The 144,179-nt window shown below is 40.0% G+C and overlaps 1 protein-coding gene across 2 annotated transcripts; it reads left to right on the top strand.

Annotated features, from left to right (window-relative positions):
• The first annotated feature begins 23,982 nt into the window (after nt 1-23,982).
• On the top strand, nt 23,983-118,328 carry Ercc6l2 (ERCC excision repair 6 like 2). Of its 2 annotated transcripts, XM_032885275.1 has the most exons (19): nt 23,989-24,220; nt 28,717-29,141; nt 34,021-34,140; nt 41,540-41,733; nt 48,129-48,290; nt 48,687-48,894; nt 51,487-51,627; nt 53,278-53,391; nt 54,729-54,848; nt 58,931-59,002; nt 59,679-59,824; nt 63,980-64,075; nt 75,195-75,294; nt 78,176-78,328; nt 79,801-79,881; nt 80,862-81,987; nt 86,073-86,227; nt 112,699-112,880; nt 116,523-118,328. In XM_032885275.1, exons 1-19 carry the CDS (start codon nt 24,178-24,180, stop codon nt 117,490-117,492), a joined length of 4,608 nt encoding a protein of 1,535 aa, XP_032741166.1. In that variant the 5' UTR covers nt 23,989-24,177; the 3' UTR covers nt 117,493-118,328. The 2 variants fall into 2 exon arrangements, with proteins under 2 accessions (XP_032741167.1, XP_032741166.1); XM_032885276.1 differs by lacking the exons at nt 28,717-29,141; nt 63,980-64,075; nt 75,195-75,294; ... (4 more) ...; nt 112,699-112,880; nt 116,523-118,328 and having other exon boundaries at nt 23,983-24,220; nt 59,679-59,828.
• The last annotated feature ends 25,851 nt before the right edge of the window (nt 118,329-144,179 follow it).

Raw genomic sequence — 144,179 nt, 5'->3', positions numbered from 1 at the left:
CACCATGTGACTTGGGCATAATAGATGTATCAAGGACCTAGCAAGGTGCCTTAAGGCCTATCTCCATTTAAGGTCAAGAAGTTCAGGGTGAGCAAAGGTTGGTATTTGGTTGTTTTTTTTTTTTTAAACTGTGCTCCAAGGCAGCTGAAGCAAATGGACAGGCTTGAGTTGCCCAGAGCTGGGGCTCACTGGGCAAATTAGGCCAACAGTAGCAGGCAGGAGTTAAAGAAGAATGTAAGACAAATACTATAGAAATAACTTCAGAGAGTCTCAGACCATTCTACATGAAGGAACTTAGCTGTGCTTAAGGGATGAAAATGTGCTCAGCACAGTGGTCCCCGGCCTGGTGCATGGTCACTACCCATATCACAGGAAGGCTAAAAGGAAAATAGTAGTTCTCAAAACTACTGAGGCAATGAAAATCGGTATATCTGAATGGTCTCAAATACATGTTCAAGGGGAAATTGAGAAGGACTGTTGGGAGTAAGGGGTTTATCAGTGAAGTCATTAATGCCATGGAAAGATGATGGGCATATGGTGTTGGGGCTCTGGAGAAAGGAAATCAGGCCTCCTGTGGCAGAGATGGGATCTCTTTTTAAGGATGAGGTGGTTTCACAGTACAAGTCTGCAGACTTTCTAATTCCCAGGCAGAAAGTAGAAAGGCAATAGGAAGAATGTACCAGTACCCATTTTGATGTAAATTCACTCTCCCAGGTGAGAAACCCCAGTACTGAAAGTCTGTTAGAGTAATAGACAGTGTCTCATGTCTCAGTGGGGGCCTACCATATCTGCAAGGGAGGAAGGGTGGCTGCATGCATTGTGGCCTGAGCAACTGCTATATTCTAACCATACACCCTCACAATATGGGAGGGCCTAGCACAGAGTGAGTGGTTCCATCCCTAGAGAGGTGTCCCTGTGTTGCATAAGAAAGCAGACTGAGTAGAACAGTAAGTAGTACTCCATAGCCTCTGCTTTAGTTCCTGCTGCTAAGTTCCTGTTCTGTTTGAGTTCTTGCCTTGGTTTCCCTCAATGATAGACTGTGACTGGGATATATAAACATATATTTCGATTTACAGCTCCCAAGATTGCTTTTGGTAATGGAACACCATTACCGTAATGGCATCCCCATTATCACAGCAACAGAAAGCAAACTAAGACACCTTAAACAAGAATACTTAGGTATAGAAAACATAACCGACTACATATTACCAAACGGCAACTCCCAGTGCTGAAGTAGGTAACCAGTAGATGACAAATCCATCAGATGTAGATGAGTCTGGGAACTATGTGCTCCAAGGGGTCAAGCACACTTGTGTGAGTTTTATGTCCTTGAGTCTTTACCAGAGAATCTTGGTTCTCACTGTGAGGCTGAGGGAAGGAAGTTCCTGTGTGCTTCAACAGAAAGCTGAGAATAAGTCAGAGCACTCAAAATGTCTGTCTCAAGAGAGCTAGTGTAGAGCCCAGATGCAGGCTTGGCAGAGCCTAACTGCCTAGGAGAAGGAACACACCCATCATTATACCTCTGTAGAAATTCTAACCATCTAAGCTTGGGGCATTACTGAAAAGCATTCTATGATCATAGACTGGGGGCTCATTGGTTCACCAGAAGGCAGTACAGCACAGTGGACCACAGATAGCTTTTCCAACACCTTCATTACACTAAAGGACTTTTTTTTTTAAAGGACTATATCATGACAGGCTTTCAACAACAACAAAGTAACAAGCTACATAAAAGAGGAAGTATGTAAATATGCACACGCATGCATTCATAAAGTCAAACCAAAACAACAAAAACGTAAACTTGCATACAGAACAGGCACTATCACCACATTCAGATATGGTTGGGATATTGGAATCAGCAGCTTGGAAAATTAAAGCAATCATGTAAATATGTTTAAGGCTCTAACAAAAAACATCAATTATCATGTAAGCGCAAATAGCTAATGTAAGCAGAAAAGGAGGTCCTAAGAATGAATGAGTGATGAAAAACATTGAAGCAAAAATGAATGCATTTCACTAGACAGAACTGAGCTTAAGGCCATGACAACAGAAAAGCTCAAGAATTCAAAAGAATACAAAAAAGATAGAAAGAAAATCAAACTATCCAGGAACTGTGGGTGATTCACAAAAGATGTGATGTATGCATGGTGGGAACATAAGAAAGGAAGGAAAAGAGGCGATGTTGGAAGCCAAAGGGACTTTGCTTTCTGTACACTGATGATCCGCACACATAATGGTGACATTCTTGCAAACAAGAGGGAAACATAACCATTCACTCTCAGATGCATGCTCTGCTTCCCCTGCCTGACTTATCTGCCTATCAGCCTCTGGGCAGTATACTGAAGGTGGAGGGAAAGTTCCCTCCATACTCCACTGATCAAGCTTTGCGATTTCTGGAAAGTACACCTTAGGTGCTCCCTGTATGACTCAGTGCCATGCTCGCTGCTGATAAATAATCTCATTATGACTCCCCAGTGTCCACTTTGGACAACTTTTAGTAGAAGAAATGAGTTGCTGTGTACATGTTTCTTTCAGGCGATCTCTCCTCAATTATAATTAAGCCAAGTCTCTTCTGAAAAGTTTCCTTCTGAAAAAATCAGAATGTTCATATATTAAAGCCAAGTGTTCATTTTTGCCAGTCTCTGTCCCTCAAAAGAGTAGAAGACACCAATGACTCTCATTTTCTATTGTAACAGGAATTTTTAAAAAGATGGCCTTACTTAGTGATCCAGAGTTTATGTGTGTTTCAGATTTTACAAGGAGGAGGAAACCGAAAAGCTGCCATGTGCCTGGTGTGTCTGAGTGCAGTTGAATAAAAGACAGGCTTTGATGTGTGAGGTGGAAAAGTAGCTTTTGTTAAAGGTAACTTGAAGGCCAGTAGTTATATTGGGTTGCCATATATTGTTTATCCCATGTAAAACTTTTGTTGACATTAAATCCCACTGTGAAGTAGTAAGAGAGCAGAAACAGTCTGATTTGTGTTGTTGGAGGTGGAGCCTTGGTGAGGCGATTAGGGTTAGAGAAACCATTAGCGTGGAGACTCTGAACTAATGCTGGCAGCTTTATAGAAAGAGAGGAGAAGTGTTCTCTCTCTCTCTCTCTCTCTCTCTCTCACACACACACACACACACACACACACACACACACACACACACACTCACACACGCTCACGTTTCTCAACATGTGCTACCCTGAACCATCTCGATGCTGCCAGTAAGAACGCCTTCACCAGATACAGCTCCTTGACCTTGGACAAGATCTGTGAGCCAGGGTAAGCATTTTGTATCCACTCCTCTCCTCTACTGCTCACTCCCCCTTTCCCACTTCTCCTTTCAGACCAGGTCTGACTGTACAGTCCAGGCTGGCCTTGTGATCCTTTTACCTCAGTCTCTCAAATAATCAGGGTGCATCTCTGCCTAGTTTTCAACTCTATCACTAACTTAACTGTGGTATTGTATTGTTAGCAATAGAAGAGAGATTTAAACACAGGTTTTCTTTTCACAGCAGCCTAGGGAGCCTTGAATTCCACTCTGGCGGGTTTGGAAACAGATACAGTCGTCTGAGCACTTGGGGAGGGCCAGAGAGCCCTGTACAAGATGGAGCTGTGAGAGACTAGGACTGAGTATTAGGATTACAGGTTCAGGGCCAGCCTTGCCACGTAGTGAGATCTTGTCTTAAAAACAAGGATTGAAAGTCATGGGGCAGAGTAAAAAGAAACATGCAAGGGGTGGCAGAAAAAAGGAAACACAAAGGAAGATGAACATGACTAAAAACAAAATAACTGAGTGCTGGTTGTGAAGTTAATAACACTTTTAACACCACTTAGTTTTTAATCTTTTGTGTTAATTTAGGCCATAGCAGATGACTCAGTTGATGCATAAACTTTATTATAAAGGCATGTGATTGGCATTGCCTTTTATCAAATCTTCCAAATAAGCAGCTTCTCCACCACTCTGTTAACTCTTAGGTGAAGCAATGCCAACTGCAGCTGTAGCAAGAGCAGCACTGTCACCACCACTCAACAGACAGATTCTTCAGCCCAGAGTTTCACTCTTACATTGAACAAGTAGAGCACGTTGCCTGGGAGTCCATCTCAGCCTGAGCTATATAAAAGCAGCAGTGGGAAGCATTCTGTACTAACCACAGTACTACAGAGATGCCCAGACACAAGTTCACTGGTACCCTCAACTACTTAGGTAAGTTCATCTACTTCTTTGCTATGTTCTCCAAACAATACAGTGATTTTAAGACATTCCATTCATGAAACCTGTTAGCTGTCACTAGCTCAGAACTTCAACTCAGTCCTATCTAAGGTTTAGATAAAGGTTAAAAACCTTTAACATTGAAGATAATTAAAAACATACTGGTATATGGTTCTCTAGAATATTAATGTTCTCTTCATCCTGAAAATGCAAGATAATTAGAAGTGCAGAAATGGTATTTTAAGGCTTGCTGCCTATGTTTTAAGGGTTTTCTTTCATGGACTTCTATTTGGAAGTGACTAACTTGCTTGTACAGGGTACTGGTTCATTATTTTTGTTATTCTATATTAATTGTACAGAATGGCATCCTAGCATCCAACTCTCTGAGGGCATCTACACTCCTCATTACCCTCTCATCTCCTGATAGTTGGCTATTCACCTAAGCTGGAGATCTGAGCTTAGTTCTGTATCTTTCATAAGAGAATTTCTTCAGAGCTTTTCTAGAAATTCTAGAACTATCTTATAAGAAATGATTTTATATTTTCCCCAGATTTTGACTGTAAACATTTTACTATGTTAAAACACTGAAAGACAACAAACAAACCACAACCAAAGGCTCACATCATGACATCTCCGTCATCTAAATTCAAACATTAAATATTAAAACATCAATTTGTTTCATGTATGCATGTGTGTGTACATGTATGCTCAGAGATGCTACATGAAAATGAACTGCAGACTTCCTGACACTCTATCCTAAATTTCAGGAGCAGCTTCTAAAAACTCAGGTGTTCTACTGTGTAATTACCAATAGTTTTGTAATGGTATCTACTCCCCAGCTACAGCCAACCTTCCTCAAGTGTCTATAGTACATTTTACAAAGTAAATAGTGCAATATTCCTTAAAAACAGTAAAATTTTAGATACTGGCTTTTATCTTTTTGTCTCAATCTCCAGTACTCAAGCACACGCATGCTCTCTCACACACATTTTCTTGATGACCTGAATTTGTAAATCATGGCTTTATATTGTATAGTGATTCACATTCCAATGATTTGATTATTTCATCATCATGTCATTAGATTGGTTTTCCTCTTGGGTATATTTTGTATGAATTCTAAGTTGAGCCTTCTATATCCATCTTAAATACTTGCTTTACTGATGGCCATTTTTATTGGCTTTTTAAATTATTGCATATAAGTAAGACCCTTATCCAGCAAATCTTTCTGTTTCTTAACATACAAGTGCAACATTACACATGGCTTCTTCCATGCCTAGTGATGTTTTAGCAAAATATGTAGCACATGAGTCAACAAGTGAGTCACACTGTTTATATGCAAACTCTGCATTATTATAAACCATCTTTTTTTCCTTTTCACTGAAAATTTGGTATTCTACACTAAAATGATTCTTTAAGTTTTTAAAAATTATTTATTTTGTGTGTGTGTGTGAGAGAGAGGGGGGTTGGGGGGAACACATGCAGATAGAGGGTAGAGGGCTGTTTATGGACATTGGTTTTCTCCTTCCACCATGTGGGTTGTAGAAATGATAGGCATACATGTATAAGCGTATCATTTATTAAAGGCAGAAATAAATGTGTTCACTAACAAGATGGATGTGCTCATTTATTTTTACATAAAGAAGTGAATCTTAGTCAACTATTTGATAGGATGTGGAACCTCTTCAGAATTGATCAATATTTTGATTTTTAAATTGTCAGTTCATATAATTACATTGTACAAAATTGCAGAAGAATATTTAGGGCCACTTCACAAATTCAGAAATTCTGTCCAAATCTTAAGTCAGACCCATTGGATATTTTTTTATGAAGCTCAAGTCAGAACCTCAGACAATTTTTATAATCAAGAATTCTATCACAATCCACTGAAAGACATACTATTTTGATACCTATTGAAGGACAGTAGAAAAATATTAACATTATTAACATTTCCATCATTAAGCTATTTGTTTCAATATGATTAGAAAACTATGTATAAAAAGTAAAAACAGTGAAATTCATAGGACACAACAGTATCAATTCTGAGCTATCTGTGGCACCATTTTTGACAGTGGGTAGTGAGCCTCATCATGCAAAGAGCACAACTGTGTGTTCAGAACCCAGGCTGCCATGAAGTCCTGTAGAGACGCACTGGGAAGTGCTGCCAGGAGCTCTCTGGACTCTCACACCTCTGATTTTGAATAAATTTTTGGTCATTCTGTGATCAGAAGCCTCCTGCTGATGGCTAAATTGCTCACAGCTGTAACATTCAGTTATATGACTTCATATGGGGTTGTGAAACAGTGTTAAGAAACTGGGCACTGGGACTGGAGAGATGACCCAGCAGATAAAGAGTGCTGTTCAGACAGAAGTTTGATCTCCAACATTCATTTCAAGAGGCTCACAACCACAAAGAATTCTAGCTCTCAATTATCTGATACTCTCTTCTGGCCTCAGTGGGCACCTATACTAACGCACCCACATACATTTGCATGTGCATGTGCACACACACAGATATAAAATAAGAAAAAAATACAAATAAGCCCTTTAAACACTGAAGCTGGACACTAGACCCCTTATGTCTTTACTTGCTACAAAGTAAATCTCTAAAATCTCCCCAAGAACATACATATTTACTATATTAAAGATGTTTTTTTCTTAAAATATACTTTGGCAAATATGGTAATTTAGCAAATGAGTTATTAGATTCATTCTTTGTCCTGGCTACTTGATTCAGAATTGTCCTTTATAGAGGAGACATTTAATAAGTTTTTATTGACAAAAGCACAGTTAAGAAAATGGCAATATGTGAAACAAAGTGTCAAGGACTACATTTAGTTTCTGAGTACTGTAACCTACTAGAACCTACTTTGGGTTATCATGAACCACCAGGTTCTGTTCCTATTCCCAGGCTTATTCTAATTGGGGTGACGCTAAGCCTACTATTGGCAGTAAGAGTTTCTGAGTTTTAACTGCAGAGAGCCAAACTACAGAAAATCTTTAAAACAAACAAAACAACAACAACAAAAGTCACCAGAGAAGGCATAATTAAATACTAGAGGTCAATTTCTATGTAATTAGACAGTTAAGATTAAGGATTTTAGAGCTTTTCATTATGGAAAAGCTTTGCACAGAAAAAAGAAAAAACACTATGACATTCACACCTGAGAACCCAGAGAAGGTGGGAGAACTGAGATGAACTTTTAGCATTCCATCACTTGTTAAATTTAAGGTCAAATGACAATGAGATTGACCAGCTTCTTCAGACCAGACCCCTGCCTTTTGAGTGGTGGCACTCATCTGCCTCCAGGTGGCTCTGACTTGGGGCTAACTGGTCCAGGAAAGCCAGGGCTCATGTTTTGCTCTTTAACACTTTTGTCTATGCACTGGCCAGATACAGCAGCTGGTCTGCTAGTCTTTGATCAGGTTCAAAGCTAGGTCTTCATACCTACTATACAAATGTCTGATGAACTTGCAAATCTAAAGCCTAGTAGGAAGGCTAGAACATCTTAGTATGAAAAGAAGAACAGAAACTTAATGAAGCTGTCAGAACAAAAACTGAGAATACCCAGAGCTTAATTTTAGGCTGTAGGGATTTCCCAAGATCTTTTATTTCACTGTTTCTTGGAGGCAGCTTCAATCTGCTAAATCCTTCACTAGTCAGTCAAATGAAAGTTCAAGGAAACGTCAAGGAGCTCTGTTTGATCCCTAAAGTCATTGCCAATAATCAAATGGCCTTGGCAGCTCAGCTTAGTAGGCACACTGGGAGCATCATATGGTTTCCATCCTTGGGATGCCATTGACTTGGTGGCAAATCCACAGTGGCACTCTACTGCTCTTGGGGTCACTGGACTGACTCAGCCTTGCCTTTAAGATCCCCTGATGTTAATTTCCTGCAGACTGTAGCTACTTCAAGGGAACTCAAGTTTTGTTTTGTTTTTCTCTCCTATAGTTTCTACAACCCTTTTCTACTTTCTGATTTTCTGTTTATTTTTTAATGGATAAATTTTGACCATACTGTATCAAATGTAACTACTCTTTATTGCCATTTAAAAACACCATCTCTTCCAGAATGCCAGTTTTCTTTCAAGTTTCCTGATGGCACTTGCCTGATTTTGTTTATTCATTCATTCATAGTTTCAAACGCTTAGCATATTTTTACTATGTGGTTAAGAGTATTTTGTGCCATCTTCCTCTATTACATTGTACATTTAGAGGTGAAAAGTTCACATCTTATCAATCTTCCAGTTGATCATGGGGCAGAAAATAGTGGCAATAGTATTCCTTGGTTCACGATGCACAGTCTTTAGGGTTCTAGAAACAAATACTTCAGGCATTTATTCCTTATGTCATTCCCCATCACCGCTACCCCCCCATGTATCTGTTCTGATAAGTTTGATACGTATCATAAATGCATAGCCATGTGCTGCATGACATTTTGGCAAGCAGACTGCACATATGATGTTGTTCTTACAAGACTGCATCACCATGCTTTTGTTGTTCATGTAAATGAAGTTTATGATGTTCACATTATAACAAAATTGCCTAGCAATACATTCCTCAGAACCTGTCCCCTGTTAAGCAATGCCTGGTGCATTTTTCAAAATGTCAGGTTATATTATATTTTAATAGACACAATACTTATTTATTTACAGCATGATTTAAAGATCTGTTAATATTGTTCTGTGGACATCTGTTAGTTCAAATTGCCAAAGGATACTCAGTAAGTATATGGATGAAATTTTCCTCACCTGTTCCTTCAACATACACCAAGATTTCCTTTAATGCTGGGGTATTAAAGTGTGCCACTGACTACCAAACTCATGATTTCTGTGTGTAACCTAGTAAGAATGAGCTGGTTATCTTAGATTGCTGCTGCTGTGATAAACACCATGACCAAAAACAACATGGAAAGGAAAGAATATGGTGGAGGAGGAGGAGGAGGAGGAGGAGGAGGTGGTGGTGGTGGTGGAGGAGGAGGAGGTGGAGGAAGAACTTGCTTGATGAGGGGTGAAAGCAATATTATCTGTTTGGGCTGATCCTACGCCTTGGAGTGTGGGGACAGCTGGAGGGTTTCTTGTTCTTAATCTTAAAAAAAGAAAAAGAAAAAGAAACACTTTCAGCCTTTTAATCATTGATATGAAGTGGAAGTTATGGGCTGTTCATGTTTAACTTTTCTTCTAGCTTTAGCTTGTTTTTTTTTGTTGTTGTTGTTTTTTATTGAAAGAGTATTAAAATGTACTAAATGCTTTCCTTGCATCAGCTGAGGTGACTATGTCTTCGTCTTTATTTGTTAATGTGGTATAATGTGTTGTGTTTTGGATGTTGAATCAGTCTTGAATTCCAGGAATAACACCCACTAGGACTTGGTGTATAATCCTTTTAATACGCTGCTAAGTTTGTTTGGCAAGTATCCTGTAGAGGGATATTGATAAGTTTTTTCTTATAGATTCTTTCTTGCTCTGAAAAAAGGGTGATGCAGAAAATGAGTTATGAAGGCTTTCCCTTTCTTTTTTTCTTTTTTGGTTTCTCAAAACAAGGTTTCTCTGTGTAGTCCTGGACATCCTGGAACTCGCTCTGTAGACCAGACTGGCCTTAAACTCAAGAGATCTACCTACCTCTGCCTCTCTAGTGCTGGGATTAAAGGCATGCGCCATTATGCCCGGCTATGCAACCTTTTTAAATTGAGTTTGGGAATGATATGTATTAATTAGTCTTTGAGTATTTGATAGATTTTATCAGTGACTCTAGGCTTTTCATTGTTGGAAGGTTTTTGATTACTTATTCAATATCCTTATCAATTTATGGGTCTATTCAGGATTTCTGTTTACATTGTGGATTTTCAGAGAATTTGTCCATTTCATCCACGTTATGCAATTTTCAGTGATTGTTTATTGTTTCGTCACATCTCTGTTCTAAATTTTGATTTTTCTTTTCTATATTACATATCTTCATGCTAATGGATCTGTATATGAAAATGATTCACAAATCATTGTTCAACTCTAACAGTTTGTACTATTTGTATTCTAGCTAATGTTTGAAATGTGGTACAGACTTTCAGTTTTATGAAGCCAGAATCATCAATTTTCTGTTCATGGCTTTATTTCCAGTACTTAGCAGAGTTTGCATCATATTGTAGATTTGCTAAATAAACATTTGATGAATAAATGAATGAATGATGAATGAATGTCTAACTACTCAGGGAACTGCCAACTTTTCAGGCAGTTCTTTGATATTATTAATTCTTTTTATAACCTTGTCATTTGCTTGAACATTTTTACAGCAGAAAAGTAAGAAATAATCATTTAGTAAACTATAATATCAAAAACAATTTCCATTAAATGGGCTGTAGAGTATATGACATTCAAGAAAATATACAGAAAAGGAGACATTATGACTGGCTTATACATTCATACCCGGAGTCTGAACAACACACTAGTCCTAGTTGAAAAATTCAACCATCCTTTGTGCATGCCACTGTGTATGCACTGCACTTGGCCACAGAACCCTCTGCCCCATTATAGTGTAACCAGCTATCACATATCTTTTCTAGGAATATTGTAGGTGTACTATGATCCATTTGATTTGGGCTATATACCATTAAAAAATTACTCAGATACCTAGAATTGAGGTGATTTCTTTACTTCCCTCAAAAATATCCACAGATATTAATGAATGCTAAGTGAATAGGTTGAAGTAGAAGGCTTTGCTTAAACAATCTGTGTGATAATTATGTTGTGTGTTATGATTCTAGGTACTTGCTTAGTACAGAGATTTTTGTCTAGTGACAGTCCAGTGTGATCTCTTTCACCACCACACTAAACCATTGTCTATTATTTTAGGACTGTCTCTGCTCAACAGACATGTAAATCTTCAGAGTGCTACAGACTTAGTGACTGAAGCAGCTATCTTGAGGGAAAGCAACAAAAAAGTTGTAAGAGGAAGAAGAAGAGCGGTTTTCCCTATGGTTGTAAATATGTAAGACAATGAGAAGAGAGTGGGGAAATGTACTTTGGGTGGCAGCCTTCCTGCAGGCCTTCAGATACTGAGAAACCATTTGTAAAACTGAGCTATATAAATAATTAGAAGAAAGAAAAACAAAGCCCGTATTTTTCTACAGAAATTGAATGAATTATCGAAATTTGAGAAGGTGTTAACAGTTCTGAAAATATGAATTCTTGGGTTTTGTGTTTCCACTGTGTATAAGTGGTGTGGGATATTTCAGCCATCCTGTCAAATAATCTATGCATAAGTTGGAGAAAGGGAACAGTTCCCCTGAAAGAGTTGCTTTATGTTGAAAAAATAGTATCCAGTTTAAAAATAAACTCACTTGCCTTTTACATATTTTTTCATATTTCTCACATCTTAATTAAATCCTTAACTTACTTCCAATCAAATACAGTTGAAGCCCACATCTTATTCAAAGATATAATTAGTTTAGGACAATGTGATCAAATTGATCTTTGTATATCCATTTATTACAAGCCTGTGATGTCTGCACATTTTATAGCCACCACAGCACTCCTTTTACCCTTATTTCATGACAGCCACAGTGCTGCTCCCTGGGGAACATTTCTGAAAAGTAAAACTTCAGCAATAATCTTGTACAAAGTATATAAGCACATTTGAAATTTTAAATTGAAAACTTAGAACCACAAACCACACAACCCCTCTTTTTTCAGTTTTCTTTTCTTAAAGAATTTAAGCGATACAAACTCCAAAGAGAATCTTCAAAGATCAAGTGATCTTTGAACCCTTTAACTCAGAGAAAAGCTGTCTTAAAAAGAAATTGCATGGACAAGAGGGCCAGGAGAATGAATGAAAATATGCAGCTGACAGAGGTGAGGGTGGGAGTTGCGGGGAGAACCTCTAGAAAGTCCCAGAGACCTGGAATGTCTCTCAGGACCCAATGAGGGTGATCCTCGCTGAAATGCTCAGCAGTGAGGAGACGTAACCTGAAGAGACTACTTCCAGTAGTTAGGCAGGGCTCCCAGTGGAGAGATGGGGACACCAATCTACCTTCAAAAATTTGACCCAGAATTGTTCCTGTCAGAAAGAAATGCAGGAACAAAAATGGAGCAGAGACTGAAGGAATGGCCAACCAGTAACTGGTACAACTTGGTATCCATCCAATGTGTGGGCACCAAACCCTGACACTATTACTGATGCTATGTTTTGCTTGCAGACAGGAGCCTAGCATGGCTGTTCTCTGAGGGGCTCTACCAGCAGCTGACTGAAACAAATACAGATAATCACAGTCAACCATTGGACTGAGGTTGGGAACCCCTATGAAAGAGTGAGGGAAAGGATTAAAGGAACTGAAGGGGATGGCAACCCCACAGGAAGACCAACAGTATCAACTAACCTGGACCCCTGGGAGCTACTAAGCCACTGAAAAAAGGGCATACATGGGCAGGTCCGAGGGCCTCAGCACGTATGTAGCAGAGAACTGCCTGTCTGGCATCAGTGGGAGAGGATGCACCTAATCCTGTAGAGACCTGATGCCCCCAGGAAGGGGGATGGAGGACCCTCACAGAGGTGAAGGGGAGGGGATAGGGGATTAAGAATTCTGGGAGAGGGAACTGGGAGGGGGACAACATTTGGGATGTAATAAATAAATAATTAAAAAATAAAATATTCTTCTCAAATTAAAAAAAAAAAGGAAATCACATGGAGCATTGGACATAAAGTAGGCCCACTGGTTATGTAACATGAAGAGTATTGGAAAAATCCACAGTAAGGCCAGAAAAGCATTTTCCACCCATAATTTTTAAATATGATCAGATACTTTTTTAAAATCATGTTTTACTGAAGTTGTTAAAATAGTGTAATTTACCCATTTTTCTCTTATCTTGATGCTACTCAAATGTAATTCAAACTACTTTAATTTCTTTTCCTGGTTTTTCAAGACAGGGTTTCACTGTGTATCCTTGCCTGTCCTGGAACTTGCTCTATAGATCAGGTTGGCCTCACACTCACAGAAATCTGCCTGCCTCTGCCTCCAAAGTGCTGGGATTAGAGAGTATACCACCACCACCCAGCACTGATTGAAAATTTTAAGCAAAAATTCTACTGTAAATTCTATGCAGTGGATTTTGGAAGTTTAATTCCTTAAAAATGCACATCTTTTCAGGCTGGATGGGTGGATCAGTGAGTAAAGACACTTGCCATGCAACCTTGGCAATCTGAGTTCAGTCTTCAGGAAGATATAAATGTGGAGAAAACCTAAACTCCTAAAAGTAGTCCTCTGACCTCCACATAGCCACACATATCATACACACAATATATCATATACATAATAATAAAAATTTTAAAATTAACAATAAGACAGTCTGTTCATGTTTAGTACAAATAAAAACCACATTTTAATTAGTTTTTTTCCTATTTGGGGAGGAGTTTCCATAGAACTTGTATTGGCTAACTTCCTGTGCTACAATGCTTTTGATATGCCTGAAGGAATACAAATAAAAACAAAGTTTTAGTATTAATTATCAATCTTTTACATTAAATTGTATTTAGTTTTTAAGTTAGCTTTCAAAAATTAGTTTTGGCATTTTAAAATGTCAGTGTAATTAAGCCTACACTTATTTACATATTTTGTGCATATGCGTGTGTTTGAGGGCCCATGCATGCACTTGCATGCAGAGGCCAGAGGATACTCTAGATGTCACTCTTAGAGGGTATCTACTTTTGAAAATTTGAGACAAGGTTTAAGAGTTACAGCTCAGATGGAAAGGTATCCTGGTAGTTGGGCACCAAGAAATACCACAGAGTCACAGTGTACAACAAACCCCACATAGATTTATTGGGAGGGAAAAACACAGGGGGATGGCTGCCTCTGCTCAGGTGAGAAGCAGAAGAGGACTGAGCAGAAACAGGGTTTACATAGGATTTCCTGGGTGGACATAGCTTTCCAGGGTGGGGATTTTCAGGATGCGGATTTCCAGGGTAGGGATTGGTAGGATTTCAAGACTTTGAGGTCTTTACTCTGTTAGGCCAGGGTTGGGTCTGGCTGTTGGGCAGTTAAGAGTGTTCTGTGTGGGGGACCTGGCTGTTGGAGGTCCTCAAGGGGGTTACCTGGGTACTCACATGCTTCAAGGGTCTTAGACAAAGTCTCTTACAAAGTCTCCTCAAGTAAACAGGCTGGCTGGCTGGGATCTACATGTTTCTGCCATCCCAGTACTGGATTATAACTGTACCTGATCATACCTGGACCCCTCCAAGCCCTCTCACATACTTCTCCTTGCTTTTTCAAATAACCACCCAGAAGGTGCCTGATCTCAACTGGCATTTTTTACAATGTTAGTTCTGCAGACCCGACTTATGCTTGCAACTTTACTGTCTAAACTACCCGATCAGTCTACATTTATTGTGCTTATTTAAATCTTTTTAATATATTAAAAAGATTTACATTTTCATTTTAAACAATGTACCGGCAAAGTTGGGCAGCATTTTCTTACATGGATATACTAGTGTTTTATTTTGATCATTCTCAAAAATTAATTATATTGAGCTTTTATAAATGCATCCCATTTATACATTTTTAATTTTGTTGTTAATTAAATTCTTACATTAAGTAAAATGAAAATATGCCAGAAGGAATGCTTTGAACATAACCACACAGGCTTCCACAACACGCAGTTGTTTTTTTGAAAGGGAAACAATAAAACATAGTTCTGCTCAAAGATCTAGAACAGGTGTGACCACACAAGGCTCCCACTCTGCATACAGTCTTTCCCACACTTCCTCTGTTGAGGCTTCCTTTCTTGTTCTAGCTCTTTGCCACTCATTGGTATCTGATGGTTTACTGCGCTGACAAGAAAATCGGTACACCTAAGTTTCTTTCTTGCTAAATTTGAACTATTTTTTTTCACTTTATAATTAGTTTTATGTGTCAGTTCCAGTGCTATTTATTCAACGCCCCTTTGAAATCCTGTCAATGGTGCCTGTCTTAGTTGGGGTTTCTATTCCTGCACAAACATCATGACCAAGAAGCAAGCTGGGGAGGAAAGGGTTTATTCAGCTTACTTCCATGCTGTTTATCACCAAAGGAAGTCAGGACTGGAACTCAAGCAGGGCAGGAAGCAAGAGCTGATGCAGAGACCATGGAGGGATGTTACTTACTGGCTTGCCTCCCCGGCTGACTCAGCTTGCTCTCTTTTAGAACCTAGGACCATCAGCCCAGGTATGCCATCACCCACATTGGGCTGGGTCCTCCTCCCTTGATCACTAGTTGAGAAAATGCATTACAACTGGGAGGCATTTCCTCAACTGAGGCTCCTTTCTCCATGATAACGTCAGCTGTGTCAAGTTGACACACAAAACCAGCCTACAGTGCCTTTGCCATTCTTCACTTACACTTTCACATGAAGCCTTACACTCTTATCCTTAAGGTCCGAGGGAAACCTAATTAGTAATTTGGCAAATAACTGTTCTATAGATTTACCTTTATCCTATTATGTTTTTCTCACAATAGGTTTCTCTTTATTGGAGATTTTCAAGTTTTAGCATTACCTTAAAATATCTTCCATATGTTTTAGAATATTTACTATAAATTTTGTTAATAAGTGTAAAAAATCTATTTAAAATTATATAATTGAATTTGTTTTGCTGCTGAGTAGGACTATAGTTGACTTGTGCTCTCCAATAATCCTCTTATTTTAAACATTTATCAACATTTTCTCATTTTATACATTGTTTATGAACAATGGCCTTTATAATTTGTTTCTGTTATCTTATAACTTACATCCAACATTGGTTTATTAGAAAGATTAGCACAATGTCAACTAGAAGCAGCAACAGACATCACAGTCCTGGTTTTAAATGGAGACCACATAACATTTCAACATTAGTTACAATAGGGAGTTTAGTTATAACACATTTTGCTAATATTGAATTGGGTAATAAAATTTTTCTGCTCATTGAGACATTCTCATAGTTCTGCTTTGTTAATGTAATAAATTTAATTCCTAAATTTTCCTATTTCAAAATATATTCAATTCTTGAGATAAGTTTTTTGATTATCTATCCATTAATATTATTCAGAATGAAGTTCAGTTGACTAGTATTTTACTTAGATATTTACATAGAATAAAATTTGTTTATAATTTCATTTGCCACTGAGTCTTTATTAGACTTTGTTGTCAAGGATCAGCCAATACAAAATGTTGAAGAATGTTACATATCTTACCTTTGTATTCACCTGGAGGTTATCTTATTTTCTTTCTTAAAAAAAAAAATTACTTTCATCAGGTCCTCTGGAACTAGAGTTACAGATGGGTTGTGAGCCACCATGTGGTTGCTGGGAACAGAACCCAGGTCCTATGTAAGGCAACAAGTGTTATTCAATTGCTAATCCATCTCTCAAGCTCCCATATAATCTTTCCTTAGACATTTTCAGCTACTGATTTTTTTGTGTGTACATGTATATGTCTACACATACACATTATTCTCTGTATATTTAGGCCATGAGTTAATGTTGGCCATTTCCTCTCTTACTCTCCCTCTTAGGTTTTGAGATAGGGTCTCTCTCTAAACCTGGGATGTAGTGCCATATAGCTAGTCCCTCAAGCTTCTTTATTGCTATGACTTAGGATCTCACTGTTGAGCCTACATGCCAAAACAGGGCATCTGGATCCCATTATAGATGGTCATGAGCCATCAAATGGTTGTTGGGAATTGAACTGAGGACCTCTGGAAGAGCAGCCAGTGCTCATAACTGCTGAGTCATCTTTCCAGCCCTATTTCTCTCTTTGAAATGCCTTTTAAGGATAAAGACATTCAATAAACTGGCATAAAAATCATTTCTGCAGGGACTAAACCACCTTTCAAAGAGTACACATAGACAGACCCATGGCTCCAGCTGCATATGTAGCAGAGGATGGCTTTGTTGGGCACCAATGGGTGGAGAAGCCCTTGGTCCTGCCAGGACTTGATCCTTCCTCCCAGTTTAGGGGAATGTCAGGGCGGGGAAGCGGGAAGGGGTGAGTGGAGGGGGAGGGGGAATACCCTTATAGAAGAAGGGGGGATGGGATGAGGGGGGTATGGACAGGAAATCAGGAAAGGGATAATACTGAAATGTAAATAAATAAAAAATATCCAATGAAAAAAATCATTTCTGGTAATCACATGTGTCTTTAGCATCTCTGAATATTCTTTGGTGTTTATCCTATTTGTTCATTTGTAATATGTGAGCCTTTTTTTCTTAAAGCATCTTCTCAGTAATTTGTCTACATTATTAATCCTTTATAAAAATTAATCTTAGGCTTTGTTGATCATATCAGTTAATTTAAAAAAGCATTCTTCCACTAATTTTGCTTTGATTCTATTTTCTTAGTTTTTTTCAATGTTAGCATTCCTTATCTTCTGTGAATTATTACATACAAATTTTGATATGTAGTATTTCTATTATTAATAAGCCTTCCTGGACATTAAAACAGCAGGACTCATGGGATGAACATGAATGAGTTCATTTATTCACACGATGCTCAATCAAACCCCACTTTGAAAGCCAATTTTTCTCCATACCCCTGAAAGTGGAAAATTTCTTGATTCTTTTGGCCTGTTTTCTTCATCACCATTACCATTACCACCACCACCACCACCACCACCACCACCACCACCACCACCACCACCACTACCACCTGTGGTCACTTCTAGCCACCAAGAGACAAATGGCCAAAAAGTTCAGTTTGGTAATTGCTAAGTATAAAAAAATAAAGACTTCAACATTCCTTTAGCCTTAAGGTCATAGCCTTTTAGAGTCTGACCTGATGTAAGTTGTTTGCAGTGGGTATGTGGGGTTATTGCTTCACTATATGACTTATGCTTTGCCTGTGCTGCTACTTCCCAGGCTGCTTCTAACTTCCTCAGCATTGGCTTGGGAGATAAAGTAAGGAGTAGCAATGATCTTCCATGAGGTTGTATAAGTCTTAGACATTCTTCCTCCTGGACGCTCTTCTGTATTCTTCAGATTCACTACTTCCTCCCCAAGAAGCCAGTTGTCCAAGTTCTTACTAAGGTCATCTTGAAATCTCCTCTGTCTTTCTCTTACCTTTGACTCTCATCTCTTCCAAAGGAAATGTGCATCTTGTCACTATAAACTGGGAGTAAGCCTGTCTCAAACGCATGAATCTACTAAACTTCACAAAAATACTTTTCTTATTTACATAGTTTATGCATCTCTAAGGATCTCTGCATTAAAGTTTACTTTGTCAGGTCTTCTATCATTCTGAAGGTACTCAGCATGTCTTTGTTCACCTTGATTTTACTCCCAATCTTGTTTTGTTTTGTTTTGTTTTTTTTAAATATTTACACCTGTCTTGTAACAAACAGCTGGATTTCATTTTCATTGAGTCTTCTTTAGGCAAACTTGATCCAGCAAGTCTACTCTTTTTGAAACATGTGGGTTGACTTCTACTATTGGTGTTTTCCATTAATCATGGTTTTACTTATCTTTTCCTGTCTCTGCTGTGCTAGTCAGTTTTCTGATCGACGTTAGAGAATGCCTGATCGAACAATGTGAAGCAGGATTTATTTTATTCCAAGTAGCAGTAAGTAGTCACTGGTTCTATTGTTTTCAGGGTCATGGTGAGGCCTTCTCTTTTCTGTGGGACTCGTTTCATTTTATGAAGGACAGAAGCAGAGAGTAAGGAAGGAACAGAAGACCAGATATAAACTGGGAGTAAGCCTGTCTCAAACGCATGAATCTTAGTGACCTACTTCCTGTAACAAGACTCCACCCCTTAAAGTTTTCAGAACCTTCTAAACCAGGGCTACTAGTTGTTAATCAAGAATTCAGCAGCTCACTGTGGGGAAGACATTTTATATTTATTCTGTAATAACTGCCTTATATTGGGGTGACTTGAGTTCTATCTTTGCCTATTGAGAACTTGTATACCCCTTTAATATTCCATTACATTAATTCTGACATATAATGTGCATACTTCATCAGAAGTTTACCAATCTCTGTTCCTCTTTCCAGTAAAAACCTCTTTTAACACTTCAAGTACTGTCACTGTCTGCACAGCTTTCTGTTACTGTAACAATTATCTAAGATAACTTAAGAGGAGGGAATGTTTGGCTCAGTTTTGGAGGTTTCAGCTGAGGGTGCCTTGGCACCATTGTTTCTGGGCCTGAAACATCATGATGGGGGCATGGTATAACAAGCTACTTACCCTACAGTGTTCACAAAGCAAAGAGAGAAAGAGGAAAAACTGGGACTGCAATACCTCCTTTAAGAGCATACTCCCAGTGACCTAGGTCCTCCTGCTAGCCTCTACTTGTTACAAGTTTTGATCACTTCCCAGTAGGGCAAGGCTAGGGAGTAAGTATTCCTACGTGGAACTTTGAAGGATTTGCAACACCCAAGCTATAGCACTGCAGTCATAGTCTACATTATTATCATATAATATTCTTATTTTCTTTTATTTTTAAATATTCAAATTGTTTCTATTGTTGATTGTTGTTTTTAAGGCCAGTGATTGTTTACCATTTTTTTTTTAGGCTAATCATTCCTTATTTGGTTTAATCCTTTAAGTTCAAAATCCTTTAAAAGATTCTCTAGTGAAAGCCCATTGGTCTTGTCTGATAATATTTGCTTTAATTAAAATCTAGATTGGCAGTTCTCTTCCCTTGGCACTTTGAAGTCGCTCTCCCATTGTCTCCAGGCTTCAGTGTTACTATGGAGATTCCTGCCTTTCTTGGTGTCATTCCATTGAGAGGTAATCCGACCTTTTTAAGGACTCTCAAGTCTCTGCTACTTTATTCTGTAAATTTTATTTCTGTGTCTAGTGACACATTTTATTTATATACACACTCTTCATATTTCCCTCTAGCTTTTTGAACTTTTGCACTTTATTTGGGGTCATTCCTTCAGATCTTTCATAATTTTCTGTTAAGATGTTTCATATTCTCTTTATCTCACCACTGCATTTTAGATGCCAGTAACTAAAAATTTCATTTCCAGAATCTCTTTTAAAAAAATCTGTCTTGAAGGTGGGTTTTTTGTTTTTTTGTTTTGTTTTGCTTTTTACTGTTGTTTTGAGACAGGATCTCGATATGTAGTTCTGGCTAGCCTGGAACTCCCTATGTAGACCAGACTGGCCTAAAACCCGGAGATCCACATGCCTCTGCCTCCTGAGTGCAGAAATTAAAAGTCTATGGCATCATGCTTGGCTATCTGGTACTTCTTGACATTCTATTTATTCTCATGCTTCCTGTCTAGTAATTTAAAAACACCAAAACATACTTTAGCTACAATTTAAAAATACCTATTACTCTACTAATGGAAACTACCAGGGCTCTACTTCTGTTGCACATTTCCTGTACTGGATTTTGTTCATGATGGCTGTTTTTATATATTTGTTTCAGTTTTGGGATTGTAAACTGCTTGATGGGGCTTTATCTCTGAGGTCTGAGAGGTGTTAAACATGGTTCTCTTGAAAGGATGTACCTGCTTCTTTCCAGCTACCTGGACACAAGTAATTGAGTAGTTATTGTTTTGGGATTTCTCAGATCCTGTGAATTGTGCAAATGCAAATCCTAAATCTGTCTGTAGGTGTAGAAAAGTATCATAGAAAATCAACAGTGACTTGAAAAAAAGATGCCCAAACAGGCACATCCTTCTCTTTTTCTATTGTCTTAGATTTTTCTTTTTGTTTTTCTATTCTGGAAGGATATTACATTTCAATTTTTCTTACTTTAAATGGAGGGGTTTTTTGTTTGTTTGTTTGTTTGTTTGTTTGTTTGTTTGTTTTACTTCCAATATTGGCTTTAATAAGTCCCTGTGTGGGTGAAGGCTGTATTCTGTAGCCAAAACTATTAAAATTCATGATTATATAACTAACATGGCTAATGTCTTTGGGATAGCAGTATTACCAGTAAGTATTACCTCAATAAGCTAGCTTTCAGATCCTTACTTAGATGTCCTGTTAGTATGTAATACATTTTTGAGAGGTAAGCTGTACATCCTGAGTAGCCTTACAAAAATACTTTACTTAATGGTGCTTTTGTGTGAAAAAGCTCACATGATCTAAGAATTCCCCATTTATTTGTGTAGACATGTAGATGCAAATATATGTGCATACACACATGGAGGGCAGAGGTTGATAATGTATACCTTCCTTGATCATTCTCTACATTATTGAGAGGTTCTGTCTAAAACAGAGATCACTGAATGACTGGCTAGTGAGCCTAAGGAATCTCCCTGTCCTCCTCCCTCTAAAAACAGTGGCAGGGTTATAGGTGCAAACACCCATACCCAGGCTTTGTACTCAGATGTTGGTGATCTGACTTCAGGTCACTTTACTGACCAAGCCATCTTCTGACACCAGTTCTTGTTTAGCTGCAGAATTTTCAGGCTTATTTATTATCTGACATGAGGTGAAATACTACATCAAAGTCACAGCTTTAGTTTTTCAAATATAAAAATCTCTTTTGAATACTATTCTATAGACATCATATGAGAATAAGTCAGGAGGGCTGGGAACACAGCTCAGTGGTAGAGCACATGTCTACCATACACAAAGGCCTTTTGTTTGAGACACAGCCTCATATATCTCAGGCTGCCCTCACACTTGCTATGTGGCTGAGGATGACATTAATCTTTTGATCCTTATGCTTCTATGCCCCATGTGTCTGTCACCACTCTGTTATGTGACTCTGGGGATTGAACACAGGGTTTCATGCAGGGTAGACAAGTACTCTACCAACCACACCAATCCTTGATTTTTAAATGTTAAGATTTAATTTACTTTTTTTTGGCAAAGAAGGGTAGATCTACTTCATCTCTCTATTACTTACATCTTCCTCCATCTGCCTTTCTTTCCATTAGCTAAAATAATATATCAAGGGAGAAAGGCTGCAACCCAAACTCACCTAACATTCTTATGTTTTCATTCCTATTGTTTTTCATGAGCTTTTTGATGAATCCATTAAAGATCTACTTGTCCAGTAATATGTTTGCCTTTTATATTGTGAACATAAGTAGAAACCAATTGTAGTAAAGTATTGCAGGGTTAATTATATTATATTATTATATTTTAATATAATTATATTAAAAGTCTCTTTGGTGTTCAAGTAAAATTCTCTTGAAATGCTTGTGTTATCATGATTATTACTGGGTGCTAGGTGTTGAGCCTAGGGTCTCATGCATACAAAACATATGCTTTAAGTGGGGTACACTACAGTCCTATTTTTGTAGTCTAAATTGGCTTAACTTTGCTATGTTATCAATTATCAGTGATTTTGCATGCAATATAGTCAATCCAACAATACTTAGATTAACTTCAGAAATTCTTAAATATATCGCAATTTCACCTTGAGGTAACTGGCATAGTGATGGAGGTTCACAACATCAGCATCCCTACAAGAGGATGACAGGCAACTAACAAGAACAAAAGCTTCTCCAAGGGCAGTAAGGATAATTAACTTCATTTTATGACTGTTCCCACTTTATTATATAAGACAAGCATGGCAATGCAGTTACCTAATAGGCACTCAAAGGTGAGGAGTCTTGTTAGCTAGAAGGGTATTCCTTTAACAAGAAAGATTTCTTTCATTTAAATCAAAGTTTATTTTGGATTTATCAAATCACTTGTAGTTTCAGCTCTGAAAGGATTTACATCTTAAACCAAGGCCAGCCTGGACTATAGACTGTGTTCCAGGACAGCCAGGGCTACACACTGAGAATCCCTGTCTCAAAACCCCAGCCTCCCAAATAATTTTATTTAACTCTAGTTTTGTAGTTACTCCCCTTTACTCAGGTTGTTGTTACTAGCTTCATCTATATTCCTAAATGTTTCTCTTTAAAGTTTTTTCCTACTGTTATGCAAACAAGTGACTCTTGATATAGCACTGTGAAAATAGTCTACTAATTTTTGGTATCTGCAAAGAATGGAGATCTCTTTGTTGACTAGGCATAGTATATCCAAAAAAGACCCTACAGTAGGCAGGATAATGATCCCCCAACAAAGAAATTTGTGTTTCTAAATCCAGGAACCCATAAATGTTATCTTACACGTCAAGGGGCCTTTTCTGATGTAGTTAAAAGAGTGTGCACTTGAAAATAAGATTATTTTGGTGAGCTCCTAAAACAAAAACCACTGTGGAAGGTTCAGGAAATGCACCATCCTTGGCTTTGAAGAGGTCAAGTCAAGTGGCGATTCTTCCACTTCCTAGGAAGGAAGGCAGTTTCTCTAACATTTGGATTTTAGCTTTAGGAGACTTGTATGGGAATTGTGGCCTACAAAACCACGTGATACATTAAGAACACATTTGGCTTCAGGTGCTTGTCTGGGAGAGGTCGGATAGGCAGAATCCATTCAGCTCCTGCTCAATACGCTGTCTTGCAGAAGGCAGCTGGCTGCGTGGTGTGCTCTCCCTCAGGGTGAGGCACAGTCGCTGCTCATCTCAGAGGGTGAGGAAAATCCGAACCCCAGGGGTCACCTTGTTTGTGCACGGGCTGCTAGTTTTTCACTCGCAAGAGTTACGATAAACTAGGCAAACCCACGAAAACGCCCTCTTAAAACTCGCCTCCTGACGCTCCTTGGCGACAAAGCCAGGACTCACACTGTCCTTTACGGTCCTAGGAGGATGTCACACGCCTGAGGTCGCGGATTCTCTTACAGAAGAGGTTCGATGTCAGCGACTTGCAATACCAAGTCTCGCGATATTTGGATTTTAGAGGCCTGCGCCTGGCCAACCTCGTCCGGAGAGGAAGTCTCTTCCGCCCGTTGAAAGGCTAGACCGTCTTCTCGCGATATCTGGAGGGAGGCGAGCGGTGGAGCGCTAAGGCGCTCGTTCTCGCGGGATTTATAGGCTCCGGCGAGCGTTGTTTGGTGGTTGAGGTGACGCCGCCGCGTCAGGCCCCACACAGCGCCCGACGCTCCGGGCGGGCAATGTCGGGCAGCAGGCCCACGTGCTGTGCCCTCCTCTCCGCTGAGAGCGGCGGGGTTGCTGGGCGCCATCACCTGACCCGATGGACGCCTCTGCCCCGCATCCCCGCGCAGACTCCCGCAAAGGTATGAGCTCCGAGCTCGCGCCTCTGCGCAGACACACGTCCTCAGGGCACTTCCGGAAGCGGTTTCCGCGTGGTTCCCGTGATTGACAGCGGAAGATTTCGAACCCTTTCACCGCGGGAAGTCCTCGGCTTTGTGATTCAGCCTTAGGAGCCGGGACTAAAGGATGTAGTGCTATCCCTCTGCTGAGCAGTGGGATCAGATTCCTCATCTGTAAAATGAATGAGAATTATTGGTTTTCGGTGACTATTCGATGCCAGTGATTCCACTTTTGGTCCATGGAGTTCAGTAAATGTCATTTTTGTCTTTGTGTATTGCCAGTTACTAGTCCATAGGAGGGATTTGCCAAGTAGATGTGCAAAGGCCTATTTAGTTCAGTTTACTACATGGTGTATTGAAGCAGAATTTTGACTCTACTAGGTAACCAAGAGCTTTTGAAGGTGTAGTTATACAAACCATCAGGGACGCAGATTAGTTCCCCCAGCTTCTATTAATAAAAGTGATTGCAGTAACAGATTACAAAGTTAACTCAACCAGGCATGTGAGAGTCAGAGACCATTTTGGGTAAATCAGTTCTTATGAGCTCAAGGGCTGGAATCCAGGTCACCAATGTTAGCAGCAAGTTGGCTTACCGGTGGAGCCAACCTGACAGCCCTTACAGAACAGATTTACAATTGAGTGTTCTATGCCCAGGAATCATGTGATAAATCTTACCTTTCCTTAGAGGAAGATATCTCATGAAAGTAAGGAGGGATTCAGTGCTAATTTCAGGGTAAGAAACCAACCTTGGACTCGTTGGACTGAAAATTGGTCATGTTGTAATTAAGGACCTACAAATAGAAATGTCTTTATGAATCTGACTGGTAAAGGCAAACAGTGAATCTTCAGAGTGGTGATGGTGGGACTGGTATGCTTGTTCCTCGGTTGAATCTATTAGAAGATTTAGTCACTTTGGTATTTTAGGGGGAAAATTGCTGATGGGTAAAACAGACCACTCAAAGGCTCTGAGGAGGAAGTATGTTTCCCATGTTGGAAACAAGCAAATAAGGCACTTTGGAATTGAGGGAGGCACCCCAATCATAAGGAACAATACACCAGTACCACCTTTCACAGAGAAGTCATTCCATGTCCAGCAATTCCAATCTCTGTAGTAACAGAATCTTTCCTGGCTCCAACTTCATCTATTTGATTCTAGAAGTTATCCAAACTCAGGTACAAAGGTGCTCATAAAAGATGTTGTAGTGGTGTTTTTCACATACAGGCATACCAGAGAAACTTGTCTGAAATGTGCTTTCCTATAGCACTCCTTTCTCTTCTTTTTGTAAAAAGCACCTTTTGCCATTATGTTTATGCCTATGAGTTTTTTAGGGTCTATATATCTCACTAGATCAATAATTTGTTTTCACTTAAAAATTCAGCTTATGTTTTTTTTTTAATTAGAGGGTTTATTATTCCAATATGTGTAGATAAAGAATTAGACATTTAGAATCATTAAAATACATTTAAACTACTGATACATAAAGCTTTTCAATAAGTCAAACTATAGGACTAAATTAATATTCATGAATTGATGGTACAAGTGAAGGTATGTAAGAGGAATAGAGAGAGAAGAAGGGTATAGAATAGTATGTTTTGGGGGTTGGGGATTTAGCTCAGTGGTAGAGCGCTTGCCTAGCGAGTGCAAGGCCCTGGGTTCTGTCCCCAGCTCTGGGAAAAAAGAAAAAAGAAAAAAGAAAAAAAGAATAGTATGTTTTGTTCATTGATGTTTTAGGCATTTTTCATATCTACATTAATGTATTGATTGATTTATTGATGATCCCCCTGGGGGCACATTCTTGAAAAGGAAATATCTCTAGTGGAAAAAAAAACAGACAAAAACAAATAAACATATTTAAACAGATTGTAAATGCTATTATGGTCATAAAATACTGAGAGAATAATAGGATATCTACTAAATTAGGTGGACTAGAGGTAGATTGGTTGTGAGTGATTCAAGATAAAGTGATGGTAGCGTATACTTAGGGAAGAGTAATCCAACTACTGACTAAATCAAATCTGATGCTGCCTTTTAAAATAGTTTTATTAGAATACAGCCATGCTCATTTAGTTATTGTCTGTGGCTGCTTTTTGCTTTAAAGAGTAAGAGACTGTACTCACTAAACTATAATTTAACAATCACTAGTAGTCGACTGTAGAAAAAGTTTGCTAGCTCTTGCTTTCCAGAGATGTTGGCATAGAGGAAAATGATAGTTTTTGTTTGTTTTCATTTGTTTATTTTTTTGAGATAGGGTTTCTCTGTGTAGCCCTGACTGTTCTGCTCTATAGTTCTTAGTCCAAACTAGCCTTTAACTCAGAGAACTCAGAGTTCTATCTGCCTCTGTCTCCTGAGTGCTTGGATTAAAGATTTGCACCACCACACCCAGCTGTGATTTGTTTTTGATATAAAACCAGAAAAAAGATTGCAGTGGAATGCATGTAGGAGTAATAGAAAAAGAGGTATAAAGGCTACCTTGAAAAGTTGTCTGTGAATGATCCTAGTTAATAAGATGCCAGCAAACTGCTCACTACCATTTTTGACAGTGTTCTTCATTTTATACCCATTATATGGTACAGTGTCTGATGAACAATTGATATTTAAAACATGTATGTTGAGTGTCAAATTAAGGAATTAGGTCTTTAAAATGAGAGGGTATATCTGAGGTAAGGAGATGCATTGTTTAAAACAGAAATAATGTGTTAAGAATGACTGTAGTGGCATCATTAGCTTAGGCTCAGCCTGTACTGTTTTAGAAAGAAGATACTTTGACTTGCACATCTTTTTTATCTGTATAGTAGAGTGTTAATTTCATAATAGTATAATAGTTCTCAGTTTGGGTCTAAAAGTATAGAGTAGGAGAACATGTTTTTTCATGATTTTGGATAACTATGGTAAGACCACCTCAGCAAAGTTAGTGCGAATAATGCTTTTGAGGAATAATTGAAGAGTCACAGTGAGCTGTTCTTGCTTAAGACAGCATACATCCATCACTGTAACAGTAAATGTTATAAAGCTCTAACTGGAGCTCTTCGGGAAGATCCCAGGAAGTCATTAACGGTCTTGTGGGGTTAGTGTGGAGTGTGTAAGAAAAATAATTTCCATTATCCTTACAGACATAGCAATATATTTCTTAGATCCTTACAATGAGGAATTCCATTTGAAAACATATTTTTAGTTAGTGTCCTTTATTATTGCCCTTTAGATGTGCTTTTAATAACATATTTTAGAAGACCTTTCTCCATTCATAGTGTTTGTCTTCAGGATAGAAAAAAAATAAAATAGAGGGGTTGGGGATTTAGCTCAGTGGTAGAGTGCTTGCCTAGGGAAGGCAAGGCCCTAGGTTCGGGTCCCCAGCTCAAAAAAAAAAAGAACCAAAAATAAATAAACGTAAAAATGTTTAAAAAAAAAAAAAAAAAAAAAAAAAAAAGGTTGGGGATTTAGCTCAGTGGTAGAGCGCTTGCCTGGCAAGCGCAAGGCCCTGGGTTCGGGCCCCCCCTCCGGAAAAAAAAAAAAAAAAAAAAAAAAAAGAAAATAAAATAGAAGTCTCGACAGTTAACAAAGAATAAGTTCATACATAGAGAGATCATTCAGTGAATGACAGGCTCTTTCAAAAGGATCTTAGAATTCATCTCTTTTTAAAGACTTATTTTAAGTGTATGAGTGTTTTGCCTACATATATATGTGTATCACATGTCTGCCTGGTACGCAGGGAAATCAGAAGAGGATGTTGGATAACCTAGAATTTGAGTTATGGATGGTTGTAAACCACCATGTGAATACTGGAAATTGAAATCTGGTCTTCTCCATGAGCTTTAAACACGCTTAGCTTCAGAGCCATCTCTCTGCCCCTAAATCTCATCTCTTATTACTTGAGGTATTCTAAACCCAAAAGGTACAAGCTGTGATGACTGTGACATCATTGTAGTTAAATAAGAGGTTCCCTTAGTTAGTTATCTACCCTGTGTCCAGGGAGGGATGGAGTAAACATAAAAAGCACATGCCACAAAAATGTACTGTTCTGAACATTTTAGCTTACTCCTTACTGAATCTATTTCTTTTACTGTATCATATAATGAGAATATGTATAATGTTCATGAGTCAGCAAGACTATTTAAATCAGTAGCTTTCAGCTCTGGTTGTAATAAACAAATAGTGAAAACAAACGTTCCTGGCTCACATCCATTAATCGGAACCTCCAGAGGTAGTCTCCTGGCAATATATTTTTAAGCCTGGCAATTATACTATTAATGATACACAGCCAGGATAAAAACTACAGAAAATAGATTATGCTGGTGATTATAGGAAAACATCTGATAATATATTTTAGAAAAATCTTCTACGAAAATAAATATGGTCTATTTTGTTTCAGTTATTTGGAAAATATGTTGGTGTTTTTCTCAGTAAGTAACTAAGGTGTGACTTCATAAGCTTCTTGAAAAATTAATTTTCTTCCTTTTTATAGACAGGTGGTGTCCAGGAGAAAGATGTCTTGCTCCTTCTTTGGATAATAAAAAGCTTTGTGAAGCAAGCATAAAATCTATTACTGTGGATGAAAATGGGGAGCCTTTTGCAGTTGTCCTGTATCCAGATTTTCAAGAAAAGAAAATACCTCTTCAGAGACTTCAAGAAGTAAAATCAACTAAAGACCACTCCAGAAGTCTTATATTTGATGATGAAGATTTAGAAAAACCTTATTTCCCAGATCAAAAAATTCCATCATTGGTTAGTGGTTTTCAATTATCAGAAGATGGAGACTCAATTCCTTATACTATTAATAGGTACTTGCGAGATTACCAAAGGGAGGGAGCTCAGTTTCTCTACAGACACTACATCAAGGGAAGAGGATGTATTCTTGGTGACGACATGGGACTTGGAAAAACAATACAGGTATTTAAATTAATTACCTTATAATTAAAGATAAGCTCACATGTATGTGTGAATATACTATGTGAATCTCTGTAATAGCACCTGTTACTGTAAGCTTTTATTTGTGTTTATCTCACTAGCTAGATGGAAAAGTTTCAAAATTGAGGACAGTGACTCAGTGTCTCATTGTTTTATCTTCAGTACTTCATTGGTATTTGGGAAATAACAACTTAGAGAAAATGCTTTATACAATGTAAAAATTTAATTAACTTCTAGAGCCCCAAATTCTTTAAAACAGAAACAAAATAGCCCTTGCATTTTAAAGACAAATTGTGGTTTATAATTCATATTGCAGGACTAGAGGTTTGTAAAGAGAAGTGAGCTAAATCTCCTTTCAAAATGACATTTAATTTCATTTTTTAAAAATGTATATTTATAAATTTAAATTTATTCTTTCCCTTCTCCCAACTCCTCTCAAATTTTCCCCCTTTCCCAAGTTTCTTTTTCTCCTAAAAAAGGAAAGAAACAAAGAAATAAAGAAAGAGACAAACCAAGGAATCAACCAACCACCGAGCACACACACTCAAAAGAAAAACAAAGCAAAGAAAACCCATTGAATCCATTTTACGTTGGTCAACGACTCTTGAGCATAAGGCCTGCCCTGGAGTGTGGTTGATATATCCAATGTCACACCACTGAAGTGACACCCATTTTCCCTCTTTGATCAGCTATTTGGAAATAGCTTATTGGTTAGGAGTGAGACTCTGCCTACTTCCATTGGCATGAACTTGTGTAGGGCTTCTATATGCTGTTGCAGTTTCAGAGTCCATGTGTATATCAGCCCTGTTACAGCTAGACAATGCTATTTCCTTGAAGTTGTCCATGACCTCTTACAATCTTTCCATTTCTCCTTCAGCTTCAATCTGTGAGCCTTGAGGGGCAGGGTGTAATGAAGACGTCCACCTACTGCAGTAGTCCAAAGTCTCCCACTCTACACTAGCACTGTTTTTAAAAGTATGATTCCAAAGTACTGTGTCTTATGTTCTATGAGAAGAAGAAAAAGGAAAAATAAAAGGAATGTGGTTGGTTTTTTTTTTTTAATGAAAAAAACTTTTGTGGGGGTTGGAGGGAAACTAGGTCTTTTGTTTGAATTTTGAGGTGTTGTTTCCCAGCTTCATATTTATTCTATATTATGAGGTGACTATATGTGAGGAAAGATGGTCTATAAAAGTGTTTGCTTGCAGAGTTTAGAAAGGAATGTCTGTGAAAACAAAGCTTTCCCTGACTGGGTTTTTCTCCACCCCTCTCTGAAATAAAAGGTCATGGCCTTTTATTATTCTAGATGTGACAGACTTAATTTTTTATTTCACTTTTTTCTGAAATCAGTTTTGTAAATGTTCCACAATAAAGCACCTTCTGATTATTTTCTTTGAAATTAGTTTTGTAAATCTTCATTCTAAATTTGTCATAGATCTCCTGATTCTGATTTTTATAGGCATGTACTGGGCCAATGGATTATGGTAGAGCAGGCCTTACTTTTTCCAAATATTCACCTTCTCCTTGCTGTGGAGTAGCAGCCTGACTAAACTGTTTCTCTAATTTTGTTTGTCATGCAGCTTTGGACAGACTTAGGCCAGCAAAAATATCGTAGAAGTGATGAGTGTCATTGTGTCCCTGCTCCATGAACCACCTGCATGATTCTTCACATCCTCCTTTTCCCTTTGGATAGTAGCACATTCTAGTAAGCATTACTTTAATTAACACACTAAGTCGAGTGATTTCCATGGTTTTAATTTCCCTCTCCACTTAAGGCGTATTCTCAAGAAAAGTCAAGCTACTCTAGGTTGGAGTTACTGGATGTCTCCTTTGCTCCTGCTAATCCCATTCATCTCTAGCTGGCTGGATACACACACACACACACACACACACACACACACACACACACACACACACACACACACACACACATTCATGCACGTGTGCCACAGAGGATGACTTGTGGCAGTTTTTCTACCGTGTGGGTACCAGGGAACTGAGCTCAGGTCATCAGGCATGTGCCTTTGTCCACTGAGCCATCTCCTTAGCCCTCCCTGGATTCTTCAATAACTTTCAGTTTGTCTGTCTTTTTCTTAACTGGACTTTCAGTCTGTCTCCTTGTCACTTCTGTCCTCTTCCCCCCCATCAGCTGGGTTTCATGTTACTAAGTAACCAAAACAGCCTGTTATTGGAGTCTCTAGACTGTCTCAGCCCCTAGCACAGTTCCTGCCTTGTCAAGGGTAGATATGTGCTGTCTATGTGGTTGCTTCAGTCTTTTGTTTTTGTTTTATTTTGTTTTGTTTTTTTCTTTTTTCTTTTTTTTTTCGGAGCTGGGTACCGAACCCAGGGCCTCTACCACTGAGCTAAATCCCCAACCCCTTGTTTTTTGTTTTTAAATTTAATATTAATGTAGTTGCATCAATTTTTATTTGGTTTCTGTTTTATTTTCAGTCTTTTTCAATTTTCAATTAATTACAACTTTCTCTGTCCTTGCTCTTTTATTTTTTGCATGGCATACATATGTTGTGTCTGACAGTCCTTGTCTTTGAAAAAGAATCTATGATATTCTTTTAAAAATATGTGTACGTGTGCTGTTTGTCTGTATGTCTGTGCACATACAAACACATGTGACGGTCAGACAACTTTTTGGAGTTCATTGTCCACCATATGTGCATCAGATCTAACTTAGGAAGTCTGTCTTGGTGGCAAGTCTTTTCACCTGGTGAGCCTTTTTGCTGGCCCAGTCTTTCTTTACTTTTTATGTAGAGCGTCCTGTCTGCTTATACACAGTGTCCTATTGAGCTATGATTTTATTATTTACTTTTATTTATATGTCATTCTTTTTTTTTTTTTTTTTTTTTTTTTTTTTTCTTTTGGTTAGATTGTGTTGCGTTTCCTTGAATCCTGCTTGTTGAGTAGGTAGTTACCTTTTCCTAGTGCTTACCCCAGATAGAGCTCATGATAAATGTTTTCTACTTATCAAATATAGCATGCATTTATTTTCTTTGTGGACAGAATAAGGACCTTAGGAACTATAACTACCCCTAGCCCTAACCTTGATTTAGATAAAGTAGTTGTAGCCTAAATTCTTGTCATTTGATGCCAACAAAAGGTCGTTTGGTTTTATTTTTAAGTCAGTATACCTTGTTTTCCTGCCTGTTTGCCATTTTTCTTGCTCTTACATTTTGCTTGTACTACTGCTCTTTTGCATAGAGTCATGTACTTGTGCTTAGATGGTTTTTCACAAATACTACTTTTATATTTTATATTAAAAATATTTTTATATTTCATATATTACAAGCATGTGGTTCTTTTTGTGATGCATTGGCTGGTTTTAGTTGAAAATAACTTCACTTTGCATTCTTGAATATTATTACTAAGTATAAAAACCTAGATTATTGTTATTGTCCTTACTACTTTACTTTGAAAGTATTCTATTGTATAGTGTCTTTATTGTTTTTTATTACTTTGTAATTAATTGTTGTTGTTTTGTAGGTAATCTGATCTTATTTACTCTAGCCTCTTTTAAATCAATTTTATGTCTCGGTTTTATTTTATAAAGTACATATTTGTGATTTTGTTAATTTTTAAACTTTTTCATGGCAAGTAATTAATATTCATCACTAATGAGCCTATGGCTTAAGATATTATCTTAAATGATCAACTTTTATTTCTTCAAATAAATCTCATTAGCATTCCTTTTATCATTTGTGACTAAGATCATAGATATCTACATATTAAAAAATACTTTTTTATAAGGTATGCACTGTCAAGAAAATATATGGAATTACAGTCACATCTGTAATTTGTAACTTGTAAACAACCTGGAAAAGTTGAAGGTTGCTCAAGTTTGAGGCCACCTTGATGGGACTACGAAGTGAGTTCTAAGCTACATGGGGGCTCAAATGAGACTTACTGCCAGCTCCTTTATTTAGCTCCAAATACAAACTTTCCTTTATAGTTTTTCTAATTCTGTAATTTATAATTTATTTTAAAGTAATGAGTTATTTCCTTCTATATGGATATCCACCTCATACATATTCACCCCACATCTTTAACCCTGCTGATATTGTTTTGGTCATTTTTACAGATAACTATTTAGGGAGTTTAATTCCCTTGTTGAAGTTCTCGTAGTTGCCAAATAACCAGAGCTAACATTTGAATCAACAAGTATCTAATTGATTGTGTGCTCTTTGCAGTTGATTGTTGGGATTTGCATCCTTTTCTTATTTTAATCTTTCTCACTTAATGTTTGGAGAATAGCTGCTATTCAGGTGCTATATTTTGATGAGTGTATTAGCCTATCTTAAATTAGCCTCTGTTGTTCATTAGATAAACAAAGGTACAAACTTGTGAGGCAAATACTTTTTCCTTGAAGGAATTTATTTTCTACAAGAAAAGAAAAAAATGTATAGTTTATTCTAGAGGCTTTGAGGAGATAGTTTCCATGGATAGAAACAAATACAGAAACAAATACTAAGGTGATGGAAATTCTCAGATGATGGAATCAAGAAAGAACTCATCAGTGGGCAGAATTGTCCTGAGAGGAGATGTCGATGTGGAGTTTGATGTGTTGCTTGATGTGTTACTTGTTAATTCAAAGAAAGTATCAGGGGTTGGGGATTTAACTCAGTGGTAGAGCACTTGCCTAGCAAGTTCAAGGCCCTGGGTTCGGTCCCCAGCTCTGAAAAAAAAAAAAGAAAGAAAGAAAGAAAGAAAGTACCAATGTTTTTATGTTTCCTCTAACATCTTTTGCCTCTAGTGTGCTACTGATTGGTGATTAGTGTGCTACTGTTTGCCTCTAGTGTGTTACTTGTCCAGTAAAGTTATACATAGTGATAAAAAAAAGTCCTTTTTCTTTCAGGTTATTTCATTTCTGGCTGCAGTTTTGCATAAAAAGGGAACTCGTGAAGATATTGAAAATAACATGCCAGAGTTTTTACTAAAAAGTATGAAAAAGGAGCCTTCTTCTACAGCCAGAAAGGTGAATATCTAGAAGTGTTCAGCTTATAAAGCACACATTGCAAACACAGAAGCATTTAAACACAATGTAATGTATCTTACATTTTAATACAAGGGTTTAGACATAAAAATATTATTTTTGAAAGATTGCCAATTTCATCTGCTAGTTAAGTCAGATTATTTCTCAAGAATGGCAAGATGAATTTCAACTTAAACTTGCTTGGGAGTTTCAATCTATTACTCGACTGTATTTCCACAACTCATTTTGTTGAATTTACATGCATATGTATGTAAGGTTAATTCAGTCCTTCATTAATTTGTTTCTAATTTGTGTAAGAACAAGAAGAGGCAGTACAGATATTGGTAGCAAAGGTGCATCATGGATATTTTGTATATTCACACCAGAAGATTATGCTTCTCTCTGCCTCTGCTCTTGTGACAGTGAATGAGACTCATAAATGTGTTCATAAATATATATAGTTTTTATAGAAATACAAGATTTTTCCCTCTGGGTAGCTAATCAGGACCAACTCTGCCGAGGTTAGACAAGATTGGACATGTTCAGGGTGGAGTGATTGTACACAAAATAAGAGATTTGTAATAAAACAATAAAATTATCATAGAGTGTTACATTTATGTTCTTTTTATGTGTACATGCTTGCATGTGCACGTGTATGCAGAAGAACATGCTAACGAGGGTCAGAGGCTGATTGTCAGGTGTCTTCTTTTTCACCTTAGTTTGTGAGTCAGGGTCTCTCACTTAATCTGGAGCTTGCTGATCCAACTCGACTGGCTGGCCAGCGAGCCCCCAGGGATCTCTTGGTTCTGCCTCCCCATTGCTGGCATTACAGGTGTTCACTCCCACCCAGTTTGCCGAGGATTGAACTCAGTTCCTCGTGTTTGCACAGCAAGTACTTTACCAACTGAGTCATCTCCCCAGTGATCCTTATGTGCTTTTATGCTGCCTCAGTATCTAGAAAATTGGATAAGAGTAAAGAGGGAGTTTTTTGATGAAAACAGTTATTATTTTATAAGTGTAATGAACTATATTCCTCAAGTTCTAAGATAGAGTTTCTTCCATATAAGTCTCAGTCATCAGATTACTGAGAAGTCCAGGTTTGCTCCACTGACCTCAGAAAGGTACTGATTTTGGGTATTTTTGTTATTATTTTAAATTATCTTACTATTTTAAAGCATCCATGCTTACTGAGTCTCAGATTCAGTTTTATCCTAGGGTGATGATCCTTAGTGTGTTTAAATATTTCAAAGACTTAAGCTTACTTTTAGCTCTGAGTTCATTCAGTTCTATAGTGCTAAATGGTTCTACAGAGTTTATATGCCATTATATGCCACTTATGACAACTAGACTGGCAAGAGAAAAACGAAGAGAAATAGTGTGATTTAAAACATAAATACAGTTAAATGTTTTCAGAATGCTCCAGTAATAGTGAGAGTAGGAAAAGAGAAACGTATCCTCTGTGTGGTTGACAAAGTTGACAATGGAGCCTTCACTAGTTCTTCCCTTCCTTGCGCTCGTGCGCTCTCTCTCTCTCTCTCTCTCTCTCTCTCTCTCTCTCTCTCTCTCTCTTTCTCTGTGTATACTGAATTATGTGTGTGTGCATATGTACTGAAATCCTTTGCCACAGTGTACATTGCTTTTATTAGATCTTCTGTAGCTATAATTTAATTAATTTGTGTTATCTATATTCTAATAAATTCTATTAATGTGTAAATGTTTCTTTGAGTACTACTTTAGCTCCGTTCCAAAATTTTGGAAAGTAGTACTGTTTTCATTATTCTTCTCTAAATATCTGCAACTCTGATTTTGTTCTTTTTACCCAAGTACTATTTAAAAGAGAAGTCTTAAAATTTCCAGATGATTATACTATTTGGTACAGAGTGATGGAACAACTTAACTCTGTGTTTTTTCTTACAGAATAATATAACTATGTTTTTTATGTAAAGTATTTTTAATGTTTTGATGCTTTATTGTGCTGAATGTCAAGAATTCCAGCACAATTAGCAGATTTACATTGAGGATTGGATGATAGGGACATTACAAATAAAAATACCAAGATAACAAATTTTGCATAAGAGCTAAGTTTACAGTTGTGAAAGACCTTTGAATTTGCCTTACTCTTTTTTGATATGCCAACTCTACTATAAACTCTGTGTATGGGGAAACCTTGTGACCCAGTATAGTAAGTATTCCTTCAACACTTGTCACCTGTAAACCTGTCTGGTGTGTCTCAGGAAGTACTCTATGATGTCATTTACTGAAAAACAGTTTGGGGGGGGGGTGTGTATTAGAATTTACTTAACAAAGAAACCTCATATCCACCAATTACTTATATGGCTACTGCTAAGGCACTTAAGCTCAGCTCTCTTGAGAAGTTCATGTCCATATGTGGATATGTACTGTCCTTTTCCTAAATACCTTTCTCTATGTTAAAGTCCATGCTTGAACCTAGGCTAAAATCTTCTCTTAATAAACTTCAACTCTGTTTCATGCTTTCTCATCCTAAAATCTTTCTGCAGTGTAGTGAAGAATCCTGACCTCCTGTGAGTGACAGTCTCCAAAAAGGAACTCATACCTGGACAGGTGGCAGCTGTGTCTCTTCTTCTGATGATTTTCTTGTTTATTTCATCAACTGAGTTCTGAGAAATCCATATTGAACTCTCGGTTATGCTGAGGGTGTTCATTTATATTGTATTTGTGTTGGTTCTCATTAATCTCTTTCGGTTTGGTTTCATTACTTAGTTGACAAATTATTTTTTGACTTCTGAGTTCAAAATTTTATCTTATAACTTGACCCAAATAATTATAAATTATAAAATTAAAAATTATTTTCTGTTGCATATTTTAGATGATGGTTCAATGCTGAATTGATATTTTTTCTCCATTGAAAGGAAATTTCTTTTTGTTGAAGTACCTAAGATTCCATCTTTAAAATCCCCTCACCCCCAAAGCCATAATATTTACTGTAGAATTCTAACAAATAAGTTCACTTTTGAAAAATGTGCCCAGGGGCTAGAGAGATGGCTCTACAGTTAGGAGAATGTACTGCTCTTGCAGAGGACCAGGGTTTGGTTCCTATCATCCACAGCTCACAGTCATTTATAACTCCAGCTCTAGGGGATTGGATGCTTCTGGTCTCTATAGGCACCTGCACGCATATATTGCACATATACATAGAAACATAAATTTGGTAGATTTTTTACTTAATTTAAAAATATGCAGAGTACTCTTTTTTTTAAATAGGGGACACTAAATATTGGTGGCAGAGTAAACTTTTTTGACAATAGACTGATTCCACTAATTTTTTCTTAAAATCCCTTTTATTGATCCAGTCCTTCCAACTGCTTCAGTCTGTTGGATTCTCTTATTGTTTCTATGGCTGTTTGTTTTGTGATTTCTTTCTCATAGGTACAGTGTGGTCTTCTCTGTTCTATGAGGGATGGGGATGTTGTACTCACTGCCGCCTTCCTGAACTGTTTACTCTGCCTGGAGTCCTTTCCAGGCAGCCCAACTCTGTTACAGATTGGTTTTCATATTTGCTCTTCGTTTGCTTGGCAGCAGTGCATGTATGTTTTCAGAGAGTTTGTTTGAAGTAGCATACATTTTTGAAAGAAGTTTTGTGGAAAAGAGAATAAATGAAATAAAGATAAAGATAATGCCAAAATTAAAACAGAACCTGGAAAATCTGATTTCAATCTCCTTGAAAAATAAACAATGAATGAATTAAATGTTACAAATTAAGCAGTAGTAGTTTGAACTAGGGCTGTATGTATGTGTGAGAAGATTGTTTTATATACATTCTGAAACTTTTCAGGTATGAATAAGTCTTTAAGGAATGCATGAAATATAAGTGCCAATGAATTCCTAAAGGAAAAAACACAAATCATGCATTTCACGTGCTGCTTTTTGGAATGATTCATTAAATTTAGGCTAAGTTTATACTGTAACTTGGTCTTTATGAAATAAATCATAGTAAGTTAATTAAAAATATCATCTTGTAAGATCAAACTTTGGAGATTCTAAGAAGAATGTTTAATAAAAGGGAGGTTGGTAGAGAGATAGACCAGTGGGTTAAGTACTTGCTGTGATGATAACATGAATTCATACCCCTAGTACCTGTGTAGAAAAGTAATGTCAGTTCTGGGAAACAGACAAGCAGATCCCAGCATGCCAGCCAGCCAGCCAGCTTAGCCAAAAGCATGCTTGTTTGTCTGCCTGCCTGCCTGCCTGCCTGCCTGCTTTCCTTCCCTCCCTCCCTCCTTCCTTCCTTCCTTCCTTCCTTCCTCCCTTCCTTCCTTCCTTCCTTCCTCCCTTCCTTCCTTCCTTCCTTCCATCCTCCTTCCTTCTTTTCTTTCTTTTTATTTATTATTCACTCTACATCCTGCTCACTGGACCCCTCCCAGTCACCTGTCCCACAATCCTTCCCCCAACCCCAGACCCTCTCCCCTTCTCCTCTGAGCGGTTGGGCCCCCCTGGATATCCCACACCCAGGCTTCATGTCTCTGTGAGGTTAGGTGCTTCCTCTCCCATTGAGGCAAGACAAAGAGCCCAGCTAGAAGAACACATCCCACATAGGGCAAAGTCTTTTGGGATAGCCCCTGCTCCAGATGTTCAGGATGCACATGAAGATGGAGCTGCACATCTGTTATATACGTGTATGGAGGCCTAGGAACAGCTTTTATATTTTCTTTGGTTGGTGGTTCAGTCTTGAGAGATCCAAGGATCTAGGTTAGTTGATTCTGTTGGTCTCCCTGTGGGGAATAGACAGGAAGACATCCAAAGTCAATCTTTGTCCTATCATTACGTGTATACTTGCACCACCCACAGAGAAAATTAAAATTGAAAAATTAAAGAATTTTGTTCTATCAGTTACAATACCAGTGTAAGAAAGATCTGGTACTGAACAAAAGTTCCTTTTGTTACTTTACTTACATTTGCCACCCTTTAAGCTCTTATATAGCTGAAACAGTTGGAAAGTTTGTTTCCTCTCTGTTGCTGGGTAAAAGACTAGTCAGATAAGAGACTGGTTAGATATAACTTGTATAGCTGAAACAGTTGGAAAGTTTGTTTCCTTTCTGTTGCTGGGTAAAAGACTAGTCAGATAAGAGACTTGTCAGATATAACGTGGAGAAGAAAAGGTTTATTTGCTCTACACTTCCAGCTCATAGTCTAGTACTGAAGGCCAGGAATTCACAGTGGGAAGCTGAAGACAGGAACCATGGAGTAACACTGCTTCCTGGCTCATTCTCTCACGCTTGCAGGTTCATGCTTAGCTAGCTTTCTTATACAACCCAGGATAGCTTACCTAGAGATGCTACAGCCCACAGTAGGCTAGGACTGTCCACATAAATTAATAAAGACAGCTCCCACAGACATTCCCATAGAACAGTTTGATCTAGAAAATTCCTCAATTAAGGCTTCTCTTCTTAGATGACTCTAGGCTATGTCAAATTGATAGTTAAGGCTAAACAAAACATAAACACTAGGAAGGAAAAATAAGGAGCCAAGCAGGTTTAAAAAAGATCAGTTATGGTGGGTTGCATTGCAAATGGTGATGCTACTGTGAAAATCCTTATGTATACATCTCATCAACTTCTGGAGTGACAAGTGTGGGTTAAATCCTTAGCACTGCAGTTGTAAGGGTAGGAACTACTGGTGACACAGATGGAGTTTGTACCCACGATTTTCATCTTATACAAAATTCAAAGAGAGGCATCACAATTGGACATAGCATTTTGAGCCTTGACTTTGTATTCGAAGGTAGGAGAAAAATGAAATTGTAAGGTAAACTATAATAGCAAAAGCTATTTGAAGTGAAGCAAGATGGGAAGAAGGTGCTCCTGTGCTTGATGGATGGGGATAAGGAGTTAGCTACAGCTAGACTTTGTTTTCTTCTTTCTCTTTATAAACATGGTCACATTATTGTTTCTTATAGGTCATAAGTGGCCTGATGAAACATTATACAAAACTTTTTATTTTATAGTATGCTTTATTGCTTCATCTCTTGGGAGTGGGCAAGTATAAACCTTTAGAAAAATGTACTAATAATTCTCGTATATGTAATGACCTAGGAGTATTGGTCACAAAGAAAAATAAAAACATAAAAAGTTTTAAGTAGTTGATGAGAGAGATATTCAGGGTTAAAAAATAAAAGTAGAGCATCCGAGCACCACTGTGAAAACTAGATTGCTCTAGTTGAAAGCTAAATTAATCAGCTTTCTGTTACTTTAATAAATTACTTGAGATAAGTTACTTTAAAAAAGTTTATTTTGGCTTTTAGTTTTAGAGGTTTTGGTTCATGATCTATTGTCTTCTTGACTTTACAGCCTGTGGCGAGGCAGTGCATGATAGGAATATATGGCAGAGGAAGCTGCTCACTTCATGGAGGACAAAGTGAAAAAGATAGGAGAGATGTTCTCCTAGGTCATTGAACTGTGTCCCAATAGTTCAATTTCCCTTCACAGGGCACTGTCTTTTAAAGTCCCACCATCTCCCCAGAAACCAAGTCTTTACCACACATGCCTTTGGGGACCATTTCATATTCAGACTGTAGCTTATTTCCAAATGGCTAGAAGTTCAGTAGAGAACAGGGGGTAGAGGTAATAAGTGTGGATAAGTCTTGAGAACAGAGCTCTGAAGGGAGAGCCTGGTAGCCAAAGATGTGCAGTGGAGAAAACATGCTCTATCTTGTTTCAGTTTGATTTTTGTTTTGTTTTGGAAATTATGCCAGTTGATAAAAGTAGTCCTTTATAAAAATAAAGCTGGCGTGTGGGGAAGGCTAGGGCCAGTTTACCATGTTGATTCTAGATTGATAGAAAGACAGATGGGAACCACTGAGTAAAATCAAACCTTGCTGTCTTTGAAGAACATAAACAGTTAATCTGTAGTCACAGGTGGGAAGGCAGGGTATGTGGAAATAAACAGGTAAAGTGACTAACAGAAACCTAGGTGGAGGCTCTCTACTTGCTCTAGTTTTCCACTTTTTCATGCCTTCGACTGAGAGAGTCTGAGAAAAGGGGAGTAGGGAAGATAAGAAAGCAGCCCCAGAAGACTGTTCAGCGAAGGGTGCTGCCCATTTTCTTTGTATAACTCTATTGTTGGGATCCTAATGCTACTGTTCTCCTCTCAGAGAGTTACTTTTCTCTTCAGTGCCTTTAAAAATAGAAATGAAACGTAACTGTTCCTGTTTGTGGGTTATCTTCTTTGTTCTAACAAAAAACTTATTACGCAAAGATAATTTTTGAGGATCTTTTTTTGTCCACATTCAGCAAACCAATCATTTGTATTTTGTATTTGTATTACTTACTTATAGCATCAAAATCAAGGAATGAACTATTGATATTGTACCACTTTAGGTTGGAGTTCTTATTAAAAACATGGATGCTTTTCTTCCTGTTTTTAGATGTTCTTAATAGTTGCTCCTCTCTCTGTCCTCTACAACTGGAAGGATGAATTGGATACCTGGGGATATTTCAGAGTTACTGTTTTACATGGTAGCAAAAAGGACAATGAGCTGACTCGTTTAAAGCAAAGGAAATGTGAAATTGCTCTGACGACCTATGAAACACTGCGCTTGTGTCTGGAGGAGCTTAACAGGTAAACTCATGAGAGTAGTGCTATCAGTGTGCTGCCAACATCAGTCATGTGCATCTTCATATCACAGCTCAAAATTCAAGCTCCTTTAAGCCTGATTTTCATGTCAGGATTATAAACCATAGTATGTGATAGCTGACTCCATCTGGATGGCTTCCTACCACTTTATATCATTTCTCTTAAACTCAGAACAGGACTTCTTTCTAAATAGTGAATTTTAGAGAGTAGAAACATGTGTCTCAAGTCCATGTATAACACTTTGCATAGATGATACCTACAACAGTATTGAAAGCCACCTAGAACATTTGGATCTGCACCTTAGATCACTAACACACCCCTGATGTATTTCCATCAGGTTATGGAGGGAAAAGCCACTATTGATATGTTAAGACACGTTGATGGAAGAAAACCAAATTAAGAGATTTGTTCTGACCTAGTTTGTACCCAAATGCCCAGTTCATGTGTATAGGTCCCAATGTTAGAATGTAATCATGTTCAAAGATGTGATTAAGAAAATATCGGGCTGTTGGGGTTGGGGATTTAGCTCAGTGGTAGAGCGCTTGCCTAGCAAGTGCAAGGCCCTGGGTTCAGCCCCAGCTCTGAAAAAAAAAAAAAAAAAAAAAAAAAAAAAAAAAAGTATCGGGCTGTTTACATAGGGATATAAGTCAAAACGAGGTGTCCTTACTAGATAACAGACAAGAATCAAGAGCATGTGAGCAGGGGAGACATGTGAGTTACCTAATAAATCTTTTAAGTGCTAAAATACTATGGTTTTAACCAGTGTCAATTATAGTCAGTGAAAGAGACCTTAAAAGTGATTCTTTTAAATCAGCTAAAATGCCCTGGCATGAGATCACACAGACGTAGTCAAGAGTGAAGTGTAGTGAGATGAGATGGGGTATACCTGAAACCTTACCTGCTCTGGAGCTGAGGTGAGACGATCATGAATTTAAGGCCAACATGAGCAGATATAATGGGGCCTGGGCTCAAAAGTAACAAAAAAGAATATACTAAAAGCACATGCTACAAAGCTATGTGGATTTGGGTAAGCCATCTCATCTGGAAAATGACTGGATGAATTGGATCTGCTCTTGCCAAAATGAGCTGTTCAAACACAGGTGGAAAGTTTCCATTAGAATTAATCTAACAAGGCTGAATCCGTGTACAGTAATCAATAGTGATTTTTACATGTAGTTAGCTTTCATTTCCATGGATTCCACATGGCTAGAACAAATTAATGATTTCCGTCAACAACTCAGTATCGTATTTTTATATAGCATTTATATTGTGGAGGGTATTACACATTACACAGATTATTTGAAGAATACAGGAAGATATATGTAGATTATATGAAGATACTGTGTCATGTTATGTAAGAGACTTGAACTTCCACATATTTTGGTCCCTGAACCAATCCTCAGATACTAAGGAACACACTATATAGTGCTGTGAATACCGACCTGGCATAGTAAGATTTTTCTGTAAAGGTCCAGTTAGCAAATATTTTAAGGCTATACATAGGTTCTGTGGATATTCTTTTTTATTTTTCAGCTGACTAAAAATATGAAACTATTAATTTGTTGATCATGCAAAACTATTCATAATCTGGGTTTAGCCCAATAGCCACAGTTTGCTGATACCTGTTTTAAAAAATGAATACTTGAGCTCAACCCCTATCCCAAGGAAGGGAGAAAACATTTGTATTACCCCAGCTGTCCTCCTTATAGTCAGATATTCCGCAGTTCACACCATGAACACAAATCCTGGTTTCTGTCGCCACAGACTGTTTCAAGCTGTTTCAGAGACTTTTCTGTTAATGCAGTTTGGCTGAAAGTTTCCTCATTCATCTTTGCTCAGCATGTTTTTTAAGATGCATCTGAACCATTCAGTAATCAGTAATTATTTTTTAAATGTTGAATTGTATTCCTCCTTGGTTGCCTACTCATTTGAAAGTAGTTATTTGAGTTGTTTCCTAGTTCATTGATATCATAAGTAACATATCAAGAAATATATTTATGGAAGCCCTTTCTGACATATGTTTTTATTTTTGTTGGGTGGATAAATGAGAGTAGAAATTTGAGATAGAGTAAGTGCAGGTTTAAATGGAAGAAACTACAAACCTGTTTTTCATAGTGATTATACCATTGTACTTTAACGGGATTCTATAAGGGTTCTGTAGCTTCACAGTCTCACTGATATCAGCATTGTGAGTCTTTTTGTTTTTACTCATTTTAATGAGATATAGGAATTCTACCTTTCTAATGCATGTGCACTGTGTATTCTACAGTTGCTATGTATAGAGTTCTCTAAGTGTCAAGAAGCCTAGGTTGATCTGTATAGTTTTGAGTATTCCCTGTCTTTGCTGATTTTCTTTGGGGTTGGGTTATAATTCTCTGAGATGAGATTTGAAATCATATAGTTATTTATATCTCCTCAGTTCTGTAACTTTAACACATTTTTTAGGTTCTGCTTTTAGGTTCACATGCATTTTCAAATTTTTATTTTTTTCTCTTGGATTATTTTTAAAAGTACCTCTTGTTTTTATTTCTTATATTGTTTGTATAATACTAATATAACTGCCAACAGTTCTCTTATGCCAACTGCATATTATAGTTTTTCTTCCTTTTATTGTCACATTTTCTATATATTTTAGTGACTTTCTTTACAAGTAGAATTTAGTTGAACTGTGATTGATTTTTTTTTTTTAATGTTCATTCTGACAGTCTTTGCATTTGTGAGGTAGGAATTTAGACCATTTATATTTAATGCAGTGTGGGTAAACTTAGATTTTACTAGGTAGGCTTTGGTTATGATTTTTACCCCATGCTAAGTTTGTATTTTACTGTTTTATGGATTCTGGCAGAAGACAATAATCTTGGTTATGGAGACATTATTAAGTAATTTGTCCAAGCTTATACAGTAAAATCAGTGGTGGACATGAGGTTATAACATTGATTACCAATCTAACTCCAGATCTCAGTCTTTAAACCAGCATGTTACCTGAAAAAATGTTATGCAATTAGATAAATATAATAAATTTTCTTATAGTCACATTTAATTAATGTTTACTTGTCCTTGTGTTCCTTTACATAAATTTCATATTTAACTTTTATGCTTCTGTGCTTATTGCATTTTAACATATGCTAATGCTAAAGACATGTGTAAGTGGTTATTTTATGTGACACAAGTTTTAAGAGTTTCAAAAATTATGTAACTGTAAACTATATCTTTATAAAAGTAGAGAAAGGAGGACATTACTTTTTTGCTGTTAGTTGTTACTAGTTCAAATGTCTGTTTTAATATACTTTAAATGTTTTATGTTTCCTCTGAGTACTATTTTATACATGTGGTGCTCTGTATATTTATAATAAACAATCCACAGAGTAGACAAATGCATGGTATACTATGGTTGAACAATATATAATTATTACTAGTATATTATATTCATATATTTTATGAAATGTTGGTAGATTTAAATATATATCTCAAAAGCCAAATAAGGCTGCATTTTTTTTTTTTTTGTGCACTCCTCCTAACCTGTACCTTGAGCTCTTACAGACACTACTTAGGCAGACTGTCTGTCTTTCTGTCTGTCTCTTTCTTGCCCATCCTCCCTGCTTCTCCACTTCATTCAGTTTGGTCAGATAGTTTCGTCTAACCCAGGCCAGCCAGACTTTTCTGTGTACCCCAGGCTGGCCTTAAATTCTTCTGCCAACACTTTCTGAGTGCTGGGATTGCAAAGTGTGTATCATCATGTCTGACTTTTATATCTCCATCTCTAACAATATATTTATGCTATAATTTTTAAAGATTTTTGTGTATATCTACCTTTTCTTAGGGAAAATTAAAATTTTGCCATACTTTGTCTTTTATTTCCTTATGTGAGAATAATTTTCATGTATGAATTGTAGAGTGAGAAGTGTTATTTTTGAACTTCTTGAACAAATGGCTGGGTATTGATGTGACTCCAGTTTCCTGAGTCATCCAGTATTCCCACCCTGTAGTCCTCTTAAGAACTACACATGTGCATGAGAGTGCTCCTTGGCTTACACTGCTGCTACCTACAGAGCGTTTTCTGTTTCTCCAAGTCTTCTTGTCTATCTTCTTTACATTTCTTACTTTCTGTGTCCTTGAGAGGATCTTTTTGTACCTTTAAATTAAGGAATCTGAAGAAAAGTTGGACAAATGTGTAAGAGTATTTATATACTTAGCAATTAGAGTCCACAGATCTTTTTGTGAATATCTGTGTATGCACATGTGTGCATTCATGCATGTGTGTGTAAGCATGAATGTGTGTTCATGTATTATATGTGCATGACTATACACATTGTCTAAGTACACTAGCAAATCACTTTAGTAAGTTTCACATAGCATTACAGCTTGAACCCATATTTTAATTTTGTTATATGTCTAAGTTAGTGCTCTTTATACCTCATTATCCCTGTCATATGGGTAGGTGACTTGGTAAAGTGCTTGCTATGAAGCATAAAGACCTGACTTTGATTCCCTAGAACCCACTGAAAATTGTGGCACACATCTATAGGTTGAGACAGATAGAACCCTGGAGCTCCCTAGCAAGCTAATATCACCTAATTGGCCAACTCCAGACCAGGGAGAGAGCTTGTCTCAAAAAAACAAGGTGGGCAGCATCTAAGGAGTAATACCTGAAGCTGACCTCTGTCTTTTACATGGCACATGCACACATTGTGTACCCATACAAACAGGTACGTACATATATATATATACATATATTCACAAAGGAAAGTAGTAAAAAAAAAAGATGAGGGGGAAACAAAGAGAAAGCAGTTAAAATTTTCTTAATTATCCTTAAGGTCTTATTAATAGCTAATATCTATAAAGCAGGATTCAGTAAAGGTTTGGGTGGTGACTTTAGTTATTTTATACTCACCCGATATAGAGTGATCCCGTTTATCATTTGTATTTCAATAAACTGAGTCCAGCATAAAAACTTTGTTTTATGCAGGTTGACATTGTTGGCAAGGATGCTTTATGAATATTGCTGTGAACTTCACATTGTCACTTTGGGGAGCACCATGTTGTTTATTGTTAATGACACTAAATTTACCTGTGGGATAAGAAAGGATGTATCCATACAATATCTTCAAAATACGGTCTTTTCTTGACAGTAGCAAATCTATAAGGCAACATTTTGATTATTATGTTCATTTATGTAGATGTGTTGGGTTGTAAAATTTATCCTTACTTGAATCCATTTATCTTATTAGGTTTCAGCATATAATCTGCTTTTGTAGTTTATCATTCTCTTTCCCTTATTAATGGCATTCTTCTTTATAGAAGAGTCTCATTGGTTAGAAATTAAACACACTTAAAGCAAGGTAAATGAATGTCTAATTGTATTGGAGTAAGAAGGTAAGCCAATGAGTAAGTCTACAATGATGGCAGTTTATCCCTTTCCCCTGAACTATAGACATGCTTACTTGCAATGTGTGTGTTTTCAGTTAGTTGAAGTGATTTGCCTATCTTTTGGTTAGGATGTTGAGCTTTAGTAGCATATAGTCCACATACAGGTGTTTTACCTGACTATAATTTGCAAATGTCTTCTCTCAGTTTATGTCTTTCATGTTCTAAATGGTGTCTTCAGAAGGGCAAAAGTTTGTAACTTTGACAGCATTCATTTTATCATTAGACTTCTGAGAAGTTTGTGTTTGAATAGAATCAAGAAAATTGATGTTTTATAAATTTATTTTTTAAATATTTAGATTTGTAATATATTTTAAGTTCATTTTTATGTATGGTTTGTTTTTCCCCCTTTAAGTTCTCGATGTTTATCCAATATTTTGCACACAATTTAACTGTTATTCTTGATGCTTTGATATTTTAATTAGACTGGCTTCTGTTCTTTTTGACATTTATCCTGGGTTTGGCTCTTAAGCATTTCTGGCATGTTCCTGAAAAAAAAAAAACAAAAAAAAACTCCCACTGATGTACAGCAATCACTACTAACCTTCTTCGTAAACAGTGTATATTACAAATTTCAAAATAAAATACTAAGGTCTTCATTCAAATTTAATGTAAAGTTTCCTTCTTTGATGTGTCTGTTTCTGGCTTGTTATTTAAAGGACAAATTTTGTCATTTAATGATGTTTAAATTTTTTTCCAGCATTATCAAACATGATCTCTAAAGTAGTATCATATACATTTTATTGGGGCTTACAAAATCATGTCTTTCCTCATTTCTCATGTTTTCTATATTTATCAGTGGTGTTCTGTGACCTAGGGTCACTTAGCCAGATGAGAACTCAGTAGGCTCATCAAAGGATGAAGGTGTTAGGGATATAATGAAGAAATGTTGTGTAAATGTCTAAGGTAAAGAAATGTTCTGGTTTTTCCTTCTATCCGTACCCTTTTCTCTTTAGTTTGGAATGGTCAGCTATTATTGTAGATGAAGCTCATAGAATCAAGAATCCAAACGCTCGAGTTACAGAAGTTATGAAGGCTGTGAAGTGTAAGGTCCGCATTGGCCTCACTGGTACTATCCTTCAGAACAACATGAAGGAGCTGTGGTGTGTCATGGACTGGTGAGTGAAGTGCGTGGACGTTTCCAGGATAGTGTTTAGCTGAATGCTGCCCCTGTTTTCTGATTGCTGGTTCTTTAAATCACAGCCCCTACCCAAAAAAAAGTGGTCACTTAACTGTTTACAGAAATACTCATTCCCAAGCAAGTTTCTGGGTTTGAAGTTCTGTGAAAGTCTTAGCGTGTTATTGTTGATCCCCAGAGTAAATAAGTGCTGAGTTACCAGTTCATTATCTTCAGTTATAAACAGTCATAAAGAAGGAATGCTGTTTTCCTGTGTCTTGTTTTTGTTGTTATTAACTAAACCACTGAATATCCCTTACAAGCAATAGAATTGAATGCTTTTCTTTTTAGATAAATTAGTAACTTTGTTAAATGTTTTCTTACTGCCTTTGTGCAGGGCTGTGCCAGGACTTTTAGGTAGCAGGATTCACTTCAAGAAGCAATTTTCTGACCCAGTGGAACATGGCCAGAGACACACAGCAACAAAAAGAGAGCTTGCTACTGGCCGAAAAGCCATGCACAGACTTGCCAAAAAGATGTCTGGCTATTTTCTCAGGCGTACCAAGACTCTTATCAAGGGGCAGCTGCCTAAGAAAGAAGACCGGGTGAGAACTGTATTTGTGTATGTTAATTCCTTCTCACTTTTTTCCCTGAAAAGCATTGCATTTGTTTTTAGGCTTACTTCTGTAAAATAGTACATGTGTTTGAGAGCTTTCTATTGCTGTAACATACTCTGGAGATAAATCACTACAAAGAGGAAAAGTTTACCTTGGTTTCATAGGTTTCAGTCTGTGGTCCCTTGTGTTTTGGTAAATATTAAATAAAGGAAAACCATCCCACGCTATTCACCAGCACTGTCAGGCCACATGGCATTAGCAGGGTGTTCTCATCTCAGTCAGCCAGATTCGCAGATTCTCTGGCCCAGAGCTATCAAAGTGTCTTCATCTGACTCGCTAAGTTCCCAGTTTCCATCCCATACTACTGCTGACTACCCTCTGGGCCCTGAGGTGATCTCACTGCCATGGCTAGCCCCATCAGTGACTGCCCTTCTAGTTCCCATGGTGGGTCGCTGCCACACCAGCCCCATGCAACGACCGCCTATCTCATAGCTCTCTTGTTGACTCTGCTCAGTCACAATTTCCAGTAACCCAATAAAATCAAAACTAAAAGCTTGTAATTTATCAGTCAGATTTATATCAGTAGATTCTTACCCCACAAAACATCCACACAATACACTTAGAACCAATTGATATTGATATAAAACCCTCACCTAGATAAGACAAACTGTCCTGTAATAATCCATCCCTTGTAAGATATTCATAGCAAGCCACATAAATCTGGGTTTTCCTTCTACTCCATCTTGGTGGTTCTCCCTCCTCTTATCTCTCTCGCCACTCAAAAACTCTGCACCCTCCTTTTTTTTTTTTTTTTTCCACAAATCTCATCTTACCTTGTGCCTGCCTTCACCTGCATATAGACATCAACCCACATACTTTGGACCTGTAATCTATAAGAAAACATGGTGGAACAAGCTCTTACCTCACCGTGTTATGGAGAAGAAAAGAGACAGGAAGGGGCCAGGAACCCAGTGTCCCTTTCAGGGACACAATCTCAGTGGCCTTAGTTTCTTGTAAAGGCTCCACCACGTCCCAGTGGTGCCAAAGGCCATTGAGCTGGATTTTGGCTTGTGGACCTATGTGGGGTGGGCCTTTGGAATCCAAGCCATGACAGCATGTGTCTAACACACATCTTAAGCCAGGTGTAATTGCTTGTACTTTTAATATCAACACCAAAAGGCAGAGGCAAGCAGATCTCTGAGTTCAGGCCAGCCTGGTCTTCATAGTGAGTTCCAGGCCAGCCGGGTCTACACAGTGAAACCCTTTCTTAGAAAACAAGACCAGACCAAATTCTCATTTCCTTGATGTTTAATTTTGTGATTCTTAATAGTTCCAGCAGTAGAATAAAGATTCTATAAACTATTATAAGCTAAATCTAACTCATGCTGTGGTGATGGTATCAAATGCACTTTATCTTAGGATACCTTGTAAAAATAGGTTTGAAAATAAAAGCTGGTACTGATGTGAAGGTTGAGAAAATTGATAACATGTGACTTTTGATATTTATCTAAAGCAAATATGTTGAAGTACTTTGTGAACCTATGCTTTTAAAAATGTTGCATGCAGAGGTGTGTGCACACGTACATGTGTATGCAATCTGTTATGTAGGAATAATACTAACAAAATATATCAAGAGAGAATTTCACCTAAAGATTTAGAACTTGGGCTCTGGCTCTCCCAGTTAAAGGTTTCCTCAGTTGGGTAGCCCACTGAGACCAGTGTTGTTTGTCAAGTGGAACCAATGATGTCAGGCAGGCTTCACATGGTTGTTCTGAAATGCACAACACATAAGGAGCACTTAGTAATTGTTAGTGTTGAACACTGACAGTATTTAGTCACTGACTGTCATCTTCTATGTTCTGCTATTCTCACATACTTTTATATTCAGGACTGAGCATCGAAGAGTAATTATATACTGTAGACATGATTTTGACACTGGTTACATACATATCTAGAAGAATGTTATTTATTTCTAGTGCTGCCTGAAATAAGAGGAAAATTGTGTTCCTTATACTTGGTGGCATTGTTTTGTTATAATACTTTATCCTTGAATTTGGTCATACGATAGCAAATTATGTTTGCTTTTTCATACATTGATTTAATTATTTCCTCACTAATTTTAGGAATGTATAGCAAGATACTCAAACCAACAAGCTAAAGTAACATGAAGTTTTTTTAGCGTTTTTGTCAGTTTTTCAGTATTTCAGTAGCATTTGTAATTTATACTAATGTTCTAAGTCTTTTGTTTTACCTTATTGTGATTTGTTTGCATGATACACAGATAGACATCTACAGAGACCCATGACATTCTGAGAGTGTCTAAGGAAGTCACATTATTTGTTTTCCATGTAATTTTTTTCTTCTAAGTGAAAAAAAGAACAAATGAAAAGGTTTATCTAAAGGTGAGGTGATAGTCTGCACAATATAAAGTGGGGTGAGGAGGTGGAGTAATTGTCATGCAGCCATACGCAGAGGTATTGTGGGTGATGACACTGTTGCCCTTGTCAAATCCAGTGGCTGTTGTGATGATTTTTTCACCACTACAGGAATCTGATTAACTGTTTTTTCCTTTGTGTACAGATGGTATATTCTTCTTTGACAGATTTCCAGAAAGCTGTCTACCAAACAGTGTTAGAAACAGAAGATGTGGCTCTGATCCTCACATCTTCTCAGCCTTGTACCTGTGGTAGTGGCCAGAAGCGCAGAAAGTGCTGCTACAAGGTAAGCATTTTCCATTCATCTCTACTTTTACTCTGTGTCAGCAACACCACCTTACTTCTTTTCTTTAACTTTAGAAGTTATGTTATCAAGGGGCCAAGCCTAACAGCTTAGTTCTGATCCCCAGAACCCACCCAGGTTACAGGCATTAACAGGTTCTGTGATCCCACCACTCCCTCAAAAGTTCTGGGTGCAGACGGAGAATCCTGGGTGTTTGTGATCCAGTAATGGAAGGCAGACCCTGGCTCTAAAGTTACCTTCTGGGGCTGGGGAGATGGCTCAGCGGTTAAGAGCACTGACTGCTCTTCCAGAGGTCCTGAGTTTCAATTCCCAGCAACCACATTGGTGGCTCACAACCATCTGTAATGGGATCTGATGCCTTCTTCTGGTGTGTCTGAAAACAGCTACAGTATATGCATAGTAAATAAATAAATAAATCTTTTTTAAAAAAGCTATCCTCTGGCCTAAAGATGCGTGCCATGGTACATAGATGCCTGCATCACACACATACACATATGTAAACACAACTTAGCAGAAATGCTTTACAACTTTTTTTTTCTTTTCACAGATTTCTTACCACTGCTTATAAGAATTAATCACTGCTTGCTGGGAAGATGTGACTCCTAGCCACAGTGTCCATATAATAGAGATTTGGGTAGTAGAACAAAATGCTCTTCTAGAGACTAAAGGTCACTTGTTTTTCTATCTGTTCTTTATATTTCTTGCTTAAAAACAAAACAAAACAAAACAACCTCTTCTGTCCCAAATCTGTGATGATTTCAGGGACCCTATGTACTTACCTAGATTGCTTGTTATGCCACCTAAGTGCTTTTGCTGTTTTTAGTCATTTCTGTTCCCAGTTAGTTTTGCTATCAGATTCGGGACCCACGACCTGTTCCACAAGTCAGATCTGCCCACTCATCAGTAATCCAATTAAAAAAAAAAACAAATTAAAAGTAGAAAGCAGAAAATGGAGATTATTCACTTCAACTACATTGGGGAGAGACAAAGGTCCAACAAACTCCTCAAGTCCATATTCAGGATCCAGAAGTGAGATCAAAGTGTACATCTAAGAAGCAGTATCAGTCAAAGTGAAGTTCCACCCACTACTGACTCATCATTGCCTGGGCTTCAGTCTGTGAGGTGGTTTGACAAGTTGTTAGAACTGTATGAAATCTCTTTTCTGAAAGTTAAGTTCCCTTTCTGGCTGTGGCCATTTCCTCCTCCCAGTGTGAGATTCCTGGGAAAATTCCCATTTTCTTGTGCTCCTTTGTTTCAATAGATTGAGAGACAAGTGTCTCTAAAATATGTTCATTTCTTCCAGACTGTAACAGCATAAGTAGAGAGTAAAGTGTTCCTTAGAGCACTGTGCCTCTAGTGTGAACCTAGTAACCCCTTAATGGCAGCCTTTCTGTCACGGTCCCATATAGAATGGAGACTCCCCTTTTATGGAATAAGCATCACTACATTATGGTCACTACATCACCAAGAGTGACTCTAGGTCAGCGATTCATGGAGAGCCTTCTGAGTACTTGGCCTTTACTGTCTTAGGTAATGAGACAGTAAGTACTAAGTGAAGCATTTTATAATTGGTCAGATAGCCATGTTGTTAAATGCTTGTCTTGTTTGTGTTTTCTGTTCGTTCTGTTACAGACCAACTCACAGGGTGACACAGTGAGAACCTTGTGCCTTAGTTACCTGACTGTGCTTCAGAAAGTCGCCAACCATGTTGCACTGCTGCAGGCTGCTAGCACCTCCAAGCATCAGGTTTGACTTTACATGTCTTTGTGACACTGTTGATATAAAACAGATACCATTCAGTATTGTTGACACAAAAATCGTAGTTCTCATCTAAAAGAGAGTAAGAGATACTTTCTTCTGGAGTCATTTTAGTGACCACAGCCTGGGAACAGAGATTTAGATTACACCAAATTTCCATTTTAATATGGAAGTGGTTTTATGAAGGTTTTTAGTTTACTGAAGAAAGTGAGAAATAGAGAAGTTTTAAAAATATATTGGTGGGCACATCAGAGAGATGGGTAAAACAAGATGGGGGAAGCTTTTCTGTAGGTCTAGGATGCTGTCTTACAACATTCTTAGCTTTTGGAATGGTAGAAACTAGTATTCCAAAGGATTATTCTGTTAGTCACAGGGCATTAGTTCTGACATAGAAGTGGGCAAGGACATGGGGCTAAAACTCCACCCAACCAACATAGATTAACTTCTGAACCTGTAATATTCCAATCTCTACAATATATCAGCTTTCAGTCAATCAGCTCTTTATACACAGCTTCTTTCTAGTTCTTCTCATTGTCTTAGCTAAATACTCTTAAGTGTGTTTTAGGTCGAAGAGGACTCTGACTTGCTTATTTTAAAATTTAGTAGTTGAATGACATAACACTGTGCATGTGCAAGATACTGGGTTCAATTTTCAACATCAATACTAATTTTTTAAATAAAACATTATCAAGAAACATGTACACTTTTTAATCAGGCAGAAAAGCTTGAGCTTAAAGTAATAGCTGTTTATGTCTCTAATAGTGTTTATTTATTTTCTTGTATTTTTTTGGAATAATTACTTGGATAGCTGATAAATCAATTCCATTCTACTAATACTATGTTTAATTATATTTGTTTAATCTGTTTCCTAAACTGTCAAAACTCAGTCCTCTCCAAGTTGAGTCTTAGTAGACGCATTTGCTGTGGTAACTGCGGCTGTATCCTACTCTAGAGCACAACCTCAGTAGTAAGGTTTGTTCTCGTTTAACAGTATTTTCTTGTGATGTAGCCGGTATGGTTAAACTAATTTTGAAATCTGTTAAGAGTCTGGTACAGTAGTCTTGGACACTATTATTTATTCTTTGAGGAATATTTGTTTCCTTGTTTTGGAAATCTTAAGGAAGTAATGATATAATGTCTTAATCCATAGTATCAAGAATTCATCAAAACCATACATGTTTAACATACAGCTTTAGGATTTTCTGAATTGTTAATTTTACTTAAAGAAGGCAGATTATATATCTGTTTCCCAGAAATAGAAATTTTTTTATAAAGTTTTTTTTCAGGTTTAATATGTATTGAAAATTTTTCTTCTTTCTCTTAAGGAAACACTTATAAAGAGGATTTGTGACCAGGTATTTTCCAGATTCCCAGATTTTGTTCAGAAGAGCAAAGATGCAGCCTTTGAAACACTTTCTGACCCTAAATATAGTGGGAAAATGAAGGTATGTACTCTCCCTTCAGTGTGTGTATAGACGGGGATACTGCACAAAAGATCAGATTTATGCAGGGATACAGCAAGCACACCAGCTAATCAGGACAGCCACCCCAGCCGTGAGAAAAGACGGAGTTTGTGAGTGCTGCTTATGATCCCAGCACACAATGGTTTTCAGTGGCAGTTGCATCAAACATGTATTAAGCTTTTCTTTACTTATTTATTGGACTTAAGAACACTTAAAATGTTTGTTGTTCTCACATCTAGATTGAATCTTCTGCCTCATATTTTTGTTTGCTTACCTAATAGTAAAAGCTTTTCTTTACTTATTTATTGGACTTAAGAACACTTAAAATGTTTGTTGTTCTCACATCTAGATTGAATCTTCTGCCTCATATTTTTGTTTGCTTACCTAAATAGTAAAACAACATTTCTTACATCTGCACAGGGGAACTGACCTGTGGCCATGTTGTTCTTGGTATGCATTACTAAAGGAAGGGTGTGAAAACGCAGCCCATGTTCTGTAGCCCTGACCTAGGTCTCTGGACATTATCTGTCATAGTCGTGTGACCTGCTAATACCCTCTGGCTTCCTCCAAGAAGTTTGTTTAATCCCTCAATAGCTATCAAAATCCTCATTTATGGGTTCACAATTCCCACCCTTTTACTATAATTAAGAAAAAGGTAAGATTTTTTATTTTTGGCCAAGGGAATAAAAAGGAAGTAATTCCAACTAGTCGATTAGTGTTTTATCTAGAAATATTTTTAGCAGTTAATCTAGATAAGCTTAATGTGGGTTAGTTGCTTAAAACCTAGAAATTCAGTGAAACAAAATAGGTCGAAGTAGTAAAAAAGGATTGCATTAAAAATTATTTGTAAAGATCAATTAGTTTGTATTCATGAGAATATCATGACTTATTCCAAGTAATTAAAATAAAATAATTTGCTTTTTATAAAATTTCAATATAAAATCCAGATTCATTTAGAGCTCTATTTTTAGAAATTACACTGTATAGTTAAAATAATGATTAGATTTCATTTTTATTCTGATTTTGGTTGTTAGAAGCTGGGTAGACATCTTGGTTTCTATGGAGAACACTGATTTGCAATTTCTAACTGATTTTGCCAGTCAAACAGATCTTGACAATAATAGCTGGGGATATGTATTATAGGATCATTTTTACATATTTAATTATCATCATTATCTGTGATATATATGATTTAGTGATATACAGCCTATAGGTTTATCATAGACTTACTGCCTATGAGGTTGAGATCTTGTATCCTTGATTTGTGTATCTTTTGGGAGTTCCAACATGTAATTGGAATTTACAGTATCCGCTTCTACTGCAGAGGCTCTAGACTCATAGGCCTGTGTTTGCTGTCGTAACCTTAGAGCTGCAGCAGTGACCTGGCTTGGTGTTAATTGGATACTTACCTCCTTACCTGTCATTGGAATAACCACAAGTTGTACCCACTTAGCTCAGAATTTTTTTATTCATTAGGTGATATATCACAAATCTACTTACTAAGAGAGTAAGAAAGACTAGGGAACCCAGCTCAGTGCTATGGGACCAAAAGGTACCACATTCATCTTTCTAGGCCTGTCTGATTAATTTGAGAAACTTATTTTTAAAAGTTCTTTGCTGTGAATACTCTCAAATTCATAGGTAGACTCTCATACGCTATGGAGAGTAAGTAGAAATCTTTAGTAGTAAAGCGACAACACACATTGATGTATTGTCAGTTTTGAACTTTTGGTGTGATCATTCATTTAGTGAGTTGGTTTTTTTTTTCCAAAAATAATGAAGAATTGGTATCCAAAGTATACAGAGTGTTCTTAAAACTCAGTAGTAGAAAGGAGATAATCTAGCTTAAAAATCGGAAAGGATCTGAACAGATAACTTACTACAAAAAGAAGTGCAGATGGCAAGGAAGTGCAAGGTGAGATGCTGCTAAGTACCTGTAAGCATAAGGTAGAAAACAGGTTCTGTCAGGGTAGCAGAGTCCAGACCACTGGCAGCACCAGGAGCTGCTGACCGTCTTTCAGCACAGGTGAAACTGAAGAGTGAGTTGGTCCCTCTGAAGAATAGTATGGTGACTTTTGTCAAAGCTTTCGCTTGCAGTAATGTCAGTTACATCGTTTTTAAAATGTGTTTGATATTTAAAATAAGAAAATGAAATATTTTTATCGTTATCCATTAGTCACATTATTTATTATTTATCTAAGAGATAAATTTAGTGAATGCCCACATATGAGCCCCACATAAATTTATTCATAATTTTCAAAGCTTAGAAGCAATTAAGATGTCCTTCAAGGGGCAAATGGATTAACTGTGGTACAAAATGGAATGGTTTTTAACAATAAAAATTGAATGAGATGTGATGGTACATGCTTTTAATCCCTTTACTCTGGAGGCAGAGGCAGAAGCAGAGGCAAGTGTATCTCATTTAGTTAAAAGGCAGCACGGTCTACATAGCAAGTTACAGGCCAGTCATGGCTACACAGTGAGACCTTCTCTCAAAAAAATAGAAAATAGTAGAACGCTTGGAGAACTCTTAAGTGTGCATTGCTAAATTAAAGAAGCTAGCCTGGAGAAAATACATGCTGTGCTGCTATGTGAGTCCATCCGTGTGACCCTCTGGAGAAGGAAAAACTATGGAGACAGATCAGGGGTTCTGGGAGAAGAAAGGCACCTAGGTAAAGTGTCAGGGACTTGTAAGCAGTAACGTTTTTTATGATGCTTTGATGTGAAAACGTCATGATCCATTCATCAGAATTCAAAACTGTAAACAAAATGAGTGAACTCTACCACAAGCCAGACTCCTGTTAGCAGTAACAGCCCAGTGTTCCTAATCAGTTGTATGGATACCTCATAAATAGTAATGATAATCATATCTTAATAGCATTAGCTTTATATAAACATTAATAGGCGGCAATATGGGGATAGATAGCTCAGAAGTAGAGCGTTTGTCTGGCATGCACAGGCTAAGGATTAATGCCCACTATTGCAAAAAGAGAGATGAGGAGTGGTATGTGGGAGATTTCTATAATTATACTCAGTTCTGAAAACCTTAAAAAAAGTCTATCAATTAAAAGCATCAGTCATATATAATATAAAATTAAAATGCATGTCATGCATAAAATCTGGTACTCATTGAAAAATAAAACTAAATGCAAATAAAAGTTTATATGTTGTCCAGATATTAAAATATTTCCCCAGGCTGTGACATTTTTACTCACCATCTAAGTAGATTTTTAAAGAACTTCCAAAGCATGTTTTTTCAAAGATCGAGGATAAGACTCAAATTTGAAGGAAGTCCTTTCCAGGTAAACTATTAAGAGATTGTTGTATTGAGTATATTTTTTGCTTATATGTTTATTATCCAAGAAGTTGTTTCCTTCAAAACATTGTTTGTGTACCAAGTTCAGTAAAACTTGGTACAGAAAATTCCTCTCCCCTCTGTGGATTGCCTTTTCATGGTTTTCTGTCTTCCCAATGTGGGAATGTCTGCTTAAAAACAACAGCTTTTATTGTGTAGTCTTTGGACTGTTGCTTTCTCTCCAAAGAACTGAGTATGAGGGCAGTTTGAGGTCAAAATCATATCTGGAAGTCAGGGCTGTCTGTAAATAAACAAAGAGAAGAGAGTGAGAAGAGATCTGTGCCTCAGAGGTGAGCATCAGGTCTCTCAGAACCTGCAGAAAAGGAACTGTGAGCATTGCCTACTGTCTGTCTAGAAAGCCATTAACTTGCTACAAGGCAGGTTTTGCTAATTTAGTCTTAACATAACTGTGGGTGTAAAAGTGTATTCTGAAAATTAAATTAATCCATCATCTGAAGTGCTCCATTTTAGTAGAACCAGATGAGATGAACCAGGCTTTGGGAGCCTTACCTCCTTACTGACAAAAGGATGATGAATAGTATTTGGTGTGATAAGTAGTGTACTTGTTAATTTTGAATATATGAAGGGAGTTAGCAGAGACAGTTGCAGTTAGTGTTGTGTAGAACACTTTCAGGAAGTCTCCAGTGTTTTCTGAACATTTAATTTTGTAGTTGGTACTGGCCCACTGATACCCTGTGTTCCTTCCCAGGTCCTCGATCAGCTTCTGAATCATTTTAGGAAGCACAGAGATAAGGTTCTTCTCTTCTCCTTTTCCACCAAGGTGAGTTCCATCCACAGTGTTCTTGCTTAGTTCACCTGGGTCCCTAGGCACTAAGCACAGGGAAGTAGCAGATTACTGTCTCTTTCTCCTCATCCACAGAGCATATTGTGGTAAGGGAAGCAACTCAGACCTTTCTAGCGAGCACAGGCGCGAGCGCGCGCGCGCGCACACACACACACACACACACACACACACACACATATGTGAAATTAGACAGAGGTGCCACCATCCTATGAAACTCAAAGGTAAAGCTGTATTTTCTGTTGATGTTCTTTTGAGATATTTAGGATTTTTAGAGTTTAGAAAATGACATAAATTAAAAAATGGTCTAAATAAGTTATTTGACCAATGATTTTCTTTTTATCTGGTTTCAGTTTGTTGTTTTTAAAGAAACACTTGCTAAAAAGAAAAGATTGTCTGTTTTAGAATAACAGAAAGAAATACATGGGTTAAAAGGGAGGGAAAGTATTTATTTTTCGGTTCTGGCAATAGAGGCTAGGCCTGGCACATACCAGGGAATCAGTCTCCCACAGATGACACCAGGACTCCATATCTATCGCTTATTACATAGAAGAAAGAAATGGTGATCCCAATGGTCAGTGCTCGCTAACCATCACCTCAGTGATTGGACAGAACTTGTGACCAGAGACTGTGCGTCTGCCTTTCTTCTCTACAGCTGTTGGATGTGCTGCAGCAGTACTGTATGGCTTCAGGTCTTGATTACCGGCGACTCGATGGAAGCACAAAGTCTGAGGAAAGACTCAAGATTGTGAAAGAGTTTAACAGTTCACAAGATGTGAACATTTGTCTTGTCTCCACAATGTAAGAAAAGAAAAGACAACGTGATGGCTCAATTTCCGACTGGCTGTTTTCTAAACTATTTTGAGGTTGATTTTCAACGAAGCGGCTAATGTTGCTTCGTTTTCTTTGATTGTAAAGAAGCAGTAAAAACACTGCTGTCAGTTATAAACAGAACAGCAATCTTTTATTTCCCCATCATTCTGACATCTCCTTATAAAGACAGGCTGAAAAGATAAGATTCAGAGCAGCAATGTAGACTCCCAGGAGCCTTGGGTAGTGTGAGGTTCTCCCATCAGAAAGTTGGACACAGTTCTCACTCAGGTCTCACCACTGCTTCCTCCTCTGCTTGTCCCAACTGGAGCTGCTGCTGGATTTTATAAGGAATAACTTTGTTCCAGCACCTACTTAATGAATCTCTAATTAGAATGGCTTAAAGAAAATGCGCTCTTTGAGAAAGATTTCAGTCGGTAGAAACAACCTAAGGAAGATACCTGGGTCATAATAATTATTTATTTTTGGCACTACGTGTGAGAATTTTATAAATTTGCTATTACTGTTTTCAAACAGAGAACCCGAGAACTTTAGAAATAAACTGCAAAGTGCAAAAGTAGAGTTCAAACTGAGTGCAGGGGTGAGGAGTGACGCTGCCCTGGTGTGACTGCCATGGACTGTTCTATTGAGTCCCTGCAGCTGAGTAAAGGGCAGAAGCTCTGAGCTCTCATTGCTGGGGATGAAATCCAGCATGTCCTCACCCGAGTCCTTACATACAAAGCACTGAGTGACATACGTATGGTGGTCTTCAGTTAAGCTCTACAACTAAACCTTCTTAACGTAAGACGTGTAAACACTGGACGGAGGTCCCAGCACTGCAGAGCCCATCATGACTGCCTCAGGCCCAGCTGAAAACAGCCAGCAGCTCTAGTCTCACTGTTTGAAAAAGTTCTATGTGCCCAACACGTTCCTAACATTGAAAGAAAATCTTTCATTTTTAAAAATCCTATTAGATCTTTACAAACCCACCTTATTGTCTTATTTGCATGTTGTCTTCTGTAATTTCTAGACCTTTACCTCTTTAGTAATTTTAGTCATGTTTAAAAGTTTTTTGAAATTATGTATGTATGTATATATGTGTGTTTATTCATTGTTGTAGAAAGCTTTTGCCATGGTACATATGTGAAGGTAAAGAACACCTTTGTAGACTTAGTCCTCTCCTACTTCTATGTGAGGTTAGGGCAGTGGTTCTCAACCTTCCTAATGCTACAACCCTTTAATACAGTTCCTCATATTGTAGTGATCCCCAACCATAAAATTGTTTTTGTTGCTACTTCCTAACTGTAATTTTGGTACTTTCATGAATTGCAGTGTAAATATCTGTCTTCTCCATTGTTCTTAAGTGATCCCTGTGAAAGGATCATTTGACCCTCAAAGGGGTCTCGAACCACAGGTTGAGAACCACAGGATGAGGGCATCAGACTCAGGTTCCGAGGCTTATGTAGCAAGTGCCTTTACCTGCTGAGCCATTTTGCTGTTCCTAATTTTGTTTTTAAAGGTATACATTACCATACCCAGCCCCTGAAGCTTTTTTATTAGAGGTAACTTACTTCGTTCAGTTTTGTGCTTGGGGATACGAAGCATCTGGCTCTTGCTTTTGGTGCATGGTTTCTGAGTACATTTTATAGTTTTTATTTTGTTTTCCTGGTGGAAATGCTTCAGAGAGCAGTGGTTCTCCATTCATGAGGTTTCCCTGTGCCTTTTGTTAACTGTCTTTCCCACGAGAAAAGGAAGGTTTTCTGTGTGGTTAAATTCACAAAGTAATTCTTGGTGTAGCCATTACATAAAGAGCTGTATCCACTGTGGCTTTGACCTTTGTCTCCTGCCTGCAACTGTTAACTGCTGTCTTTTACTTTGTTGGGAACTACTACTGTTTTTAAGTTCTGAATGCTAACTAGATTAGTAGTAATTAGGTTAGCACTGGAAATTTGGAAAACAAAATCTGGCACTTGCATTGTGATTTTCTGAGCATTGTTAAATGTTGGATTAAATAGAACTAAGCTAGATTCTCTGTTACCTTTCAGCCAGTTCTAATATAGTCAAACCACAGCCACACAGCTCTCTGTTCTAATATTCGGTCCATTGTTTCATGTTTGCACAGTTGAGTTCAGTTTATCTCTAAATCTTTGGCCCCATATTTCCCTCTATCAATTTTTCCCCTTTGTGTTTTCTCTTCCATTGAGTCCACTGCATTCTCAAGATTTTTTTTTTTTTTTTTTGCTGCCAACCTTTGATCTCATTGTTTCTGATTAAGCTAATTCTTTTCTAGGCCTAGTAACACTGCTGTTTTCAGCCTTCTTCACTGCCTTATTGTAGTGGAACCTTTAGCCATATCCTATGTCATTTTAATTCTTAATTTACTGTGGTCTTACAAAGTTTTCTCAAATAACTTTGTAAGCCAAGGAGTGCAAAAAATAACTGTCTAACCCGGCCCCCACCGCCCCTGATATATACTTTGGCATACCCCCCCCCTTCCCTTTTGAATTCATACTTTGGCAAACTCTAGAAATCTAGATCGGAAATAATTTCCTTTCAGGCCTTTGAAGGCCTCTCTTTCAGCATTATTGTTTAGTATTTAGTGTCACTAAATACCACTTTGATTCTTGGTCCCCTTTGGGTCTGATAAGAATTTTTCTTCCTCTGCAATCTACTGAAACTTAACAGTGATGTTTGAATCTTACCTTGGGTGATAATCATTTGTTGCACCACGGCCTGAAAACATGTCTCCATTTGGGGGAAATGATTTTTATACTTCCTTTCTTTCTGCTTTCTGTGTGGTTACTTTGGGATTTGACCTAGACAGTTCTCTCTTGATCTTTTTTATGGGTAATTTTCCCCTTATTTTCCACTTTCTCTGGTCGCTGTTTTGTTTTAGACCAGTGGGTCTCACTTTCCTAATACTATGACCTGTTGATACAGTTCCTCATATTGTGGTGAACCTCAACCATAATATCATTTTTCTTATTAATTTTGCTATTATTATAAATTGTAATATAAATATTTGATATAGAGGATACCTGATACACGACCTCCTTTGGGGTCACAGCCCACAGGTTAAAAAATGCTGTTTTAGACAATGCACGCATTGCAGCTGGCATTGAGCTTGCTGTCCTCTTGCTTTCTCAGTTTTGCACACAGCCTTTTAAAAATATGTATTTGAATTATTTGTAATTATGTGTGTGTGCGAGTGTATGTATGGGTCCATAAATGCAGATACCCTTGGAGGTCAGAGGCCTGAGATCCCCTGTAGTTAGACATACAAGATTGTGAGGTCTCTGTATGAGTGCTGCTGACTTGGTCATCAGCCAGAATGGTGCATGTTCTCAACCGTTGAGCCATCTCTCCCACTTCTGCTCAAATGTTTTCTTTCTATCATCCTCCTTCCTGGCTACCATGAGATGGGCAGCTTTCTCCTGCCACAACCATCTTGCTCTGATGTTTCTGCTTTGTCTCAGACCTCAAAGAAATAGAATAACACAGACATGCTTGCCCCCAAAATCTCCAAAACTGTAAACCAAAATAAACCCTTTGTGCTTAAGTGGTCTACATAGTGAGTTTCAGGTCAGCAGAGCTACACAGTGAGATCTGTATCAGAGAAAAAATTACCAAATGAATCTAGAGGATTAAAGATATGAAAATATCTAGCATGACTCCTTCGTGAAGAGGATCCATTTGGCACATGTTTTAAGGAAGAGGACTATTACCAATTTTTGTCTTGAGTATCAGTGTGTGAATGGTCTGAGTGTAGGATGATATTCCCGACAGAGTGGGAAACTGGTGAACGAAAGGCTTAAGAGACAGAATTAGGAAAACAAAAGAAAAACTCTTCCCCAGATTCAGTTTTGCTGTTCCTTTCATTTAATGTCACACATCAAAATTAGCCAGACCCAAAGTCTGTAAAATTTAGTGAACTGCTAGACAGTTAGAACAGGCACTCGGAACAGAAGCTATGGAGGTTTACATTAAATTTTATACTTCATCATTGAACATATTTTATGCACTTACTCACCATCAAACCCAAATATCCATGACAGGCTTGGAACTAGAAGAATAACTGACTCCTGCTTCTGCCTGCTGGGTGTGTACCACCATCCCTCACAACAGTTTATGCTGTTTTCTTTCCAGGGCTGGTGGACTAGGTCTCAATTTCATTGGTGCCAACGTTGTTATATTATTTGATCCAACTTGGAATCCAGCCAATGATCTTCAAGCTATTGACAGGTATGATACTGACAAAATGTAAATGACCTGTGAATTCTTATAATCTAAAACCCAGCCTTGAACTTCATAGACTGTTTATAGGGTTAGTTAGAAAAGGTGGGTACTAGTGAGAATTTATATTAAAAATGACCCTAAACTTCTTAGCCGTTGTTTCCTATCTCCAAATCTTACCAATGTGACATAAGACCATAATAAAAAAATCAAGTAGAATAGTTTGTTATTAGTAATTCAGAAATTTTGAGAAACTCCTGAGAGACTCACTAGAGAAAAGCCAAATTCAGAGTATGCAGAACAGAACAGAAACTGAAAGTTGACAGTTGCTGACATGAATTGACAACTTGTGGGGTGTGGGGGAGATGAGGTTGTTACTCCTGGGAAACAGAGTAGTGGGAGACTGAGGTAGATTCCTCTCTACATTCCATACCTACACAAGGTGTGTCTAGAGTAGGCTCCCTAACCGCCTCATCAGTTAAGGAGGACCTAGGCTAGTAAAGCCCCTGGTTTATTAGACTCAGCAGAGCCAATCAAGTAATCCTAGGTTTCCGTAGACCACAATATGGAAAGTAATTGAATAAACCTGTGTCCTACATTGGGATCCAGGCCATCATTCTCATGTAACCCATGTATATTTTGATTTTAATTACAAAAAAGAAAGTAAGAATTATGAAACACTTTCACAAAAATAGCAGAATAAAAGAGCCATGAGGAAAAGCAGACATTGAAGGGACCAAAATGAGAAAAGACAAATATAATATAATATAATATAATATAATATAATATAACAAAGAAATGTATATATAGTTAGCAAAAATGATCTCAGAAATTAAAGCCTTGCTGAGATAAAACTCATGAGCAGATCTGAATAATGAAGTAGAGAGTGATATGGTAAGAAGGATGCATGTAAGGGTTGGGGATTTAGCTCAGTGGTAGAGCGCTTGCCTAGTAAGCGCAAGGCCCTGGGTTCGGTCCCCAGCTCCGAAAAAAAGAAAAAAAGAAAAAAAAAAAAAGAAGGATGCATGTGTAATATGTAAGACAATGTGCAATCAAATAGATGTAGAATATGAAGAAAAGAGAAAGGAAAGAAAAACACCCCCCCCCAAAATCATTTGTTTGTTCAGAAATAAAAATGAAAGAAGGGGAGAGAATTAACAATGTATCTTAAGAACATGGTTAATTTTGAAGAGCTGCCAAATAGTAAAAATAATGGCCAATTATTTTGGGAGATGGAATGTTTATCTTTATTATATTTTCAATTGTGAAAATAAAGAAGACTGAAATACCCCAGAGTGAGAAATAAGAGGATTTATAAAAACAAATTCCCCCACTCCAAATCAAGTAAGCAATAAATGGGAATCAGGCTCATTTCTGCTGGTCATACTTCTCAACTCTGTGGCTACAGTTAGGACCTCATGAGAAAGAAAACTGGGACTTGTGATTATGATCAGTGACTGATACATTGTTATGTAAGGCAAGATTAAAAACAGTGTGATGCCTAAGAACTCAGGAGTGTGCTCAAGCCAACAGATCAGTGATGGTCAGAGAAGGATCCTATGTGTATAGTGAGGGCTAAAAATTATTGACTGTATAGCTAAGAGGCTTCCTGCAATTAACTATAAAGGAAAAATTCTCCCAAACATTGAAGGATGATATAAAAATATCAATAGTTAGGAATTGGAGCTCAACATAGTTCTAGTGAAGCATCAAGATTGTGCTGGAAGAAGGAACTATTAGAATTTTTCTTTCCTTTCAGGAAACAATATCATGATCATGTTTCAAAATTTGTAACAGTGCTATTTTTAAATGCTAGAAAAAAATTAAGGAGCAAAACCTGTAAAAATGAGGCACAGTGATCACTTGGTCCTTTGAATATACAGTGACCAGTTCTACCTGGTCTCCACACGTCCTGCTTCTACAGATGGAGTAAGGCTTTTCAGCAGTGGTTTTCAACATGTGGGTCTTTCACAGTTTACCTAAGATTGTTGGTAAAACACATATTTGTGTTAGGATTCATAAGAGCAGTAAAATTATAGTTATAAAATAGCAAAAAAAGAATGTTTTGATTGGGGGCACCACAATATGAGGAACTGTATTAAAGGGTCGCAGTGTTAGGAAAGTTGAGAGCCACTGCTCTGTGGTTTCATTATTTTATTTCATATGTATGTGTATACTTATGTACATGTGACTGTGCATGTGCATTTCAGTAGGTTAGAACTCTCTAAGAAGAAAAAGCAGAACAGTGATAAAATGGAAAAGTTAGATTCAAACATAGACTTACGAAATGTGTAAAATAAGAAAGATGGGGCTGGAGAGATGGCTCAGCGGTTAAGGGCATTGACTGCTCTTCCAGAGGTCCTGAGTTCAATTCCCAGCAACCACATGGTGGCTCACAACCATCTGTAGTGGGATCTGATGCTCTCTTCTGGTGTGTCCGAAGACAGCTACAATGTACTTATATATATATAATAAATAAAATCTTTTAAAAAAAGAAAAGAAAAGAAAGATGCAGAAGACTGAAAATAAAAGCTATGAATTATGAGAGTCCAGAGAGGGCTGAAGCATTACTAAGGGCATTTACTACTATTGCAGAAGACTCAGATTCTCTTCCCAGAACCCATATTGGGCAGCTCATGGCCTTCAGTATATCTGGCATCTGAGGCATTGCACTTCTGTGCTCAGATTCATGCATGCAGATTCATACACAGAAACATAAACATATATACATGATTTAAAATATGCAAGGTACCACCAGAAAGATAGTAATCAAACTTAATGAAGAATGGCAATATTAGTATTAAGTAAATTCTTAGTAGAATTTAACCAAAACATTGTAAAGCAAAGAAGGTATGATGCATGAGAATGGTGTAACAGTTGCTTCAACATCCAAGCCCAGAATCTTATAAGTAAGGAGAAAGAGAGCAAAGAAGAAAGGAGAACAGAGAATGAAAATGCAGTGGCAAGAACATGGAAGAATCCAGAGAGGAGAGGAGAACATAGAAAAGGAAGGAGGACATAGGAGAACAACATGGAGAAAAGAAGAGAAGAGACAAAGAAGAGGGAAGAGAACATGGAGAAAAGAAGCAAAGGGAAAGGTGGAGCAGAGAGAACCCTGGGCGGGCTCACTCCTGTTAAGAACTCATGTTGCTCTTTCCAAATACAGCAGCTAGGTATAGGAAAAGACAAATGGTAAGAATTACAGCTTAATGTTATAACTTGGTAACAAAATACTCAGTATTTTTACACACAGCACATTTAAAAAATGGCCATGCATTTCAACTGAAATCACAAAGGCATGGTCTATGGATCTAAAAGATAAAAGCCCTAGAAAATAAGAAGCATGCAGCCAATGTAATTTAACTACATCAAAATGCTGAGATATATATTAAAAACTGATACTGCTATAGAAGTTTGTGAACACAGATGGCACAAGTGCTTGCTCCTCTCTGTTGTGTTAGTGAAGCCAAAGGTCTCAAGCAACCAGGCGAACTCCCCAACGAAGGTTACACTGGAATTTTTATGCTCGTACTCATCCTTGTGAATCTCCTACCTCTTCCCTCCCTGCATACATAGTATAGTACAACAAAGAAAGGCAAGGCCTTGGTCCCTCGTGAGTCTGAAAAGGACAGTCCACAACTCTGTGAACCTTCCAACCTGTCTGGGCTTCCTGAAGGATTGGTAGAAGGCTGGCAGAAGCTGTGAAGGACAGCAGTGGGTCCAGTAGTACATGGAAGCCACTGTGAACTTAACAGCATTGGATACTTATTTCCCAGTTCTTGGCATGGCAGGACTATGCACATGCTAGGCGGGTGCTCTACCACTGAGCTTCATCCCAACCCCTGTAGTTGTTTTTAAATTCTGTGCAAGTATTTGGAAGTATTGGGAGTATTTTATGTTGTTCTAAAGTTATAACAGGAAAATATGGTCTTTTCAGAGTCTCATAAACTGCCCTTAAAAGATAGATAGCATACATACAAGACAGACATTAAAATAACCATCTAAAAATTGGAAGAACACACAGAGGAAGAACTAAAGAATACTTGAAAAATACTGGTGGACAAATGAGAGTATCAACAGAAATAAAATTTATGAGAACAAAAATAGAAATATTCTGGATCTGCCATTCAGTTCTGGAATTCTAAAATGCACTATATTTATCATTGACTTAGAGAGAAGAAAAAGAATCTGTGAACTTCAACTTATCAAGCCTAAAGAGAAATCTTTTAAAAGAAGAAAAAAATAAATTTCACCAAAAAAAGACATTTTCCTATATTATTCTTCGCTTTTTTCTTTCTTCTTGCCAAATAGACCATTGTGTACATTATGAAATTTTCAGCAGAGAAAAAATGACATAATTATTGAAAAGCTTCCTGAGTTTGAAGGAAAGCCCAAGAAAGAAGAACTTCCATGCTGAGTTAATTCCATAGAGATCCACACCAAGACCTTTTCAGGGTGTCAGCAGATAAAAACAAAAGAGAAAGGCCTGAAGTGGCAGGATTAAGCTGCATGTTGTGTGGAACTGATCTCTAAAAGGCTTAGCTGCAATTAGCCTAGCTAAACCTAGAGATCAGAAAGCAGTGTGCTAATGTGTTTAAAAATATATATATATATATATATATATATACATATATATATTACTACTCCAATGTATATTCTAATATATCATATATATTTATATAATTATTGGACATACTAATATCCAATATATTACTAATTTGAATATATATTTAATAATATATAATAATACATGTATCAACTTGTCAGCTGAGAAACAATTAAAAAGAAGGATATATAAGTTTAGAATTTATTTTTGAACAAGGTAGTCACTCACAAATAAAGGAGAACTTAGGTCATTCTCACACAAACAAAAGGTGAACAAGTTGATGACCACTAGTGTTTCCTGTAAAAAACTGCTGAAGGAAAAACTTAAGTTGAAATGAAAAGACAGCAGACCGTAACTCAAAGCCTTATGAAAATAGAACTCACCAGTATAGGCAAATACAAACATAATAGAATTGTAACTTTTGTTTTCAACAGAAATCTAAAGGAAAATGCATAACATGTTTATAAATCTATCTGTGCATTTATAATATATAAGAATGTAATTTGTAACACATATATACACATGCATATTTATTTTGTATATATGTAAACAACCGAGGAAAGAGTTTATAATGTGTCACTAAAAAAAAAAAATCAACTAAAAACACAAAGGAAAATCAGTAATGGCAGAAGTGTAACAGTTAAAAACAGCAGAGATGGCTACTCATAGAGGTGCCCATCCTTCATCTCAGCACCTGGTAGGCTGAGGCAGGCATGTTTTTGTGCATTTGAGGCCAGCCTGGTCTACATAGGTGAAGAACATCTAGGGAGAAACCCTACCTCAAGAAACAAATGAACCAGCTAAAGCGAGACCTCCTTTGTTTTCTTGTTTGAACATAGATGGATTAAACTCCAGATCAAAAGACATAAATCTAAGAACGAATTAAAAAGGAGTGTCTGACTACCTGATATCTATAAAAATCTCAGTATAAATTTAAGGATATGTGTAAGTTGGAAGTGATGAGATGGAAAAAGATACTCCATGAAGTAAAAGAGCAGAGGTATTGTGTCACCGGAAGGCACAGTTGATTTTTAAGTCAAAACCTGTTATAAGAGTAAAAGGGGGACATTATATAACGATTTTTTCTAAGTCACTGTAACAACATTATAACAGTTACAAACAAAAGTATACAAACATTGAAGCTCTAGACACCCTGAAGCAAACTGACAGAATTAAAGGGGAAACTGACAGCTCTGCAGCAGTAGTGGTAGACTGTCCTACCTCAGAGTCAGTCATGGATGGATGGTACAAGTCACAGCAAATGGGACCGAAGCAGCATCTCAGACTAGATTAACAGATGCTCTGTTCCAACAGAGCATCAGCAAATCGTGCTTTCCTCCAGTACACATGAAGTGTTCTCTAGAGTAGCATTCACATATTAATCAGCAAAAAGCCTTAATATACTTAAAAATAAATGTTCAGTATTTTATTTTTATTTGCAGTAGATAGATACTAGAAGTTAGCAGCAGAAGGAAAAACTCAAAAATTCACAAATATCTGTGAATAAAACAGTGTGCTCACAAATATCTATAAATAAAACATCAAACTCAAACCCAGCTGGTAAGAAAAGAAACAGCAAAGGAAACTTGAACTGTCTTAGAAACATGTCATTTGAAAACTTACGTGATATAGTAGAAATAAGAAGGAAATTTATAGCTGTAAATCCTTACCAAGAAGCTTTTAGATCCATGATCATACTTGCAAGAAGGGGAAAAAAAACAAACAAATTAATCCCCAAGTTAGAAAAACAAGGGAGGAAAATAACATAGTTTAGAAAAGAAAGAAAAAATAGCTAAAAAACATCTTTTTTAAGAAACATGGGATTCTGTCTTTGAAAATATTGAAAAATTGACAAACTTTTGTCTAGATTGACTCATAGAGACAAGGCTCAAATAACAGAAATCATAAAAAAGGGCATTACTGCCTAACTTGCAGAAATCTGATTATCAGAGTGCTGTGAACAAGTTTATACCAACACGTTTAATGGCCTAGGAATAATGGACAATTTCCTAGACATACACAGCTGGCAAGCTATGATATATCTGTATGTAAAGAGATGAACTCACAGTCACAACCCATCAAAGAGAAGCCAGAAACTGGATGGTATGTTATTGTTAGTCCTACAAATAATTAACACTGCTACAAAATTCTCCAAAACATTGATGCTGAAGAATCACTTCATTTTATCTTGTGAGACCTGCATTATGTAACCTAATGCCAATAACTCACTCTACAAGAGAATGACAAACCAGTATCCTTGTGCATAGTAATACAGAAGACTTCAAGTGTCTAATTAAGTGTTCACGCAAAACTAAGAAGCACGTTGAACAGATGATATAGAGGATTATTTTTGGTGTGCAAGGATGGTCAAATACTACACAAAAATCACTGTAATGTACCACACTGATAAATGAGGAAAGAAAGTACTTATTTATCTCAATTGATACAGCAAAGGGCAAATTTAACAGTCTCTAATATTTAGAAAGCACAACAAAATAAGAATGGAAGAAAGTTTATCTTTACATGAAAACCATTTATAAAAAATATATAACATTTATAAAACATTTTAAAAACTAATGCCACAGTCATTGGTGAAGAGCTGAATGGTTTTTTCTAGATTATCAGCAACAAGGAAAGTCTACATTTTTCTCCCTAAAAAACAGTCACATGCTGTATGTTTTCACCATTCCTCTGTATGTTTTCACCATTCCTCTGTATGTTTTCACTATCCCTCTGTATGTTTTCACCATTCCTCTGTATGTTTTCACTATCCCTCTGTATGTTTTCACCATTCCTCTGTATGTTTTCACTATCCCTCTGTATGTTTTCACTATCCCTCTATGTTTTCACTATCCCACTGAATGGTCTCACTATCCCACTGAATGGTTTCACTGTCCTACTGTATGTTTTCACCATTCCTCTGTATGTTTTCACTATGCCACTGTATGGTCTCACTATCCCACTGAATGGTTTCACTATCCCACTCTGTGGTTTCATTATTCCTCCTATATGTTTTCACTATTCCAGTGCATGGTTTCACTATTCTGTTGCTGTAAAATTAAATAAAATGCTGTCTTTTACCCCCACTTTAGGTCCGGCACCGTAGTGCCCCAAGATATCTGGTAGACATCTTTATCTCAGTCAGCAAAGCCTCTCACCCGCTCTGCTCCATCCCATATCACACTGCCGATGGCTTCTCTCTGAGCCTGGCAACAATCTCTCTACCCGTCTAGTTCCCAAGGCAGGTTGCCACCATGCCAGACATACAAATGTCTCCAGCCACCACATACTCTCTTGAGTTCAATTAAATCGCCACATGAAAGAACATACAACACAATAACCTCTGATCAATTGATAAGATATAATTGCCCACCTAAACATACATATTCATAACAACCTGTAAATACACAGAGTGAAATCTTAACATCAGCTTCCATGTTCTCTCCACTGCTTCCTCTCCCTCTTGTTCCCGTCTCTTCTCTAAAACTTTTCTCCCACCCATCTTTCCTTCTCATCCAGTGATAGGCCTCGTTCTATCTTGTACCGCCTTCACCTGTGTAATGACATCATCCTACACTATTCCTCCTATATGGTTTCACTCTTCCTCTGTATGGTTTCACTATTCCTCCTATATGGTTTCACTCTTCCTCCTATATGGTTTCACTATTCCTCCTATATGGTTTCACTCTTCCTCCTATATGGTTTCACTATCCCTCTCTATGGTTTCACTATTCCTCCTATATGGTTTCACTATCCCTCTGTATGGTTTCATTATTCCTCCTATATGGTTTCACTATTCCTCTGTATGTTTTCACTATTCCACTGTATGGTTTCACTATTCTTCCTGTATGATTTCACTATTACACTCTATGGTTTCACTATCCCACTGTATGGTTTCACTATTGTTCCTATATAGTTTCACTATTCCTCTATATGGTTTCACTATTCCTCCTGTATGGTTTCACTGTTACACTCTATAGTTTCACTATTCTACTGTATGTTTTTACTGCCATCCTACAGACAATGGTTGTATCAGTAGAGAAAGTGGCATGGTAGTGGGAGGGAAACACCGTAGTTTGTAAGGTGCTTAGGGCATGACTTTGATCCCTCAACCAGTGTAAAACAATAAACAAAACACAACACTGGGCATTGCCTGTAATCTCAGTACTGGGAACATGGAAACAGGTAGATACATGCCGTGGAACTTGCTGGCTAGGCAGCCCAGCCAAATTAGCAGAACAGGCCAGCAAAAGATTGTCTCTAAAAAAAGACGGTGTCTAGGGAATGCCAGCAGATGTTCTCACCTCCACACATATTCTTACATGTATGCATACCAAGTAAAATGGTGGCTCCTGGGTACTGCTGGGCAGGGAATGGGAATTGCTGTTTGGTCAGTAAAGAATTTAGTTTGAAATGAGGAAGGTCTGTATATCATATTGGCTCCAAAGCACTGAGTCTACTTTCTGTGTTTAAGCTATAAACTCAAAATGATTAAGTTAATGTTGTATTTTATCATTTTGAAAATAAAATTAAAAGATATGTTTTGTTAGAAATAAATACTAGTGAAATCACTGGATCACTTAGTTCTCACATTAATTTATATTTTAATTTTTTCTTTTGAAAGCAAAGAAGTTTGGAAGAAATTACTATTATTAACATGACATAAAAACAAATCATTAATTGAAAATAATACAATACCATTTTTGAAAATGGGAAATGCACAGAAGAGTCTAAGAGCCTAAGGTAGCTGGTGTGTTAGCACACATTTTTACTTTCAGCACTCTGGAGGTAGAAGCCACCCTGTCTATGCAGTAAGGTCCAAGCCAGCCAGAACTACATTGGGAGAACCTGTCTTTTTATTTTTATTTTTTTAAGGCAAAAAACTTACTAACCAATAATAATATTTTCTTTCAGTATTGAACATTTTACATAAAACACTGTGCAGATGCATTTTGAAGGATGGGAGACAATAATTGCACTTATGTTTATTATGAGCCTCCATGAATTCTCCCATTTAACTTGATGCCAGTGCCTGTCCTGTCTTACTTTGCAGGAAGCTGAGGCAAAGTGACCTTAGTTACTTCCTCAGGTTCATAGAATGATAGTTTCAGGTTCTGATTCCATGCAGTCAAATAAAATCCAGAGAGAAACAGAAACCTCCCTCTTTTCCTTCCTCCCTTATTCCTCCCCTCCTCCTCCTCTTACTCCTCCCCCCGTCTTGGAACATTTGGTGTGATTTACTACTTTCTATTTGTGTGTTTGTTTTTATGTACATGTGTGGTATGAGTACTTGTTCTTCTTGAGACAGGATATCACTGGCCTGATCTTGCCAAAGCAGCTATGCTTGCTGTCCTCCTGTCTCCACCTACCCAGTGATAGAATCACATGAACTTGCTACCACACCTGCTTTTTATGTAGGGGCTGGGATCAAATTCAGGTCCTCATGTTTGCATGGCAAGTACTTTACTGACTTATCTCCTCAGCTCCTAATTCTGTATTTTTTCATGTATATCACTACAGCCTATTATCCCGCTCCCCCTCAAAGCAGAGTGTGTTCCCCTCCCAGACCATCTCCTTCTACTGAGTCTATAGGAGAACAGAGAGAAGTCAAGATATTTACCTGTGTATTGTAAAGCAGCCCCTTTATATATTTATCTCTACAGCATAGAAGAACCATCACTTGCAAGTCCCTGTTTGGTGAACCAAGAACCTGATGAATGAAGTGTAGGTACAAAATAACATGCATTCAAGTTTCTCCTGTGGAGATTAAAGGATAAGCATTCTAACACAAAACACTGGACTACACGCACACACATGCACACACACACACACACACACACACACACACACACACACACAGTATTTTCTTGGATCTTTTCTGATTTCTTTTTTACAACCCTTCTATTCCCTTCTCCAGAAACAAGGTGTGCAGGACTCAAAAGTCTTCTCTATGAGAGATTACCAAATATTAGTTGAGTCTTGCCCCACTCTCCTGGAGAACTCTGCAGGTGTTTGTTTAGGGATGTGACTTCAGAGCATCCAATAAAGCCTGTTTGAGAAGTCATAAGGAGCAGACCCATAGGTAACCACTCTGGCAAGTCAGCATAGAATGTTAACTAGTGTCATGGTCTGTAATACAACCTGGGGAATTAGGCAGCTGAGTGATTCACTGAGACCCAGGAGATGGGCGTCAGCTCTTACATCTGCATATCATAGACTTTTCAATTAATTATTTTTAACAAGATTGACTTTTAGTTTGGTGTTTGGGGGGATACTTTTTTAATCTCTTTATTTTTAGCTCATCTTATTAATAATTGGCATATTATAATTGGCACATATTATGGTAAACTTAGTGTTTACAGTTGCTAAATTTTAATGATTGTGTACACCTGTGAAACCATTGCCACAATTAAGATAATGAATGTATCCTCTTCTGCCGCAGGTTTCCTTACATTGTTTGTAGTTTGTTCCTCCTGCCCCCTCACAGTCTGTTTTAGTTGACTTACTGTTTTTAATTTTCAGAGCCTATAGGATTGGGCAGTGTAGAGATGTTAAAGTGTTTAGGCTCATATCCTTGGGGACTGTGGAGGAGATCATGTACTTACGACAGGTCTACAAGCAGGTAAGAATATACCTCATTCTATGTAAGAGATTGACATCTATGTACGTTTAGAAATTAAGAAGAAATTTATATAAAGAAGTTTTAAATTTTACCCTAGATTTACTAATATTATCAAATAAACTCTTAAATATACTTCTATGATATAGAGTAATTGTTAAGTTTATTAGATTTTACTCCTAAAAGCTTCTTAAAGCAGTATTTCTTTTTTAGAAAATTTATTTTTCTTATTTCATGTGCATTGGTGTTTTGCCTGTCTGCATGTGTGTTTGTTTAAGGGTGTTGGACCCCTTGGACCTGGAGTTACAAACAGTTATGAACTGCCATGTGGTTGCTGGAAATTGAGCCGATAACCTCTGGAAGAGCAGCCAGTGCTCTTAACTGATGAGCCATCTCTCCAGCCCCTAAAACAATATTTCTTAGACTTTAATGTGCATTTAAATCACCTGGGATTTTGTTGATGTACATATTCTGCATTTTTTAGCTAGCTCCCAGGAATGACAGTTGTTAGTCCATTGATCACAATTTAAATAATGAGGCACTCATCCTCAAATGGTGAACCAAGGTGTGGTATGTGTCCCATAAGTGAGTTTCAGGTGCACCAAGGCATTGATCTCATAGCTCATGGCAGCTACCTTACAGCCTTAACAAACCTCCTGTTTTCACTTCAGGCTGTTGTTCATGTGTCACCCTCTTCTGTATGTACCTAGGCATGACAAAGATTGAGGAGCGCTGCCTTAGAGATGAGATAGATACACCACAGGAAAACTGACTGTGGAGATGCCCAATAAATGAGATTGTGCAGCTTCAGCTGTAGCTGCTGCAGCTTGGTGCCCTGCGTGCTCATCTGAAATCTCATTGGCTCTTTAATAATGTGTAGGATATTAATTTATGTTCCTTTTATACCTATAAATAAACATTTATTCATTTAGAACTGCTCATTTAGAAGCTCTGGACCGAGGTTCAAGTTTAATTGCAAGTATTAAATTTGAATTGCTCCCTGTATATTTGGCTGGCATCTATTTAAGAACAAACATCTGTCACATGTGGTGGTAGTTGCTAAAAATGATCCAATCTTAAAACTCATGCTAACTTCTTCATTCTAAAAATAGGATTTGCACAGCAGTTTGTTTATTTTCTTAAATCATTTAGGTCTGAAGGAAACAATTTGGTTTCTGGTCTTTGATACGACAACTACTTGAGAGAATTTCTATTCTAGCTTAACCACTCGTGAAAAACATGACGCTGTTTCTTAGGACCTGTTGTTTTGTGTACTCTCGTAGAGAAGTCCTCATTACTGTTTCCTTAATCATGAAAATGTTTTTTCAACATATCATTACTTTTACCTAAAATGGCTTATTATGTATGTATAACAATATATAACGACATTTTCAGGAGACAGTGTAATTTAGTATTTAGAACTTTATACGATATATACAAAGATAAGGTAGTGATCATATAAGGAAAAGGTATAACACATGGTTTGGAGATAGCCTGGAATTTGAAACAAGGATGCATACCAACATACATGTATTGAGCCTCATGTTCTTTGGGGAAAAGAATAAAAAGTAAGAAAAATAAAACAACTATAAATGTGTTAAAACACAGAAAGTTTCTCAAGGGTCCAGAAATTATTTTGGGAACCCTTAAAGACAGAAAAGTAAGAAACCCAGAGAGACTCAGCCAGGGGAGACTACCAGAAAATCAGACACAATTTGCACATTCTCACTGCAGTGTCAACCACTAACACAAACAAGGACTACTGATTATTTGGAGTATCAAGTGATATACTTGATAGATGCCTTAGCATGTACTCTGCTCAGCTGTGCACAGTGCAGTCAACAGTTGTCTGTCTGTTCTGAAGTGAAAGCAACAAATAGAAACCAGAAAGACAACTCACAATTTTTGCTAGTATGCACAAGAAAGTCACTCTCACTGCCCAGAAGTATATAACAAGCCGTTTTAGGTAACAGTACTTAGATTGGTAAAAGGCCTTGGATTTGAATGTGCTTTGCTCATATGCACTGACTCAGACAGTCTGTGGTTTAAAATAGCTTTTTCCTAGCACCTATGCTCCTTCATTTGGAGCAGCACCATATGCAATCAAGTTTGCCATTTTGAAATTGTCTCATATACCTGGATTACCTAGGTATACACATACACAACATTTTATGTAGAAAAGAATTTGCAGAAAGACAGCTCACAGAACTACAGATTGCCCAGATTTTCTGCTTGGTAACATTTTCCATGTTTGCCTTCTCCTTCCTGAAGCTATTGCTTTTCTTCTTTTTTCTGGGCCATTTGAACTCATGTGTCACAGACTTTCCTGGGAGATCATGTTTACATTTTACACATTTACATTATGTTATGAAATAGTCAACAGTGGAGAATGCATCCATATGGTTATGCTAAAATGGTATACATCCTTAATGGCTACTTGTTGGTGTTCTTAAAACTCTTGAGGGTGGCATTTCTAGCGTTGTCACCGTAGTTGTCAATGTGATTAAGTCTACAGTTAGCTTGGCATCAGCCTGTTTATTATATACTTTAGAGTGTACCATAAGTGATGTAATAACTCTGCCAATATTAGTTTTTAATGAATAATTTTAAAGAAAAGTGTATTCCGATGTCAGCTTTCATTATTAAACATTTATAATAATGTAATCTTGATTCAGTGATGAAATAGGAAATGTAAGGTGTGTGCTCCAGTGAGGTGGCCAGATGGAGCCACAATGGCAGCATCTGCAAGGAAATTAAAACAAAATCTCCCTAAGGCTATTCAGCCAGCCCCAGCTAATGTTGTGTGTATGCAGGGAATGCCAGGAAATTCTGACATACTGTTGGAGCAAACACTTCAAAAATATCTTGTATTTTTCTGTTATAGCAACTTCACTGTGTGGTAGTTGGAAGTGAAAATGCCAAGCGATACTTTGAAGCAGTACAAGGATCAAAAGAACACAGAGGAGAGCTCTTTGGTGTCCACAACCTCTTCAAACTAAGATCCCAAGGGTCATGTCTTACAAGAGACATCCTGGAGGTGTGAAATTGATCTCTGACCTCTTCAATAATATTTTATGTAGAGCTTTATCACTCAGGAATTTTGAAATACAATTGGTGTTTCCTTTTCAGAGGAATTTTTAGTTTTCCTTATCAAAAATATATGTTTAGAATTTCACATTTAAAGAAATGGGAAATGAATTGTACCTCAAAGCTAAAACTTACTCATGAATACTTATAGATAATACACATTCATTATGAGTCCAGTCCACATATGAGATAGTATGGCCTCCTTGGCCATTTTCAAACAGATTTGAGAGGAGTTTTATTAATTTAAAAACAGCTGTTGAATTAAGAGCTAAAAAATTAAGATTTTTTTCCTAAATAAACAAAACTGTAAAATATGTTTTGATTAGAAGTTACAAAATATTCCCTGAGATGTACTCTCATGTCTCTGAGAGATTTTTATTTTCTGTTCCCAATAAAAATTCCACACCAATATTTCAAACTCTCGACTATGCTCATGCTCAGTACAGATGTTTCTTATTCTTCAAATGAGACACTTACATGGCTTTAAAAATTCCTTTAGTTCATTAATTTACCAGAACACTGAGAATATTGACTTGTTTTCCAGTTTATATTAGTGTGGAGTTCATAAAGCCCTGGAATATCATCCTTTTCCATCTTCTTACTACATAGATGAGGAATCAGCCAGGAGAGCTCTAGATCATTTCCCTTGGCTTCTGGGACTTTGTAGTAAAATTCTTAATTGTACTTCATTTAGTAAGCATCATAAATAAAGTTCAAGAAAAATTACTCCCTGTCTTTGAGCAATGCCAGCCTTGATGGTGGTGGAGGACATTCACACAGGGGACGTGTAGTGTCAGTGCTGCATGTTGCATCAGTAGTCATTCATGATGAGCACTGACAAAGGTGGAGGACATTCACGTAATGGACATGTGCTGTCATTGTTCTATATAACGTCAGCATCCCTGTGGTCATTAAGGATGAGCATGTGTGGATAGAAAGAAGGCCTGTATTGTCTGTGTCCTGCTCTGCAGTGTCTGTGCTGTACATAATGACTGACTCAAAGTACTTGAATTGCCCAGTCATGTTCTGTAGTAGATATGAATAGCAAGTGCACTAGTGGCACAAGGTGGAGCATCACGGTTTGTACACTCAGCATCGTGATGCTTGGCTGCAGCACTGTTGTTGTACTCTTGAATTAAATTATGTAAGAGCAGCTGATGTAGGCAGAACTCTCAGGCAAATGTTTGACACTTGTGCCTCCCAACAGTGCTTTTAGTGAAATTGAACACAGGCACTAGTTTTGTATCCTGTGAAACTGTGAGTTCCTTACTTTGCAAATATGAGAAAGTGTCGTTAAGAATGCAGGTCCTCTTACACTTAGCCTGCCTTTGCTGTTGTTTTGTTTGTTTGTTTTGTTTTGTTTTTTGGTTGTTTTCACCCTGTATTCACAGCTGGTTATATTCTTCCTTGTGGACATTACAGAGAGAAGGCCAAGTGGAAGCTGGCATCATGACAGCCACAACATGGTTGAAAGGGGAAGCTTCAGCTCAGAAACTAGAAACAGTGAGTGACAGAAAACTGTGACATCTTTTTCCTTTACTTCCTTTCCTTCATTTTTCAGTACGAAAAAAGAGAAACTTCTAAAAACTCAGGGACACGAAGTGAATGAAATTATTTAAAGTGATCACTATTCATAAAAACAAAACAAGTTCGGGAGCAGTCAGCCCCAAATCAAACACCCTGTGTAAATGAGCACACCAGCATTGTTTGTTTTTTTAACTAAAGGACAAGTTAAATAGAGAAATGGCCATTAGTGTGTATCAAAACCATGCTGTAAATCAGAGCAAATATTGTATTTATTGAGTCTGTTACCTCAGGATCTCACCACTCATTCATGAGACCTAGGCTGTCACCAGAAGCCATTTTAGGTGTAAAAGGCAGGAAACATGCAGAAGATTTTTATGTGGCTGTTCTTGCTGGGTTGTTCTTGGTTTTTGTTTCAGGGTTTGTTGTTTGTTTGTTGAGATTTAAATGTATGTGAACTGAGTGACCTTGAACTTCGGGGCTGAACTTATTTTTATTCACCTATTTTGTGTGTACACCAAGTTGATTCCTGGGAGTCAGGCTCCATTTGTTAAGCTTGGTGAAAGGTGCCTTTCCCTCTGAGCCATCTTGCTGGCCCAGGTTGAACTTCTTTTTTAAATTTAGATAAACACAGATAGCAAATATTGGCAGAAGTATCAGATAACTTTCCCAAAATCTCAACAAATTAAGCCTTAATTTTAGGGAACTGAAGGTTTTCCTTAACTGGGGCTTCTAAGAAAAGGGGAATAGGATATAATTTTGTAGCAAATTTTCTTCTTCAGACAAGGTCTCATATAGTTGTGACTGACCTTTAATTCCAGGTAAAGGAGAGGATGGTCTTGAACCCCTGATCTTCCTGTCTATTTTTCAAATCCTTTGCTTTTCTTACTGCAAACACGTACCACTGCATAAAACTCTTCTCTCATGTTTTCTAATGTTTCTTTCTGCTTTCCATGTAGCCTAGAGACCCTGACTGTCAAGAACCCACAAATGTCTGTGAGCTCTACAGTGACATGAGTGATGAGGAGTCAATGGGAAAGGCTGTTAAACACAAAGTCTCTGGCCCCAGTAGAACTCCAGGCTCCTCAGCACAGCTTACTTTGCTACAGTGTGGATTCTCTAAATTGTTTGAGGCAAAGTGTGAGTCAGTCCAGGATGGCGATGGAAACCCTGTCTCCAGTGACGGAAGTTCTGATGAGCAGCCCATGTGCCTTTCAGCAAAAGCCAGACAAGCTGCTTGTCAGAAGACTTGGGACTCTGTTTGTACTTCAGAACATCAGAAATCAGATAACATCCAAACTCCAGATGAAAAATGTGTTTCTGATAAAAGCGAGAAAACTTTAGAACAGAATGTTTCTTCTGAATCTGATGACGAGACAAAGTGTCACAGTACAGCTGGACATCATTGCATGGGACAGGGTGACACAGAGTCAGAAGACAGTGATGTCATCTTTCCTACACAGTATCCCACTCAGAGAGTCCCTAAGAACCCTATATGCTGTAAGCTGCTGTTAGGTGAATCTGAAGATTCTGAAACAGAAAACCCTGTGAAAGTAAATCATGACGATGGCAGACAGAACAGTGGCAGAGGAAATGGACCAGTTTCAAATTTCTTGTATCTTGAGAACATGACCTTGAAATCTGTTAGGAAAAGAAAAGGTACAGATGATATTAGCGATGAGTCTGATGACATTGACATGTTCCCCAAGTCAAGAATAAGAAAGCAAAGAGCCACTGCTTCCCTGAAACTTAAGAGGAAAAAGGAAAACAAAAGGAAACATTATAATTCCCCCATAACAGCAAAGGACACAAATCAAGTTTGTGAAGCAGACGGAAACTGTAGCTCTCAGGTTATTGAGGACTTTTCATCCTCAGATGACAATGACAATTCATCTGTCAGCCACATGAGTTTCACTAAATTAAATCACAGAGCAGAAACTGTAAAAGGTAAAAGCACCTTGAGGAACAAGCTGCCTGGCCCAGATAAGAAAAATAACAGTTTTATACCAAGAAAACCAGCAAGCTTTTTAAATGAAAGAGTTGTCAGTCAAGAGCAAATATGCAACTCAATGGATAAAATATTAGGTAACTAAACATTCTGAAAACATTTCTCTAAATAACTTGTTTTAAAGGCACATGTTCTATGAGAGATTATTCAGTTAGCTGTAAAATAGTTCTAAAATCCAGATGCTGTTTTGAAGCAGAAGTAATGAAGTTGCAGGATTCAGGGATGGCTACTTGCAGGAGGATAGAGAGAGTTGCTGTTTCCCCCTGTAATGCCCTTCCATGTGGCCCACCTTCAGCACAGCCTTTCTGTGCCAAAGCCAATTATTCTCACTCGTATGGTAATTCTTTATATTGCCAAGGTTTTGTTACATGGATGTATATATTCTGTGATAGTATAGTTCAGTCTTGTCCACTTAGTTCATTTTATGTAGTCTGCAATCTGTAACAATCCTCCTCCATCCTCTCAGTACCACAGCATTTGCTTACAGGTTCTCTCAGTCTGCATTTTGCTCACTATTCTCAGCAGTCAGACATGCTTGATGTATTCCCTGTGAGTGAGTAGTACTTCTGAAACTTTTCAGTGGTCATATGTATGTATGATGACCTTTTATATGTATGCCTTTATATTTTGTGTATATTCATATAATTGTAGTAACATGTCTTAATATGTATATTATACACTTATGCATGTATGAGTATGTATACATATATTTATGCATAGTCATATGTGGTGATGAATATAGCTCATGAGTGTATTTATATTTCATATTTATATTGGTAGTTAATTAGAAAGTTCTCTTTCTGTCTATTATATTTAAATACTATTTCTTTCATCTTGATCATTCTGGTCATATACAGAGATTGATTTAGTAAATAATATTCTGTAACTGCTTCTTTGTTTTGTCCCATACTACACAATAGTTAAAGGATGAGTTGGCATGGTACCACAGTAAAGGCTGGAGGTGTGTCCAGTAAGAAAGCCCTTGCTCAGTGTCATTACAATAGCATCACTAGAAACACTCTTTTAGGTTTTTTTTTTAACATATCATTCTGTTTCTTTCCATTTTTACAATGGATACGTTATGTCTAACCTGTCAGAGACATTGACATGTCTATACATTCTTGGCTTTGGTTCCACTCCTTCCTGGTACATAGGTAACTGGAAATGTTACAGTTGCTTTCATCCCTGTTTCAGTGTCTCTAAAGCATGTGGATCATCTGGACCTTGTTTTCTAGTAAATTTTTCAAGACAATGTTACTGAGGGTTTTTTCCTCTACAGCTCTTGTGATAAGGTTTTCCTGTCCTGAGAATAAATCCTTGGCTCCTATTTTGTTGAGTGTTTTGAGTGCACAGCTTCATTTTCATTCCTTCCAATACACAGGAAGATTATTTCCTTGCCGTTGCTGTCTGTCTAGTGGTTTCACCAGATTGTGTTTGTCTGTATTCTGAGTGCGTATTCTCTTGTGCAAGTGTAGTTTCCTCTCAGTCTCTCAGGAACATTTTTGCTGTTGTTAGTTACTTGTTCTCATCTCTCAGTTGTTCAGATGTTCTGTCTTTGTTGCCTTTCTTGAGAATTTATCACTCTAAATTATTTTTATATTTTCATTTGTCTGGGTTTTTTGTTATCGTATTTATTTCTTCATGTTTCTTTTAGATTAGTGTTCATTTACAAAGAATATTTTCTTAATGTCTGTCTTTTTGAGATATTCCAGCACTCATTTCTAAGTTATTCTAATTATGATTTATATTGTTAATCTGTGTCTCCTTTCATGTTCTTACCTTGTTTAACATTGGCTGTGGTTTTCATCCACTTTTGAGCCCTTCACTGCTGGCAGGGAGGTCTCTGCTGCTTGGTCATTTTTTCCTGCTTATTGTTGAATCCTACTATTCTGCCCACTCTGATTATTCTCCTGCCCCTGTCCCCATCCCCCACCATGTTGTTTTGCTGGGCTCTATTTGGGTAAGAACACTGGCTAGTGGGCCAGTATGAGAATTTATGTAGTCAGCTTGCTACAGTGTCTCCTAAGGCCTTCTTATGGTAAAACTCCTGATCCCCTCAACTCTGGTGAGCAGAAGCCTTCCCAGAAGCTGCTTACCTCTGGGTGGCCCTTCCTGGGAATGTAGCTATCCTGTGGTCTCCTGTTCTTAGATCTGTCATATGCCACATTCTGTTGCTTTTCTCTTCTATAACACAGATGCTGATACTATATAGCAGGGTTCTTAATCTTCCTAGTGTTGTAGCTCTTTAGTATAGTTCCTCATGTTGTGGTGACCCCCAACCATAAAATGATTTTTATTGCTACTTCATAACTGTAATTTTGCTACTGTTATGAATTATAAGTATCTATTTTCTAGTGGTCTTAGTTGACCCTTGTGAGAAAGAGTCATTTGACAACCCCTAGGAGTGTCAACGCACAGGTTGAGAACTGCTGTTTTATAGTTTCTGTTGGAAGATTGTCTCCACTTGATTGTAATTTAGAACTCATGGGGTATCTTGTCATCTAACTCTGTTTTCATGTGGTTCATAGGTGTCTACTTGTTTTATCTAGTTGCTATCTGAGTTCACTTGAGGATTCTGAGGGAATGAACAACCTCTGTTCAGACTGCTTAGTGATTGTTTTAGCATTACTTTACAGGGGTCTTACTTCCCATTAATCACATAGACAAATATGAAATAATTTGCTACAGGCACCTTAATTGTTAAATTTTATTTATTTACACATTAGGCTTTCTACTATGGTTAAGACTCATTTAAATTTTCCTATGACATATATGTATATTTTGGTATGGTATTAACACAATACAGGAATATCTGTTGGTTTGTTTACTGGAGTGAAGTCAGAGGCTAAAGGAATTGTTACAGTGCTTTTATAAATAATCGTTTGAGCTTTTCAGCTGCAGATGTCAGCAGTTGGAAGAAGTGTATTTCATGTAGCATGGAGGTGTTTTCCTAGTAACTTTTAATTACCTGACGTAGCAATAGCTTGTGTTTTGTGCTTGGTGACTACTGGGGAGTTCAGGGCTAAAACAGCAGAGTGTTGAGGTCATTGCCAGGGCTGTGTCTGAGGGATATTTTGCACGCCTCAGTTCTAGCCTCCTTTTTTATGACCAAAATTTCAAAATATTAAAGCCTAGAAGCAAAGCAGTAAAAAATACAGCTACTTTAAAAAAACTCTTTTAGATAAAAGCTGTGAGTTAATTTTTTTCATTTCCTAAAAAGCTCTCATCTTGACATTCTTTGGGCATGTGTACAAAAAGGACAAGATACAAACAATAAAACAAAGTCTCACAGGTCAAACACAGCTCCCTGGTCATAAACCCCATGTGCCCTTCCATCAGTACCATCAAGTACTTTGCTAAAGGAGCAGATAAACCTAGGGACTTCCTTAAATGCACAAACATTTTGAAATTAACAAAGAAGAAAGATCTATAGAGGACCATTAACCATGATTTGCACAGATGAATATCTATTTCAGATTTAAATTTAAAAAGTGTTGCCTTATCTCAGCAGCCCTCATATTGATTAAAGTAGAAAGTCATTTCCAAGTTAGCCTGGACCAATATATTTGAACTTCTTTTCCATCTACTTTTGAAAACATTGTGATAGTAACAATTTTTTTTAAAGCTTAAAAATAAAGCAAGAAGTTAGGCATAGTGGTTTATAGCTATAATTTCAACAACACTCAGGAGACTGAGATAGAATTGGCATGAGTTGTAGGCCATCCTGGGCTATAGAGTTATTAACCTTTGCCTCAAGAAAACAAAAAAAAATATAGTAATTTTAAAATAAATCAAGCATACCCAGGTGTCATGGTGCACAACTTTAATCACAACACTGGGGATTCAAGAGCAAGTGGATTTCTGTGAATTCAAGACCATCCTGGTCTGCATAGTGAGCCCCAGGCCAGCCCAGGCGACAAAGTAAGGCACTGTCTGGAAATAGAGAGGGAAAGTGGGGCAAGCAGGCAAGCATGCATGCATAGCTTAGGAGGCTAAAGCAGAAAAATCACAGATTTGAAACTAGCCTGGGCTATATATAAAGACTGTCTCAAAACTAGAGGAAATAAAGAAGTAGGTGTTTCCTTTGTTAGTGTGCCATTGATAATTAGAACCGTGTTGCTTCATAGAGATAAATTATGTCATAAACATTGTTGCCTCCTAGATGGTGTTCAGGAAGTGGCATATATCCACTCAAATCAGAATGTGATCGGATCAAGCAGAGCTGAAAACCACATGAGCCGATGGGCAACACGTGACGTATTCGAGTTGAAGCAGTTTTCCCAGCTCCCTGCTAATGTAGCTGTTTGCAGTTCTGAGGTAAGAAAAGTTAGTTTTTAACCCTACTTCTCACAAAAGTTTATCAAAAGGATCCTCTTTATACTCTCAAAAGTAGCTGTTAAATCTGTTAAGAGACATACAGCCAAATGTTGAAAAGCCATATATAACATAATAGTTGTAATCACAGAAGATGTTTGGCATTTGTGGTGGTTTGAATGAGAATGGTCCCCATGGCTCATATGTTTAATGTGGAACTATTTGGAAGGATTAGGAGGTGCGATTAGCCTTGTTGGAGGAGGTTTGTCACTGTGGGCAGGTTTTGAGGTTTCAAATGACTCTAACCATCCCCAGAGCTCTCTCTGCCTCTGAATATTGGATCAAGATGTGAGTCCTTAGCTTATGCCTACCTTAGCATTTGCCTGCCTACCTGCTGGCAGCCTCCCTGTGGTGATGGGTCTTGGACTCTAACCCTCTAAAACCCTAAGCCCCAAATAAACGTGTTTTCTTTCATATGTCACCTTCATCATAGCAAAGAAAAGTAACTACGACAAATTAACTGACAAATCTAAATTAAAAGGCACAATAATGCTCAGTTGATTTAGTTTCACTTTTTAAAAATGTACCTATGTCCCCAAATTGAAAACAGCCTGTAACAGTTGTACATATGAAGTCATAACCCCAAACTACTACAACTTCTACGAAAAAAGAAAAGTATGTGATTTGATTTTTTTTTTTTTTTTTTCAAAAAAAATTTTTTTTTTATTATTAACTTGAATATTTCTTATATACATTTGAAAAGTGTTATTCCCTTTCGGTTTCGGAAAACATCCCCTCCCCCCCTTCCTTGTGGGTGTTCCCCTCCCCACCCTCCCCTATTGCCGCCCTCCCCCAACTGTCTAGTTCACTGGGGGTTCAGTCTTAGCAGGACCCAGGGCTTCCCCTTCCACTGGTGCTCTTACTAGGATATTCATTGCTACCTATGAGGTCAGAGTCCAGGGTCAGTCCATGTATAGTCTTTAGGTAGTGGCTTAGTCCCTGGAAGCTCTGGTTGCTTGGCATTGTTGTACATATGGGGTCTCGAGCCCCTTCAAGCTCTTCAGTTCTTTCTCTGATTCCTTCAACTGGGGGGTCCTATTCTCAGTTCAGTGGTTTTGCTGCTGACATTGCCTCTGTATTTGCTGTATTCTGGCTGTGTCTCTTAGGAGCGATCTACACTTCTGCACTTCTTTGCTTCATCCATCTTATCTAATTGGGTGGCTGTATATATATGGGCCACATGTGGGGCAGGCTCTGAATGGGTGTCCCTTCAGTCTCTGTTTTAATCTTTGCCTCTCTCTTCCCTGCCAAAGGGTATTCTTGTTCCCCTTTTAAAGAAGGAGGAAGCATTCACATTTTGATCATCCGTCTTGAGTTTCATTTGTTCTAGGCATCTAGGGTAATTCAGGCATTTGGGCTAATAGCCACTTATCAATGAGTGCATACCATGTATGTCTTTCTGTGATTGGGTTAGCTCACTCAGGATGATATTTTCCAGTTCCAACCATTTGCCTCTAATTTCATAAAGTCGTTGTTTTTATAGCTGAGTAATATTCCATTGTGTAGATGTATCACATTTTCTGTATCCATTCCTCTGTTGAAGGGCATCTGGGTTCTTTCCAGCTTCTGGCTATTATAAATAAGGCTGCGATGAACATAGTGGAGCACGTGTCTTTTTATATGTTGGGGCATCTTTTGGGTATATGCCCAAGAGAGGTATAGCTGGATCCTCAGGCAGTTCAATGTCCAATTTTCTGAGGAACCTCCAGACTGATTTCCAGAATGGTTGTACCAGTCTGCAATCCCACCAACAATGGAGGAGTGTTCCTCTTTCTCCACATCCTCGCCAGCATTTGCTGTCACCTGAGTTTTGATCTTAGCCATTCTCACTGGTGTGAGGTGAAATCTCAGGTTGTTTTGATTTGTATTTCCCTGATGACTAAAAGATGTTGAACATTTCTTTAGGTGTTTCTCAGCCATTCGGCATTCCTCAGCTGTGAATTCTTTGTTTAGCTCTGAACCCCATTTTTAATAGGGTTATTTGTCTCCCTGCGGTCTAACTTTTTGAGTTCTTTGTATATTTTGGATATAAGGCCTCTATCTGTTGTAGGATTGGTAAAGATCTTTTCCCGACCTGTTCCTTTCCATTTTGTCCTAACAACAGTGTTTTTTGCCTTACAGAAGCTTTGTAGTTTTATGAGATCCCATTTGTCAATTCTTGATCTTAGAGCATAAGCCATTGGTGTTTTGTTCAGGAAATTTTTTCCAGTGCCCATGTGTTCCAGATGCTTCCCTAGTTTTTCTTCTATTAGTTTGAGTGTGTCTGGTTTGATGTGGAGGTCCTTGATCCACTTGGACTTAAGCTTTTGTACAGGGTGATAAGCATGGATCGATCTGCATTCTTCTACATGTTGACCTCAGTTGAACCAGCACCATTTGCTGAAAATGCTATCTTTTTCCATTGGATGGTTTGGGCTCCTTTGTCAAAAATCAAGTGACCATAGGTGTGTGGGTTCATTTCTGGGTCTTCAATTCTGTTCCATTGGTCTATCTGTCTGTCTCTGTACCAATACCATGCAGTTTTATCACTATTGCTCTGTAATACTGCTTGAGTTCAGGGATAGTGATTCCCCCTGAAGTCCTTTTTTATTGATGAGGATAGTTTTAGCTATCCTGGGTTTTTGTTATTCCAGATGAATTTGCAAATTGTTCTGTCTAACTCTTTGAAGAATTGGATTGGTATTTTGATGGGGATTGCATTGAATCTGTAGATCGCTTTTTGGTAAAATGGCCATTTTACTATATTAATCCTGCCAATCCATGAGCATGGGGAGATCTTTCCACCTTCTGAGGTCTTCTTCAATTTCTTTCTTCAGTGTCTTGAAGTTCTTATTGTACAGATCTTTTACTTGCTTGGTTAAAGTCACACGAGGTACTTTATATTATTTGGGTCTATTATGAAGGTGTCGTTTCCCTAATTTCTTTCTCGGCTTGTTTCTCTTTTGTGTAGAGGAAGGCTACTGATTTATTTGAGTTAATTTTATACCCAGCCACTTTGCTGAAGTTGTTTATCAGCTTTAGTAGTTCTCTGGTGGAACTTTTGGGATCTTAAATATACTATCATATCATCTGCAAATAGTGATATTTTGACTTCTTCTTTTTCGATCTGTATCCCTTGACCTCCTTTTTTTGTTGTCTGATTGCTCTGGCTAGAACTTCAAGAACTATATTGAATAAGTAGGGAGAGAGTGGGCAGCCTTGTCTAGTCCCTGATTTTAGTGGGATTGCTTCAAGTTTCTCTCCATTTAGTTTAATGTTAGCCACTGGTTTGCTGTATATGGCTTTACTATGTTTAGGTATGGGCCTTGAATTCCTATTCTTTCCAGGACTTTTATCATGAAGGGGTGTTGAATTTTGTCAAATGCTTTCTCAGCATCTAATGAAATGATCATGTGGTTTTGTTCTTTCAGTTTGTTTATATAATGGATCACGTTGATGGTTTTCCGTATATTAAACCATCCCTGCATGCCTGGGATGAAGCCTACTTGATCATGGTGGATGATTGTTTTGATGTGCTCTTGGATTCGGTTTGCCAGAATTTTGTTGAGTATTTTGGCGTCGATGTTCATAAGGGAAATTGGTCTGAAGTTCTCTTTCTTTGTTGGGTCTTTGTGTGGTTTAGGTATAAGAGTAATTGTGGCTTCATAGAAGGAATTCGGTAGTGCTCCATCTGTTTCAATTTTGTGGAATAGTTTGGATAATATTGGTATGAGGTCTTCTATGAAAGTCTGATAGAATTCTGCACTAAACCCGTCTGGACCTGGGCTCTTTTTGGTTGGGAGACCTTTAATGACTGCTTCTATTTCCTTAGGAGTTATGGGGTTGTTTAACTGGTTTATCTGTTCCTGATTTAACTTCGGTACCTGGTATCTGTCTAGGAAGTTATCCATTTCCTGCAGATTTTCAGTTTTGTTGAATATAGGCTTTTATAGTAAGATCTGATGATTTTTTGAATTTCCTCTGAATCTGTAGTTATGTCTCCCTTTTCATTTCTGATTTTGTTAATTTGGACACACTCTCTGTGTCCTCTCGTTAATCTGGCTAGGGGTTTATCTATCTTGTTGATTTTCTCAAAGAACCAACTTTTGGTTCTGTTGATTCTTTCTATGGTCCTTTTTGTTTCTACTTGATTGATTTCGGCTCTGAGTTTGATTATTTCCTGCCTTCTAGTCCTCCTGGGTGCATTTGCTTCTTTTTGTTCTAGAGCTTTTAGGTGTGCTGTCAAGCTGCTGACATATGCTCTTTCCTGTTTCTTTCTGCAGGCACTCAGCGCTATGAGTTTTCCTCTTAGCACAGCTTTCATTGTGTCCCATAAGTTTGGGTATGTTGTACCTTCATTTTCATTAAATTCTAAAAAGTTTTTAATTTCTTTCTTTATTTCTTCCTTGACCAGGTTATCATTGAGTAGAGCATTGTTCAATTTCACGTATATGTGGGCATTCTTCCCTTATTGTTATTGAAGACCAGCTTTAGGCCGTGGTGGTCCGATATACGATGGGATTATTTCTATCTTTCTGTACCTGTTGAGGCCCGTTTTTTGACCAATTATATGGTCAATTTTGGAGAAAGTACCATGAGGAGCTGAGAAGAAGGTATATCCTTTTGCTTTAGGGTAGAACGTTCTATAAATATCCGTTAAGTCCATTTGGCTCATGACTTCTCTTAGTCTGTCTACGTCTCTGTTTAATTTCTGTTTCCATGATCTGTCCATTGATGAGAGTGGGGTGTTGAAATCTCATACTATTATTGTGTGAGGTGCAATGTGTGTTTTGAGCTTTAGTAAGGTTTCTTTTTAATTATGTAGGTGCCTTGTATTTGGGGCATAGATATTTAGGATTGAGAGTTCATCTTGGTGGATTTTTCCTTTGATGAATATAAAGTGTCCTTCCTTATCTTTTTTGATGACTTTTAGTTGAAAATTGATTTTATTTGATATTAGAATGGCTACTCCAGCTTGCTTCTTCCGACCATTTGCTTGGAAAGTTGTTTCCCAGCCTTTCACTCTGAGGTAGTGTCTGTCTTTGTCTCTGAGGTGTGTTTCCTGTAGGCAGCAGAATGCAGGGTCCTCGTTGCGTATCCAGTTTGCTAATCTATGTCTTTTTATTGGGGAGTTGAGGCCATTGATGTTGAGAGATATTAAGGAATAGTGATTATTGCTTCCTGTTATATTCATATTTGGATGTGAGGTTGTGTTTGTGTGCTTTTCTTCTCTTTGTTTTGTTGCCAAGACGATTAGTTTCTTGCCTCTTCTAGGGTATAGCTTGCCTCCTTATGTTGGGCTTTACCATTTATTATCCTTTGTAGTGCTGGATTTGTAGAAAGATATTGTGTAAATTTGGTTTTGTCATGGAATATCTTGGTTTCTCCATCTATGTTAATTGAGAGTTTTGCAGGATACAGTAGCCTGGGCTGGCATTTGTGTTCTCTTAGGGTCTGTATGACATCAGTCCAGGATCTTCTGGCCTTCATAGTTTCTGGCAGAAGTCTGGTGTGATTCTGATAGGTCTGCCTTTATATGTTACTTGACCTTTTTCCCTTACTGCTTTTAATATTCTTTCTTTATTTTTGTCGTTTAGTGTTTTGACTATTATGTGACGGGAGGTGTTTCTTTTCTGGTCCAATCTATTTGGAGTTCTGTAGGCTTCTTGTATGCCTATGGGTATCTCTTTTTTAGGTTAGGAAGTTTTCTTCTATGATTTTGTTGAAGATATTTACTGGTCCTTTGAGCTGGGAGTCTTCACTCTCTTCTATACCTATTATCCTTAGGTTTGATCTTCTCATTGAGTCCTGGATTTCCTGTATGTTTTGGACCAGTAGCTTTTTTCCGCTTTACATTATCTTTGACAGTTGAGTCAATGATTTCTATGGAATCTTCTGCTCCTGAGATTCTCTCTTCCATCTCTTGTATTCTGTTGGTGAAGCTTGTATCTACAGCTCCTTGTCTCTTCTTTTGGTTTTTCTATATCCAGGGTTATTTCCATGTGTTCTTTCTTGATTGCTTCTATTTCCATTTTAATTCCTTCAACTGTTTGATTGTGTTTTCCTGGAATTCTTTTCAGGATTTTTTGCGATTCCTCTCTGTAGGCTTCTACTTGTTCTCTAAGGGAGTTCTTCATGTCTTTCTTGAAGTCCTCCAGCATCATGATCAAATATGATTTTGAATCTAGATCTTGCTTTTCTGGTGTGTTTGGATATTCCATGCTTGTTTTGGTGGGAGAATTGGGCTCCGATGATGCCATGTAGTCTTGGTTTCTGTTGCTTGTGTTCCTGAGCTTGCCTCTCGCCATCAGATTATCTCTAGTGTTACTTTGTTCTGCTATTTCTGACAGTGGCTAGACTGTCCTATAAGCCTGTGTGTCAGGAGTGCTGTAGACCTGTTTTCCTGTTTTCTTTCAGCCAGTTATGGGGACAGAGTGTTCTGCTTTCGTGTGTGTAGTTTTGCCCCTCTACAGGTCTTCAGCTGTTCCTGTGGGCCTGTGTCTTGAGTTCACCAGGCAGGTCACTTGCAGCAGAAAAGTTGGTCTTACCTGTGGTCCCGAGGCTCAAGTTCGCTCGAGGGGTGCTGCCCACGGGCTCTCTGCGGTGGCAGCAACCGGGAAGATCTGCGCTGCCTCTTCCGGGAGCCTCCGTGCACCAGGGTTCCAGATGGCCTCCGGTGTTTTCCTCTGGAATCAGTAATGTGTGCAGAGAGGATCGGCAGCGCACATGGCTGAACTGCCGTCACGCCTATAGGTCGTATGCCCCCTCCCACGGGAAAAGGGTGAGGAGAACTGTTTATCCGGTCTGTTTCCTTCAGGTTCCGGCGGTGTCTCAGGCAGGGGTCCTGCCTCTCCTGGGCCCTCTCCCATGGGACCCAGAGGCCTTATACAGTTTCCTCTTGGGCCAGGGATTTGGGCAGGGGTGGGCAGTGTTGGTGGTCTCTTCCGCTCTGCAGCCTCAGGAGTGCCCACCTGACCAGGCGGTGAGGTCTCTCTCCCACGGGTTTTGGGAGCAGAGAGCTGCTGCGGGCCGGGATCCGCGGGTGTGGGACTTCCGGTAAACACAGGACATGCCCGGTCCTAGAGGAATTCTGCCTCCGTGTGTCCCGAGATCACCAGGCCGCTTTCTTGCAGCAGGAAAGTTGGTCTTACCTGTGGTCCCGAGGCTCAAGTTCGCTCGCGGGGTGCTGCCCACGGGCTCTCTGCGGTGGCAGCAACCGGGAAGATCTGCGCCGCCTCTTCTGGGAGCCTCCGTGCACCAGGGTTCCAGATGGCCTCCGGTGTTTTCCTCTGGAATCAGTAATGTGTGCAGAGAGCAGTCTCTTCTGGTTTCGCAGGCGTGTCTGCCTCTCTGAAGGTTTAGCTCTCCCTCCCACGGGATTTGGGTGCGGAGAACTGTTTATCCGGTCTGTTTCCTTCAGGTTCCGGCGGTGTCTCAGGCAGGGCTCCTGCCTCTCCTGGGCCCTCTCCCACGGGAGCCCAGCGGCCTTATACAGTTTCCTCTTGGGCCAGGGATGTGGGCAGGGGTGGGCAGTGTTGGTGGTCTCTTCCGCTCTGCAGTCTCAGGAGTGCCCACCTGACCAGGCGGTGAGGTCTCTCTCCCACGGGTTTTGGGAGCAGAGAGCTGCTGCGGGCCCGTGATTTGATTTCTTCAGGTTTTTTGTTTGTATTGTTTTGGTTTTGTTTTTTTTTATTTAAAAGATACATAAAAAAAATTCTAGGCTTTTATGAAGGATTTTCATAATGTTAAAGTAATAAATCCTGTGGATTTTTCCTATTTAAGATTGCTGCTACATGGAAATAAAGCCTTACATAAATATAATTTGTTTATATGTGATCATTTTCCTCAAAGGCTTTTAAATATGTACTCATCTAAAAGCTTAATGTTTATTGTTTTATGGGTAGGAGCTGAAAGCACGTGTTGCATATAACAGGAGCAAATCCTTCTGAACTTTCCAGCTGTCTTCATTAGGATTCAGATTTGTATTGACAATAAAACCAGAATGCAACGTAAAACTCATTACTAGGGAAATGTAAATTTAAAAGCCAAGGATTGGGAGAAAGGTAGACTATAAAGATAGATAGAACAATATATTCTTAGATATCTTTTTCCTTTTTTGTTTTTTTGTTTTTTTAAGATTTATTTATTTTATGTATGTGAGTACAGTATAGCTGTCATCAGACCAGAAGAGGGCATTGGATCCCATTGTAGATGGTTGTGAGCCACCATGTGGTTGCTGGGAATTGAACTCAGGACCTCTGGAAGAGCAGTCAGTACTCTTAACCTTTGAGCCATCTCTCCAGCCCCTAAATAAGTCTGTTTCAAAAGAAGAAAATTAGACTCATGGAAGCTTCCTGAGTTTCCTTTTTGAGTTAGTTGGACTGCAAACTGTAAGTTGTTATAATAAATTTTCCTAATATGTAGAGACATTCCATAAGTTCTGTGACTCTGGAGAACCCTGACTAATACACAGCCTTTAGCTAACTTGCAAAGAAATATATATACCAAATGGATTATGTAAGTAGTAATAAACACACAGTGCTAGATAACTTGTGTGGCCGCTCAGAGTTCCTTAGTATTATTCAGCTAATAATTGATAACCAAAAAACCAAAACTGAATCTACTTTAAAATTCACCTATGTCTTTAAAGAAAGGCCTAAAATAAAACACACTAGCTTTTTCATGTTTCTTCTTGATTCTTATAGTTTATACTCACTAATTTTTATTGGTAGAACATTTTATAGATATCCTAAACTAAAACCTCTCTCAAAATAAATTTTTAATTATGCCTTGAACATGTTTTACTTTTTTTTTTTTTTTTCCTGAAATAGGGTTTCTCTGTGTAGCCATGGCTGTCCTGGAACTCAATCTGTACACCAGGCTGGCTTTGAACTCACAGAGATCCACCTGCCTTTGCCTTCTGGGTGGCCTTCTAGGATTAAAGGTGTGTGCCACCACCACCAAGTGAACATGGTTTACCTTTAATTATACTAGTTTATTTTTCTTTTCTTTCCTTTCTCCATCTCCTACCATGTCCACCCCACTCCCTGTCATATTAATGGCCTCTTTTTCTTTGGTTATTGTTACATACACATTTACATGTGTATATGCATAAATATTATAAATACCACCTACTGAATTTGTTTTTGATATTTTTGTATATATGATTCCAGAATTCACTATTTTTTATTAAAAAAACTTAGGGGTCACATCCGTGGGAGAAAATTCTTCCTCTCTTAGCAGACATTAGTTACCTGTAGTTCTTTGTCTTGGGGACTCCATGAAACTTTCTTTGAATAAACAGAAATACTCATGTTAATGATGTCATTATTTTGGATCTTGTTTAGGTAGCCATGTTGTTGAGGTATATGGGTATAGCTTCCCTGTTATGGAACTCAGTATGAAGAATCATCAAAAAGATAGAAATAAGTCTATGACGTGACCCATCTACCACTCCTTGGCATAGAACTTGACAGCCCACCTCATGATACATCTCAGCAACATTCATTGCTGTCCTAAAATGAAAACAACCTAAATGTCCTTCAGCAGATAAATGGGTAATGAGAATGTGGTACATACTCACTGTGGAATACTCCTGAACCATAACAAAGAAACGAAATGTACACTCTGATATTTTAAAACCATCTTTGTAAGGAGCTCCTTTAAAAGTTAGGATATCTGGAACAAAAGCCCGTGTATCTTGTGTTTCAGGTCAGATCAGAAAGAAATGTTTTAAATGTCAAAAGGAATGATAATGCCTTTATTAGAGTCAGTGTGTTCTTTTATCACATGGACTGTATCACCAAACTTCACTGTACCTGTGGTGTGTGTCACAGTTTAACTGCACCTGTGGTGTGTGTCACAGACTTCACTGTGCCTGTGGTGTGTGTCACAGACTTCACTGTGCCTGTGGTGTGTGTGTCACAGACTTCACTGTACCTGTGGTGTGTGTGTCACAGACTTCACTGGGCCTGTGGTGTGTGTGTCACAGTTTAACTGCACCTGTGGTGTGTGTCACAGACTTCACTGTGCCTGTGGTGTGTGTGTCACAGACTTCACTGTGCCTGTGGTGTGTGTGTCACAGACTTCACTGTACCTGTGGTGTGTGTGTCACAGACTTCACTGTATCTGTGGTGTGTGTGTCACAGACTTCACTGTACCTGTGGTGTGTGTGTCACAGACTTCACTGTACCTGTGGTGTGTGTGTCACAGACTTCACTGTACCTGTGGTGTGTGTGTCACAGACTTCACTGGGCCTGTGGTGTGTGTGTCACAGACTTCACTGGGCCTGTGGTGTGTGTGTCACAGACTTCACTGGGCCTGTGGTGTGTGTGTCACAGACTTCACTGGGCCTGTGGTGTGTGTGTCACAGACTTCACTGTGCCTGTGGTGTGTGTGTCACAGACTTCACTGGGCCTGTGGTGTGTGTGTCACAGACTTCACTGGGCCTGTGGTGTGTGTGTCACAGACTTCACTGTACCTGTGGTGTGTGTCACAGACTTCACTGGGCCTGTGGTGTGTGTGTCACAGACTTCACTGTACCTGTGGTGTGTGTGTCACAGACTTCACTGTACCTGTGGTGTGTGTGTCACAGACTTCACTGGGCCTGTGGTGTGTGTCACAGACTTCACTGGGCCTGTGGTATGTGTGTCATAGACTTCACTGGGCCTGTGGCGTGTGTCACACAGTTTAACTGCACCTGTGGGGATGCAGTGCCTCCTTTCTCAATCAGCTGCATGTCTTCAACTTAAGTTTACTTAAAGCTTTCTGAAAAGAATGTACAAAGACAGCATTCAATTTAGGATTAATCACTATGGCAACAGAGATATGGTGACTAAAGGAGGAGGATGTATTCTCCCCTGAGTTTCCTGCCAGCTGTCATAGTCAACCTCTGCTGCCTGAATCCAAGCCAAAATATAGACTGTGACCAACTCTAAGAAACTATATCTGTATTTTTATGGATTGGTACAAGTATCAGACTATAAAAGAAGACTTAATCCCCTGAATTGGATGACAGACACTTGGCACTCCTGCCAGTTTTTGACAGAAAAATAATGGGTTGCTTTGTAGTAAAACCTGGATTAATAGTAAACCCTTCTTTATATTATTGCAGTGTTCTGTAAATGAGAGAACTAAGAGACTTGTCAGGCTGTGGTGGGAGTGTTGGTTTTTTTTATAAGTAATGCAGATTTAAGTATTGTTGAGAATACTGTAAACTCAAAATGTTGTGTTAGCAGGACCTTTTCTTGTATATGTGTTAGAGTGACGTTTTGTAGATTACCTCAAGCGGGGATTTGTGAGCTGTGCTGGGCTTGATTGCAGTGTGTTTACACAGCTTGTGTAAGGAGGGATGGACTGTTTAGAATCAGCAGACGTTGAGGAAAGAGCACTATTCTGTAATTCTTCATTTCGGGATACTGAATGGTCAATGGTATAAAGTAATTTACTAGCTTATGAGGTAGTCTAGTAGGTAGTTTATGGTTTCAGCATGTTAATAGAATTAACTCTTAGTAGGACTTTTCCTTAAGCCTAATAATTTTTTAATCTCAATATTAGCTTTATGTAACTGTTATCAGATAGTTTTTTTCCCCGCATAACAAGTAGGATTAAGGTTTCTAAGATTGCTGTGTATATGCATGAGGTTATGGTACTTTTAGCATAAAAGGAGGAATACTGTAGGTAACTTTCTGTTCCAAAAAACAATGTGTCATCTAAGTGAAGAATACTCACTTTTTAAGCAGGAGAAGGACAAGCCAGTGCCACGTGTACACATAGTCTGTTACTTCTTACAACTAAGGTCCAGGACAACCTGTGTCATTCTTCCTCTTAATATCCAAAACATATATACCTCCTTGCAAAAAAAGTGCTGAAATTGCTCAGAACAGAACATAGACTTTTATTATTGTAATTTTGATAGCTGCTTAACAATTACGTGAGGACTAAACTCTTCTGTGGATTTGTATAATTATCATTACTTTTTGCTCATTGTACCAATAAAGCTTTTATAATACTTTATAAGCTATCTGGTTAATTTTATTAAGAACCTTCCCTGAACCATGGCTGGTTTCCCATGAAAAGGGGTAAACAAAACATACGTACGTACGTATGTACATACATACATACATACATACATACGTATTTTTTTAAGAAGCTACAAACTTAACTAACATTGGAATAGATTAACAAAAATAATTTCTCTTATTAGGAAGTGTGATAATTCCAACTTTTTTCCTAGCTGGTGATCTTTATTATTGTAGAGAGATATTGACTTTGAACAACTTCTTGGTTTAGACAGTTGTAAGATTTTAATAATTTGCAAAATGTCGTTTCTTCAGATAATGCCTTCTGATAATAGATTAGAAGTTCAGAGGTAAAAGACATCATTGAACTCTTAGTGATTCTACCTGGTGAACTAAGGGATAATAAGGGGAAGTATAACCACAAATTTTACTTATTTTTAAAATGAGAAGCTAAGAGTCTCCAGGCCTCAGAAATGGCTGTCAGCTTCTATCCTGTGGACTCTCTCTCTGTCTTTTCTTGTGTTTTCCTTTTACTTTCTTTCATCTGTGCTTGAAGATTTCCGATTTGTGACATATTAATCTTATTTTTTTAAATATATGTAGTTTTTGAAAAATTTACTCAAATTTGACCTATAAAAAACAAGCCAGCAACTAGATTGAATTCATACTTCCTTTTTAAAATATGGATTTCGAAGAATTGAACTCTGTCTGGACCAAGAAGTTCACCAAGGATTGGAGGTGTAGCCTGGTGGAGGAAGTAGTGGTTGATACATAAGAATGGGACCTGAATTTGAATCCCCAGAACTCATATGAAGCCTACTGTTGTTGTAGCAAATGTCTGTGATCACAGTGCTCCTAGAGAGAGAGATGGGAAGTGGAGATCAGAGAGTTTCTGGAAACTCATGGCCGGTTATCCTGGGCATAGGCATATCCATGAGCATCCACATTAGTAACAACCAAGAAACCACGCTTGGAGGTACAAAGTAATGACACACATGCAAGGTTTTCCTCTGACCTCTAAACTCCACACACAACAAGAAGCACAAGACTATAGAGTATCAATTCAACTAAAGATATTTATCAAAGGCATGATTTTACTTTTTCTAAACATTGTGAAGGTTAACGTTAGTTATCAGTATGACTGGATTAAAAGATGCCAAGAAAATTAGTAGTCAGCCTCTGGTGTGTCTTCGATGGTATTTCCAGACAATTGATATAGGGATTGGTAACCTGAAGGGGAAGATCTGCTCTCAATATGGCCTGAATTTGGCTAGATGAGAAAGCTCCCTCGTGTCCTGACGTGATCCTTCCTAAGTGGGTACACTGCTGTTGCTATTGCCAGTGGCCATCAGGCATTGACAGTGCTTTAGTCTTTGAATGCCAGCCCACATCAGCAACTCTCTAAGGGGTTTCCAGACCCTCAGCCCCTAATTGGAGCTGCTTTATTGGTCCCTCTTGTTCTAATGTTTCTAGCTTCTTAGACTAAGCAACTACTACATTCTCTGGTTTCTCACTTAGGGATGGCCATTGTAGGATTATTTAACCTTTGTTTCTACAAGTCAGTGTAATATTCCCTCTCTCTCTCTCTCTCTCTCTCTCTCTGTGTGTGTGTGTGTGTGTGTGTGTGTGTGTGTGTGTGTGTGTGTTAGTCTTTTCCTTTGGAGAACCTGATTTATATTTGTACTTTTCCCTTACCTAGATTACCATTCAGTTTGCGTTTATATCTCCCAAGTCACTCTGCCTTCCAAAATGAACCACCACAAATGTGTCCTCTCTTCCCTAGGTCTCCACTAGTTTCTCCCTCAGCTGGAAATAAACCACCCTTCCTCTTAGATTTTTCCTTCTTCACTCAGTAGAAGTTTGTGTGGCCAGTTCTTGCTTTAAAATAGTGTTTGAGAGTAATGGTATAGTTGGGTTAAGACTTATCTCTTCTTTTTAAAAATTAAAATATATCATTTCCCCCTTCTCGTTCCTCCTTCCAGTCTCTCCCATGTACTATTCCTTCCTTGTTCCCTGTCAAAATCATTGCCTCTTTTTCTTTATTTGTTACTGCTACACACACACACATGCACACACACATACTCACGTGCACACACATGCCTACAAATACAGATACAACCTCATTCTTTGTAGTGTTAGTCATATGTATATGGTTTCAGAGCAGTAACTTGGTCTTAGATAACCCATAAGGGTGCTCTGAGAGCACGGTTTTTCCTGCTCTCAGCATTCTTTAGGTACCTATAAGAAATAACCTTTAAATAAACTCTAAGCTTAGATTTTTCTAAGTAAGACGTATCTCTGACTCTGTTTTAATAACCTAAAATGATACTTTACATATAGTTCATATCTGAATAAATACTTTTTCAAAAAAAATTGTTTAGTTTTGTCATGGTTCAGTGGCTTCTGACGTGGTTTTGGTCTTGAGGTGTCTGACTTGTTGGGCATAGTTGGTTTGGTCTGGTTTTCAGTAAAGGGGATAAATGCCGGACATTTGCACTTGCTGAGCAAGCACACCCGCCAAGTCTTACCCCTGCCTATGTTCTAAACACTTAGGTGGTTTGAATCATTTTCTAAGGACAACTTTTTAATTTTCCTGGAAATCACCTTACTCAAAGATACCCCTAAATGTATACAGACTGGGGAATAAGAAATCGTGATATTCTGATACACATGTTTCAGCTTTGGACACTGTTAGGCTCATAATGCCTTCTCCAAAGTGGGTTCTAGCTACCTATCTTTCACCAACACTTGTTTTTGTCTTAAGACCAACTTACAGAAATTCCCTGACTGAAAACCCTCATTCCAGAAGGGTTTCTTCCATAGAGGAAGAGACTATGAAGAGCAATGGGGCAGATAGGCCTTGTTGGTTTCCCCAATCAGCCTGCTAGCAGTTATGCCTGTGCAGAAAAGTACCCATAAAACCCAAGGAGAATGGGTTTTGATCTTCTGAATAGCCGAGCATGTGGAGGTTACTGTAGTGTGGCACCCACAGTAGGCATGGGTGCTCCATACTGTGCCCCCCACAAATGTGCCTCTGCATATTGCTTCAGTGTGTGGAATATCCTGAGTAATAAACTAGTGAGCAGAAGCAAGTGCTCTCAAGTTTTGTGAGCTGCTCTAACAAGCACAGCTATGCTAACCTGGGGCTTGCAGTTGGCATCTGGAGTCAGGGAATCGCTAGTCTTGGAGAGATGGTGAAGAATTAAATTAGGGTACCAAGCGCATGCTCACTGCTGCTTTCTAGTGCAGGAAATCCCAGCACACTGAGAACAGAACCCTCTGTATGTAGTATAGTATTGTGAGACCAGAGGGAAAACACTCCACTTTGCTTAAACATAGATTTGTGTGTAACCCCACACCTCCAACCAGACCTAATCTGCTGGCTGACCTTCCAATTCACATTTCTCAATGCTGGTCATCATTGCTGATGTGATGTGAACTTACTGTAACTTAATCTCATGTATATCTATTCTCTATGTATGTTACAAGACATGAGGATAAAGACCATAACATACACTTCTAAACATGACCACCACCACTTAGCAACAGAGAGTGGGCATTCAGAAAACACTTGTTACTGATAATCCCACATTAAAATACAGCACAAAGCAGATCCCTACTACCATTTTCACAATAAAACTACTTCAACTCAGCTGTTCAAATTAAAGTGTCACAGTGGCAGGTAATACAGAATGCTTAGTCAGGTTTTAGCAGCATGCATGTTGGTTATACATCATTGCTGGTCATAGGCTGGCAAAGGAAGCCTGCTTGATAAAGGAGCATGTGGAGAATAGAGTAAGGAAGATGGCCCTGCCTGTGTATGGAGTGACAATGTGACTTCATCCTCTGACGCAGTTCTGTGAAATTTCTTCATTTTTTTTACATTTATTTAGTCTGTGTGTATTACCATGTATGTCCCCATAATACGTGTGTGGCAGAGGGGTGCGTGTGTGTGTTTACATATACATGGAGTTTGAAGGAATCAGTTTTCTACTTCCACCATGTTGTGGGGTCTTGGGATGGAACTCAGGTTATTGGGTTTGGTAGCAAGCTCCTCTATCTTCTGAGCCATCCAGCAGCCAAGTTCTGTGAACTTTCTTACTACAGACTGGGTGTGGAGATGCACGTCTTTATAGCGCCAGCACTCCAGAGTCTCAAGCAGAATTGTAAGTTCAGTTCCATCCTACGCTGCATGCTGACTTTTAGGCTAGCCTGGGACACAAAGTGAGAGATCCTGTTGTAAAACCAACACAAAGTTGCTTTAAATTGCAGCTATTGTACCTTCTGGGAGGAAAGGAGCTAGGGTTGCCAACCTCAGTTCCCTCTTCCTCCCACAACATGTTTGTGTTTTTAATCTGCTTGTGTTTTCAGGCATGACTGTCAGTTTTAAACATATGCAGAAAATGTGGCTTTGGATCCTCTAAGCGCGTGTTTTTTTTTCCCTAGACAATGGTTTAAGGTTCAGGAGTGGCTTTTAGCCTTAGGTTTTTGTTGAATACAGAGACCTACATTATGATAGCCTTGAACGATTAATTGAGTATTTTACACTGTTGCACAAAGGTTTGTAAACAGCTCTATCACCTCAGATCCAGCTGCCATTTGCATGGATTTTCTTTCACTGGTCTGTGTTTTGATAGCTCTCCTAGTTCCTTGCATTGCAAAGATAAGCGAATTTATGCCTTTGTGTGTGCTTACAATTTGGCCCTTAACCAAAGAGATCTCTTTTTAAGTCTTTTGTTTGAACAGATGTGTAAACAAAACATCGCTGCTTCAGACTTCACAGTTTAAGGCTTGATGAAAACAGAAACTGAAAGAACATTTGATTTGTATTCTTCATGGCATACTTGGTGTGATCAGGATGATGGAGGGGCAGGGCCACACATGATGGTGACCTTAGAGTGTGCTTAGAGCTCTGCTTTTAGCCTTGGGGATGAGCTGTAGGCCCCAGACTTTCCTGGGATAGGCAGGGCTTCTGTTCATCTTAGAACCAGTGTTCTGAGTTTAGCCTTCTGCCATCATGACTTTCCACTGCCTTTGAAAATCTCCTCTTAGTTAAACCTAACCACCTTCCTTTAGGGACATCAGCATGGATGATATATCCACTTTTCTTGTGTACTGTGAAAGAAACCACCTCCAAAGCCAGATCCATTCAAATATCTACCTAGTCAGTGATTTCACTAGATCCACAGACAGTGCCTATGCACCACTGTGAACGGCCTTGCTCTACAATGTGTAGGATGAGGTGAGCTATGGAGATAATCTGTGCTGGTTATGGATGTGGTTCCAGAATTAATCCCAAGAGAGATTATCCCTAATACCTTTTCTGAAAAACAGGAACTAGAGGCTTGTCTTAGTTTGGGTTTTATTGCTATGAAGAGAAACCATGACCACAGCAACTCTTATAAGGGAAAACATTTAATTGGGGCTGGCTTATAGTTCAGTGGTTTAGTCCATTATTGTCATAGTGGGTAGCATGGCGGCATTCAGGCAGACATAGTGCTGGAGAAGTAGCTGAGTCTTCTATATCTGGATCCACAGGCAACAGGGAGAGAGAAAAGCACTGGTCCAGCTTGGGCTTCTGAAACCCAAAAGCCCAAGCCCAGTGATACTTCCTCAAACAAGACCACACCTCTCAGTAGTGCTCCTCCCTGTGGGCCTATGGGGGCCATTTTCATTCAAACCACAACAAGGCTTTTGATTTCTTCAAAAGTTGGCTGCATGGTGGCAGGATTGTATAACCACAAGGCAGAAGCAAAAGTGCCCAAGTTCAAGGCCAGCTTGGACTACATCATTAGTTCTAAGGCCCCCTGCAGCTACACTGAAAAAACTGGTGTTTAGGGGAGAAAAACAGTTCTTCACCCTTCTGGATTGTACACTCTTGACCCATTTGACAGGATGTGAGTATGAGCGCCTTTCCCTGTCAAATTCTCATTTCTATATAAGAGCCTTTCTTTAGCAGGTTACCTTCAAATTTATATTTCATTTTAATTAATGTTAATAAAAGGTGTTTGGTTTTTTATGACTATTTTCTGAACTATACAGTCCTGTTTTCTAATATATACATTCCACATGTGGCCGCAAATGTGATCATAAGAGCTGTGAGGTACACCAGAGACTATGAAAGCCAGAAGATCCTGGACAGATGTCATACAGACTCTAAGAAAACACAAATGCCAGCCCAGGTTACTGTATCCAGCAAAACTCTCAATTAACATAGATGGAGAAACCAAGATATTCCATGACAAAACCAAATTTACACAATATCTTTCTACAAATCCAGCCCTACAAAGGATAAATGGTAAAGCCTAACTCAAAGAGGCAAGCTACACCCAAAAAAGAGCAACAAATTTTGCAACAAAACAAAGAGAAGACAAGGACACAAACATAATCTCACCTCCAAATACAAAGATAAAAGGAAGCAACAATCACTATTCCTTAATATCTCTCAACATCAATGGACTCAATTTCCCAATAAAAAGATACAGATTAACAAACTGGATATGTAATGAGGACCCAGCATTTTGCTGCCTACAGGAAACACAGCTCAGAGACAAAGACAGACACTACCTCAGAGTAAAAGGCTGGAAAACAACATTCCAAGCAAATGGTCTGAAGAAGCAAGCTGAAGTAGCAATAAAATCGATTTTCAACCAAAAGTCATCAAAAAAGGAAGGACAATTCATATTCATCAAAGGAAAAATTCACCAAGATGAACTCTCAATCCTAAATATCTGTGCTCCAAACACAAGGGCACCTATATCCATAAAAGAAACCTTACTAAAGCTCAAAGCACACGTTGCACCTCACACAATAATATTAGGAGATTTCGACACCCCACTCTCATCAATGGACAGATCATGGAAACAGAAATTAAACAGAGACATAGACAGACTAAGAGAAGTCATAAAGCAAATGGACTTAACAGATATTTATAGACCATTCTCTCCTAAAACAAAAGGATATACCTTCTTCTCACCACCTTATGGTACTTTCTCTAAAATTGACCATATAATTGGGCAAAAAACAGGCATCAACAGATACAGATAGATAGAAATAATCCCATGCGTCCTATCAGACCACCACTGGCTAAAGCAGGTCTTCAATAACAATAAGGAAAGAACACCCACATATACATGGAAGTTGAACAGTGCTCTGCTCAATGATAACCTGGTCAAGGAAGAAATAAAGAAATTAAAGACTTCTTAGAATTTAAGGAAAATGAAGGTACAACATATCCAAACTTATGGGACACAATGAAAGCTGTGATAAGAGGAAAACTCATAGCTCTGAGTGCCTGCAAAAAGAAAAAGGAGAGAGCATATATCAGCAGCTTGACAGCACACCTAAAAGCTCTAGAACAAAAAGAAGCAAATACACCCAGGAGGAGTAGAAGGCAGGAAATAATCAAACTCAGAGCTGAAATCAACCAAATAGAAACAAAAAGGACTATACAAAGAATCAATAGAACCAAAAGCTGGTTCTTTGAGAAAATCAACAAGATAGATAAACCCTTAGCCAGACTAACCAGAGGACACAGAGAGTGTGTCCAAATTAGCAAAATCAGAAATGAAAAGGGAGACACAACTACAGATTCAGAGGAAATTCAAAAAATCATCAGATCCTACTACAAAAGCCTATATTCAACAAAACTTGAAAATCTGCAGGAAATAGACAATTTCCTAAACAGATACAAGGTACCGAAGTTAAATCAGGAACAGATAAACCATTTAAACAACCCCATAACTCCTAAAGAAATAGAAGCAGTCATTAAAAGTCTCCCAACCAAAAAGAGCCCAGGTCCAGACGGGTTTAGTGCAGAATTTCTATCAGACCTTCATAGAAGACCTCATACCAATATTATCCAAACTATTCCACAAAATTGAAACAGATGGAGCACTACCAATTCCTTCTATGAAGCCACAATTACTCTTATACCTAAACCACACAAAGACCCAACAAAGAAAGAGAACTTCAGACCAATTTCCTTATGAATATCCATTAAAAAATACTCAATAAAATTCTGGCAAACCGAATCCAAGAGCACATCAAAACAATCATCCACCATGATCAAGTAGGCTTCATCCCAGGTATGCAGGGATGGTTTAATATACGGAAAACCATCAACGTAATTCACTATATAAACAAACTGAAAGATAAGAACAACATGATCATTTCATTAGATGCCGAGAAAGCATTTGACAAAATTCAACACCCCTTCATGATAAAAGTCCTAGAAAGAACAGGAATTCAAAGCCCATACCTAAACATAGTAAATGCCATATACAGCAAACCAGTAGCTAACATTAAACTAAATGGAGAGAAACTTGAAGCAATCCCACTAAAATCAGGGACTAGGCAAGGCTGCCCATTCTCTCCCTACTTATTCAATATAGTTCTCGAAGTCCTAGCCAGAGCAATCAGACAACAAAAGGAGATCAAAGGAATACAGATTGGAAAGGAAGAAGTCAAAATATCACTATTTGCAGATGATATGATAGTATATTTAATTGATCCCAAAAGTTCCACCAGAGAACTACTAAACGTAATAAACACCTTCAGCAAAGTGGCCGGGTATAAAATTAATTCAACTAAATCAGTAGCCTTCCTCTACTCAAAAGAGAAACAAGCTGAGAAAGAAATTAAGGAAACAACACCCTTTATAATAGTCCCAAATAATATAAAATACCTTGGTGTGACTTTAACCAAGCAAGTGAAAGATATGTATGATAAGAACTTCAAGCCTCTGAAGAAAGAAATTGAAGATCTCAGAAGATGGAAAGATCTCCCATGCTCATGGATTGGCAGGACTAATGTAGTAAAAATGGCCATTTTACCAAAAGCGATCTACAGATATATGCAATCCCCATCAAAATTCAATCCAGTTCTTCATAGAGTTAGATAGAACAATTTGCAAATTCATCTGGAAAAACAAAACACCCATGATAGCTAAAACTATCCTCAACAATAAAAGGACTTCCAGGGGAATCCTCCATCATCATCATCATCAATTCATGTGTGTAAGTGTTTTGCATGCATGTCTGGTGCACACAGACACAGAGGTCAGAAGATGGTATTAAATCTCCTAGAACTAGAGTTATGGATGGTTATGAGCCACCTTGTGGGTACTGGGAATCAGACACAAGTCCTCTTCAAGGCAGCAGTCCTCTTAACTACTGAGCCATCTCCCCTACGCTTGATATCTTTTAAGCAGCTGCATTAGTTACTTTCATTGTCACTATGACAAAATATATGCAGAAGCAACTTAAGAGAAGACAGGTTTGGCTCAGAGCCTCAGTTGTTATGGTGGGAAGGCATGTCAAGAGTTCCTGGCAGCAGAAGTGTGTGGCAAGTCAGGAAGGCAGGGATCAAAAGCAGGGCCAGGCTGTAACCTAAGGCAAACTCTAATAGCCTATGTCATTCAGCAAAGCCTACATTCCAAAGGTTCCACAGCTTCCTTAGACAGTGTTACCAGCTGGGGACCAAATGTTTAAACACATGCCTGTAGGAGTGTTTCACATATAAACTGTAAAAAAAAAAAAAAATGGAGAAAATATTAGAGATGCCAGGTTCATGTCTGTAATTCTAGCACACAGGAGACAGGCAAGAAAATGTGAACTTAAGACCAGTATGGGACTTATATAGTGAGTTCAAGGCCAGCCTGGGCTACATACTGAAACAATGTCTCAACTAATTCACTAATCAATAGAAAGGGGGATAATTATGACTGTGCAGAAACAGGTTTTTGCTTTCTTCCTTCACCTTTTAATTGCAACGTTTTCCATCCAGTTTTAACATGGTGATCTAGTTGTTTGCTTGCCCTACTCTCCCAGAGGAAGAAAGGTGCTTTTAGCTTGCTTCCCTCTCTGTTCTAATGTTAAAGGAGACAGTATTACTCTTTAAATTCCTAGTCTGCTTTGTTCTAGGGGCTTAGTGTTATCTCATTGTAAAGACTCCATACTTTGCTCAAATGATCTCGATTTGTTCTGTCCTAGTCAAACATTGTCAGTGCAGCTAAAGCTTCACGGGCATTAATTGCCCATCTCAGCTGTGGTGAAGAGTTTGCTATACTACTTTGAAGCCATCTCTAAAACAAGAGCACCAAGATGTTTATAAATTAATACACTTTTTTTCCCAAAGAAATATGGATTTTTAAAACTATATAAATGGAACTGTGTAAACCAGCAGTTCATAATTCTTTCTGTTTACATATACTTTAAGACATTGATAAAATGTCCTAGGCTCTTCTGTCTGAGAGATGTATAGATGCTCACATACACACCTTGCAAATGGATCTTCAAAAGGCTCAAGAGTACCTTTCTCTGCAGTCCCAGAACCTTCATAGTATCAGTGGACACTGGCAAAGGACTCTTACTAAGAAAAAGTCCCCTGATCCCTAAGATTCCTGCCATGGCCAGACTCTGAAGCTCGTTAATGTTACCTTACCTGACAAAGGAGAATTAAGGTTGTAGGTACAATTCAGGATGACTCAAGCTGACCTTGTTGAATTAACAAGATGGATACCATTAAGGACACTAGCTAACTGACCAGAATTCTTTGCTGAGAATATCTTGCTGGGCTTAGTATATTCACATTCATTCTCACAAGAAGAATCTTACCTGGCTGTACTCATAGTGTGGTGTAACCCTGAAATAAGTGTTAGAGGAAAACAAGGACTGTGGTCTGCATCTGAGAGTTAGGGAAGTTTGGAAATGAACTGTCCCATACAGCCTCAGAGAAGGATCATAACTCTGCCAGCACTTTGATTTTAGCCCAGTGAGACCCGTGTCAGACACACCTATAGTAATGTAAGGTCAGAAGTTTATGTTGTTTCAAGCCAGTAATACCATGGTAACTTGTTAAATAGCAATCAGAATATAACTCACTACCTCCATTCTATACTTATAATTCAGTATAACAGTGACAGCACATATATTCCTGAAATCTTAATACAGTTGGACTAAGTACAAATTTATGTTCTACAACTTAATTTCAATAAAATGGTAAATTTATCTACTAAGTAGCAATCTACAATTATATCTTTTTAAAAATAATAAAAGATAGGATAAAGAATTCATGTGAGGGAAAATGATTTTTCTCCTTTTAAGAATCTTGTTTTAAATTGTGAAATATGTCACAAAAATCTAATGATCCATATGTCCAGCATCTGTGTTTGCAAAGGCTGAATTCCTGAAGGATTTATAAAACTGGTTCTTTAGATGTGTATAAAATGTGAGCTTTGTAATGTCAGAAAGAGCAATTGCATAAACAATTGACAAGAGCCATTGCAGGCGCCATCTCTCCATGGCTTCAGAAATCACAGCGTAAGAGGAAGGAGGTTCTTGGTTGGGTCAATTGCGCTTTCTGCTTATTTTCTTTATATTCATGTTAACATTCTCATCTCTTAAAATAATGAATACCCATTTCTAGGGATCAGAAGCTGTCATAACTTGTAGCCCTCATCCTGTTTCTGATGGAAATAAATACATAACATCTCTTTCGGATTTATCTTAAAGATCAGTATTTTCCTCTTTATTGATAATGTTTTCAGACAGTTATGATGTTAAAAGCCTGATGACCTTAGCAAAGCAGCTTCCTGTATTCCTGGCTGCTATCAGCTGTCTGCCTGTCACTGTTGGTCCAGGAACAGCGCTGTTGCTTCTGAAGACATCCGTTTATCTTCAGTAGAGCTGGTTTGTATACAGTTGTTAAGGTGTTGGGGAGGATTTGATTGTAACTTAAGTTACATGTGTTATACAAGAAAAGGAAGGGGCTAAACGTACACAGTTTCTAAAAGGTCTTCTCTCTCTGGGATACGGCTTCAATTATACCTTAGTGTGTTTGTATCTCAGATGCATATTGACCTTGAAATCACCATCCTGCCTCAGCTTCTCAGGTAGCTGGGAGTACAGTCCAGGCACGCTCTACAGGGCCTGGCCTTAGCAGTCGTGAGGCCGCAGTTGTGATTGCAGGTGGTGCTGCCTTGTGTGCATGCTGAAGACAGTACCCTTTCTGTCTGGTAGCGCCAATTAGAAGTCTTACACATGCTGATTCTTTTTTATTCTCTCTCCTCCAGGAGGTTTTAGAATGTTTCCTTATTTGTAACCTAAAGGAGGACATTTATTTTCGTTTTTCCTAGTAAAGATCCTCTCTCCTCTTTTTAATTAGAAGTTTTAATTTTTTTGCCCTGTGGTTACATCATCTCCCATTTTCTCTATTCTTTCCTTGAATTTCAAAGCATGTTTTCTGTCTCTTCTCCCTTCAGTGCCAGTGCTACTCTAAGTCACTTTGTTCTCCTGGTTCATCAACTGTCATGGCAGGTCTGGTTATCTGCTGTCTAACCTGTACATTGTTCCTATTTTGTTTTAAATTTTTCTTAAAGTTTGTATTTGGTCTGTCTAAAGTGCCTTGCTGGGTTTTTTGTTTGTCTTTGTTTCATTGTTTAATCTTTCCAGATACGTTCTTCAAATGTGTCCCTCAGGTCATCTGATTCACTGTCGTACTGCAATAGAGTTTTCATATTGGCTGCAGCTCTGCCTTAACAGGTGTGGGGTTTAGTGTTCTTTGTGAGTTTCTGAATTCTTTTCCCCACCAAATCACAAGCCTTCCTATAGTGTTCTTGTGTTTGCACCTCATTGGACTCTGGTTTTCAATGGTTCTTGGCCAGTTTTTATGTGATTTTCAGCATAGCTTTTCTTACCACCCAGGATATACAAAATCAGATTCTCCAGTTGCCACCTGCTGGCCATTCTGTTTTGTCTCTAGACATTCGTTCTGTCTAGAGTAAGAAGGTGGCCCCCGCTTCTCTTCTGTGTACCTATTTAAGCTTGTCTGGCTTTAAAATTTTAAATCAGCAGTCCTTCTTGTAGGAAGGGGAGTGCTGGATATAGAACCTAAGGCCTCGCATGTTTTGGGCCAGCATTTTACTACTGTGCTACGTCTTCAGCAGTGCTGCTGCTGCTGTGGCTGCTGCTGCTTCCTGTATATTTCTCCTATGGGGGTCGGTATACGTGCACATAAGTGTCTTGCCATCCTTGGGGCAGTGAGCCCTAAGACCTTCCTGCTTCCTCCCCAGCATCAGGATTACAAGTATGTACCACAGGACTCAGCCTTGATGAGTTCAGATCACACTTAGATCTTTGATTAGTAGATATATTAATACTTTTAATTTAGTTAAGTTACATTTGTGTGTGTGTGCTAGTGCCACAGTGGTCAGAGAGTAATTTTCAGAAATTGGTTCTCTCCATCCACAGTGTTTTCTGGGAATTAAAATTGGGTCATCAGACTTTGCAGCAAGTACCTCACCCCATCAAGCCATCTAGCCAGCCCAGTGCAGATCCCTGTACAGATCCCACACCTGTGCAGTGGACATTTTGCCAGTGAAGCTGTCTTCCCAGCCTCTTTCTTTGGTTTTTTATTTCAGGGCATTAAATCATGCTCATCCCCCAGCTCCTTTACAGGTCATCAGGCTGTGTTCTAGAGTGCTAACCTGTGGTTGCTCTCTCAATTCTTTGCTTTTGGAACCTAGCAGGCTTGCTTTTTCTCACTTTTAAAGTTAAATATGTTTTTGTTGTTGTTGTAAATTTGTATCTATTATTTTTATTTTTGGAATGGAATAGAACTTCCCACCTGGTCACACTTGTCATTGAGATTAGAAGTAGATATAGCATTTGATTCCTTGCCTACTGTCAATTCACAAACAGCCATAAAATTATTGTAAAGTAAGTTTGGTTTTCTTTATAACTTACAAACTGTAGACAATATTTTAAAATACTGAATATTCTTTAGCCTAACAGAGGCTGAGAAGTAGGACTTTAAAAGCTGGTTTTCCTTTTGTTACCCAATAGTTTATTTTTCTAGTTTGTGTGCTTATGTAAAATTAAAGAAAAATTGATTCATAATTTTTAGAAAAATACAAAATTTTAAAAATTAGGTGAACTTTTTTGGTTTTATTTTTAAATATTATTAACGGACCATGTGTGTGTGCTATAACATACATATGTAGGTCAGGAGACAAGTCTGGCGTTGGTTCTCTCCTGCCCTGTGGGATCCACTCATAGGGCCTCATGCAAGAATCTCTGCCTACTGGGCCGTCTCTCTACTCCTGTCTGCACAGCTGCACCTGGCCTAGACTCAGCAATTCTGAGCCTCATTCATTTAATCATTGATTATTATCCTTAGGGTAATAGGGGTCAGCCTGTGTGTTTGTCAACTGTAATCCTGACAGTAGGCAATACCACATTTTTCTGTATTCTTCCTTTGACTGGCCTACACTACCATCCTCCAAAAGTTGCTTTAGTTGGATAATGTGGCCTGCTTCACTGTAAAAAGTATCTGGGAAGTAAGTGTGACATTCTTTGTCTTATCAATCCAAAACGGCTTTGTTCAGGCTTAGATTGTACTTCCTTTTTTTTTCAGACATACAAAAGTAAGGTGAATGCAAATGCAGTGATACCTACAAAGAAAGACCAGCCACCAAGTGATGGGCGCATTTCCTCTCCTCTGTATATATCCCACCCTGTAAGCCAGAAAAAGAAAGATGTCTACCGTACCAACCACACTACCTTCATCATTGGAGAAACACCGAGAGGAATCCGCAGGTATGTTTGTCTGTGGCTAGACCTCAGGCCAATTCTCAGAAGAAATACAGTTTCATAATAAAATGTATATTGTATAATCATACCTCACATCCAGACTTCAGAAAACACGAACTTTTGTAATTAAAAAATAAAAGCAAATCCTTTTGAAGCAGGATCTCACTGGTAGTTCAGACTGGCCTGGACTTTGCTGGTATTATGAGTCTCCTGCCTTCACTCCTAAATTGTGAGATCACAGAGATGTAGGAATATGGGACAAGCATGGGATTGAAGCTGTCCCCAGGGGTCAGGTGAAGAAACGAGTGAGCTAGGGGGGTCTCCATACACAGCTATTAATGTCACCAAGAATGGCACGACCAGCCCGGTTCTCATGACCTCTGTGGACAGTGGAAACTGTACTTCTCTTGCTCACAGTCGTTTCCTGAGCTGCCTGGAAAAGGAGTAACCCACAGAGCTGGCATGAGGCAGCACCTTACTCTGCCTGGCAGGCTTGCCTGGCAACAGCGGTTTCTGCAGGGAATGCTTTTTTATTGTTGTCAGTGATTCTTCTAGAAGACTAACTACATTTCCCCAGTCTTTAAAGAAACATGGGTCTGGTCCCTATAATGGTGTCTGTTCAAAAGGAAGCAGGTATAGCAGGGATTTCTTCTTGCTTCCTTTCATTGTTTTCTTACCCAACCCAGAGAGGAAATTTTTCATGCTAGAGAAAGATAAAGAGTAATATTAGAATTCCAGGACACTAATTAGAGTGCCTGGACACTCCACCCCTTCCTACTGCCATCATAGTCAGTCTGTTGTGGCAGGTGAGGGATAAACTTCTAGGGCTGTCAGCACATCAGCCTCAGAAAGCAAGGCAATGACATGGGGGTGTCAGGTACAGTTCAGATCCTTCCCATGAGGAAAAGTCTTTGAAATATTAGCCATCGTGACTTCTGATAGACATGCTATAGATTCCTAACTTGGTTTTTATTTTCCCTTGTCTTAAAGCTACTCTCATAAAAGTGGTTACCTTATGTTTCTATTATTCATTGCATTTTCTTAAATTCTTAAAGAAAATCCTATTGAAGTTCCAGAATTAGGAAAATTCTGGAATTCAGAATTAGGAAGGCCAAAAATCACTCTGTAAGGGGCAGCCATAGGCAATTCATTCAATGGCTCCTTGGGTTAAATAGCATGGAAGCATCACTCCTCCCAGGGGTGACCTGCCCCAGGGTCACAGGTGAGATTATGTGTTTTCTTAGCACAGCAGAGATAAAGTTACTTTGGCATCTGCTGAGAGATCACCAAGTCTTGGATAAATTAAATATATCACCTTATAGCCCACTGGTTACTAAATCTTTATAAATAAGTACAAATACTTACTGGGTCCTGGAAATGGATTTGGTGATGAGTAGTAGGCAGAACAGTAGCATCCTGTTGCTTTATTTGACATGAGAACAGAACCATTTAAGAACATGCTTGCATTCCAACAAGAACATTGGCAGTTTCCAGGATAGAAATTGAGGTGGGGGCGGGGGGGGGAATGAAATATATTGTTGTAGACTATTGATCAGCTGTAGAACATAGGACAAGACATGAGCTCCAGAAGCCATAGAACACCTCTCAGCCACAAAAGAATGTGGACACTCACCTTAGGCTGTCACTACAACCACAAGAGACTGTTACCTGGCCTGGGAGGCAGAGACAAATGAACAGGAAATCACAAAAGCAGTGGTTAGAATGCTCCTACATTTAAAAACCCTTGTTTTACCCTAAGAATGTTATATGAAGAGAAAATTCAGCCTTAAAAACCTAACGATGCAGACCCATGATTGCTGGCAGCTCTGCCTTTTCACCTGTTCTGGTGTGTAATAGGTCCCATGAGAACTAGTTCTTGAGTGCTTCTTGGCTCATCCTTACCTGACAGGTAGAGGTGACAACAGAGAACCTCTCCCTACCCTCCTTACCTACCTGCAAGTACTTAGGTATCCACTGTGAGTGCCAGGGGAGCTGAATTTACCCCTTCATCATGAGATTCTACACTGACTGTATTGCTTTGACTCCCTTAGCCAGACGGAACTTGGTGAGGCCCAGGATCGGTCTGTCTTGCTGTTGTGTAGTTTGTACAGTGGTGCTTGGACATAACAGGACTCTGTGGAAATGTAGACTTGTGTAAAGGGAGTGGGGCCTTTAATATGTGCTGCAGTGCTGGTTTTGGTTTTTATCTGAAGACAAATCTACAGACACTGAGCTCTTACAACTTAAAGCCCAAACACAGCATCAGCAAAAAAATACACTCGATCTTATTTTTATAGTGGGGATGGGGGATAAGACAGGGTCTGATGGTGCCCAGACTGGCCTCAAATATACCATATAGCTGAGGATGATTGAGAATCAGTCCTTCTGCCTTCGCATTCAGAATGTTGGAATCATAAGCGTGTTGTTCTACCAAGCCTGGTTCAAAACTGAGACTGTAGAAGTAGCATCATGCTAGTTCTCTTTTCTCTCATCCTAGAGAGATGTAACTCTGGGGATCTCGTGCTCTTCCCATGACCGTATGTTAGTCCTGTAGGTCCTTCTGCCAGTGCTCTCACACTGGACTTCAGTGTGTTTAGGGAATAGGTACAATTCAGACTCCAAATCCTCCCCTGTGAAAAGCAGCAGTCTGTGGCTTAAGGAACGTAAATAATTTTCTACCTCCACTTTACCAAACCCATTTATGGGTCTGCATATTGAAGTGTCTGTTAGTATCTTACTCAAGGATGGCAATCCACTTCTTCAAATAACATCTTATTCTTTCTGCTTATTTGCTTCCTTTGGTTTTGAGACAGGGTCACCCTACATAACCCACCCTACCTCAAGCTTTCCATCCTCTTGCCACTTGAGGACTAGGCTTGCTGTTGTGCACCACCATGCTTAGAAAGTAGTATCTGGTGTCCAGGATTAGCTGTCTGCACTAAAGGTGAATCAGTGGGGAAAAAGAACCACACTTATAGAGTTTTTTGTTTGTTTGTTTGTTTTTTAAGCTCAACAAAACTTCATGAAATTCTATACTGTGAAAGGGAAGGGGAAATTTAATTTTTCTAGAATTTTCCATTTATCAAAGCCAATCTTTAACAGTGTAATTCTATGGGACTTGAGTGCTATATAGATTCTCAAAAAAATAGATTGTATAAATGATGATTCTCATGTTAGTCATAAATTGGCTAACTAGAAGAGTAGCCTGCTGAGCTCTCATAATTCCCAGGAAATATATAATAGTATAAATCAGAGTTACCTAAAAAGCTGATGATTTAATGAGCTAAAAGATGGTTTCTGGTAGCACTGGGGAAGAGGCATGTTCTCCTAGTTAAGCTGATGTTCCAGAGGGATGAGGCACATTGCTTACCTTTGTGTTTCCTGTCACTGCTAAGGAGCACATTAGCCATTCTTAACTCCATTGCAGTGAGTGCGGGCACATGGGCCACAAAGCCTATGTAGAGGCCAGAGGACAACTTTGTGGAGTTGACCGTCTTTCCACCATTACATAGGCTCCAGGGACTGAATGCAGCTTGTCACTTGTACCTTTTGAGCCATCTCAACAGCTTCCTGTTAAACTCTTTAAAAATAAAATGTAAATGTATTATTAAAAAAAATGACCACTGGCTTAATCTGACTTATCTTTAGAAAGCAGTTTGAAGAAATGGCCTCTTTCTACAAGCTGTCTGTAAAGGAGTTTGCTGAACAAGTTACTAGCGCCACATCTGAAGAGCGACAGAGAATGCTCAGGGACTTTTACAGTCTTCAGCACCCGGAGGTAAAGGAGTTCTTTGTGGATTCTGCTTCAGAGTTGATGAAATCTGTCCATGAGAAAGAAGAGAGGGTGAGGAACAAATCTAAAGGAAAAGAATCTCTTATAAAAGAAAGGCCCTCAAATGATAGTACTTTATCATGTAATGATTCCATCAACAAAATGTCTCAAGTTTACAACCAAAAAATATGTGAAGGAAAATCAGTCAGATTTCAGAATCATGGTTCCCATAAAGAAGACACATTTTCTAGTGGTGCAGAGATTAAGAAATCACCTGTCAACTTTACTCAGGAGATTTACAGTGAGAGAAACAACCACACACCCAAGGATAGCATGACACTCTTCTGTCCAGACAGCAAGTCTGAAGCCCTAGAGACAGAGCTAGAAAGTTCCCCAGGACATCAGTGGGACCTCACAGGAGCAGGCAGTTCAAGGAACAGACTATGTTTCAAGCTGAGAAACAAAAGAGTAGAAAACCCAGTGTCAGAAAGCACTCCTACAGAAGGCTTACTTGGTGACACCTCTATTCTTAACGACCTCTTTAAAAGCCATGGGGAAGGTCCCACACAGCTGCCAAAGAACGTTCCTTCAGGACCTGTGGCAAAAGCAAAGCAGAGACCAAAAGATTTCTGGGACATCTTGAATGAGCAGAATGATGACAGTCTCAGCAAACTCACTGACTTGGCAGTGATAGAAACACTGTGTACCAAAGCACCCCGCACCACAGCCTCCAAAAGGAAAGAGGAGCTGGAAGCTTCCCTTTGGAAAGCAAACGAGAAGTTCTTGTGGAAGGCATTTAGCTCAGATGTTGATGATGAAAGCATAAGCAGTAGGGAGAGAGAGTAGGGCGTGGACGTGCCATTAGATTAGATACCAGTGAGCTGCTGGCCCTGGCTGTGTGTGTTCGTGTGTGGGGCACGCAGAACAGTTGTCTGCAAACTTGTGTATTAACTTATTGCTTTAGCGTCATTTTATCAGCTTAGCATGTTATCTTGGGTTGTCTTTTCCTAATATCTGTTTTAATCATCAGCACCCAGTTTATGCACTGCTGGGGGTCAAACCCAGGACTTCATGCATACCAGCAAGCACTCTAGACAACTGAGCTACATCTCCTGCCCCAGATTTGATCTTCCAAACAAATGCAATTGTATCATTATAACTTGTCATAATTTAACTATTATTAACTGGGGGTCTTCCGTCCTCTGTAAATCCAAGGCCTTACATGAGTAACTTGCTCTGTGCATGCCCATTCATTATGTGAAAGATAACAGAATTGAACCAGACCAGCACACAGCCTTCCACTTTTAAACTCCAGAATGTCCCAAAGTCAAGTGGCAGCCACTGCACTCTCCTCATTGGCATTGAGAACTTACTGTTTTTCCTTCTTCCTTGGAATTATGTTCTATTGCTATAAAATTATTTTAGATAAAAGCTGTAATTAAGACTCAATAATTAGGACTCAATATATGGTATTTGTTAAAAATGCTGATTTTTATAACCACTCAGTGTTTGTGTGCTATGGTGCTAAAGAAATGGGATGATTTCTATCTTTGGCCAGGATAGCAATGCCTGAACTTTTCACATTACTATGATTTAGTAAATATAAATAAAGATATATAGCCTACCTTTGTATTTCTTAAGTAAATGTAAATGAATAAACATTTGATCTTAATTTAAACCTCTTTCATTGAATTTAATATATGTGGTTTACACACTCTGAAATGTGCTCAATTAGATTATTTAGTACCTTTTCTCAGCTTCTCTGGTCTGTGATAGGTACAGTGACAGGTATAGTCGTGTAGGTGACAGCTATAGATAGGTAAAGGCAAGGAGGTCCTGTCTGTAAAGTGTCTGAATAGCTCCTGGCATTGAGACTGACTGGCACTTGAAATGTCAGTCCCCTCTCTCTCTCTCTCTCTCTCTCTCTCTCTCTCTCTCTCTCTCTCTCTCTCTCTCTCTCTCACATGTGCGCACACACACTGGAATATTTTATTACTTTCTTTGTTCTGTTACTGTAAGAACCTCTTGAGTCTGTGTTACCATGTTGGAACACAGTATTTGAGATAACTTGAGCCTGTGTTCCAGGGCCATGGTCACTCACACTTTGCTGCAGGAGCATATTGGAGAGGGGGAGCTGTGCTTGCACTGGCAGAAATCAGTGCCCCCTCCCCAACCCCTGTGAGGCACTCCCACTGATGGAAACAAGAAAAAATGGGCTTCCAAGAGCTTTCCAGTCTTTGGAGGCCTCCAAACCCACTCCACTCCCCAGGGAGCAGAGGGGCCTTATAGGAGGGGAGCAAGCTTAGTCAAACTAAGAACAGTTAACAGATTAACCTCTTGGGCATTTGGGGGTACACCCAGCTTGTGGGGTAAATCAAAACCAGCCCAGGAATAGGTTTGCCACTCAGTAGTCTGCTGACCTTCGAGGCTGGGCAAGGTGGAACTCCTGGGCTTTTCCTTTTCCGCCTGCAACAAGATGGATCTCAGCCAACTGAGCTTGGCCGTACCCTGCAGACAAACTGCAGACACTGTGAGCCCCAAATGAGGATTTCTGTGTACTTCCGGTGGCTGACAACGCCCGGAAAGGAACCACAAAGCCTGAGCTGGGGCCTACTGCTCTCCCTCCCCCCCTGGCAGGACAGAGAATCTGCCCTAAAAGAGAAGAAAGGCTAATGGAATTATGCTCTGGCAGTAGCTACGGAAAACTCCAGAGCTCAAGCCAGTGAGGGGCGCGTTATCTGCCACCAGCCACAAGCCAGGCGGCTTCCCGCGTCCCTCACAGCGTGAAGCTGTGGGTGGTCCAGCTTTTGTGGTGCAGGAGCTCAAAGGGCCTAAGCCCTGAAGCAGGGATGACACCGCTCCTGACAGCGATCCGGCGGAGTCCCTATAGCATCCTAACAGGAGGGAGGGGAGGGTCGCCTAGTGCGGGTGGTCGGTCGAGAGTCCAAGCAGGTATATGGACAGTCAATAGGCGGGAGCAGGTGGGGACCCCCGCGGGGCACAGCTTGGCACAGTTGACTGGGCGAGTGGACCTCAGGCTTAGAATCCTGAATCCTGAATCCTGGAGGCGCAGGTTTCTGCTGTCTAAATCACTTTCAACTGATCCCCAACGCTCAGTCTTGGGAAGCTGCCAGACGAAGGCGCCCCCCTTCCCGCAAGCACCTAGACAGAGATGCAGAGCAGAGCTAGGAAGGAAGTGGGAAACTGGCAGGGTGGACCAGGCGCAGTGTTAGCGAGGGCCCTGGGGACTTAGGCAGGCAAGCCTCGCAAACACACAGCAGGCTGGCCCAGGAGGAAATCCGACTTAGCACCTTGGCGAACTCCACCTAAGATTCCGCAGCCAGCTGCCCCGGGAAGCGGCCCCCCACGTCCAGAAGCACTCCCCAAGCCGGTGCACGCCTTGCCCTTGCTCTTGTTGGACCTGCTGGCTGGGCCTTCAATCCTTGGCCACACACCCTCTAGGACAGGCCTTGCTGTTGCCTTCCCTGCCCTCCCACCTTCATGCTTCCCTCAAAGCCAGAGCCTTCTGCCAAGCCTCCATTCCCAACCTGTTATCACGTCCTGGAGAGAATGTCTCTGAAATATTTCCTGAATCCCACTGCCAAGAGCCTGAGTTTCTGTCCCTCCACCTCCCATCTGGATGCCTGCAGACTTCTCCCTGGGTTCCCAGGCTTCTGCCTCCTCCCTCTCTAATCCATTTTCCACACTGCATCCCCAAAGCCTGTTGAAACATAGGGACCTCCGCTGTAGTAAACCTCTCATTTCCTCTGTTAGGGAGGGTAAAGGGGATTGGGCTGGGGAATAACTGCATCAGTTCACATTTATTGAGCATTTACTTTGCCATTTGTTTAACATTTCAAGTGCTTTTTACGTTTAGTCTGCCTTGGAGCTCTCCTGGGCAGGTGTTATCTGTTTTATTGAGGAAGAAACCACACAGCCCTCCCTACATTGGCAATAACTGCTCCAACTCTGTTTCTCTTCTACCTGAGAGTTTCCCAGAAGCACCACTGTCCTGAGTGGAAGGCCCTGCAGCAGTATCTGTTCTTGGGAGCAGATGAACACCAGGGCTAGTTAGTAAGTAGGCCAGGCCATTAAGTCAGGCTAGCACAGACCAACACAACCCACCCCACCCCCATCCTCCCACCCCCCGAATTTGGCTTCTCAACACTGGAGTGTTCCTCCCTCCCCTGGTCATTACATTGTTCTTGACTAGCCTTATACAGGAGATACCCCAAGACAGACTGAGGCACTCTTCTGTCCCTCCTTCCAACACAAGCTATTTAGAACCCTCAAACACACCCCCAACCCCCATGCTTTTGCACCCTGCCTGCCAATCTCTGGCCTTGTCCTTTGCTTGTAAATGAGTCCTGGTTCCCATTGTTCTGGGAGGAGTGGGATTCCAGTCTTTAATTTGTGGCTGGGAAATCTGGAATCAACAGTGGGCCTTTTCCAGTCCCCCTCCCCCGCAAAAAAAATGCTATCACTGGGTCCCTAGCCCTTCTTGGAAAGTTAACAAAGGAGTTAACAAAGACTCTCTCTATACCTTGCTTGAGCCTCACTCTGCTCACTTTGCTCTCCCGTGGCCTGCAGCAGAGACTCAGGGATAGCAGTGAGTAGGAGACCTTGTCTTGGTAGCCAATGTGTGCCTCTGCTTCTGTGCACCTACCTAGTGCATGTAATACTTAGTGCTTGAGTTTGTATCTCCTGGCATATTGGCAGCTTTCCAATATAATTTTTAATTCCTTTTGTTGCATAGATCCATAATAGGACAAAGATTTGGTTTCCTTCAGGGGACAAGTCCTATCATCCTGTTGTTCCTCACCAGCTTCTGGTAGTTTTAAATTTTTATTTATTTACTTATTTTGAGAAGATCTCGGGCACCCTAGCTGGCCCCATCATCACTATGAGAAAATGACCTTGAACTCTTGGTCCTCCTGCCATTAGAGGACTAATGTCGTCATGCCTAGCTAATCAACAGGGTCTCTTAGGCATGGGCCACATGATTATAAGCCTGTTTCCTAGCAACTGTATTTTCAGTGCCTTCTGTACTAAACCTCAGATATATACCAAAAAATATGGTGCTGTTTCAGAATGGAGCACTGAGCACCACCCCATCTCTGGCCCTGTTACCTTTTTCTACTTGCCTAACTTTTAGTCCCAAGAGGGGACTAGAAAGGCACTGGTGGGAACTAGCTGCCTTGGATCTAGGCAATACTGGGAGGAGAGGCAGGCCAGTAGTCTTGATGGGAAAAGAGAGCTCAACTTCGAAAGCTACAAGGTTGCAGGATACCTGGTTACAATTCTGTTCAGGGAAAGAGCCTACAGGGCTGTGTGCCTAGGAAAAGAGAGAGTTGCTAAAAAGGTCTGCAATCTAACAGGTCGATGGATTTTCCCTATCAGCATATGCCTGGAGCAAATGGTTTGAATCTCAGGCCCACTTAGTAGCTTGACCTTAGTCCCTTGGCTGATCTCTGGATGCCTCATATTCTAGGTCTGGAGAGGATGTCTTTATCATCAAGTCAGCAACTCCTCCTCCTCCTCCTCCTCCTCCTCCTCCTCCTCCTCCTCCTCCTCCTGCCCCCTCCCTCTTCCTCCTCCTCCTCCTCCCCCTCCCTCTTCCTCCTCCTCCTCATCTTCCTTCCCCCTCCCTCTTCTTCCTCCTCCTCCCCCCCCTCCCTCTTCCTCCTCCTCCTCATCCTCTTCCTCCTCCTCCTCATCTTCCTTCCCCTCCCTCTTCCTCCTCCTCATCTTCCTTTCCCCTCCCTCTTCCTCCTCCTCCTCATCTTCCTTCCCCTCCTCTCCTCCTCCTCCTCCTCATCTTCCTCCCCTCCCCTCCTCCTCCTCCCCCCTCTTCCTCCTCCCCTCTTCCTCCTCCCCTCCCTCTTCCTCCTCCTCCTCCCCTCCCTCTTCCTCCTCCCCCCTCTCCCTCCCCTTCCCCTCTTCCTCCTCCTCCTCCTCCTCCTCCTCCAGTCCTTAACTTCTGACCCAGTTAGTGACAGCAGAATCTGCTGGTATATTCATTCTTCTCCCCAAGGACTCATCTCAGGAAGCCAGTCAGTCCTTGGGCTTTCTCTGCTTAAGTATCTTTCAATCTGCCCCCTGTCTGTCTACGTTCTACCTCTATCACTGTCCGCTGCAGCAGATCTTCCCTTTGTTAGGCTTCCTAGAGAAATCTATTCTTTTGGAGTTTTTTCCCCCCTTTAAAATATTTTTATCTGTTCTTTGGTAATCTCACACATGAATATGATGTATTTAGGTCACAACTCCCGCCCCACCCCTGGACTCTTCCTATAGCTTCTTCTTCTCCACTCCAATGGAAATCTATTATTTCTAAAATTTGTTGCAAATGTCACAAGTTAGTCACTGGTGTTACTACGGCTTGAGATGGGGCTTGATAGAGCAGAGAACATCAGGCCTGAGGTCTGCAGCACTCTCAAGCAGTGTTGCCCTATTTCCAAAGGCTGGCTTAATTTCTCTATGCTAAAACATTTGAAGTCCTCTTTTGTAGCTACCTGGGTTAGATAAGGTCTGGTGAAGCATAGATTGGACTCTAACCCTGTGTAGTTGAAGATGGCCTTGAATTAATACCACACCCGATTTAGAACTTACTGGGCATGGAACCCAGGGCTTTATGCAAGCTATGCAAGTACCTTATCAACTGACCTAAACTCTTAGTCACCCTACTCCTTGGTTGATCATTAGAACTAACCTTGGTATCAACAAGTAGCAGGGCTAGTTGGGCACCAACAATGATTCTTGTTCCTGGAGCAGAGATGGACTGAGACACGACTCAAACAAAGCATGAGACTCTAGGAAAAGATACCTTCCAAGGCAGGAGAGAGAGTTTAGCAGCTCCTGGCTTTTATATCACACATCAGCTCATTTGCACAGCATGGGCCTCTCTGTGCACACTCTGTACACACTGTGTAGAATATAGTCATACATACAGACCTCATGCCGCGCATGTCTGACTAGCATCTTAAACGTCCTGCTAGGTATGTGTGCTTTAGCTTTGGTGGCAGAGGCTGAGAGAATGCAAGGGGCTTCTGGCCTTCATCTCCGACAACTTTTATTTTTCCTTTCTGCAGTTACTGTGGGATAAACCTTCTTTCTGATTTCATTCTCCAGCCCACCCTCTCCCCTTAACTCCTTCTGTCTAACCTTTAAAGATCCATAGGAGGAGATATGGAGACAAAGTGTGGAACAGAGACTGAAGGAATGGCCATTCAGAGCCTGCCTGACCTGGGGATCATATGTACAGCCACCAAACCCAGACAATATTGATGAAGCTAAGAAGGGCATGCTGACAGGAGCCTGATAGAGCTGTCTCCTGAGAGACTCAGCCAGAGCATGACAAATACAGAGGCGAATGCTAGCAGCAAACCATTGAACTGAGAATTGGGTCCCCATTAGAGGAGTTAGAGAAAGGTTTGAGGAGCTGAAGAGGCTTGCAACCCCATAAGAACAACAATACCAACCAACCAGAGCTCCCAGGGACTAAACCTCCATCTAAAGAGTACACATGGACAGACCCATGGCTCCAGCTGCCTATGTAGCAGAGGATGGTCTTGTTGGGCACCAATGGGAGGAGAAGCCCTTGGTCCTGCCAAGGCTGGACCCCCACCAGTGTAGGGGAGTCAGGGTGGGGAGGCAGGGTGGGGAGGCAGGAAGGGGTGGGTGGTTGGGGAGGGGGAACACCCTCATAGAAGAAGGGGGAGTGGGGATGGGATAGAGAGTTTATGGACAGGAAATGGGGAAAGGGGATAACACTTGAAATGTAAATAAAAAAATCCAGTTATAAATAAATAAATAAATAAATGTGAAAATACCAAAAAAAAAAAAAAAGATTTATTTATTTATTTGTATATGTATGAGTGTTTGGCCACACATCTGCGTGTCCTTGCAGAGACTAGGGGAAAGGGTCCAGTCCCCTTGAGCTGGAGTCACAGATGATTGTTAACTGTCATGTGTATGCAGGAAGTGGAACCCAGGTCATCTTGCAAAAGCAGCCAGTTCTCTAGACGGTCGAGTCATCTTTCCAGCCCTACTCCTGCCTAACTTTGCTTTGTACCCACTGCCCCTGTTCTTCCCTTAAAACCACGATGCTCTCAACTTGAGATCAACTTTCAGCTTGCACCTCAAAGAGGGAGCACACAGGCACACAGAGTCTATTCGTCTGTACCTGGCTTATCTCACTTAGCATAGCTCCTCTCGGCCGATCCACATTGTCATGGGGTGTGTTTGAGGTGAGTGAGAGACACGTACTAATTGCCCAGATTTGATGGTTACAGAGCATCCCTTTTGTCCGTTCATTTGCACAGTTACAAGTCAGTTTTTAGACCAAGTGCAGCCCGTCTCACCTAACCCATGCTGCCCCTGAAGAAAATGTCTCAGGACAAACTTTGCCAGTTGAGATTTTATTAGGATGATTTTATTCTTCAGTAAATATACAATTTTCCTACATTGAGGTTTTGTTTGCATTGATATTTCTATTAGTAAAATTTGGTAGGAATAACATTTTTAAAAATATTACTACAGTTGTAGATATGAGAGGACAACTTTCAGGAGTTCCTCTAAGAGGTGGCAGTCCTGTGGTTAAGAATCTATTGGGAAGGGCTGGAGAGGTGGCTCAGTGGTTAAGAGCACTGACTGCTCTTCTAGAGGTTCTGAGTTCAATTCCCAGCAACCACATGGTGGCTCACAAACATCTGTAATGGGATCTGATGCCCTCTTCTGGTGTGTCAGACAGCAACAGTGCACTCATATAACTAAAATAAATAAATCTTTTTTTTTTTTTTTTTTTTTTTTAAGGAACCTATTGGGAAGGCCTGGTTTGGTGGTAAAACACGTTTAATCCCAGCACTTGGGAGGCAGAAGTAGGCAAATCTCTGTGAGGTCAAGGCCAGCCTGATCTACGTAGCCAGTTCCTGGCAGCCAGAGCTACGTAGTGAGACCCTGTCCAAATAAAAGCAGTCTAGTAGAGAAGACAGGTTTCAGCAGAGGGGCCACATGAGAGCACACCACAGCAAAGAGACTCAGGTACAGTACTCTGCAGTAAGTCACCATGGCCAAGGAGTAGCCACGCAAAGCAATTGGAAGTAAGTAAACCACAGGGTCTCCCTGGTCCTGGAACCTGGCACAGGACACAGCCCTCCAGGCAGTTTGTGCTGGTTTGCTGAAGCAGCTTAGGGAGTTCAAGAAACAAAGGAGCATCAGAAGTTATCTGTAGTGGGGGCGGCTCCAGGGGAAGTGGCAACAACTGTGTGGAGCAAGCTCCTCCCTTCCCTTCCACCTGCTCAGCCAACAGCTCCCAGGGTCCATTGGCAAAGTCTCTGCCCAGGAGCAAGTCTGGGTCGGGTGCCAACTGCACAGTATGGAGCACAAGGTGAAACCTCCGTAACTGGCATAGGAGAGAGACATGGAGGAGAAGGGGGAATGTGTTGTGTAAGGGCCAGCCTGTGGGCTAGCTGCTCTGGCTCTTCTGTGCACAGGAGTACACTCACCAGCAGCAGCTGCTGGTCAGCCTCAGCTGACTCCATGACACATGCAGCTGTGCTTTCATTTGCTGTTAGCACACGCAGCACACATCATACACCAGGTGCACACATGCTATTTGCCTTTCACCATACCTGCCGTACACCACACACACCACACCAAGTACACACACCATACACCAGGTACACACACCACACACCAAGTACACACACCACACACCAGAGTACACACACCATACACCAGATACACACACCATACACCAAGTACACACACCATACACCAAGTACACACACCATACACCAGATACACACACCATACACCAGGTACACACACCATACACCAAGTGCATATACCATACACTGGGTACGCACACCACACACCAAGGATACACACCATACACCAAGTACATATACCATACACTGGGTACACATACCATACACTAGGTACACACAGCACACACCAAGTATACATACCATACACCGGGTACACACACCACACACCAAGTACACACACCATACACCAGGTACACACACCACACACCAAGTACACACACCATACACCAGATACATACACCATACACCAAGTGCATATACCATACACTGGGTACACATACCATACACTAGGTACACACAGCACACACCAAGTATACATACCATACACTGGGTACACACACCACACACCAAGTATATATATCATACACTGGGTACGCACACCACACACCAAGTATACATGCCATACACCAGATACACACACCACACACCAAGTACACATGCCATACACCAAGTACACACACCATACACCAGATACACACACCATACACCAAGTGCATATACCATACACCGGGTACGCACACCACACACCAAGGATACACACCATACACCAAGTACATATACCACATACTGGGTACACATACCATACACCAGGTACACACACCACACACCAAGTATACATACCATACACCGGGCACACACACCACACACCAAGGATACACACCACACACCAAGTACATATACCACACACTGGGTACACACGTACTATACACCCTCAACCATGTTGTATACACAGCACAGCTGCCACACACAGCCTACACAAGTATAGGGAGCCTAGGATGCCTTGAGTGAATGGGTGTGTATTGTTGACCGGTACAGCCCTGCCAAGGACCCGATGTATCAGACCAATGGGAATGGCAGATCCTTCCTCATTCAGGTCAGGCTTGCAATAGGTAAAGCCTTCCTTTGCTCTGAGTGTTAAAAAAAACTAACAACTGCAGGTTAAGCAGTTGGGATGAGCACAGCCTGACACTGATGGCTACAAAGACCCCCCTCCCCCAAGGCTGGCTGACTCTTCCCCCTGTGCTATATATAATAAACACACTGAGGTTTTGGGTTATTGTGGTAGTTGGTGCAACTCCATCAGAGCACACAGAGCCCACCCAATCCTACCTTTTCTGTAACTGTGTCTGTTCTTTCTCTAATCCCTTGCCACCTGTGATGGCCAACTTGACCACTTCTGGAATTAACTAAAACCCAAACAGCTGAGCACGCCTCGTGCGAATTTAAATCATTGGAAGTGGGAAGACCAACTTCTAATCCCGATCTTTGAAGTGGGAAGACCCCACCCACCTTTAAACCGGAATGCCAGCTTCTGCTGGCCAACAGAAAATTGCTAAGATGGATAATTTCAAGGGCATACTTCATATCCTGTAAAACCAGGAAGAATGTGTCCCTGCATACAGACGTGTGACAGCACTGCTGCCTGCTGGGTTTCGCTAGCAGCTGTCTGCTCGTTTGGGTTTTCGGTGGTTTGTTTGCTTGTTTGCGTGTCGTGGATGTATAACGTGTCTGCAGTGGTAATTTTACTGAGCTATTACAGAGCAGGCCAGAGACAGTTTTATGGATTCTGGGGATGAGGTGTGCTATATAATTCTTTCATTAGGACACTGGACACTCTAGCCAGTGGTTTAAAAATAAAGAACACACACAGACAAAGGCGAATGAAACTTCTCTGTCTCAGTAACATCTCATTGCATCAAATGGAGTGCGGCTTTGTTCTGCTCCCAGATCACAGCTGAAATTAAAACGAACAAACAACAACAACAAAAATAAATAAATAAAAAAAGAAAAACTGACTGCCTTGGAAGTGATCACAGCTGAAATTAAAACGAACAAACAACAACAACAACAAAAATAAATAAAAAAAGAAAAACCAACTACCTTGGAAGTGAGATGTCGGAGGCCTCCTGTAACTAAGGCCATCAACCCCTTGTTCCAGATTTGTGTTCCCCAAGTGTGTTCAGTTTGTGAGCATTTAGGAACCTTCTACTCTTAAGACATGAAATTTTCTGTGTAAATGTTTTTTTAGTAAAAAGTCTGGAGAGGTCATCAGAAACAATTATCCCCATTGCAGAGATTGCCCGAAAAGCTACCCAAAGGAAGGGTCTGATTTCAGGATCAACAGAAACAGGCCACACCCTGACCCCCATCCCAACCCTCACCCCTATCCTGACCCCCACCCTGGACCCTCACCCCAAACCACCCCCATCCTAATTCTCATCCCCATACTGACCTCCACCCCTACCCCAATCCCTACCCATCCCATCCTGCCCTTACCCCTACCCCAACCCCACCCCATCCCCACCCTGACCTTCATCCCCCAACCTCCACCCCAAGTCCCACCCCTACCCTGCCCTGCACTCACTCTAGTTATCTTAGCCCACTTCAAGTACTTTGGTCTCAACTTTGGAAACACTTGCACCACCATTTCTGCCCCTCAGAGAGAATTCACCATTGATCACGTTTGTTTGTTTCACAGATTTTATAATGTTGCGAGTTGGAGGCCTTATAGGAACTGGCCACTTCAGTGTTAACCAGTTCCTACAGACAGACAGCATATTGCCTCCGAGTGTCTTACGCAGACAGAGTCTAGAGCACCCACTTCATCACTGCATGGTGCTCACACTTCCCCTACCCTGAACACCAGGTTCTGAACAATGAGGGACCACAGTGTAGCCCAGAGCTTTCTGCATCATTAACCGGAAGCCTGCTGAGCTGTGGTATCCATTCCTCCCCAGGAAATCATAGTTACGTTTGTAGAAATCTAATTTGTGTGTATGTTATGTGCATGCATGTGTGGTACATGTTTGTGTGTGTGTGTGTGCACACGCATGCACATCCAGAGACTTGTCACCCAGTGTCCTTTATCATTCTCTGACTTGTTTCCTTCAGAGTCTATCACTGACCCTGGGACTAGGTCGACAGCTGGCAAGTCACAGTGATCCCCCTGGATCCTCTGTCTCTGCCCTCCCAAGCACTGGAGTCATAGGCACAAGGCCACACTTGGCTTTTTACATGGGTGTTGAGGGTTCAAACTCAGGTCCTCATGCTTGCATAGCTACATCCCCAGCCCCCACACAGTAAAGGTTTTCAGTCACACTCTCTGCTTCCCTTGTACTTCCTGGCTGGCTCTAGTCCTTTTTCATGACTCTGCATGGCATGTGGCCCTGTTTCTAGGGATCTGTGAATGCAGACTTTTTCATTTGCACAGTGAGTATGAGCACCTGTGTGTGTGCGTGTGCATGTGTGTGTGTGTGTGTGTGTGTGTGCACTCGAGAGCATGTTGTTACATTTGATATCTGCTTATCTATCTATCTATCTATCTATCTATCTATCTATCTATCTGGGAGTGGAGGAGGTAACACCTTGGGTGTTATTCCTCAGGTGCCTACCGCCTTTCGGGTTGAGACAGGATTTCTCACCAGCCTGGATATTCGCCAACTATGCTAGACTGGCTACCTCCCTAGTGAGCTTCCAGGGATCTGTCTGTCTCTGCCTTCCACTGCCCACTGCTGGGATTTACAAATGTACATTTACCAGATGTACATAAGGAGATGGTGCAAGCCATCTCCTTAACCACCTCCTTTTCCTTATATGTAATGCAGCCTAGGCTGGCCTTAATCTCCCTGTGTGGCCGGAGATGGCCTTGAAGCTCTGATCTCCTGTCTCCGCCTCCTGAGTGTTGGGATTACAGGCCTGCACCACCATGCATGGTTTCTGTGGTGTTACGGATGGAGCCATGGCTTCAGGCTAAGTAAACATTCTATCAACTGATCTATGGGTACAGTTTTAAATACCAGAGATAGAACAGTGATCACTCAAACAAGGCCCCTGAGCTCACAGAGTTGACGGAGACCATTCACAAGCAAAGGGGCAGAGACGGCATGTCCAGATAGAGTTAGTCTGAGTGCTCTAGACTGAGGAAGGAAGGATTGATGTTCACACACCAGGGCACCCAGAGGTGTGTGCTGAGTGCCTGGCAGCTCCCAGAGGAAGCAAAATGTTTTATCTGCTGTTGATGCTCAGCCAGGATAAATGCTGTCTCTTTTCCAATAAGCAAATGAGGGCTTGAATCCAGGAGAAAATAATTTCCCAGCATCAACATCAGCCTTCCCCAATCAAGTGGCTTTCCAAATGCTATAAAGCCAAGGCGCCCAGACTCAAGGATCCAAGAGATGGGCAGGCCTCATGCCAGACCCCAAGGCCTGGCCCAGCTTGTTTGAGTGTTCACAATTTGTTTGTAAATAAACAGTCACTGTGAAGATATCTGGACCCTTTTGCTCGCATATTCTCTGGAGACCCTACTACCTACCAGAAAAGGAAGGCTGACCACCTTAAGTCAAGTCTCAAGTCTCTCTCTCCCTCTCATCTCTCTTTCCCAGTTTTTACTTCCTCCTTCTCTACGGGGTCTCATGTATTCTAGGCTGTCCTAGAACTCACTATGACCTTCGCTATGACCTTGGACTTCCTGAGTAGTGGGATTTACAGGCCTGTATCACACCATGCCAGCCGCTGGGGATAAAACCAGGATTTTGTCCATGTTAGACAAACACACAACCAACTGAGCTACATCCCTAACATCCTCTCTTCCACAAAATTAAATCTTACGATTTGGGGGAACTATTGGAATACATACATTATGAGTAGAAAAGTTGACATCACAGGCTCCTGACCCATGACTGGGAATGCACACACACACACACACACACACACACACACACACACACAGAGGGGAGGGGGAGTCTGGTGGCCAGCACTCTACATAGCTAGCTAGCTTTCCTTGCCAAGGAAAGACCAGGGTCCCCAGATCTGCAGATCACCCAGGGAGTGGGAGTTGAGGGCTTATAGGCTTAGGGACTGAGTTGACTATAATAAAAGCTGCTGCTTGTGCCTTGGGCCTGGCCCCTGTCTGCAGCCTTCTATCTCCTTATAGCTTTGGTGCAAGTGTCAGCCCCTCTTCAGACATCTCCTGTGAACTCTTGGAAGACCTGGCTGTGTCAAGGCTTCTTTATCGTTCCCTGGAATTCTAGGAGTTTATCTCCCACCATTGATCTCCCCGGTAGGTTCATCTGTGTATTTATACAAACACAGCCCATCTGCTCTGATAGTTGTCCCCTGGGAGTCTTTGTCTGTCACTCATGTCAGTACTCCAGAGCTAGCCATACACAGACAGACTGGTCCTTGCAGCAACTTAAAACCAGCAGGCATCCTCCTGGGAGCTCGTGACTGGCAGAGCCAGAGAGAGCCTCTGTGTGGCCAGAACACAGTTCTGCTCATCTCTAACATGCTATTGTCTTTCCTTAACGACCCCATTCAGCTAACAGCCTGGAAATAGCTCCATTCCTCTGTGTAGGACAGAGCTTCAGTTCTCCAGGCTCCCAAACTGACTTAAGGATGTCAACGGAGAATCTTTCTATTTGTCAAGCATGTTCAGTATATGTGTGGTGGTGGGGGCAGGGGGGTAGTGTGTTGTGCTTGTTTATGTGTGTGTTTATATGTGCAAGCAGGCACACGTGTGCATATGGGTGTGGAGGTCAGAGGTCAGTGTCAAGTGTCTACTTTTAATAAGCTCTACCATATTTTTTTTTTTCTGAGATAGATCTTTCACTGAACCTACAGTTCACTGTCTGGTCTGGGAGTTCCAGGATGTCTTAACACATTCTGTTACAGGTTAGGTATAGACAGGCACTGACGAATTTCAGATTAAAAACAGATCTTTAATAATGCTGACTGCTACCACAGAGATTCAGTTCTGAATCCCAACTGAAAGAAAAACTGGGAAGCAAAGGGGGATTCCTTTAGTAGTTTCTAGAAGAGGTGAGTGTTCTAAGGGAATACCTGTCATTGCTACAGACTTGTGTGTGGTTTGGATGTCTGCAGTCTGGGTTGCTACATGCCGGAGGTCAACATCAGCACTGAGGGGTGGGCACAACTCGACCTGGCTGCTCTCAGCAGACAGAGCTTCTCCAGACCTCAACTCGGACAAACCAGGGCTTGCAACTTTCATGCTGAAAATGTCAAGACTCACTGGTACAGGGAAGCCCAGTTGGAGATTTTATTAAAGGTATTTCAATAGTTGCTGGAGGGAGAGTCATTCTTTTCTGAGGATGTGACAACTGGTAGGTTTTTTCATGCTCCAGTGAATGGCCCCATACCCATACCCATGTGAACAACACTAATTGAACTGGACCTAGTGGATTATTTTTTTAAAAAAAAGCATGATGTTTGAAAGGGTTGTGATGGGAAATATGAAGGAATTGGAAGGGGAAATAGAAGACAGGTGCGATCATATGGAGGGAGAAATGGAGGTCAGGTATGGTCCTATGGAAGGCAGACGTGATCCTATGGAGGGGAAATGGAGGGCCAGTGCGATCATATGGAGTCTCAGCTAACATTTCTGGAAACACCGTTAAAGGCATTTCAGAGGAGTGTCTTGGGGGTGACTAAATCTAGTAAAGTTTACAAGGAAGATTAGCCATCACATCACTTTTTCCCTTTTAGAAAAAATAGATTATTTTTTCACATAATATATCCTGATTGCTGTTGCCCCTCCTTTTACCCCCTCCCATTTTCTGCCCACATTCCCCCATCCATATCCACCCCATTTCTGTCTCTCATTAGAAAACAAACAGGCTTCTAAGGCTAACAATAGGATAGAATAAAATGATGCAATATAATAAGATAGGACAAAAAGTAACACACCAGAATAGGATAAGACGAACAGAAAAAACGAACCCCCAAAAGGGCCTATGATATAGATACAGAGACCCACTTGTTCACACACTGGGGAATCCTTTTAAAAACTAAACTGGAGGCCATAATTGTATAAAAAGGACCTGTAGGGTAAAATGAGAAATGGATAGATAGGTAGGTAGGTAGATAGATAGATAGATAGATAGATAGATAGATAGATAGATAGATAGATGATAGATATTGGTAATAGACATACATAATATTGATGATAGATATTAATGATAAAAAGGAAAGAAGGAAAGAAAGAAAGAAAGAAAGAAAGAAGAAGAAATGGGTGATAGATATAAAACTTTAAACAATAACATAAATTTTAAAAGAACGAAGGAAGAGAAAGAGAGAAAGGAAGAAAGAGAAAGGAAGGGAGGAAAGAAAAATTCCTGCTGTGACATTATGAGACAAGGAACCTCCAATGATGCTGTTGAGTTTGTTTGCTGTTGGCCATCGACTTAGTCAAGTCTACCTTATGAGTAATTTGTTTCCCCAGTGAGACTCCCTTGAAGAAAACTAAGTTTTCTCTGGCAAGTGGTCATCAACTGGACATAGCGCTTCTAGACTGGGGATGGAGGTGTCCATATACTACTCCTCTCAGCTCTAGGACCACCCTCTGGCATCTGGCTCTAACACTCTTTTTGCCTCCTCTTCCTTAGAGTTCTCTGAGCCTGCAGGGGGGTTGATGGGAACATTCAGCTTATGACTGAATGTCCCAAGGTCTATCACTCTCCGCATAGTATCTGGCTGTGGGTCTCTGTATTTGTTACCGTCTGTTCACGGAGGAAGCTTCTCTACTGCTGGCTCAGCAAGACACCAACCAATGAGTTTACCAGAATGTCACTGGAAGTCATTTTGTCTCTCCATTTTGTCTTGTTATGTTTCATTTTAGAACATTAGTATTTAGTTTTACCACAGGCCCCTGGTCTATCTAGTCTCAGGTTCTTGGTCACCCAAGCAGTGTCAGCTATGGGTTCCATCTTGTGGAAGTCAGATATTTGTCAGTTACTCACACGCGCTTTGTGCCACCACTGCTCTAGCACGTCTTGTAGGCAGGACACCATAGATCAAAGGATTTGTGGCTGGATTAGTGTTTCTGCTTCTCCTTTGGTAGCATGCATAGTGCCTTCCTGTAGCATAGAAGCTAGAACATAATGGTAAATGCTCTATGTAGGCACCAGTTCAGCTTCTCTATGTTTAGCGAGTTTTATGGGTGTTACCTTCATTGATGGGGACTCGCTGTCAGTTAGTGGAGAGCAACCCACAGTCTTGGGAACAGTCTAGGTTGTTTGGAGGTCCCCATGGGACCCTTATGGCCAACAACTCAATTAGAGTATGAACGTGGGTTTGAAGATACTGACGTGGGTGCTTAGAAGCTGTATCATAGCAGGCTGTGTGAGAAACAGGAGGACACATTTTGCGTCTCTCCCAAATGTCATCTGTAACGAGTAACAGTGACTTCACAAGCTACATCTGTCTCACCGGTTGCAGTTTGCCAGTCAGTTCCGAGTCCCCCTGAGAGCCTTCAAGGAAAGCAGGTTCTTCCATTCCAATCTTCATTACTGATGTTAGATCTGAAACCACACATTATATATACATTTTATGTCTCTAGATAAATAGCTAGGTTACAGGAGGCTACAGAGGGCCAAGGAGGTCACAGCAGAGTTCGAGTGGCTTGTGGAAAGGCTGAAATGGAAGGCTGGTTAAAACGAAGACCTAAGGTAGTGGTAAGAGTTTAATAAACCGGGTGCTGGTTGCATAGTGATGGCAGGTGACAACTCTAGCTGAGTGTTTTGTCCTAAAAAGTCCAGTCACATCTTTGGTGTGTACCTGTTACCTGGAACGGAAGCATTCCTGGGGGTGGGAGTTGGGGGAGACTGGTTACGACTCAGAAAGGAAACAGCCTGAGTGTCAGGAAGGTCCTCATCAAGCTAACATATGCAATGAGGACTTCCAGAGAGACTTTCTGACCAGTCCAGCCGCCTATACAGTCATGCTAAGAGCTCCACAAAGCCCACCTCAGCTTTTGTAAACTGTCACTCGGGCTGTGGTGGGTTTTTCAATGATGCATGGCTTTGAGTCATTAATGCTTCTGTGAATAACCCTAACTAAGCAGTAGCACCCTGGAGGGCTGGGGCAGGGTACTGCAGAAGATGGCATATGCTTCGAATCAGTATCCAATACATGGTACTGTTTCTTCTATATCCTGCATTCACAGATCCAGAAGTTAAGGGATGGGAATGGGAATGGTTCTACTCACTACTGCCCCTAGAAGCCCACTAGGGAAGTTTTTGCTTTCTGTTCCCATGACCTTAAGTTCAGCTTGCCTAGAAATTCTTGGTCCCAGAGGTGGGAGCACTCCTGCCTGGTGACAACTAACCCTAACTAAAAGCTCAGATTGAGACTATCAGGGGACATTGGATCCATTCTCCACAGGGGATTTAAGAAGATTATGTCTGGAGTCCAGGAGACCCTTTAGGGTGACTCTTGATGCTACCATGTCCTGTGATTAAAGTCAGTGGGAAACTACCACAACAAAGTGATAAAGGCATAGACCCTTCAGAAATGAAAGTGTGAGTCACTCCTCCAGGGGAAAAAAACCAAGACCTGCTGAGGTGCTTGCTGAAGGTAGAAGAAATACAGGACGTAGAGCCGAGGAAGGTGGCTTTTAAATACTAAGGCCACGTGACTAGTTGCAGAAATGGGAATTATAATTGGCACAAGTGCCTCTGTCATATTTTGCTAAGAGAGCACTTGTGAGTATATAGACATAATTGGAAACGGTGTTCTCCCTCCCTCTTTCTTCATCATATAATGTAACACTGATCAAGATAATATTGATGGCTAGTATCGCATTCAAGTTATGGGGCACTGAGAGACTCAAGAGAGATGGGCACCTATTCTAAAACACGTATGCATCTTCAGTTGTATGTGGGATAGTTATAACATATTAGGCAAAATTATGACCTGGTCTGGTCGTTGTTGTCATTTGGAAGTCAAGAAAACCGTGAGGAGATATGATTGTGTGTCAAGTTGACAGGGGAGGACTCGTGACGGCTGATGCTAGTTGTCATCCAGAGTCAACCAAAACCTAAGCTGCTAGGCACTGGGGTGAGGGATTTTATTCTCTTCTGTTCTTCTCTTTTCTTTCATTATTCTATGTACTTAGTCACTTTCCATCCTGATCTATCGATCTCAATGAGGGATTTTCTTAATCGGATTATTTTGAAGCAGGAAGACGCACCCTAGAGCTGAGCCAAACTTCCTGGTGGCTGCCCATATGAAAGGACTGTGGAAGAAGGAATCTTTGGTTTTTCTCCCGTTTGCCCTCACTCTGAGTGTTGAGCCAATCTATCCTGGTGCTGAGGCATTCTTTCGGTGGTATTGGAACCTACTTCTTTGGGATTTCAAGGTACACTGAAGACCCCAGCTCTCCAGGGATACAACACCAGATTGTGAGTGCCGGTGCTGAGCTATCCAGGCTCATAGAGCAACTACTGGATTCTTGGCATCCCTAGACAGCCATTGTGGGACTGACCTATACTGAATGCTGTAAGGCAGTCTAATAAATCCTTTAAAAACATCATACACATTCATCCCATCACTTCTGTTCCTTCAGAGAATCTCACTAATGCAAACACCCTTGCCAGCTTCTGTAGCGTGTAGTTTAAAAAAAAAAAAAAGGAACCACACTAAATCGGGCTAGGCGCCGGCATCAGTGGTCTCACCCACCCAACGGCCGGCCCCAAGCGTCTGTCTTACCCTGGTTCCTGCGGCCAGCCTCCTGCCAAGCTGCTCCAGTCAAAAACTTCTCCCAAGCTAGCTCTCTCAGTCTCTGCTTGCTAAGCTGACTGAACCAGTCTTTCCTGAATGCCTGGGGCTGTCATTCAGCAACCTGTGCTGGGCTGAAGCACTGGACCTGTTAGTAGCATTTGCTCCTTCTTCTAAGGAAGGGTCACAATCATCTTCCTAACCTGTTTCCCCAACCCCACACTATTTATTTCTCAGGTACCTCCTGGCTCTGACTTCAGCCAAGCAAGCTATTCTTACCAGACATCCTTCTCTCACCGTCCTCCACTTTCTGGGTATTGCTCTCTGCTCTCTCCCCCAGGCTGAAGGCTCCACCACTGTGTGCCATTTGGATACTTAGATAAGTCTATCCCGGGAAGCTACGCTGTTTCTGGATGGACTTAGTTCTCACAGGAGCCTGAACTCCAAGTCCAGCCATGTCCGAAGCAGGATAGGGCAGGGCTCAGGACCTTGTGTCAAGCACTAGACCCCGCTAGAGAACTGGACATTCACCCCGAAGCCCTAGGATCATTCATTCTACTTCATAGAACTCACTAAGGTTCCATCAGATCACAGGATTTTGAAAGGACAATAGTGACTGTCTTGTCACCCTTGTCTTTTTTTACACACGCACGCACACACACACACACACACACACACGCATGCACAAGCACACACACACACACACACACACACACACACACACACACACACACACATGCACACGAGGAGCAAGCACCTCTGCAAAGCAGGAAACCCTCCAAACCAGGTCGTCGTGCCCTGGGACCTCAGCTTCAGCCCTCTGCCCCTCCGTTGTTTAATGTTGAGACAAGTCAACTTGAAGCTGGATAATAAATGAATTCCAGCTTGAGTCTTGGCAGGATTTGTTTTGCTTGAGGGAAGTTGTTTATGCTAACGGGTCCCCCCTCTGCATAGTTAGATTTATATTAAACAGAGTCTTGTCCATCATCTGGATACTGCTGTAAACAAGATAATCTTTGTCTACCAGGAATGAGCCTGATGCCAATAACTTTAAATAAACACAAGCACCAGTTTTGTATTTACATTGTCTGAGGTAACCGCTGGCAAGAGCTGTTAATGGCGCCATCGGCCTTTCTCTGGCTAAGGTAGTGTCGCCTTTCGGGCTGACCTTGCTCATACCGGACTAGCTATGTGGGGGCTAAGTGTGGGGAATCTCCTACTTAGCATATGGGTGCTACAACCAGGCCTGCATTCTTTTGTGTGGTTTTGCCATTTTAAAATTCCACTTAAATATCATGACCTCTTTTTGTGCTGGTGAAATGGGGCATGGATCGTTGTGGGGAGGGGCGGCAGTTATTGGACACAGGAAATCAAATCTTGAACTTGAGCTGTGAATGCCTCCAAGGGCCAAGCTTATGGGTACAAGTGGGCTCCAAGGTTTATATTATTAATGAGGCCATGACTCAGCTCTGTGGAAAGGATCCGTATGCTGATTTACATTCCAGTTGGAGGATAAGTGAAATTTTGCAGAGGTCTGGGTATCTGTGCAACTCTGCATCAACAGAGAAGCCACAAGTCACCAACTACTCTTGATGCAGTGAGAACTGATCTCTGGGAAAGAATGAAGACAAAGACTTTCTTCTTTCCTTCCTGGCCTGTCTTCCTTGCAAAGAAAGTAAGAACTAGCTAGGCCGAGTGTAAAATTCACACCCTACTACTAGAGTAGTCTACTGGAATGTTGTTTTGTGACAGGTTGGAGCCAGGTAACCAGGCTGTCTTTGAAAGCCTGCCTTTGTCTCCTGAGTGATGGGATTTCACCACCTTGCCTGGCTTAAAATGTCTTCTGTTGACAGTCCAGGCTTCTAGTACTTGGTGTTAAGAAACAAGTGTCTTTCATTTGCTTGATTTCAGAGTTTTCCACAGGTCTCGGGTAGTCCAGGTGGGCCTCAAACTCCCTGTGTAGCCGAGGATGACCTTGAACTCCTGGATCCCCCCACTTCCTTCTCCCCGGTGCCGGGATTACAGTTGCACCCCTTTAACTGCTAGCTTAAAGAACTTAACAAGCTACTTGTAGTAGAATCAAGATAATGTCGGTAGGAGATGCAATAGGAAGCGGTGCCCAAGTATTCCATTAGGAAAGTCTTTCTGGGTCCTGTTGGAAGCTGGTAGGGGTACGAACTGCTTTCAAGTCTGAAACTAAGATAAACAAAAAGCACCCCAACCAAATAGACAAAACTAAAACCAAACTAACAAAAAGCCCAACCTGCTTCATAACTACCACTTATGGTATGTTGTGCTACCGCTTATGGTATGTTGAGTTAATTTTTTTATGTTAAAGAAACAAGCTATTGAATGAACTATTGGGCTGAGCATGGACTGACTGTATGTGGGATCCACGTGGAGGCTACACACTCTAGAACCAGGCTGTGTGGGGATAAGCTTGTGTGTCTCTAAGTGACCTCAGGCAAGAATTTAATCCACAGGAGATCCAGTTTTCTTTTCTTTTTTTTTTTTTTCTTTTCTTTTTTTCGGGGCTGGGGACCGAACCCAGGGCCTTGGGCTTGCTAGGCAAGTGCTCTACCACTGAGCTAAATTCCCAACCCCGAGATCCAGTTTTCTTATTCTGTAATAAGAGTAATTCTTGAACAGTTGGGACTCACTTAACAACGGGGATGCATTCTGGGAGCCACTCCAACTGGGTGATTTTGTTTACTTACCTTCTGGAGTATACATACACAAAACTAAATGGTGTAAGAAATTCACTAAACTTGCCTTCTATACACACACTCACACACACACACACACACACACACTCACACACACACTCACACTCACACACAGAAGAGACATGGAAGCATGGTGTCTCAAATAGCTGGTGTGGAAATCCAGGACTACAAAACAAGACTCAGTCATAACAAGGAGAGGAAGAGGTGTCTGGGTGATGATAACATTTGCCTAGCATATTCAAGGCACAGGGCGAGGGGTAAATTTTTATGTAAGTAGAAAAGGTACATCCTAAATAATGCTAAATAGACAACAATAAGTTCCTAAGACATAGAGGTAGTCACGTAGCACTGTTATCCAGTGCATGTCAGGCTCTCACATGGTAAGGAAGTAGACTCACAGCACCTCAAGCATGAGAGCAATTATATATTGTACATCACCTTGTCAAGGCTAAGGAGATGACTTAGTTGACAAAATTCTTTCTGTGGAAAGATGAGTACAAGAATCTAAATCCCTGATGCTTATCTGAGTAGCCAGTCAGCATGGTGCATGCTGGTAATCCCAGCACCAGAGAGCGGCAAAGACAGGAGGGTCCCTGACTAGCAAGCCAGTCTAGCTGAGTCAGAAAGTTCCAGGTCCCATGAGACCCTGCCTCAAAAAAATAAGGTGGAAAGTGATTAAGAAAGACACCTGACACTGACCCATGGCTTCTCTGAGCACGTACACACACACACACACACACACACACACACACACACACACACGACGCTCTACAATATTTCTAGGTGACAGGAACCTTGGGGAACCCCTGGTATACATGCTGTCTGCCCCTGACAATACATTATTGTATGGCACATGTCCAGAATTAGCTCATAAGTCTACTGAGGATTACACAGACTTGCATGCTTCCTCAATGGCTCTATCTTGCTTAGTACAATGTATACAAATAGTTGTTCAAAAGACAACATCATCTTACAGGATAGTTACGTCAGGCAGACTAAGTGGCAGAGAGAGAAACCCCTTGCGCTGGTCTCCCTAAGCTGACTACCCCTTCTCAACCTAGGACCTCAAACTGGCTGTTTATAAGTCCCCGGGGAATGCCTTTTAGAGGCAATGATAGGACCCCTGTCTCCTCTTTCTCTCTTTCACTTGCTGGGCTGTGGCTGCGACATGACTGGACTCTCTGTCAAACATTGCCTCCATGATACCTTCCCTCCCACAGTCCCAAAAGAACTGGGCCAAGTCCGTCGATGTCCAGAACCTTAAAACTGTGAGACCTTTGTCTTTTATAAGTTGATCATCCTGAGTGTTTGCTACAGTGGCGAAAAGCTGATTCACACAACAAAAATGTGCTAGCCGACTTCTTTAATCAGAAGCTGCCCTGCCACAACTCAACGGGCCAGGGCTGCTCTGTGCAGTGGCTGTGCTCCAGGCTCTGCTGCCCAGAGCGGGCCCTTCATGCCAAGTCCTGCCTCATTTCGTCTCAGCAGCGCCATAAATACTTCTTGAATTTAACTGCTTCATTCTTTCTACACACACTGGAGCTCACACTGAAATAAAAGAAGCTCAACATCTTTCCAAGTTCCCACAGGGCTCCAGTTGGATCCAGCTTACTCCTGTTTGAAGTCTGCAGTCAAGGATGGGTACTAGTGAGGAGAAAGTAAATAGTTTTGCTCTGTTTCCTAAAAGAAGTTCACACCTAATCACCTCCTCCCACAGCCCCAGTCTCCTGTGCCCAACAGGTCCTTATTTGATGAACACAAATACTACATCCAGCCAGGCCAAAGGACTCCTCCAACTGTGCTGGGGAGACAATTAATGTCCCAGGGCAGTGTGGGAGGGGGCAACTGGTGGGTGGGGCCCAAACCAGCCCTATTCTTGAAGAGAGTATATTTCTTTCTGTAACCCCACAAAAAGGTGATTTTAATAATTCTGTTTGGCTCTCGTGTCCCGTGTCTCATAAAAGCTGTTTTGGGGTGGCCCCAGCTTTGTGTGTGTGTGTGTGTGTGTGTGTGTGTGTGTGTGTGTGTGTGTGAGCTCTCTCTCTCTCTCTCTCTCTCTCTCTCTCTCTCTCTCTAGTTATAGAAGCACACACTTTTGTAATCCATTTTTTAATTCATCTCCTGGATACCAAAGGGCCCCCTAAGCCCTGGAAGCCCCCCTCTGACTTCTATTACAGATTTTCCTGCTTGCCAGTCATGGCCAGTTTGTTAAAAGTGAGGGCAGAGAGGAGGGGAAGAGAAAGAGAGGAAGGGGAGGGAAAAGAAAGGGGAAGAGGAATGATGGGGGGGGGAGAGAGAGAGAGAGAGAGAGAGAGAGAGAGAGAGAGAGAGAGAGAGAGAGAGAGAAACACGCAAGCAAGCCAGCTTGGGCTGGGCGGAGGAAGCAGAGCAGCCTTTGTGTGTGGTCCCAGGCTGGCTCTCCCTTCATGAAATCCCGGGCTTCATTCCTGGCTCTGGTAAACTTGAGCGTCACTGAATGAGTACCTTATCCATTTTCTAAACACTGAAGAGGTTTGAAAGGGCTCTGTGGGCAGACTGTTACTATCGGCAAAAGAAAACAAGTCAGCGTATTTAGCTAAGCATTTTTAATATTTAAACATCATAACCTTCAGCTATGCAGGAGTAGTGGCGGGCAGCCAGGAAAGCTGGCCGAGGGGACTGGAGCAGCAAGTGTTCCTTCAGGTGGGTCTGCTGTCCCTTTGAGGGGCCAACAGGGACCTCCAGGCTTCCCACTGGCTCCAGGCCTGTGTGCCTCACAGTGGTAGCTTGCAAAGGGAGTCATCCAGTCTTTTCATGAGCTTTGTGGTTTGGGCTTAACTCGGTGCTTCCCTATTCAAAAATTAAGTCTCAGCAGACCCCCAGGAGAAAAGGAAACTGGGATGGCGATGTAGGAACGTGAACCGGGAAGCTGTGGGCTCAGCATCAGGACCAGGTACAGCAAATATTATCCCTGTGGATGTGGCCTGGGTTCCCCACTCCAGAGCTGAGGCCATAAAAACCAGCCTGGCCAGGGGCTGTGACAGACCACAGCTCCTCCACGGCGCTGGGGACCCCTCCCAGCCGGGACAGGATGGCACCAGACACCCGCCCACCAGGCTCCATCCCACCAGCTGGAAGTGGCTTTCTGGTTTATGGAGCAAGACGGACCTGTAAAGTCAGTAATTCTCAGCGGCCAGAAGAAAGTCAGCGCCCCGCCCCCACTGGAGCCTGGGGAAGCTTCTGGAACCCCGCAGGCCACTGAGCCTGGCGGAGCTCAGCCAGGCCTCCCAGGCCAGACACCCCCGGTGCCACCCGAGGGGCTGAATGGGCTCCCTGTCTGCCAGAGCAAACAAGACCCCTGGGCGGGGCGCTGGGGCACAGCCTGGCGCAGACCAGGCCGGAGGTTACACAGGCCACAGGGGAGGACAGGGGACGTTTTCTCTCTGGACATTCCACTGGGGAAGGCCTGCCAAGGGCTTTGCCAAGGAGCTCAGTCGGCCCCACCATTACGGATACACCAGTAAATGGCTCCATTCACAGAGGACAAGGCCCAAAGGGCCTTTCTAGTGCAGTGCCTGCCCATTCCCCAGCCAGAGCTACCTCTTGCCAACCAAAGGCTGCCACCCAAGGTTCCTGCTCTGGCTCAAGCTCACCCAGCTGCTCTGGGGTCTGAGATACATTTCCTGGCACAAAATTCCGGTTTCCTATTTATACAATATAAGTGTGGATCTGACCTGAAGGGCTGCTGCTGTGGGGATTAGTGATGGACCAAAGTAGTTCCTGGTCTAGAGACTGCCTGCATGTTGTTCTGACTTAAACTTTGGAGTAGTTTTGCAAGGGCTCTAGCTTTGCCGACAGCCCTAGGGCTGGCTGGAAGCAGGAGGTAGGGGGAGCTCCCACTGGCAGATTGCTGGTATGAGGAAGACATGACTATTTCCTATCTTTTAGCCTCCCCAGCTTGCCCTGGATGTGACTACTTCCCATTTGTTTATCATCTTCAGGCTAACAGCAGTCCAAATGCGGTGTATGCTGTGTACTGAATAATCCAAGGAATAGACAGAAAACGTGTCAGGGCAAGTTCAGTACACAGATGCGGTTTTTCCTCATCTTCCATCCACAGGCGATTGGATTTGAATTAGGTGTGGAAATGGAGGTTGGACTGTGCTATCACCTGCCCCACATTGTTCTCTTGGCCTCACCCACAGGCAGCTCTAAGGTCCTGCCCTTTATAGCACCCTTGTCCGTGACACTCAGCCTAAAATACACCTCCCCGAAGTCTGCAGGAGCCTGTGCTCAGCATAGTTCCGGGCTCCAGCTTGCAGGAGGTAGGAAGACCTTAGTCATTTAGTGTGTCAGGAGAGCAAGTCTTGTGATACCATTGCTATAAGTAGATGCTGTGTCCCTCCAGGGAGGCGTCTTGAGTCTGTGACCTTAGATAACTTGTTTCTTCTTGGGATAGAGAGGTTCGAACACAGTGAGTGCTCAGAAA

The sequence above is a fragment of the Rattus rattus genome, chromosome 14, assembly GCF_011064425.1.
Source record: "Rattus rattus isolate New Zealand chromosome 14, Rrattus_CSIRO_v1, whole genome shotgun sequence".
Classification (NCBI taxonomy): domain Eukaryota; kingdom Metazoa; phylum Chordata; class Mammalia; order Rodentia; family Muridae; genus Rattus; species Rattus rattus.
Note: the sequence above shows the minus strand (reverse complement) of the source record. Positions and strands in the feature narration are given on the sequence as shown.

What these genes read in the sequence shown, in the direction of transcription:
- Ercc6l2 (XM_032885275.1), top strand. Translation starts at nt 24,178, where the DNA reads ATGGACGCCTCTGCCCCGCATCCCCGCGCAGACTCCCGCAAAG. An exon ending in TGTCTGGAGGAGCTTAACAG is followed by an intron (nt 41,734 to 48,128) that starts GTAAACTCATGA and finishes TTTTCTCTTTAG; the next exon opens with TTTGGAATGGTCAGCTATTA. An exon ending in CTGTGGTGTGTCATGGACTG is followed by an intron (nt 48,291 to 48,686) that starts GTGAGTGAAGTG and finishes GCCTTTGTGCAG; the next exon opens with GGCTGTGCCAGGACTTTTAG.